This window comes from Carettochelys insculpta, chromosome 2 (genome assembly GCF_033958435.1).
Source record: "Carettochelys insculpta isolate YL-2023 chromosome 2, ASM3395843v1, whole genome shotgun sequence".
In the NCBI taxonomy this organism is placed as follows: Eukaryota; Metazoa; Chordata; order Testudines; family Carettochelyidae; genus Carettochelys; species Carettochelys insculpta.
Genome location: NC_134138.1, coordinates 71363369 through 71507547, shown reverse-complemented (window position 1 = coordinate 71507547; position 144179 = coordinate 71363369). Strand labels below are relative to the sequence as shown.

At 44.4% G+C, this 144179-nt stretch overlaps 1 protein-coding gene across 1 annotated transcript; it reads left to right on the top strand.

The window, feature by feature from the left end:
- The first annotated feature begins 56767 nt into the window (after positions 1 to 56767).
- On the top strand, positions 56768 to 143818 carry RAB2A (RAB2A, member RAS oncogene family). The gene is made up of 8 exons (XM_074987156.1): positions 56768 to 57087; positions 76178 to 76249; positions 85031 to 85098; positions 111891 to 111973; positions 121676 to 121768; positions 126403 to 126514; positions 136837 to 136905; positions 143528 to 143818. Exons 1-8 carry the CDS (start codon positions 57042 to 57044, stop codon positions 143621 to 143623), a joined length of 639 nt encoding a protein of 212 aa, XP_074843257.1. The 5' UTR covers positions 56768 to 57041; the 3' UTR covers positions 143624 to 143818.
- The last annotated feature ends 361 nt before the right edge of the window (positions 143819 to 144179 follow it).

Genomic DNA, 144179 nt, shown 5'->3' with positions numbered 1-144179 from the left:
TCCAGGATGGCAGCATGGCCATCAGCGCCTGTCAGCACCCACACCCATGGACAGCACTCAGACTTAACACCGGGGGTGGGGGGACAATGCTATGGTGACAGCCAACAGGGACATCACACCCACCAACAGGGACGGTGACCCAGCTCCCAAGAGGGGGCAGGGGAACAGGCCGTGAGCCAGGGCACTGTACTAACGGCCTTCCCCTCCCTCGCTCCCTCTCTCCAGCTGCAGCATCTGACGCCCCAGGCAGCCTCTGTCGTCCCAGACAGCCCGCTGGAGGTCAGCCACTGCCAGCACCCGGAGACACCCCCAAGGGCAGCGGGATGGTCTTGCCACAGCCGGACTCTGGGGATGGCCCCTGTGGACCCCCAGCTCCTGGCAGCTCTCCGGCAGTAGACGGAGGTAGCGGGGGAAAGACTCCGCTTCAACTGGGAGGAATCCATCCGGCAGTGGGCGGTGTGGGAGGACTTCATAGGGGTCTTCTGGGACATAGCCAGGTCAATCTGGGAGGCCGTTGCCCGGCTCCCACCCCTCTGCTGCCCCTCAGGCCGCCCTCCCCACTGCTCCACCCGAGGCCCCCCCGCCGCACCGCCTGCTGCCCCACATGCCTCGCTGCCTGCTGCCCCGCATGCTACCCCACCCACCTCGCCACCTGCTGTCCTGCTTGCCGCCCCACCCGCCTCACCGCCTGCAAGCTCCACAGAGCCTACTGGGGCTGAAGACTGGCTAGTGGAGGCATCCCGGCCATACCTGCCGGTCCTCCTAGTCCCCAGCCAGCCACGCTGGGGACCACGGACACGGAGGGTGGGGGTCACAAGCCGTACCCACCGGGGGTTGGGCCCTGTACCCCCACCCCAGACTGATGGGCCAACAGCCGAGCCATCCACTAGGCCCCCATGTATATAGTTGTCCCCCATGTATATAGGTGTCCACCTTTTTGAAAATTGGTTGCAGTTTCTGTTGTGAGCAAAACAAGTTAGCAGTTTTCAGAAAAAAAAAGATTTTATTTTCAAAAAAGCTGGAGGCATGTGCTTGTTGGGGGGGTGGTGTGTGGGTGTTGGGGCTGGTGTGCGGGCAGTGTAGGCTGTGGGTGGGGGGGTCTTCTGGGGAAGGCCAGGGAGGTGCTTAGGGGTCTTACTGATCGAAGTGGGCCCACAGGGCCTCGCAGACCCATACTCCCTCATGGTGGGCCTGGCGGCTGGGTGCAGCAGCTGGCTGGGGGAAGCCCATGCTGGCATCAACCGCCCGCCCGCGGATGAAAGCCTCCTCCTTGCTCTCAATGATGTTGTGGAGCATGCAGCATGCACCCACAATCTGGGGGATGTTTTGGAGGCTGACGTCCAGTCAGGCAAGGAGGCACCGCCAGCGGCCCTTCAGACGGCCGAATGTCCTCTCCACCACCTGGCGGGCGTGGTTCAGGAGGGTGTTGAACCGCTCCTGGCTGGCGTTGAGGTGGCCGGTGTACGGGCATATGAGCCAGGGCTGGAGGGGCTAGGCCACGTCTGCCACGAGGCAGAGGGGCACGGTGGTGTCCCATGGAGGGATCTCCCTCTGGGAGATGTAGGCCCCCACCTCCAGCCGGCGGCACACGCCCGAGTTCCTAAAAACACGGGCATTGTGTGTGCAGCTGGGCCAGCCCACGTACATGTCCTGGAAGCGGCCCCAACTGTCCACCATGGCCTGCAGAACCACAGAGTGGTAGCTCCTGCAGTTTATGTATCTTCCTCCACTGTGGTCTGGGGCGTGGATGGGGATGTGGGTCCCATCCAGGGCCCTGAAGCAGTTCAGGAACCTCATGGAGGTGAATCCGGCGACGGCTGCATCCAGGTCCCCATGTCGGACGACCCTCTGGAGCAGCATGGCCTTAAGTGCACGGGCCACCTGTGGGGAGGGAACACAGGCACCCATGAGGCTGTGCAGGGTGCCCCAGGACCCTTCCCCCAGGCCCCCCTCCCAGGCACCTCCCCGGGTACCCCCCCACCCAGCCCCCCTCCTCAGCCCCATACCTGGCCCCTCCCTCCCCAGCTCCACACCCGGCCCCTCCCTCCCCAGCCCCATACCCAGCCCACCCACCCCCCAGTGGGTGCATGCCCAGGCCTTCTTACCTCCATGACGATGGCCCCGACCGTTGCCTTTCCCACTCCAAACTGGTGTCCCATGGAGCGATAGCTGTCTGGAGTGGACAGCTTCCAGACAACTATTGCGACCCTCCTCTTGATGGGAAGGGCATGCCGCATCCAGGTGTCATGGTGCCTCAGTGCTGGGGTGAGCCACTGGCAGAGCTCAAGAAAGGTCTGCCGGCGCATGCAGAAGTTCCGGAGCCACATGTCGATGTCCCACTCCCACATAACGAGCTGCTCCCACCACTCGGAGCTGGTGGGGTAGCTCCAGAGGTGGGGGAGCAGCCAGCAGGGGCGGAAGAGGGGAGCCCGGTGGTCAGGGGCATCCCCGTCTGCGTCCAGGGAAGGCTCCTCTGGCAGGAACCACTGGGCGGCCTCCCGGGCAGCACCTAGCAGGGTGCTTGCCCCCTGGATGACTACCTGGAGGGCCTCCTCTTCCTGCTGCTGCTGCTGCTGCTGCTGGGTGTCCATATCTGCTGTGACTTGGTCTGCGAGAGAGTGACTACTGCTCTGCAGACCTCGAGCTGTGCAGGCCAGGTGTGTCTGGGAGGGGCCCTTTAAAGGAGTGGCTTGCTGTTGACCCAGAAGGGCAAGTCCAGTCTGTGACCCAGTCCACGGGCTTTCCTGGCCCCTTATTTCAACGGGGAGCACTTGTGTGTGTGGACGCTCTGCATTTCGTTACGGGGCGGCTCCTTTCGGCGTTCCCTGTTGCTACTTCGACATTGAACGTCGATGGCACCAGCCCTGGAGAATGTGTAGACGATACGCGTCAAAGTAGCCTATTTCGATGTTCTTACTTCGAAATAGGCTACTTCAATGTAGTGTGCTAGTGTAGACGTAGCCATTGTGAAGAACAAAGGTGGTGGCCATTTTGAAGAGACTACCTTATCTGAGGGTAGCTTGTGGTCTTAGGTCCATTAGCAGTCATGAAAAATGGCAATGATTTTGAAAGAAGGTAACTCTTTGAGCTCTTCTGGAGGAGAATGTAAATCTTCAGCCACTGCTGAAAGTGAAATTAAATTATGAAGAATAAAGGCAAAATGATTGTTAATCCTAAAAAAAATTACCTGCAGAAAGTACCTACTGCATCATGTCAACTCAAGATTGCTCTTTTTGCCAATTTTTTCTCTTGATAGCCTCCACTTCCTTTCTTGTATTGCAATTTTGGGGACAGGAGAAACTGACTGGCTTGTAGCAAATTTCTTTCCTCTTTTATACAATTTTCTGAACAGGAATAGGGTGGTAGAAGGGAGGTGGGAGCTCGAGACTTCCATATCTAATATAGGTAAATTGAGTACCGCTGTCCTCTGTTTTAATATCAAATATTGCAATAGGCATAATTATTATTTTTGGGGTATCAAGGACTGAGAGTCAGCATGTTACTTCCTACCTCCCTGCCACCATCAACTTGTTAGCCACTTAAACTCCCTCCTCCTATATCTATGTCAGCACTATCTTTGCCTTGCAGACTAAGAATATATGCATCCCAATCCATGAGTTCCTTTGAATCACTCTCCTGACAGTGGTTGCTCACAAAAATCCCTGATCCTCAGCCCCAAAATGAGCTGTGTACCCCAAACTGTTAGTTTTACCTTAAATTGCCACTCCTGTAATACATACAGCACTTACAATGAAACTTCAGATGACTTAATTCAGAAAGAACAGAGCCTCATCTGAAAACAACGAAGGGTCCTGTGGCACCTTATAGACTAACAGAAAAGACTTTTCTGTTAGTCTATAAGGTGCCACAGGACCCTTCGTTGCTGCTACAGATCCAGACTAACACGGCTACCCCTCTGATATCTGAAAACAAGAGAGTGGTGGAAACAAAAATAATAAAACATCAGTTAGGACTTAATGGTTACCTTTCTTGGCTAATAAAGTAGGTATTCCCCATGAAGTCGAATATATTTCAAAGCCAGCTGGCTTCACATGAACCAGGTTCCAAACTTTCATGAAATCACTCCTCTCCCCAAGTTGCTTCCTCAGTGAATGGGCAGGTGTGCCTCCCTCCAGCCTGTATTACAGTGAATCAATTTTTGTCTCTATTCAGAAACAGAGGAAACCTCTGTCTGTTGCAGTGTTCCTTTGTTACCCCCGAGTGGGTTCAATTGTTTGCAATTGTCTCTGATAGTCTTGGAGTGGACCAAAGCTAGACAATTTGAGCCTTGCATTGCATCACAAGCAAACCATGGTGAGGAGAAACCTCCCTCCTTCTCAATAGGCCATCACTGAGATGAATTATCTACTTTCTAAAAAATTAAAAATGCTATGCATAATGTTTTAAAATTCCACACCTTTTATTTAATAAATAAACCTGGAGGATCCAGCATGTAAGTGAGCAACAGCACATTGGCTTCATGGAGGTGGGAGATCACCCTGCAACCTTGAACTTGCCTCAAAAACATCCTAGGGCCCTGCCGCTCCACACCAGGCACTCCAAGATAGCAAGCAAGAAAGACAGAATCTTGAACATGTACCAAGTCTTGGCCCTGATCTTGGTAGAGGGCAAGCAGGCTCAGCCTGGCAGGATCCAAGTGTGGAGGGCTTAGTATGGGGTGAGTGGTTTCTATGGGAGGCAATCTGGGCATGGCCAATGAAGTGGGTGGTCTGGTGGGATCTGTATGCACAGCGGTGTGCTGCAGAGTTCTGGGTACAGAGTAGAATAGGACTATGGAGGTGGTCTAGGCAAATGTGCTTGAGGCTCAGCAGAGGGTTTCTGGGAGTGAAGGAGTGGGATCTGTGATGTATGTGGTTGGATGAACTGTTTGGAGCTCAATGGGTTGTGGTCCAGGAGCCAGGAGCTCATCAGGGTAGTACAGATGCAATGGTATTTGGCTTATCAGGCTGGAGGTTTGAGTACAGAGGGATCAGCTGGAATGGTTTTGGGTGTAGAGACAGAGGTGCATATGCAAGGAGTTGTGTCACTATAAAGAGATCTGGGTACATGGGAGCTCCAGATGCAAGGCTGAGGCTTTGCAGGGTGAGGGGTTGGGTATAGGGCAATGAAGCTTAGTGCGGGAGTCTAGCTGCACAGAGGGTGGGCAAATGGGGAACAGCTACCTGTAAAGTGAATCCTCCACCTTCTGCTGAGAATAACTGATGCCAAGAATTGGGGTGGAAGGAGCTTCCCACGTGTGGGGTAGTTTCTGGGCTTGGGTGTGACCCAGACCAAGACCTGGCCAATCCTTCCAGGAGAAGAGAAGGTCCCATCCTTCCTAGCTCAGCCAGGACTAGCAGCTAAACCCAGCCAGGATGCTAGCCACCCCCCACCCCACACACAGATACTCCCTCCCCAGGGTGATTTACTGTTCCTCTGAATGCTTCCTTGTCATTTTTGCAAGGAAGCAAAGAAGTCTGCAGGTGAGACACCAATTCTTCAAGCCCAAAGTGGCATACAGTTCCACCAGGAGCAGTTATCTCCTGGTGACTAACTCTGCTCTAAATCCATAAAACATACATTCACTATTAACATATATTTTCCCTCAATAATGACTATTCATACATATCATGATGATTATAAATCTTGACAAGTTACAAGTTTTCTGAAGATATCATACTAAAATATCCTGCAAGATACATGTGATGTAGTGAGTTTGTCACATCTGAGGTGACAGCTGTAATCAAAAAACAGGAGGCCCTTAGCTTATGAGTTCTGTGTCACAAGCACTGGCGTCAATAATCTATGCTGATTTAATGTAAGCAATTTTACTTTGACAGTCGTTCAGTTAGCTAATGTTTCAGCCATGACTAGTGACCTTTCTCAAGGCTTCTTCCAAATCAGTCAATGAAAACTTCCCAAATATTTGGAACGCATGCAATATCAAAGCATTGGGTTTTTTAATAACTGTCAACATGAAAGATTAAATTTGAATTTGAGATTGTATGCTGTTATTATTTTGAAATGTAAACCAAATTTCATACTCAGTGAGGGAACTATGGTTAGAATGAACCTTGATAATTTCACTTAATTTTGGGAAAAACAAACATGAGACACTTATTTTTTCATTATTAAATACCAAATACCAATTTTTCATCTTTAAGTTCTGAAGTAGCAGCAGCGGCTCTCTGTAGTGTGTGGCTCTTTGTGTTTGGGGGATCTGGGCTTGTGTCTGTCCATTTGTTTGGTGTTTGGAGTGCTGAGCTGTCTGTTTGTTTGAAAGGCCGTGTGCTCAGGGTGGCAGTTGGAAGCTGTTAGCCTTGATTAGGTTTGAATTGGAACACTGTGTGCTGATTGGCTGAGCTGAGCTGTAGTCAGAGGGAGGGGCTATCAGGAAGGCCAGAGCATATAGACCCTGCTGGCAGGCGACCAGGGAGCCTCCAACCTGGTGCTTGCGAACAGGGTGATTGCTAACAGGAGGGAGTTTTGAGAGGGGAGTTTAGAGGGGGAGCTTAGAGGGAGCTAGTTATTCTATTGCCCTTAAACGTAAATCTTTATAATAATACCCATCTGAAGCATTTACTTAAAATCCCCATATATAATTAAATTAAATTAAATCAGAGCAGGCAATAGAGGCAGAAGCCCAGCAGCACAGCAGGGGCTATCCTGTTTATTGTGTCGAGTGTAATATGTATGACGACCTACCCTGTGGGCAGGTGGCGTATGTGTGCACTCTATGAAAGGAGCTCCTGACCTTCAGAGACCGAGTGCGGGCTTTGGATGCCAGGGTGACTGAACTGGAGAAGCTAAGGGAGGCAGAGAGCTATGTTGATGAGGCTTTCCGGGACATAGTAGGGCTGTCCCACCTCCAGTCTGACAGCCCTGATGCTGTTAAGGAGGATGAAAGGCTTGGGGAAGGAGAGCAGCCAATGGGAGCAGAGGGAAACCATCCCAGAGTTGGGACCCTCCTTCCAGAGGGTGCTATGTTATCCTCTCGTGCCAAAGATACCTCTCCGAGGGAGGAAACACCAGTTGTTAGGAAGAGGCAGGTATTGTAGTGGGGGATTCGATCATTAGAAATATAGATAGTTGGGTTTGTGATGACCAGGAGAACCATATGGTGACTTGCCTGCCTGGTGCGAAGGTTGCAGATCTTTCGAGGCCTCTAGATAGACTTATATGCAGTGCTGGAGAGGAGCCGGTGGTCGTGGTACATGTAGGTACCAATGACACAGGGAAGGGTAGGAGAGATGTCCTGGAAGCCAAATTTAGGTTGCTAGGAAGGAGACTGAAATCCAGGACCTCTAAGGTGGCATTCTCAGAAATGCTTCCAGTTCCACGCGCAGGGCCAGGTAGACAGGCAGAGCTTCAGAGTTTCAATGCATGGATGTGACGATGGTGTAGGGAGGAGGGGTTTAGATTTATTAGGAACTGGGGACACTTTTGGGGTAGGGGGAGCCTATATAGGAACGATGGGCTCCACCTAAAACAAGGTGGATCCAGACTGCTGGCATTAAACATTAAAAAGGTCGTAGAGAAGTTTTTAAACTAAGAGATGGGGGAAAGCCGATTGGTGCAGGGGAGCATGTGGATTGGATGGAGACTTCTCTTAGACGAGACTCCATTGATAGAGATTCCCTAGAACTCAGTCAGAAAGAGAAGATGGGAGATGGTAAAGTATGGGCCAGATCAGATGAGAAACAGTCACATATAAAAAAAAAATCCAACGCATCAGTGAAGGGCAGACATACAGATGGTAGTTTTTTAAAGTGCTTTTACACAAATGCTAGAAGTCTGTCTAATAAGATGGGTGAACTAGAGCACTTCAAATCAAAGGAGGAGATTGACATAATAGGCATCACAGAAACCTAGTGGAATGAGGACAATCAGTGGGACACAATCATACCGGGATATAAAATATATCGGAAAGACAGAACGGGTCATGCGGGTGGTGGAGTGGTACTATATGTAAAAGATAATATAGACTCAAATGAAGTAAAAATCCTAAATGAATCAAATTGTTCCATAGAATCATTATGGGTAGCAATTCCTTCCTCTAATAGGACTGTGGCACTAGGAATACATTATTGACCACCTAACCAGGACAGTGATAGTGATGCTGAGATGTTAAGGGAGATTAAAGAGGCTATCAAAATAAAAAATTCAGTAATAATAGGGGATTTCAATTATCCGCATATTGACTGGGTACATGTCACCTCAGGATGGGATTCAGAGATAAAATTTCTCGATGCCTTAAATAACTGCTTCTTGGAGCAGCTGGTACAGGAACCCACAAGGGGAGAGTCAATTCTCGATCTAGTACTGACTGGAACGCAGGATCTGGTCCAAGAAGTAAGTATTACATGACCGCTTGGAAATAGTGACCATAATATATTAACGTTTAATATTCCTGTGTTGGGAAGAATACCACAGCAGTCCAAAACTCTGGCATTTAATTTCAAAAAGGGGAATTATACAAAAATGAGGAGGTTAGTTAAACATAAATTAAAAGGTAGAGAAACTAAAGTAAAATCCCTGCAGGCTGCATGGAAACTTTTCAAGGACACCATATTAGAGGCCCAACTTAAATGTATACCCCAAATTAAAAAACACAGTAAGAGACCTAAAAAAGAGCTACCATGGCTTAACAACCATGTAAAAGAGGCAGTGAGAGATAAAAAAAGTGGAAGTCAAATCCTAGTGAGGAAAATAGAAAGGAACATAAACACTGCCAAATTAAGTGTAAAAATGTAATAAGAAAAGCCAAAAAAGATTTTGAGGAACAGTTAGCCATAAATTCAAAAAACAATAGTAAAGTGTTTTTAAGTACATTAGAAGCAGGAAGCCCACTAAAAAAGCGGTGGGACCCCTGGACAATAGAGATATAGAAGGAGCAATCAAGGAAGATAATGCCATTGCAAAGAAACTAAATGATTTCTTTGCTTCAGTCTTCACGGCTGAGGATATTACAGAGGTTCCCAAATCTGAGCCGTCCTTTGTAGGTGACAAATCTGAGGAACTGTCCCAGATTCAAGTGTCAGTAGAAGAGGTTTTGGAACTAATTAATAAGCTAAACAGTAACAAGTCTCCAGGACCAGATGGCATTCACCCAAGGGTTCTGAAAGAACTCAAATGTGAAATTGCAGAGCTATTAATGGTGGTTTGTAACCTATCCTTTAAATCAGCTTCAGTACCCAATGACTGGGAGACAGCTAATATAACGCCAATATTTAAAAAGCGCTCTAGAGGAGACCCTGGCAATTACAGACTGGTAAATCTAACGTCAGTACCGGGCAAATTAGTAGAAACAATAGTAAAGAATAAAATTGTTAGACCTGTAGAAGAACATGATTGTTGGCCAAAAGTCAGCATGGTTTCTGTAGAGGGAAGTCGTGTCTTACTAATCTATTAGAGTTCTTTGAAGGGGTTACAAACATGCAGACAGGGGGGATCCAGTGGACATAATATACTTAGATTTCCAGAAAGCCTTTGACAAGGTCCCTCACCAAACGCTCTTATGTAAATTAGGTGGTCATGGGATAGGAGGAAAGATCCTTTCATGGATTGGAAACTGGTTAAAAGACAGGAAACAAAGGGTTGGAATAAATGGTAAATTTTCACAATGGAGGAGGGTAACTAGTGGTGTTCCCCAAGGGTCAGTCCTGGGACCAATCTTGTTCAACTTGTTCATCAATGATCTTGAGAAAGGGGTAAGCAGTGAGGTGGCAAAGTTTGCAGATGATACCAAGCTGTTCAGGATAGTCAAAACCAAAGTAGATTGTGAAGAACTTCAAAAAGATCTCAGCAAACTGAGTGATTGGACAGCAAAATGGAAAATGAAATTTAATGTGGGTAAGTGTAAGGTAATGCACATTGGGAAAAATAACCCCAATTACACATACAGGCTACGTCTACACGTGCCCCAAACTTCGAAATGGCCATTCAAATGGCCATTTCAAAGTTTACTAATGAAGCGCTGAAATGCATATTCAGCGCTTCATTAGCATGCGGGCAGCCGCAGCGCTTCAAAATTGACGCAGCTTGCCGCCGCGCGTCTCGTCCAGATGGGGCTCCTTTACGAAAGGACGCCACCTACTTCGAAGTCCCCTTATTCCCATCTGCTCATAGAAATAAGGGGACTTCGAAGTAGGCGGCGTCCTTTCGTAAAGGAGCCCCGTCTGGACGAGACGCGCGGCGGCAAGCCGCGTCAATTTCGAAGCGCCGCGGCTGCCCGCATGCTAATGAAGCACTGAATATGCATTTCAGCGCTTCATTAGTAAACTTCGAAATGGCCATTTGAATGGCCATTTCGAAGTTCGGGGCACGTGTAGACACGGCCACAATGTGATGGGGGCAAATTTAGATACAACAGATCAGGAAAGGGATCTTGGAATTATAGTGGATAGTTCTCTGAAAACATCCACGCAGTGTGCAGCGGCAGTCAGTAAAGCAAATAGGATTTTAGGAATTATTAAAAAAGGGATAGAAAATAAGACTAAGAATATCATACTTCCCCTATATAAAGCTATGGTACGCCCACATCTTGAGTACTGCGTGCAGATGTGGTCTCCTCACCTCAAAAAAAATATATTGGCATCAGAAAAAGTTCAGAAAAGGGCAACTAAAATGATTAAGGGTTTGGAAAGGGTCCCATATGAGGAGAGGCTAGAGAGACTGGGACTTTTCAGTCTAGAAAAGAGGAGATTGAGGGGCAATATGAAAGAGGTATATAAAATCATGAATGGTGTGGAGAAAGTGAATATTGAAAAGTTATTTACTTGTTCCCATAATATAAGAACTAAAGGACACCAAATGAAATTAATGGGTAGTAGGTTCAAAACTAATAAAAGAATTTTTTTCTTCACACAGCGCACAGTCGACCTGTGGAACTCCTTGCCGGAGGAGGCTGTGAAGGCCAGCACTCTAACAGAGTTTAAAATAGAGCTTGATAAATTTTTGGAGGTTAGGTCCATAAATGGCTATTAGCCAAGGGTAAAGTATTGTGCCCCTAGCCTTTAGTCAAAGGCTGGAGACAGATGGCAGGAGAGAAATTGCTTGATCATTGTCTTCAGTTCACCTCCTCTGGGGCACTTGGCACTGGCCACTGTCAGCAGACAGGATACTGGGCTGGATGGACCTTTGGTCTGACCCAGAATGGCTGTTCTTATGTTCTTATGATTGCTTCTTAACATTGTTACTATGCTAGAACTAGTTCATAGTTATACTGAATTTAGCCCTTATGTGATCACATCTGATATGTCCGGACTGGTGTGTCTGTCCTGGATCAAACATTTATGAAGTATCTAAGTTAACTTTCACAGTCATGTGAATAACTCACATTAATTAGCAACAAATTAACTAGAATTAAAAAGAGGACATCAAGCTCCAGTCCTGACAAACTGATGAAGGGCAAAGGGAAGGGGAAGTACTACTACAGATACTTTCGTCCCATCCCATGAAAAAGAAGAAGATGGATTCACAGGCCTCCTTGCACATCACAACCATTGGAGCTTGCTGATGGCACAGAGAGGAAGTATGCTATACCTCATAATAGACTGTAGCTCAACAGTTCTCAAGTTGTGGGTTGGGACCCCAAAGAGGGTCACAACCCCATTTCAATGATGTCACCAGGACTGACTTAGACTTGATGAGACTTGTGGTTACTGCCCAAGCCCCACCACCCAAAGCTAAAAACAAAGCCTAAAGACTTCAGCACTTGGAGGTAGGGCTCAGGTTATGGGTCCCCCTGCCCAGCCTGGAGCAGTGGGGCTTGGGCTTTGCTGCCCCACACCCTGGGCAGTTGGACATGGGTGAGCTCAGGCAATGCAATGAAGTTTGAGAACCCCTGGTGCAGAAGATAATTTCCTCATGTCTTCTTCTCCTCTTCCCCCTGCTACAACAGGGAACTCCTTAGTAACTGGTGTCCCTATGCAGCACCTTTTCCATGGGCAGCATGCAAACCAAATGATATAGCACTCAATAGCCGCATCTACACGAGCCAGCTACTTCGAAGTAGCTGTGCCAACTTCGAAATAGCGCCCGCTGCGTCTACACGTGGTGAGTGCTATTTCAAAGTTGAAATCGACGTAAGGTGGCGAGACGTCGAAGTTGCTATCCCCAACAGGAGATGGGAATAGCACCCTACTTCAACGTTGAACGTCGAAGTAGGGCACGTGTAGACGATCCGCGTCCCACAACGTCGAAATAGCGGGGTCGTCCATGGTGGCCATCAGCTGAGGGGTTGAGAGACGCTCTCTCCAGCCCCTGAGCTCGATGGTCGCTGCGTGCAGCAGCCTCTTAAAGCTCCCTGCCCCCTTATTTCCTGTGCAGGAAGCTGACAGCTCATGCAGGCAGCAGCACAGCCACGTGCTCAGCCTGCATGTCTCTCAGCAGCAGCAGCACACCACCCTGCACTGATGGCAGCCAGCCAGCCCCCCAAGCACCCCCAGGGCACTCCCCCAAGGGGAGCCAGGGCTCCCAGGCTGGCAGCCAGCGGGGGAAGAGGCAGCGGGGCCCCTCCTGGACGGAGGCTGAGATCCAGGACCTGCTGGGGCTCTGGGGCGAGGAGGAGGTGCTCCAGGTAATGGGGAGCAAGAGGCGGAATGCGGATGCGTTTGCTCGGGTGGCCGAGGGCCTGGCTGCCTGGGGTCACCCTGCCCGCACTCCTGACCATGTCAGGAGTAAGGTCAAGGAGCTGCGGCAGGGTTACACCTGGGCCCTGGATGCGGCCAGCCGATCTGGGGCCGCCCCCGCCACTTGCCCCTTTTACAGGGAGCGCAGGGCCATCCTGGGCCCCCGGTACACCTCCTCCCCCCCGGCCACTCTTGACACCTCAGCCAACGAGCCCCAGCAAGCCCCGGAGATGGCGTCCGCCTCGGAGGCAAGCCCTGCACCCCAGGGGCCCCACCAGGAGCCCACCCCTAGGACACTGGAGGAGGAGGAGGGGGAGTCCTCCAGCGACGGGGGACTCCGCATTGCCCTCCCGTCCCGCAGCTCCAGCAGGGCGTCCACCCAATGGGTGTCCCCCAAACGTGGAAGTGGACTGTCAGATATGTACCCCCCTGGTGCACACCCCCAGGGTTAAGGGGCGGGGACAAGAGACATGACCAGGGCCCTCCACACGCCCAGATGACCATGGCCCCAAGGACAGCAGCGGCATGTCCCTCAGAAGAGTGCATCAGCCCCTGCCCCCCAGCAGGACAGTGCCATGCCCCATCCCTGGGGATGGGGGGAGCAGAACCTAGGGTCCCCCGTGGGGGGGGGGTGGGACACCCATCAGCAGCAGCAGCATCTCCGGGGGACGGGGATGGGGAACCAGCAGCAGAGGGGTCGGGGGACAAGGGCCATGGGTCAGGGCCCACACTAATGGCTGTCTCCACTCTTGTTCCCCCCTGTTCCGCAGCTGCACCATCGGAGGGCCCGGAGAGCACCGGCGAGGTGTCCATGGTCCCGGAGAGCCCACCGGGGCCATCCCAGCAGGCCAGCCCCTCGGCGGAGCACCGACCAGCCCCAGGATGAGGCCGACAGAGGAGCCACCTGAGGACGTCCACAGACCCCCAGCTGCTCGCGACCCTCTGCCGTCAGCTGGAGGTGTCAGAGCGGCGCCTGTGGGTGGAGGAGCAGCGGCTAGAGCTCCAGGAGCAAGCGCTGGCCTGGCACCAGGAGGCTTGGGGGGCCTTCATGCGCACTTTAGACCTCATTGCGCAGCACCTGGCCCCTCCTGCCGCACCACCCGTTGCTCCACCTGCCGTCCCTCCACCGTCTGCCACCCTGGGGCCTGCCGCCGAGGGGGACCATGGGCCTGCAGACACCAGCCAGCTGTATTTGCCGATTCTCCCGGCCCCCACCCAGCCTTGACCAGGGCTCTGGCCGAGGAGAGGGTCGCGCCCCCCAACACCAGGCGCTGGACATTAGGGTGCGGGGCCGAGGACGTGGCCCCCCGCTCCTTTATACATATTCCCCCATTTGGAAATAGTTTTTGTTGGACCCCTGATTTAGTAGCTGCCCCCCATGTACATAGTTCCCCCCTTTTCTTCTGTTAATAATAAGGTTGCACTGTTTTGTTTGAAATAACATTTCCATTTATTTCAAAGAAAAGCGTGGGGGTGTGTGCTCTCAGGTGCTCTGTGGTGTGGGCGTGGGGGCAGGGAGTGTTGTGAAGGATGGGGGGGGTGCAGTGGGTGGCTCACCTGCAGCTGGCCCTGCCAGCGTTCACCCCGCAGCCTGGTCAAAATTGGCCTGCCGGGCCTCCCGGACCTGGATCCCCTCAGGGTCGACCTGGCGACTGGGGACAGCGGGTGGCTGGACGTCATCCCTACCAGCCTCCATAGCCCAGCCCTGGAAGAAGGCCTCTCCCTTGCTCTCCACCAGGTTGTGGAGTGCGCTGCACACGCCCACAACCTGGGGGATGTTGGTGAGCCCTGCATCCAGGCAGGTGAGGAGACACCTCCAGTGCCCTTTGAGGCGGGCGAAAGTGCGCTCGACCACCTGGCGTGCATGGTTCAAGTGCGTGTTGAACCGCTCCTGGCTGGCTGTGACATGACCCATGTAGGGGTGCATGAGCCAGGGCCGGAGGGGGTACGCCGCGTCTGCGACAACACAGAGGGGCATGGTGGTGTCCCCCACAGGGATCTCCCACTGGGGGATGTAGGTCCCTGCCTCCAGCCGGCGGCACAGGCCCGAATTTCTGAACACCTGGGCGTCGTGGGTGCTGCCAGGCCAGCCAACATAAATGTCCAGGAAGCGGCCCCGGCTGTCCACCAAGGCCTGGAGGACCATGGAATGGTATCCCTTCCTATTGAGGAAGTGTCCTCCGCTGTGCTCCGGAGCATGGATGGGGATATGGGTCCCATCCAGAGCCCCAAAGCAATTTGGGAAGCCCAGGCTGGCAAACCCCGTGATGGCAGCATCCAGGTCCCCAAGCCTCACGAGCCTGTGGAGGAGCAGGGCATTGACTGCGCGGACGACCTGCAGGGGAAGGACATGAGAGAGCACCGGTGAGGGGTGTGCAGGGTGTGTCTGGCCCTCCACGCCTGGGCTCCCCCCAGGGCTCCCCTGTGGGCTCCCCCCCCCCGGGTCCTCTTACCTCCATGAGAACAGCCCCAACGGTGGCCTTGCCCACGCCGAACTGCTGCCCTATGGATCGGTAGCTGTCTGGAGTGGCCAGCTTCCAGACAGCGATGACAACCCGTTTCTCGACGGTGAGGGCACGTCACGTGGAGGTGTCCTGGTGCCGTAAGGCAGGGGTGAGCCACTGCCAGAGCTCCAGGAATGTCTGCCAGCTCATCCAGAAATTCCAGAGCCAGCAGTCGTTGTCCCACTCACTGAGCACCAACCGCTCCCACCAGTCTGTGCTCATGGGGTAGCTCCACAGCCGGCGGCATGTGCGGCGGGGGGGGAGGCTGGGAGGGCAGCAAGGTCTGGGGCTGCTTCCTCATTCCCTGTGGGCAGCTCATCTTCCTCAAATAAAAGATGGTCAGCTGCCTCCTGCATGGCACAAAGCAGGGCAAGCACTGCTCCTCTAGGGGCGGGTGTGTGGACCTCTGGCTGCTGCTGCTGCTGGGGGTCCCTGGTGCTTCCACGGGGTGTGCATGCTTGTGGCTCTACAGACCGCGTGCTGTTCAGGCTGCGTGTGTCTGGGAGTGGCCCTTTAAGGGAGCGGCTTGCTGTTGCCCGGGAAGTGCTAGTCCGCCCTGTGACCTTGTCTGCAGCTGTTCCTGGCACCCTTATTTCGATTTGGGCCGCTTTGGTGTGTAGACGCTCCCCTGCAGCGCCTACTTCGATGTGGTGCTGCCCAATGTTGACGATGAACGTCGACGGCACCAGCCCTGGAGGACGTGTAGACGCTATTCATTGAAATAGCTTATTTCGATTTCGCTACATCGAAATAAGCTATTTCGATGTAGCATCCCCGTGTAGACTTAGCCAATGTGATATATATTTATGTAATGTCTGCACTGCTTATCTGTTTCACTTTGGGGAATGAGTGCTACCCAATACCTATTATCAAGAACAATAACTCCTTCCAGAATCATGAATAATAGAATTGGAAGGAATCACAAGAGGCTATCAAATCCAGCCTCCTGCACTCATGGTAGGACCAAATACCATCTAGACAAGGGGGGGCAATACATTTTGATTGGGAGGGCTCTGCCAAGATTTTGGTAAGTAGTCAAGGTCCCCATATTTCTATGGACAGAATGCAGGGTCTGGGATGGAGGATTGGTGCAGAAGGGAGCTTGGGTAGGGGACTGGGGTACAGGAGAGGGTGTGGAGTCTGCGTGGGTTTTTGAGTGAAGGAGGGGGTAGTGACCTGGGGCAGGCAATTGGGGTGCAGGGTTGATGAAGTGGGAATGGGTGCAGGAGAGGATTCTGACCTGGAGAAAGGGTGTAGAAAGGGTGCAGGGTCTGGAAGAGGGTTGTCACTGTAGGGAGGGTGCAGAGGATTTGGATGGTGACCTAGGACAGGCAGTTGGGAAGCAGGAGAAGGTAGGATGCCACAGGCAGGCTCTGGCTGAGAGGTACTTACCTAGGCAACTCCCAACCAGGAGCTTAGCAGGACCCCAAGGCAGGCTCCCTTTCTGCTGCAGCCCCAGGCTGCTCAAAATGGCCCCCTCCATGTGCCTTTCTGTGCCACGGGCCCATTGTGAGGCAGGGCAGGATACTTTTTATGCTGTTCCCACCACCAACCCCATCATCTCAGCTCCCATTGGTGGTTAGTAGCCAATGTGACCTACAATAACTGGGCTTGAGGCAGGGGCAGCATGCAAAGTGTCCACATACACACAGGATGTGGCACAGAAAGGCATAAGGAGGGAACCTTCAGACATTTTGAGCAGCCTGGGGCTGTGGCAGGCAAAGAGCGTGTCTCAGGGTCATAGAACCATAGAGTCATGGGGCTGGAAGGGACCTCAGGAGGTCATCGAGTCTAGCACCCTGCCTAAAGCAGGATCAGCCCCAGCTACATCATCCCACCAAGGAATTTGTCAAGCCGGGACTTATAAACCTCTAGGGATGGAGATTCCATCACCTCCCTAGGCAACACATTCCATTGTTTCATGACCCTCCTGGCGAAGTAGCTTTTCCTGTTATCCAATCTACTCCTCTCCTTCTGTAATTTCAGACCATTGCTCCTTGTTCTGCCATCTGTCACCACTGAGAACAGTTTTTCTCCATCGCCTTGTGACCTCCCCTTCAGGAAGTTGAAGGCTGCTCTTAATCACACCTCAGTCTTCTCTTCTGCAAACTAAACAAGCCCAAATCCCTCAGCCACTCTTCATAGGTCATGTGCTTGAGCCCCTTAATCATTTCATTGTCCTCCGCTGAACCTGCTCCAGCACAGCCACATCCTTTCTATACTGGGGTGGCGGGGGGAGGAGCAAAACTGGGCACAGTACTCCAGACGTGGCCTTACCATTGCCGAATAGAGGGGAACAACAACTCTAGATCTGCTCAAAATGCTCCTCCTAATGCACCTCAATATGCCATTAGCCTTCTTGGCTACAAGGGCACACTGTTTACTCATATCCAGCCTTTCATCCACCATAACCCCTAGGTCTCTATAAGCTGTACTGCTACTTAGCCTGTCAGTCCCCAGCCTATAACAATGCTTGGGATTCTTCTGCCCCAGGTGCAGGACTCTACACTTCTACTTGTTGAACCACATCAGATTTCTTTTGGCCCAATCCTCCAATTTATCCAGGTCACTCTGGATCCTATCACTACCCTCCAATGTATCTACCTCTCCCCATAGCTTAGTGTCATCCACAAACTTGCTGAGGGTGCAATCCAGTCCCTTATCCAGCTCATTAATAGAGATGTTGAACAACATCAGCTCAGAACCAATCCTTGGGGCACTCCACTTGGAACTAACCGCCATCGAGATATTGAGCCATTGACCACCTGACCATCAAGTCAGCTTTCTATCCATATTATAGTCCATGTATCCAATCCAAACTTCCTTAACTTATGGGCAAGAATGTTGTGGAAGACTGTATCAAAAGCTTTGCTGAAGTCAAAGTATATCACATCCACTGACTTTCCCATGTCCACAGAATCAGGTACCTCACCAAAGAAGCTAATCAGATTGGTCAGGCACAACTTGGCCTTGGTGAATTCATGTTGACTACTTTTAATCACTTTCCCCTCTTCTAAGTGCTCCAAAATGGATTCCTTGAGGATCCCTCCATTATTTTCCCAGGGACTGAGGTAAGGCTGACTGATCTATAGTTCCCTGGATTGTCCTTCTTTCCATTTCTAAAGATGGGCCCTACATTTCCTTTTTACACATATCCAGAATCTCTCCCAATCTCCAAGAGTCTTCAAAGATAATGACCAAAGGCTCAACAATGACATCCGCCAATTCTCTCAGTACCCCTGGATGCATTAAATCCAGGCCTATGGATTTGCGTACATCTAGTTTTTCTAGATAGCTCTTAACTCATTTTTTCCTCACTGATGGCTGCTCTCCACCTTCCCATACTCCACTGTCTAGCACTGTAGTGTGGGAGCTGTCCTTGTCCATGGAGACTGAGGCAAAAAAAGCATTGAGTACTTCAGCTTTTCTTACATCGTCTGTCACTAGGTTACCTCTCTCATCCAGTAACGGCCCCACACCTTCTCTGATAACCCTCTTATTGTTATCATGTCTGTAGAAACCCTTCTTGTTATCCTTCACAACCCTCACCAGCTGCAGTTCCAAATGTGCTTTTGCTTTCCTGATCACTACCCAGAATTCTCCAGCCACATTTTTATACTCCTCCTTAGTCAACTGTCCACGTTTCCACTTCTTATAAACATCCTTCTTGAGTTTAAGCTGACCAAGGATATTCCTATTAAGCAAAGCTGGTTACCTACTGTATTTGCATTTCTTACTATGCAGCAGCATAGTTTGTTCCTGTGCCTTCAGTAAGACTTCATTAAAATACTGCCAGTTCTCCTGAACTCTTTTCCCCTTCATCTTCATTTCCCAATGGATCCTGCCCATCATTTCTCTCAGGGAGTCGAAGTCTGCTCTTTCAAAATCAAGAGTCTGTATTTTACTGCTCACCTTTCCTCCTTTGTCAAGACCCTGCAATCTACCATCTCATGGTCACTGCAGCCCAGGTTGCCACCCACTTCTATTTCTCCTACTAGTTCTTCCCTGTTTGTGAGCAACAGGTCAAGTTGTGCACGGCCCCTGGTCAGTTCCATCAGCTGTTGAACCAAGAAGTTATCCCAAACATTCTCCAAAAACTTCCTGGATTATCTGTGTGCTGCTGTATTGCTCTCCCAACAAATGTCTGGATGATTAATGTCTCCCATGAGAACCAGAGCCTGGGATTTGGAAGCTTCTCTTAGCTGTCTGAAGAAATCCTCATCTATCTCACCTCCCTGATATGGCAGTCTATAGCAGACACCAACTACAACATCACCTCTGTTGCTTCCATCTCTAAGCTTAACTCTAAGACACTTAACTGGCTTTTCTCCCTTCTTATACTGGAGTTCTGAGCAATCGTACTGCTCCCTCAAATAGGGCACAAGTCCTCATCCTTTCCTCCCCTGTCTGTCCTTCTTAAACATTTTATACTCTTCCATGACCATGCTCCAGTTATGTGAATCATCCCAACCAAGTCTTTGTTATACCTGACGTGTTTCAACCTACTCCAGGTCCCGTGGGTGTGCGTGGGGTGTGATACAGTGGGGGGAGTCGGGTGGCCCGGGACCGACCACCCCACCTTTATAGCAGCCTTATATAGTGTAGCAGCAATATGTGATTCAGCGTATCTACTTTAAAACCTAGGTTTCCACAGTATTATGAGTACCAGGAACAATAACACTCTGATTGTGAACACCACAATGCACTGTGGCTGTTCTAAGTCCCAATAATTCTCTATACAGCCCCAGCTAGACCAGCTAGTGGTATTTACCGATAGTGATTGATTCATTTATTCGTAACTACAATTACTTAACACTTGTTTTATATATATATATATATAGTTATTTATTTGGCATAGGCTAAACACTATACATATAGCCCGTCAGGGCTACACGTGTTGGGCGCTATTTCGAAGTTGAAATCGACGTTAGGCGGCAAGATGTCGAAGTCGCTAACCCCATGAGGGGATGGGAATAGCGCCCTACTTCGAAGTTGAACGTCGAAGTGGGGCACGTGTAGACGATTCGCGTCCCGCAACATCGAAATAGCGGGGTCTGCCATGGCGGCCATCAGCTGAGGGGTTGAGAGACGCTCTCTCTCCAGCCCCTGCGGGGCTCTATGGTCACTGTGTGCAGCAGCCCTTAGCCCAGGGCTTCTGGCTGCTGCTGCGGCAGCTGGGGATTCATGCTGCATGCACAGGGTCTGCAACCAGTTGTCGGCTCTGTGGATCTTGTGTTGTTTAGTGCAACTGTGTCTGGGAGGGGCCCTTTAAGGGAGCAGCTTGCTGTTGAGTCCGCCCTGTGACCCGGTCTGCAGCTGTTCCTGGCACCCTTATTTTGATGTGTGCTACTTTGGCGTGTAGACGTTCCCTCGCAGCGCCTATTTCGATGTGGTGCTGCCCAACGTCAAAGTTGAACGTCGACGTTGCCAGCCCTGGAGGACGTGTAGATGTTATTCGTAGCGTGCACGTGTAGACGTAGCCTATGTTGGGCATCCAATTAACACCAGCCGCCTTGGTGAAAACTGAAGCAAAGCAATCATAAAGTATTTTAGCCATTTCCACATTTCCTGTTATTCTTTTTCTCTCTTCATCGAGTAATGGCCCAACCCTCTCCTGGGTCTTCCTCTTGCTTCTAACTTATTTGTAAAATAATTTCTTGTTACTCTAACGTCTCTAGCTAATTTGAGCTAATTTTTTGCCTTATCCCTTCTAATTTTGCTCCTTCATACTTGTGTTGCTTGTTTATATTCATCCTCTGTAATTTGATATAGTTTCCACTTTTTGTTGGACATCTAACTTTTCTATTCAATGGAATAGTTTGCTCTTGTGCCTCAATAATGTCCCTTTGAAAAACTGCCAACTATCTTCAATTGTTTCTCCTCTTATTCTTGCTTTCCATGGGACCTTACCTACCAGGCCTCAGAGGGCTTGTCTACATTTGCTTTTTTTTTAGTTTTTTAGAAAAAAAAAACCTGCTTCCAGAAAAAAACAAAAATGAAGAGCATTCACAGTGCCGTGCATGAAAAGTCGAGATAAGAGGGCTTTTCCCTCCCAAATTAATAACTCCAGTTCTGCAAATGACTTTCATCAAACCCCTCCCCAAGTCAAAAATGAAAGAGTATAAACAAAGCACAACTATTATTGGCTCCTTCAGATCTGGAAAATCACCAGAATTTTCCAGATCTGAAGTGGGTCTGTCCCACAAAAGCTCATCACCTAATAAATTATTTTGTGAATCTTTAAAGTGCTACAGGACTGCATTTTTGTTTTGTGAAGATACAGACTAACACAGTTACATCTGTGTCTATCATTTCATGATCACTTTCACCCAAGCTGCCTTCCACTTTCAAATGCTCCACCAGTTCATCCTTATTTGTTAAAATCAAATGTAGAATGGCTTCTGCCCCCCAGTAGCTTTATCCACCTTCTGAAATATTTAAAAAATGTCTCTTATACATTCCAAGATCTGTTGGATAATCTGTACTCTGCTGAGTCATTTTTCCAACAGACATCTGAATAGTTGAAGTCCCCCTAGTCCTGATTTATTAGGCTAGAATCAGACGTGATGTAAATGGGTGCAGTTCCTGCTTATATGGGTCTTAATTTAGTTTGCCATCTGTGCTGTTATTTATAATATTGGAAAATAGAAGTAAACCAAAATAGTAAATCCAAAGAACAACCTAAGATGAGTACATTTGAATGAGTCAAATTAATTTTTAAGTGCTGGGTCTGGTGGTATCCAGAGTTTCTCCTTTTTTGGAAGCTTTACAAAGCATATTAGGGCTGCTTCCATTACACACAGCTCATGGAGCTCTCCTTTAACTTTAGTTGGGTAATGCCATCATTCAGTACTCAAGGATTTCCTGTCCAAGTTTCACAAATGTTGGAGTCATATGGATCAGATTCAGAGCATTTGGTGCCCTACTCATTTCAAGCAGAGCCTCTATGTAATTCCCTTAAAATCAGTCCAACTGTGTGCAGAGTAAACCACTGATTCTTGTGAATAAGGTTATCAGAAGCTGGTTCTAATACATCAAGACAATTCCTCATCTGACCTCTATTAAATTGGGACCATACTCTTCAGCCTTTATTCATAATAGTGAGCACCGACTTTCAGAAATAATCTCACCGATGTGAGTAAGAGTTGCAGGATCCAGCCTTGGCTTGATTTCCTAAATCATGAATCTAGGGCTGGCCTTTGACAGAGGCAAATGTTACGAAAACCCAGGATGGATCTAGAGCAGCTCCCCCTGCTGCTCCACTTGAGTCTTCAGCCCCAGGGCACCTGTCTTGGAGCCACCCCTGGCCAGCTGCTTCCAGGAGTTTCATGTCTGCATGAGGAAGGGTCAACAAGGTGCACTGACAACAGGGTGTTCCCTGCCCCCCCATGAACCCCACCTTCACAGAGCAGTGGGGACAGTGTTCACCAGGACTGAGATGGGGCTGCTGGAGGCTGCTGCTGCATGGGAAGGAAATCTCAAATTTCCTCCGAGCTGCCAAGTGCCATTCTCTTAAAGGGGCAGTACACAATCGGTCATACACATTTTATCCCCGAATACATACATGCATTATTGTAGCCGTTGTTACTTGGTAGCCCTGCAGTACCGCTCTGTAATTTTATTCTTTCAAGACGCTGTTTTATTTTAACCGGTCTGTGCATTTCACAATTGTATTTCTCCCTTATGCTTACATTTAATTCTTTGAGCAGTGAATTCTAATAAGCCTAACCTAGCCTAGCTGCATTATCATGATTACTTTTTTTACCATATTATGGTTTGTCATTTGTTATTTCAAAGTGGTACAAATAAGAGCATCCTTCTCAAATATAACTTTAATGGAATGGGATGTAGATGAAAATGTACTAACCTTAGCCATGTCAGTTTTAAAAACATTATCTAAGACAGCACCGCCGAGAACCATTGTGGGCCTCAAGTAAGGTGAGAGGGGACCCGGCTCCATGTCCTGGAAGAGGCAGGGCCAATGGTGGAAGGGATGGAGCCTATGACATTCAACCCTGAGGCCCCTGCCCCACTCTCTCCCAGCTGCGCACAGCCAGAGCTGCGCTGCTGTGGTAATTCAAAAGGGCCCAGAGCTGCTACTTTGGCAGAAGTGGCTGCTGGAGCTCCAGGCCCCTATGAAACTGCCCCCTTTGCCCCTCACCCACCAGTAGGCCTGAGCTAATCCTATCATTTTAGACGCTGAACGGATGAAGGTTGCTTATTCTCAAATTGTACTTTAGTTATATCTCTAAAATAACTTCACATTTTCATGGAAATAAATGCAGTTCAAACTGTGATACAAATAGCAATGATGGAGACTGGAGTCAAATATTAGGAGTCATATACATGATTATAAGCGTAAATATAAATGTCAAAATAATTCTTCAAAATTTCCTTTCTTAAAAAAGAGAAAACATAACTATCTATTTTAAAATTATAGACTTACTAGGACTGTCAATTAATTGAAGTTAGCTCAACTGATTAACTTAAAATTAATCACACTTGAAAGAATGAATCATGATTGATTGCAATTTTAATCATACTGTTAAACAATAGAATACCTATTGAAATGTATTAAACATTTTCAATATGTATCTAAATTTTCAAATATATGAATTTCAAATACAACACAAAATACAGAGTGTAAACTTACTTTATATTAGGTTATTACAACTATTTACAGTGTAAAATTATAAGTAAAAGCAATAGCATCTTTCAAGTCACCTTATACAAGTACTGTAGTTCAACCTCTTTTTTGTGAAAGTACCACTTACAGTGTAGATTTTTTGTTACTTAATTCCACTCAAAAACAAAACAGAGTAAAATTTAAGAGTCTACAAGTCCACTCAGTCTTACTTCTTGTTCAGCCAATCACCAAACAGACCAGTTTCTTTCCATTTACAGGAGATAATGCTGCCCACTTCTTATTCATCATGTCACCTGAAAGAGAGAACAGGCTTTCCAATGGCACTTTTGTAGTCAGCATTGCAAGGTGTCTACATGATAAATATGCAGATGCCTCCTCAGGCTTCAGCCACTATTCCAGAAGACATGCTTCTATGCTGATGACACTCAGAAAAATGTGTTAATTAACTTTGACTGAACTGCCTGGGGGAGAATTGTATGTCTCCTGCTTTGTTTTACCTACAGTCTGCTAAATATGTCACAGTAACCAAGACGTAGCCATGTTAGTCTGTACTCCAACAAAACAAAACAGCAGAAATGTGGCACTTTAAAGAATAAATCATTTTGTTAGTCTTTAAAGAGCTACATTTTTGCTATATATTTGTTATAGCAGTCTTCTATGGTGACCTAGCACATATTTGTTTCAAGAACACTTCCACTCCAGATTGGACAAAATACAAAGTACCAATGTGAAATTTCTGAAGATAGATGCAGCATTTGACCCGATGTTGAGAAATCTGAAGTGCCGTCGAAAATCTGAAGCAGGACAAGGTGTGGCACAGTGCTTTCAGAAGTATTAAAAAAGCAACACTCCAATGCAGAAACTACAGAACCTGGACGACCAAAAAAGAAAATCAACCTTCTGCTGGTGGTATCTGGCTCAGATGAAGAAAATGAACATGCATCAGTCTGCACTGTTTGGATCATTATTGAGCAGAACCCATCATCAGCACAGATGCATATCCTCTGGAACTGTGGTTGAAGCATGAAGTGACATATGAATCTTTAGCACATCTGGCACACAAGTATCCAGCCACAAAAGTTCCATGTAAACACCTGTTCTCACTTGCAGGTGACATTGTAAACAAGAGGTGGCAGCATTATTGCCCACAAATGTAAACAATCTTGTTTGTCTGAGTGATGGACTAAAGTCTTACATTATTGTTTTTGAATGTAGGTTTTTTCACATAATTCTACAGCTGCAAGTTCAACTTTCACGATAAAGAGATTCCACTACTGTATTTGTAATGTGGCAATTGAAAAATATTAACTCTTTTTGTTTTTTACAATGCAAGCATTTGTAATCAAAAATAAAGTGAGCACTGTACACTGTGTATTGATTGTTGTAATTGAGATCAATATATTTGAAAATGTAGAAAGCATCCAAAATATTTAAATAACTGGTATTTTATTGTTTAGCAGTGTGATTGATCACATGATTAATTGTAATTTTGAATCACTTGACATTGCTAGCTCTTACTGAAAAACAATTGAGTAGATAAAGGCAGTAAGACAGAATATCTATTAGAGAAAGAAAGCAGACTTTATTTTTTATTTGTCTCTAATAAAGGTAGTCTAGAAATAATCAAATTTCTATTTCTGACCTGATCAAGCCTTGGGATCAGGAATATCTTTAAATTTTAAACATGGCTTTAATTGGAAGTTTTTAAATATTTTTCTTTCTTTGTTTCTTTCTTTTTAGATACAGTTCTCTTGTCAGCTAATTCTTAAGTTATTTGTAAAACCAGTAGAGTTTTCTGGTGCCTGAGTAGTCCTTGGAATCATGATTAAAATTTCCTCCAACCCCACAAAATCTGAAATGGCACCATAGTGAACCCAGAGCAGCCAAAGGACTGCAAGAGGATTTTTGGCAAGATGCAGCCCCCATGCAACAGTGGCTATGTCTACACTACAGCGATCTGTAGAAGCTTGTCAAAAGATGCATCATGGTCAGACTGCCAAGTGGATCAAAAGAGCAATCCGCTCTGTTGACTGAGCAGCTAGACTGCCTGGCCACTCTCTCAACAGAACAGCCAACCAGAAGCACAGCAGACAGGGCTGCCTGGTGTCCCAGAAGCCCTGTGTGCCCACAGAGGGCCTCCTGGAACGTCCAGACCAGCTTTCTGTTTTTGTCTCATAGGGAAGTGGCAGAATGCTGTCGACAGAAGAGCCACCATGATCTCACTGTCTGACCAAAAGCACCATTTTCAAGAATAGGGGAGCAGTAACAAGGGAAAAGGAGAACTCCAAATGGCTTCACCCCAGGAGGTGCTTTGGAGGAGTGAGAAGGAACACTATAATGGAGGCACAATTTCCAGCACGAACCTCTGAGGCAGGGTCTATACTTGCCATGGAAGATTGAACATTTAAGTTTGATCTTCCAGGGTGCCGTTTTGTGCACATTCCAGGGTCAATGCTGACCCTGAAACTTCTTGTGAGCTGGAATGCTGATGGGAGGAGTGCTTCCCTCAGCATTCTGCAGTGATGAGGAGGACAAATATGAACAGCTGCAAAATAGATTTTTGGTACACAAGTGACATAAATTGTGTTGATATTCAAGATAAGTGTAGACCCAGCCTGAGTCTCCTTCCCTGCCAGAGGTACAGCTGAACATCCCAGATCAAGTGGCTTCTCTTCCCATGGACGCTGCTGCAGCCAGTTGGGTGGAAAACAGCTTCTCTTCCCACTTGCTATTTGTGATGGGATGAAAAGGCACTAGTTTTAAGCCTTTACTGTTGATGGAATGCCTTGGGAATGTGGACACTCTCTGGGTTTTGCCGACAAAAAGCCAGCTTTGATGACAAAGCTCTCTAGTGTAGACACAGCCAGTATAAAGTCCGCCACCACATGCCAAGCACCAGGCACTACAATCTGCAAGAGCAATGTAGACATAAGGGTGGCACTGCACAACATACCATGCTACCCAGACTTCTGCACTGCTGCTAGCAGTGGTACCCAGCTGCCAGTATCAGGCTGCGAGTGCTTAATTTATGCTGGAGCAGAACTCTGGCATTTCTTCCATACAAATTAAACACTAGGGCCGTGTCTACACTAGCCCCAAACTTCAAAATGGCCATGCAAATGGCCATTTCGAAGTTTACTAATGAAGCGCTGAAATGCATATTCAGCGCTTCATTAGCATGTGGGCGGCCATGGCGCTTCGAAATTGATGCGCCTCACCGCCGCGCAGCTCGTCCCGACAGGGCTCCTTTTCGAAAGGACCCCGCCTACTTCGAAGTCCCCTTATTCCCATCAGCTGATGGGAATAAGGGGACTTCGAAGTAGGCGGGGTCCTTTCGAAAAGGAGTCCCATCAGGACGAGCCGCACGGCGGCGAGGCGCATCAATTTTGAAGCGCCATGGCCACCCGCATGCTAATCAAGCTCTGAATATGCATTTCAGCGCTTCATTAGTAAACTTCGAAATGGCCATTTGCGTGGCCATTTCGAAGTTTGGGGCAAGTGTAGACATAGCCTAGGTGAGGCAGCAGGGCCCAGATGTGATGGTGGGGGAAGCCCAGGGAGTCCATGGTGGTCATGAGTGTTGGAGCAGGATGCCAAACTACAAGTTCTCCCAGGGCACTATTTTCCCTAAGTCCAGCCCTGTGTGAATCACAACAGATCATCTATTTTAATAGGACCACTTTATTCTTGGCAGGATACACTTGTGCATCTGGCATATTCTTATATATATCATTAACTTGGATATTTCATGTATAAATATGCAGACATGCTTGCAAATGAAAAGATGAACAGCTAAAACAGATTGCCATTGCACGCAAAGGAGTGATTAGTGCTTCCTCACATTGGGAAAATTGTTTGTGGACTTCCAGGTCAGATCCTCTTGAATCCTCGTTAGTATCCACTGATCCTGGTCTTGTGCTCTTTGATGACTTATTCTATTACATTTCCCAACGTTGTTGTAATAATTTTTACTGGCGGGGGTAGGGATCAGCTAAACTTTAATTAAGCAAAAATTATTGCACCAGATTGAGTTAATGATTCAGAACAGCAGGCTGCAAATTGCCAGAAAGTGAGAGAAATCAGGCTCTGAGTTGCTTCTCCTTTTTGTCCTTTGTGCAATTCAGGGAGCTGGAGGTATGCTAAACTCACTTACCTATAGCAGGCAGACGTGCTTCTTGTTAAATATAAACCTAATGGCATTTTAACCAATAGCTTCAGTGTTGTCTAATGTACAGGAAATAGCACATGGGACAAAATTCACTTCAGGGTTCCCTAGTTTAAAGCATTGTAAGGCAGGAGGGGAGGGGTACTAGTTGAGCCAGCTCGCTGAGTGCCTTGGCCCTGCCTATGCCTTGGCCATATAGCTATAAGCCTGGTTTAACTAGCCCTCCCCACCTGGTGAAAGATAGAGCTGGATACTAGGGTTTTCATGAAACTCCACACTGGAGATATTAAGAGCTGAAATCATAGAGTGGCAGCTGAGGCCACGCAGAGCTGAAATCACAGAGTGGCAGCTGAGGCCATGCAGAGCTGAAATCACAAGGTTCTGCCTCAGGGTGATCCCCCGCAGATGCTGGTGGGCGGCCAGTAGGAGGAGTGGTGGATGACAGCGACTGGTGGACAGCCGGTAAGGGAGCAGCGGTGGACGACAGCGACTGATGGGTGGCCAGTAGGAGGAGTGGCAGATGATGGTGACCGGAGGGCAGCTGATAGGTGGAACAGTGGACAGTGGAACCGGCGAGCGACCGGTAAGGGAGCAGCAGCAGACGGCGCGGAAGGTAATGGAGCAGCGGCAGATGGCGCAACCAGCGGATGGCCAGTAAGGGAGCAGCAGACGGATGGACAGCATGACCGGCAGGCAACCGGTAGGAGGAGTAGCCAGCAGCCAGCAGGTGGCAGTCAGTGGGATGCTGCAGACAAGTGGACAGCTAGTACTGGGCTGGTGTTGTATCTGTGGGCTCTGGGTCCGGGACTGCACCGCGAGAGGTACACCCTGTAACTGTGTGTGAGGGGTAAAGGCCAAGAGCCCCAGCAAGAGACTTGGTTCTATAGTGTATGGAGATGGTATCTTGCTAAAGGGGTTTGTCTCTCTTTTGCTTAGATACATTGCATCTGTCACCGTAAACTTGGGGTAGGTTATTGTCATTAAATAAGCTGTTTCTATCTTAGACTCTGTGCTTCCGGTGGGGGAGAACTGCCTTACAGGCACTCAGCAAGTGAGGTGAGATTGTCCCAGGCCACTGCGTGGGGGCTCGAGCTGGTTGGTTGTATCCTTGACAGGAAACCCCTAGGAGCTGAACCTGGCCCTTCTGGCAGGCACCTGGCATTTATAGAAGGGTTACACTTATTTTCCAGAAACCTCCTGTTTGAAAGGACCACCATGTCCCTGCTGAACATTCCAGATCAAGTGGCTTCTTGCCCTACGGATGCTGCTATAGTTGATTGGGTAGAAAACAGCTTCTCTTCCCACTTTCTATTTCTGATGGGATTAAAAGACTCTAAAACTCCCTTTGTCTCTGCTAGTCTTCTTGATGTGGAAAAAGGCAAAAGCTGTTCTTGGACTTCTCCTCCCACTCCTCCCCATCCTTCCACATCTTCCAGGGAAGGAAACTCTGAGGCTCCTGCTGGAAATTGTGCCTTCATTGCAGTGCTCCGTTTCTCACTCCTCGAAAGCACCTCCTGGGGCGAAGCCCTGTGAATTTGGGGTTCTTCTCTTCCCTTGCTATTGCTCCACTATTTCTGACAATGGTTCCTTTGGTCAGAAGAACTCTGCAAAGAAAGTTTGTTGTGCAACGGGGAGTTTAAATTTATTTCAACTTGAACCTGAAAGTGTGATCTTAGGGCTGCATGTAGAAGAATCGTCCTATGGGAAGTGTTAACTATTCTTGCAGTTTCAGTTCTTCATCAGTATTCTGACTGTATTCAAGGCAGGCTGCCTCCATTTCAGGGCCAGTTCAACCACTGATTCTAAAAGCATGTATTCCTGATCCAGATAACTCTTGGAAACATTTTCCACATCCTTTCTGGAATTCACAAGTTGTTTTTGTCCAGTGCATTCTCCACCATGTCAATTGGGTCTCCATTTTATCACTTTATCTTATTTCTGTCCGTCTCCTCTCCCTCTTGGAGCCAGGGCTGGGAGCAGTGGAGAGGGGATACAGACAAGGGCAAGAAAGCCAAGTGTGGAACTGCAGTTGGGGGCAGACCTAGGGCCATGAATGGAGCCATGGCCAGGGACCAAGGCATGGGATGGGGCCAGAAGCAGGTATGGAGACTCAGCCAGGCCATGAGTGGGGGCCAAGGCTGGGGGTAAAGCTGGGAGCTAGAGGCATACCTGGGGCTGCAGCTGGGAGTGGAACAAGGCTGGCTTGTGCTCTCTCCCCATCCCCATTGGGGGCTGACCCAAGCCCTATCACACTCAAACCACAAAATGCTCTTCTCTGCCCCTCCCCCCACTAGACGGACACATTCTAGGGACCTTTGATAGAATGTTGTGACTGCACCTAGAGTCATGTATGAGTAATTTTAGAATAACATTGAAAATAGTTGTTTTCAAATATTGCAGCAAATCAGGAGCTGAATGTGTGAGCATGTCAGCTGTGATTTCACTGACTCTTCATAAAAAGAAGGGATGAGGAGCTGAAGAACTGATGTATTTCCTGACACAAGCAAAAATATTTTCTCATAAGCTAGTACAGAAGAAATAGCACTTGGCAAACTTAAATATGTTAAATGCTCTCTGCTGAAGAGCTGTACTGCATATATTGTCAGCAGAGCATGGTGCTTGTTATGTGCCATTTGAAATGGATTGGGGAGTAGATAAAGAGAACTTCTTTGACATTCAGTTTTGATTATGCCACACAAGCCCTGGGGAGCAGTAATCTCATCTGTTCCAAAAGCAAAACACTGGCTTTTGAGAAGAATTTTGTGAGTCACAGAGATAAATCACCCCAACCTTTCCCTCAGTTTTGTGGGAAAGCTTTACTAAAGGAGATTTCCAGTATCCTTTAGCACATCAAAATATGTTTTGCGCTTCCCAGCTTACAAAATCCTGTATGAAGAGTTAGAACTTTGTTTTCCTATCGTCACACATATGCTAACCACTGTTTTGCTCTCTTAATATGGTGTTTTTCCCCAGCAGTCCGCTGAACTCAAAGGAGTTAAATTAGTGTGCAGGGGCAATCATTCAACATACAGGAAATAATTAGCCAGAACTTTGCTAGTCATCAGATTAACTGGACTTGCACAGAAAGAGGTATTCTATTCTGCCCCAGCAATCCGTAGTTGGTTCCTGATTAGAAGTTTGGTCAGATCCCAGGTAGATCAAAGATATTCATCCACATAATTGAGACATTTTTTTATTCTTTTTAATGTAATGGCCAGAGACCAATTTGTTTACAAATATGTGAGGAATTTACTCATCCTAGGACAGAAGGTCAATCATCTGTTTGCTGCAAAATATGGCACTAAACATATTTGATCCTTATCTAAGGGAACGGCTAAACTGTTGCATGGAATCAAAACTAAAAGGCAGTCAAGTAGCACTTTAAAGACTAACAAAATAATTTATTATGTGAGCTTTCGTGGGACAGACCCACTTCTTCTGAAAAAGTGGGTCTGTCCCACGAAAGCTCACCTAATAAATTATTTGGTTAGTCTTTAAAGTGCTACTTGACTGCTTTTTTGTTTGATAGTATATAGACTAGCATGGCTCTCTCTGTTACTGTTTCATGGAATGCTTATGTTCTCCCTTTAAAAGCCATTGATCGGTTTAGTTCACATAAAGTTGAGGAATTGGTAAGGTGCTCTGAAGAGCATGGCAGTCAATCTGCAAAGTGACTTCTGCAGGACTGTATAAATTCTGAAATTATCATGAAAGCCTTTTATATAATATAATATAACGCATTTAAAATAAATGCTACTAATCAGCAAAACAAGCAAACATACTAAACTGAAACTTAGAAGAATGTGCAATTAAAAACAAGGAAGAGGGGAATTAAGGCATTCATTAAGCCCATTAACTCAACGCTCCAAAAGATCTCACATTTTCCCCGCCATTAAGGGGCTGGAAAAAGGCATGCTTAATTGTGACTAATTAAGGATGAATTCACTTGGATCTGTTAACAAGCCTGTATAATTCTATATAGACTACCTGTTTTGGGGTCATTCTACTTATACAATTAGCCTGTCACAATGAATATATTTTGCTTGTGCTTTCTGCTTTTTTATCCATTTTATGTTCTGAGCCATGCAGTTCTGCAAAATGGTTATTTTTATGGTATGCCTCACACTGTATTCCTTGTACTGGACATTGCGTTGCATTCTAATACTCTATTTGCCATATGCTTACTCTTGTACTCATCTTGATCTTTATGCATTTTATCAGATGCTCTTCTTTCACTGCTTTCATTTGGAGGAATAAAGTCTTGCTTTGACTCAGAATGCTACAAATAACTTGTTCTCTGATTAGTCCAATTTAATTATTCAAATTAACCTGGCTTAGCTATTTTATTATGGTTGAGACCTACATGGTTGTTAACCTCATATGATAGCTGCTTTCCTATCTAAATATAGTGCCTTTCCCAAATAACAATCTTAGGTAAAAAAAAATATTTTTGAAACTGCTGAATAACTTATCTTGTAGTTTGTATAATGTATTCCAGTGGGAGCTCAGAGAGAAGTACTGTTAGGCTACATATACATTTGGCCAAAACTTCAAAATGGGCATGATAGTGGCCAAATCGGAGAATACTATAATGAGGTTCTGACATGAATATTCAGTGCCTCATTAGCATGCTGCCAGCCGCAGCACTTCAAAAGTGCCACGTTTTGCTCACATGCAGCTTGTCTGCATGGGGGTCCTTTTTGAAAGGACCCTGCAAATGTCAAAATCCCCTTATTCCTATAAGCTTTCGAAAAGGACCCCACGTAGATGAGTCGCGTGTGACTGAAACACAGCAGTTTCGAAGTGCTTTGGCCGGCAGTATGCTAATGAGGCACTGAATATTCATTTCAACGCCTCATTAGTTTTCTCCGATTTGGCCACTAGCATGGCCATTTCAAACTTTTGCCCAAGTGTAGACACAGCCTAAATGATTCAGGATACACCGCCATGTACTAATGTGGGAAATTTCAATATCACTGCCTCCAAGGAAAACCTGAGAAGGTGCTTGCAGTTCTTCAGTTGTCTGTCTTGTCATTCAGGTCAAATGTCCTTCCAGACCAGTGGCACTGACAGATGGGTTCCTGTCTCCCCATCCTTCTGGGGCAGGGCCAAGGACAGAAGGGGTATTCCTTCGGGCAGTTAGCCCTGAAGTCCCCCTCACACTCCCTCAGAGCTGCATGTGGAGAGGCTGCTCAGCATTTCAAAGAAGGGTTCATTAGAAAATGTTTTTTTTTTCCAAGGGAACACTGTCTACATGCTGCTTTTGCTTTTAGAAAAGCCTCTTCTGGAAATGAGATTGTGTGAGATTATGCAAATGAAGCACGGGATAGTTGTGAGCAAGACCCGATAAGTCATTCTTCCACTCTACTCTGCGCTGGTTAGGCCTTAGTTGGAGTATTGTGTCCAGTTCTGGGCACCACATTTCAAAAAAGATGTGGAGAAATTGGAGAGGGTCCAAAAAAGAGCAATAAGAATGATCAAAGGTCTAGAGAACATGACCTACAAAAAAAAGCTGAAAGAATTGGGTTTGTTTAGTTTTGGGAAAAAGAAGATTGAGGGGGAGACATGATAGTGGTTTTTAGGTATCTAAAAGGGTGTCATGGGGAGGAGAGAGAAAACTTATTCTTCTTGGCCTCTGAGGATAGAACAAGAAGCAATGGGCTTAAATTGCAGCAAGGGAGGTTTAGGTTGGACATTAGGAAAAAGTTCTTAACTGTCAGGGTGGTCAAACACTGGAATAAATTGCCTAGGGAGGTTGTGGAATCTCCATCTCTGGAGATATTTAAGAACAAGTTAGATAAATGTCTATCAGGGATGATCTAGATGGTATTTGTTCCTGCCATGAGGGCAGGGGGCTGGACTCAATGACCTCTCAAGGTCCCTTCCAGTCCTAGGATTCTATGATTTGTAAATCAGTGCTTCATTTGCATTTTCAATCTTACTCATTTGCATTGCTCCTCCAAAAGGGGAATGTAGTATAGATGCAGTCTCTTTGTGGTGCTCCATCTGCATCCAAAGATAGTTAAGAAGGAACTGGTCAGGGGAGCGGGGGGTGGAAGTGTGAGCACTGACAGCACATGAAGTGGCTAAGGTGCATGTGAATCCCCACCAGGCACTTCAGCCAAAAGTCTCTGATCAAAAGAGCCAGGGTACACTGACATCTAAGCACAGTCTACATTAGGGAAGAAAATCAGTAAGATCTGCAAGTCCAGCTATGTGAATTGTATAGCCAGAGTCAACGTACCTTCCATCAATTTTCTGCACTGTCCCCAGAGCAGGAGGTCAACAGGAGAAACTCTTCTGTCAACCTCCCTTGTTTTTCAAAACTGTGAGGTGTCCCACAGTCAATGGAGGCACCCTCAACATTTCACTTAGTGGGCCCTTAGTAGACCTGCTAAATAGAACCCTGGAAGATTGACCTCCTGAATGTCAACTTCCTGGTCTGTATAGACAAGCCCCTAAGGTGGAGCACCCACCAGGATATCAACTGATTTTTTTTTCATACAAAAACATGGTTCAGCTTTGACCAAAATGAAGATTTTCTTTGGAAATACTTTATTTTGCCTGAACAGTTATCTCTCACTTTTACAAAGTTTTGCAATTCTAAAAATAAGGTTCAACTTCAGAGAAGAAAAAATAATCCAAAGCCAGTTTATGCAGCAGAAGGGAAAGCCCTAAGAAGCTGATGTGCTGAAGAGACTTAATAATCAGGTGTTTCTCTATGTGGAATAATTGGTTCTGAGAATACAAGTTTAATTAGACACGGATTAAAAATGGAGTCTGGATGAGGGTGCGGGGCAGAGCAAACGTGGCCTGCAAACACAAAGGTATCCTCCACCAGAGGATACGGGTAGTGGTGAAATCACATATTGAATCTTACATTTAGGTCAGGCACTACATTGCTGGAAAGATACTGACAAATGTGGAAGTAATTCAGACAACAGCAGCAAATAACTGGTAATATAAATAGTAGAAGACAAGGAGAGCTGATTTATGAGGAAATATTAAGCCTTAGTGGTCACTCTCAATATGTAAATAGGAATCGTGCAGGCACAGGATGCAGCATCACACTCATTCTGTGCTCTTGACACTTACAAGCATTGTTTTCTTTCACACTCTAAAGAAATAGTATGTGACAATGCACTTTGAAAGGTTGCAAGCTATACTACATTATAAATGCAATTGTGCTTGGGGGCCATGAAGTTTGAGGCAGAATGCTTCCATCCACCGATCATGTTAAAAGAATGGAAATAAGTGAAAGGAAAATATGTGTATTCCTTTCCATCTTTGTACTGCCATTAGTAACTCAGTCCAGCATGCCCTATGGCTTTCACTTCCATTTCCCACAGTAACATCAGGCCCCACGACAGAGGGTAAAGGGACAAGGGGATAGGGGAGCAAAGGAAGCAACAGCCCCAGGACCCAGCAACTGAAAGGCAATTTATAACATCTTAGCTGAATACGGGAAAAAAATGATAAAAAGATTCAAATCAAGTTTCACAAAATATTAAAAGCCATTTTACCAAAAAATAAATACCCTTTGACCAACTCTCAATTCTTTTGCAGCAACTCCAAACCCCTTTGCTATCCTCAGTTATTTTTAATCACTCAGTTTCTTCTCAGTTATTGCTATTCTCTTCTAATGTAAACAAACTCCCCCCAGACCCACAACCAGTTTTCTCCTTCTTATTTAAATCTACTGTTACCATGTCCTAGAGGTTTCTTGCTCTTTCCATGGCTGAATCACCACATTTCAGTCACTTGACTATGTGCAAATTATGTATGTAGTTTTTGGTTCTTTTGCTTGCTCTCCCTCAGCACACTTCTTTGCATAGACTTTCCAGGACAACATTAAAAATTAAGTTAGAGGTCTTGAGGTTTTGTAATAAAGTATTGAATGTCTGCTCTCACTAATGTATAGATAGATTCTTTTATTGATCTCTGGTTTCTCTGGCATAATACTAATCCTACATAGTCTTGTCATTTTTTTTAAAGATGCAAATACATATAATCTTCTTACACTATTGTAAGTAAAACACCTTAAGTTTCCAAGCCTCACGCTATTCTTTCCTACAGGCACTTTTGTCATCTCAAGAATATTCCAGGAACTCTCATGTTTTCCCACTTTTTTGAGAGGATAAAATATTCAAGTATGTGTGTCCTTTATTGTTTTATCAAACTGTTTGTTTTTAGACCTGAAGGCAGTAAATCACATGGTTACTTGAAAGGATAAAGGGAATTTACTAATTACATTCAAAGATCCATTAGTAAATAAGTAGGGATAATATTGCTCTTGAGAATTGCTCTACAGCTTCAAATGACTGAGGAACATAAAAATGTGAGGAAACATTATTTATTTACACTGCAGTCTCTCAGTTTATTGGCTTAAGACCACGGTCTTAAAATTATACTTTAGAAGCAACATATTTTAATAAAGTTACTTGCTTTCTAAACTATAATATATTAACAGTCATGGATTTTTTGAAACAAAAAAGTCAGTAATTACAATGGTGCTAGAATCTTTAAAGGGTATTTCAGAATGTATTATTCTTATTTTAGCAAGTTAATACAAAGACAAATTATTCTGCATGGAAACTTTAAACACCAACACTTAATTCAGGAGTATTTTTATCTCCAAACTAAAAGCAACAATATTATAAAGTAGCTTGAACATGTTCAAGCAAGCTGAAGCCATGTATCAATTCAGGATGCCAACAATGCTTTCTTATAAAACACCTGGTCTCTCTATTCTATGCTTAACACTAGGAATTGTCACATCAACTACCAAATAGATATTTCCAAATTCATTTTGGCAAACAAGTTTTAGAAGAATAAACTGTAAAACAATGATAGACAGAAAACTCGTGCTTAATTACAACTCAAAATATGCTACTAAAAGACTGGAAGATGTACTATAACTTAGAGCTTCAGCTGAGTAAAAAGGCCCTGGAGAAGACTTGACTGAGAGGTCTATTGTCTGAGCAATTTTTTGAAGTAGCAGACTGCTGAAAATATCTACGTTATCTGTAAATTCAAGGGAACTAAAGAGAATTTTTTCTCATGACTTTAGATATATACGAATAAATATATATGAACATTTAAATAATTATCTGCATGTTTAAATCTATAGCATGAATATATATGAACATTTAAATAATTATCTGCGTGTTTAAATCTATAGTATGGTTTTACAAGTTCCTTCCTAATTTTTGAAAGTGTTAATATAAACTAAAAGCTGTTATTACAAATTACATTGGGTGAAGTTGAATGTGATTTACAGGCACGCTTCCATATAATATAGGAAAAGAGGATATGTGATGGAAGATTGCTCTGACAGAAATAAAACTGGTATTTGCAATATTCCAAATTAACACTCTACAAAGCCAGTTGATAAATGGGGAGACATGCAGTACTTGTGAAGAGACATCTGTTATACTGTTGTAACTTTAAAATCAGTTTTGTGTTCTTAGCATAGGCTACTGGCTGTCCTATGAAGATGATCTCTTTTAAAAAAGGAAAACATCTCCCAGTGCCCCAAACTGAAGTAAATCCAACCTCTTGGTGAGAAAGGTGATAGGACTGTGTGCCATCAGGTAGTCAAAAGGAACACTGAAAGGAGCAGGTGAATTGAGCCAATGGCCATATTTCTGAAGGCAGCCTCTGGCCTCAGTCTCACTGACACTGGAACTGGGCAGCCATTTTCAAAGAGGTCAATTCTTCATAGAATTCTTCCATTATTTTTCCTCTGCCTCTGCTACAGAAATGTTCTGTTATCAAGGGCTTGTCTACACTACTGCATAAGTCAATGTAAATTATGTCATTCAGGGACGTGAAAAAAAAAATACCCCAAGTGGCACAAGTTACATGGACTTAAAGCACTGTCCACACTGTACTATGTTGATGGGAGACACTCTCCCACCAGCATAGCCTCTGCCTTTTGTTGGAGTAGAGAAGTTACGCCAAGAGCAGAGCACTCTTCCAATGTAATACTGTATCTTCACCAAAAGCGCAATAGCTGCACACCTGTATCAGTGCAGCTGCACTGATATAGCTGTATTGGTGCAGCCCCAAAAATAGAGGCGTAATATGACCATGAATTCTAAACAAAACCAAAACTGTAAATGTATTTTATGAATTATGACTGTGGGACATCTGAAGAGTCTGTGTTATTCCTTTAAAATACTATGGGACAAAACTTCTTAAAAATTAATTCAAAATAGATCTTTAACACCAACTAATTAATGGGTTTACTTCTTGATTGGAAGAGTTTTGATAACTGCTGTAAGTATTGCAAGGGCATGTTATTTCTGCTACATAACAAAGTGGTTGAATTCCAGCTGTTAATACAGAAGCCAATTCACCCTTTACTATAGAGCCACAACTGGCACCTCCATAATATGAAATTGTGTGTCTTCATTGCTATGACTGCTGTCTCTACCTTCCTCCCTTTCCCTGGTTTCCTAATTCTGTTCCATCTTGTTTCCATTTAGAGTCTAAGAAATTTGAAGGATGGACCATCCATAGCAAGGTCAGATGTCCTGTTCTCAAAGGAATAGTCATGTTTTAAGCCCTATTGCAGGTGCCCCTACTTTTTCTTAAAAATAGGCAAATTATCTTTTATTTTCTCCTCTCTCTCCTGCCATCAGTACTGGTGGATCCTGGCCATATCCTTTCTCGCCAGCTGCCCATCCACCAGTGGGTGAGTGGCTGTGCAGTGCTGGTGGTCAGGCAAAGTTGCAGTGTGTGGAGCCAGATGCTCCCTGCTGTATGACTCCTCTTGGCCAGTAAGCCCTATTCACCTTCTATCCCATTTTTGGCCAGCAATAGTTGCTTCATATGGTGGTTGGTGGGTGTAGACAGGCCAAGGCTGGTTACATATCATCTCTGCTTCCCACCCATCAGCCTTTCACATACTCCTGCTTCACTGTCCTCTGTCAGGTGTTCCCCTTCATGTCCCTCTGCCCTGCTGCTCTTTCATATCACTTTCCCCTTGCCCCCCTACTCCCTGCCCCAAGGTTTGTTTTACTCCCTCATTCTGCAGAGAATCAGCCCCCGGTCAGATCATTCAGCTCACCAACAGCCTAACTGGCAGGCTCCTGACTCCCTGAACTGCTTCTTACTGGGCTGCCAGTTGTGGAAAGCCCAAGATTCTCCAGCCTGGGATGCTGGCCAGGAGGAGCTGAGCCCTGAATGTGCCAAAGACTGGCACAGTCCTGGCACAGAGAAGTTTCTCTGCCCCTCAGCTGAGCCCTGGAATGGTAGGAAGGCAGCTGTTTCCAACCTGTTTGTGTCCCAAAACTGAAGACTGCACAGCACTTCCACTAGCAGAGGCTTAGCACCCTCTTCACACACTGCCCCAGCCCGAGGTACTGTCCTCAGGCAGTGCAGGGCTGCTCTGTCCCCTAGGCCAGCGACTTGCAACCTGTGGCTCTGGAGCCCCATGCAGTTCTTTAAGGACATCTTTGTGGTTCCCGATGCTATAACTGTGTACCCAGAGGCACTGAGACCTCATCTGGGGTGAGTGAAGTCTCAGTGCCTCTGGGTACTACAATTACAGAGTAAAAAAAAATTTAAAAAAAGTTAAAAATCCTGATTATTTTTGATATTTTGGTGAATATATAAAAGCCCAACAACATACCTAAATAGCAAATGATACGTGATCTCGAAAAGTTGAATAACTCCCCCTTTTAATAGGTGCAATGCATTGTGGGATAAGTGTATGTGCTGTTCTTAAAACAGGGATTACAAAAAGTATGGTTTGACATTATTTATTAAGGACTGTCTCATATTCATGAGCATTGCAGCTCCTGAATTAATGAATTTTCACCAAATTTGAAAAAAAAAAGGTGCTTCTTGTGTTTCTGGTTGCCAACCCCTGCCCAAGGCACTCTCCCCTGCTGAGTCACCTCTCTGGCCTGGTTTGCTGAAGCCCCTGCAGTCAGGTTTGCAGTGTTGATTCTGCAACATTATCCAATAAAATATTTAGTTTCTTTTTTATTTTACTTAAGAAGAAAATGAGTCAAGAAATAATCCTAGCATAGCTTTCTGCTATACTATTACTATAGAATGCTATACCATGGCTTGCAAGCCTCATGTAGTTTTTTTACAGCTAGAGCATGGCTCACAGAGCCCAACCATCCCCCTGCTATCCCCTGCCTCCTATTTTCCACCTACCAGACTGGGAGAAGAGGGGAGCAAAGACTTGTGGCTTCTGCCCTTTGGCAGAGTGGTGAAGCTAGAGGAACTTGCCAGATACAGCTGATAAGCCTGTTGAGAGCAGGGGATGATAGCTCAGTAGTCTGTGCATTTGGCCTACTAAACCCAGGGTTGTGGGCTCAATCCATGAGGGGCCACTTAGGGATCTGGGGCAAACAAACTTAAAATAAAAAAAATCTGTCAAAGCAATAGGTCCTGCTATGAGGGCAGGGGACTAGACTCTACGACCTCTCAAGGTGCCTTCCAGCTCTATGAGATAGGCATATGCCCATAAAGTCTTGCTGCCCCAACAACTTGAATCACGAACCCTCAGTGGTGCCTCCCGGCAGCTCCCAGGTATTAGCTCCTTGTACAGAGGTGTAATATTAAGTGGGGTTCTGGGCCAAACCAAGGCTGTGTCTGCACTACAAGAATAACTTCAAAGTTGCTTACTTTGAAATACAGCTTCACAATAAGCAACTTCAGAGTAGAGCATCTACACACACCCTACTTCGAAGCAGGGCACTACTCCATTCCCAGGAATGAAGTAAGGACTTTGAAGCAAGGGGAAAAAAAATGTGTGTAGACTCTCTGCTGGCTACTTTGATGTACTGCTTAACTTCAACGTTAGTTCCTAGTGTAGACGCACCCCAAAAGAACCAATCCTGGACAAATTGCTTAAAACCGGGACATTCACAGCCCAGCCTGGATGTCCCTTCTCAACAAGATAAACCAAGTGAGCCACAAAAGTATCTCTGTCAGACCCACTGGCCAACCAGAAGCTACACAAGCAAATCCACAGATTCTCCAGATGCTCCTAATGCCCAAACCAGTAACCCTCCTTGCTCAAGTGAGAGGTTATGAAAACCTATTTCACCAAATCCACACAGATTTTTCCAGGCCCCAAAGGGTCTAGCCACATTCCCAGGTCAATATGTACTTTAGTCATACCCAAAACAGCACATTGTGCCAATACTTTCAAATCTAAAATCTAAGGGTTTTTTACTAAGGAAAGAAAGAAAAGAATGAGAGAGAAAAATTGTTAAAATGGTAAATTACATACATCAGTGAAAGCTACTGATGCAGGGTACAGCTGATGGTATAAAACACATCCTGAAAAAACATATTCTGAATGATGGGCCACCAATCCACACAGGCTTAGCTCATGAGGACTGAAGAACAAAATGGTCACTGCCAGGGGCACCTTTATAGACTTGCCATGTGGAGAGAAACCCCCCTTTCTTCTTCACCCAGGCAATGGAGGACCACCTGATCAGGTTGCTTGTTGCGGCATTCTGCCATTGACCGCATCCCAGATGACAAGTCTCAATAAATTTTCATAAGATGCGGATTCCATGTCTGATCTCTGCTTCTTTGTTCAGCCCATGTCACCTAACTGGGCAGGTGATCACACCTTCCATTGTGAATCCTTAGCTCTAAAACATTTCTAATACAGGTATAGAGCCTACATCTACAACTTTGCATACAAAGGTGGTATAGATGTACACATAGCATAAACAGACTCAGTGAATTACCAGCTTTCATTAGACACTGCACTTGGCCCAGCTGGCACAAGGTTTGATGCAAACCTACTACAGTGATTCCAGAAATGGTTTTCATATTTAATTTAGAAATCCAGTAATGTCACCAGAGGTAGTGGCGAAGGGAGGGGCCATTGATTTAGTTCCCTGGGGAGAATCAGCAGCAAACGCAGTGGCTTTCCCTGCAACTTCCAGCTGTTTGTCACTGGCTGTCCTCAGGGAGCTCCTGCAGCTCCCATGCAGGGAGATGGCGTGATGGCACCAGGTGCCTTGGTGGGACCACCAAACTGTGGCAAAAATCTGGAGAACACGTTTCTACATGGCCCCCCATGTCACCCTGGCTTCTGCCCAACAAGGAGAGTGGTCTTGGAGCTACAGCCCTCTGGGGCGCGCCTTCTGTAGCTTGGGGCTTCATCACTCTAGCAGAAACTTGAAACATAGGTAAAAATTAAGCCAATTCACTGTATACTTTCGGGAAACACTTGATCCCCTTTAAGTAGGTGTAAAGTATATATAAGATAGAGGAGAATCAATTTTTCATAATTTCATTGTAAACAGTGTTTCAATAACTAATGAACATCTGAGAATACAAATGGAAATACAATTGAAAATCATAGGGTGCGTCTACACTAGCCGGCTACTTCGAAGTAGCTGGCACAATGTCAAAATAGTACATGTCGCGTCTATATGTGCTGTGAGCTATTTTGATGTTGAAATCGATGTTAGGCAGCTAGACGTCAAAATCGCTATTCCTATCCAAAGATGGGAATAGCACCCTACTTCAACGTTCAACGTTGAAATAGGGTGTGTGTAGATGATCCGTGTCCTGCTACATTGAAATAGTGGGATCCTCCCTGGCGACCATCAGCTGAGGGGTTGAGAGATGCTCTGTCCAGCCCATGCGGGGCTCTATGGTCGCTGCATGCAGCAGCCCTTAGCCCAGGGCTTCTGGCTGCTGCTGCTGCTGCAGCTGGGGGTCCATGCTGCGTGCATGGGGTCTGCAACCAGTTGCCGGCTCTGTGGATCTCATGCTGTGCAGGGCGAGTGTGTCTGGGAGGGGCCCTTTAAGGGAGCAGCTTGGGGATTTGCTGGCCCCTTATTTTGACGGGGAGCGCTTGTGTGTGTGGACGCTCTGCATTTCCTTCCAGGGTGGCTCCTTTCGACGTTCTCTGTTGCTACTTCGGTGTTGAACGTTGATGGCACCAGCCCTGGAGGATGTGTAGATGATAAGGGTCGAAGTAGCCTATTTCGATGTTCTTACATTGAAATAGGCTACTTCGACGTAGTATGCTACTGTAGACGTAGCCATAATGTGTCAAATATCTAACGAATTACAGAAGCCTGTGATGGATGACAGCAGTTTATTGGCTAAAACCATTTAGGGAATTCAAGTGCAGAATTTTTAAATGTTAAAATAACATCTTTAAACAATATTCTAGGGCAATGGTTCTGAGTACCTTGGGGTACGCAGAGGTCTTCAAAGGGGGTATGTCAACTCATGTAGCTATTTGCCTAGGTTTACAAAAGCATTATCAAAGTCGGGACTAACAAATTTCATACCATGATTTGTTTGTACATCACTGTGTTTTACACACCCAAGTTTAAATACAATATTTATCTCCTAATTCATTTATTTTATAATTTTATGGTCAACATGAGAAGGTAAGCAATTTGCCAGTAATAGTGTGTTGCAACACTTTTGTCTTTTAAGGTCTGATTTTGGAAGCAATTAGTTTTTAAAAGTGAGGTGAAACTTTGGTCTTGCAGGCTCCAATCAGACTCCTGAAAGGCTAAACTTATCTGGAAAGATCGAGAACCACTGCTCTGTATATTCAGGCAATTATTCAGAAAATATTTTCAGAAGTTTTAGAACATTCAACACACTAGTAAACACACTGCAGTACAACTTGCTCTGATACGGTAGAACAAACGTGTTGCAAGAGTAGAAAGAAATGTTTCATGTCTGAAAATTGTACATACTGGGGGTACTTATATTTTTTCAAAGGGGTACTTTATTTAAAAAAAAGCAGAGAAACACTTTTCTGGGGAGCTAGCAGGAAAAAAAAAACTGTATACTAGAATTCTTATAACCTTTCCTTTGAACACCATTCATCTCTACTATGGTAGCAGATCCAAGGCAGCCAATAGACTTTGCCATCCTCTGGGCAAGGTGTGTGCAGGGAGCATGTGTGTGGCTCCAAGCTCCCAGAAGTGACCAAGCTTTAGGTGGAAGAAATGGAGATGGAGTACACGCTGCCTGGAGCTCCAGCAGCAATTTAAGGAACTGAGGGCTGCAGCTTCTGCTGCAACAGCAGCTGGAGGCCCCTATAGGCCCTTTTAAATCACCAGGCCCCCTGGCAGCTGTCCTCTTTGCTCCCATAACCGCTCCTGTCAGCAGGCCTGAGCAGACCTTTGAATCTTCAGTAAGGGGAATGCCCTTATGCTACAGAAATGTGTTGTTTTCTTTTTGTTTTGGGGGGGGAGGTTCTCCTATGACACAGTTCATTTTTTGCTGATACAAAAAAGTTATAAATTGCCATTGCACATGTCTGACATGCATTCTCCAGGAAACTTCGGCAGCATACCAAAGTAACTTCATACATGAACATTCTAAGATTGGGTGCACAACGTTGCTGCTGTAGCAGATGAAGGTGATACATTAGTGGGGATGATGGAGAGTTACTACCATTCTATAGCTCCCCACCCAGACTTAGCTTATAGCCTCATTGGCCCATGGCTTCCCATAGGGGCACAACTCCTCTTTATTCCCGCAGCTGATGGCCAGTCCCCCTGAGACAGTTTTATCCTGTTACTGTCTAACACCTTCTGTCTTATACCTCATATGGGCTATGTCTACACTAGCCCCAAGCTTCGAAATGGCCATGCAAATGGCCATTTCAAAGTTTACTAATGAAGTGCTGAAATACATATTCAGCGCCTCATTAGCATGCGGGCGGCTGTGGCACTTCGAAATTGACGTTGCTCGCCGCCGCGCGGCTCGTCCCAACACGGCTCCTTTTCAAAAGGACCCTGCCTACTTTGAAGTCCCCTTATTCCTATGAGCAGATGGGAATAAGGGGACTTCGAAGTAGGTGGGGTCCTTTCGAAAAGGAGCCCTGTTGGGATGAGCCACGCGGCGGCGAGCCGCGTCAATTTCGAAGTGCTGCGGCCACCCGCATGCTAATGAGGCGCTGAATTTGTATTTCAGCGCTTCACTAGTAAACTTCAAAATGGCCATTTGCATGGCCATTTCGAAGTTTGGGGCTAGTGTAGACATGGCCATGGTGGCAGTCTCTTCTGTAATGATGAAGGTTCAGGCTTCAAACCCAAGTGGTGATGGATGATGGGGCACTGTTATGAATATGACCCTCAAATGCAGAACAGAATTTTAAAAGAATGGAATTTAGATTGCAAAGTCAGTGTATTTAAATGTTAGCAAATGCTGTATTTCTAGCTGTGCATGCAATCTTAATTTTGCCCCCTTGTATGTATTTAGTGTGTCTTCAATTACATATTCACTTTTACTGTTCCATGGAGAGATTTGCCCTTCAGGCTCCTCCCCGCACCTTCGTCAGCCTTTCTGTGGAAACCCTGTCCAAATGACAGGCCTGTCATGCCCCACTCCTACACTTTATGAGATTCTGGCTAATGAATATGCGTGATTTGTAGGTGATTTATGCAAAAATTATACTGTAACATACCAATTTTAAAGTAAGATTCTGCTGAGTCTATATATCCTATTTTTGTGCATGTATCACTCTTGTATGTAAAGTTAGACATGTGAAGTGTGAATCTGGTTTTAATTTTAATGCACTAGTGAGGGACATTAGTGATACTTTAGAAACTTAGGCTACGTCTACACGTGAACGTTACATCGAAATAGCCTATTTCGATGAATAACTTCTACACGTCCTCCAGGGCTGGTGCCGTCGATGTTCAATGTCGACGTTGGGCAGCACCACATCGAAGTAGGCACTGCGAGGGAACGTCTACATGCCAAAGTAGCACACATCGAAATAAGGGTGCCAGGAACAGCTGCAGACAGGGTCACAGGGCGGACTAGCGCTTCCGGGGCAACAGCTAGCCGCTCCCTTAAAGGGCCCCTGCCAAACACACTCAGCCTGCACAGCACACGGTCTGCAGAGCCATAGGCATGCACACCTCAAGCGACGCAGTCATGGACCCCCAGCAGCAGCAGCAGCCAGAGGTCCACCCAGCCGCCCCTGTAGGAGCAGTGCTCACCCGGCTCAATGCCATGCAGGAGGCAGCTGATCACATCCTAGCCACAGAGGAGGAGCTGCCCGCAGGGGAGGAGGAAGCAACCCCCAACCCTGCAGCACCCCGCCTCCCCCGCCTCACACGCTGCCGGCTGTGGAGCTACCCCACGAGCACCAACTGGTGGGAGTGGCTGGTGCTCGGAGAGTGGGATGACAACCGCTGGCTCCAGAACTTTCGCATGAGCCGGCAGGCATTTCTGGAGCTATGCCAATGGCTCACCCCCACACTGAGGCACCAGGACACCTTCATGCGGCGTGCCCTCAGTGTGGAGAAACAGGTCGGCATCGCTGTCTGGAAGCTGGCCGCTCCAGACAGCTACCAATCCGGGGCCAGCAGTTTGGCATCAGCAAGGCCACCATCGGGGCTGTCCTCGTGGAAGTAAGAGGATCCACGGGTGGAGGGGGAGGCAGCCCTGGCAGGTGAGGGGGGCCCTGGCAGGGGAGGGGAGGGGAAGGGAGCCCTGGCAGGGGAGGGCCACACACACCCTGCACACCCCTCACTGGTGCTTTCCCATGTGCTTCCCCTGCAGGTCATCCACGCCATCAACGCCCTGCTCCTCCACAGGCTCGTGAGGCTTGGGGACCCGGATGCCGTCATCGCAGGCTTTGCCACCCTGGGCTTCCCCAGTTGCTTCGGGGCTCTGGATGGGACTCACATCCCCATCCGCGCCCCGGAGCACAGTGGAGGACACTACCTAAACAGGAAGGGCTACCACTCAGTAGTCCTCCAGGCCTTGGTGGACAGCCGGGGCTGCTTCCTGGGCATATACGTGGGCTGGCCTGGCAGCACCTATGACGCCCAGGTATTCCGGAACTCGGGCCTGTGCCGCCGGCTGGAGGCGGGGACCTACATCCCCCCACGGGAGATCCCTGTGGGGGACACCACCATGCCCCTCTGCATCATCGCAGATGCAGCATACCCCCTCCGGCCCTGGCTCATGCACCCTTACACGGGCCACCTGTCAGCCAGCCAGGAGCGCTTCAACATGCGCCTGAACCACACGCGCCAGGTGGTGGAGCGCACATTTGGCCGCCTCAAAGGGCGCTGGAGTTGTCTCCTCACCCGCCTTGATGAGGGCCCCACCAACATCCCCCAGATTGTGGGCGCATGCAGCGCCCTCCACAACCTCATCGAGAGCAAGGGGGAGGCCTTCTTTCAGGGCTGAGCTGTGGAGGCCAGCAGGGCCGACGTGCAGCCACCCGCTGCCCCCAGTCGCCAGGTGGACCCCGAAGGGACCCGGCTCCGGGAGGCCCTGCGGGCCCAGTTCGACGAGGCTATGGGGTGAATGCTGGCAGGCCCCCCACTGCACCCCCCCATCATCCACAACACTCCGTGCCCCTACGCCCACACCACAGAGCACCCAAGAGCACACACACCCCTTTTCTTGTAAATAAAAACAGATGTTTTTCGTGAAACCAGAATATATATGTTGAACTCTTATTATTATATCATAACTATGTACAGCCAACATAAATATTATATATATACGTATTATAAGATGAAAGGAAAAAAAAGGGGAAGACAAGGAAGGGGAGAACTATTTACATGGGGGGGCAGGTATCATCATAACAGAACAGAACAGGGGTCTAATACAAACTATTTACAAAAGATAGGTGAAGGGGATATATACAAAGGGGGGGGGCCACGTCCTGGGCCCCACACCCCCTAATGTCCAGCGCTGGAGGTGGGCGGCCACGACCCGCGCCTCGGCTGCAGCCCACGCCGGGGCTGGCTGGGGGCCGGGCAGACCGGGCGATAAGGCCGGCGGGTGTCAGCTGGCCCCAGGTTCCCCTCGGCTGAAGGGCCCTCGGTGGCGGACAGCAGTGCGACAGCGGGTGGAGCGGCGGGTGGAGCAGGCAGGGCAGGCAGAGCAGCGGCCGGCGCGGCATGGGGGGCCAGGTAGTTTGCGATGCACTCAAATGTGTGCATGAAGGCCCCCCCATGCCTCCTGGTGCCAGGCCAGCGCCCGCTCCTGGACTTCAAGGCGCCGCTCCTCCACCTGCAGGCGCTGCTTGGAGACCTCCAGCTGCTGACGAAGGATGGCCAGCAGCTGGGGGTCCGTTGCTGTCCTTGGATGGTGTTGGCTCCACTGTCGTCCCCACCCTGGGGCCGGTCGGTGCTCCGCCGAGGGGCTGGCCTGGAATGATGGCGCCGGTGGGCTCTCCGGGACCACTGACACCACACCGGTGCTCTCCGGTCCTTCCAATGGTGCAGCTGTGGAACACAGGGGGGGAAGAAGAGTGGAGACAGCTGTTAGTGTGGGCCCCGAGCCGTGGCCCTTGTCCCTCCACCCCTCTGCTGCTGGTTCCCCATCCCCGCTCCCGGGAGATGCTGCTGCTGCTGCTGATGGGTGTCCCACCCCCTCCCCCTGGGGGACCCTAGGTTCCGCTCCCCCCATCCCCAGGGATGGGGTATGGCACTGTTGTGCTGGGGGGGCAGGGGCTGATGCACTCTTCTGAGGGACATGCCACTGCTGTCCTTGGGGCCATGGTCATCTGGGCACGTGGAGGGCCCTGGTCATATCTGTTACCCCCGCCCCTCAACCCCGGGGGTGTGTGCCGGCGGGGTACATACCTGATGGTCCACTCCCACGGTCGGGGGACACCCAGTGGGCAGACGCCCTGCTGGAGCTCCAGGACGGGATGTGGATCCAGAGCCCCGCATCGCTGGAGGAGGACTCCCCCTCCTCCTCCGGTGCCCCAGGGGTGGGCTCCTAGGGGGGCCCCGGGGTGCGGGGCTTACCTCCGGGGCGGACTCCGCCTCCGGGGCCTGCTGGGGCTCGTCGGCCAAGGTATCAAGAGTGGCCGGAGGAGAGGAGGTGTGCTGGGGGCCCAGGATGGCCCTGAGCTCCCTGTAAAAGGGGCAAGTGACGGGGGCGGCCCCAGATCAGCCGGCCACATTCCGGGCCCAGGCGTAACCCTGCCGCAGCTCCTTCACCTAACTCCTGATGTGGTCAGGAGTGCGGGCAGGGTGACCCCGGGTGGCCAGGCCCTCAGCCAGCCAAGCGAATGCATCCGCGTTCCGCCTCTTGCTCCCCATTACCTGGAGCACCTCCTCTTCGCTCCAGAGCCCCAGCAAGTCCTGAAGCTCGGCCTCCATCCAGGAGGGGCCCCGCTGCCGCTTCCCAGCCTGGCTGCCGGTCTGGGAGCCCTGGGTCCCCTTTGGGGGGGTGCCCTGGGGGCGCTTAAGGGGCTGGGGGGCAGCCATCGCAGCGGTGGGGGGTTGATGTGGCTACTCAGAGATGTGCAGGCTGGCCGCGTGGCTGGGCTGCCGCCTGCACGCTCTCTCAGCTTCCTGCACAGGAAGGCAGGGGACAGAGACCTTTAAGGGGCTGCTGCACACGGTGACCATCGAGCTCAGGGGCTGGAGAGAGCATCTCTCAACCCCTCAGCTGATGGCTGCCATGGCGGACCCCGCTATTTCGATGTTGTGGGACGCACAACGGCTACACGTTCCCTACTTCGGGGTGCTATTCCCATCTCCTGATGGGAATAGCGACTTCGACGTCTCGCCGCCTTACGTCGATGTCAACTTCGAAATAGCGCCCACCATGTGTAGCCGTGATGGGCGCTATTTCGAAGTTGGTGCAGCTACTTCGAAGTAGCCGGCATGTGTAGACGCAGCTTTAATGACTCAGTACTCAAACCAGTGGCCTATGAATGAAGGTTCAGAAAAGGGAAACAAAAATGATTAGGGGTTTTGAACAGGTACCATTTGAAGAAGGATTAAAAAGATTGGGACTTTTCAGTATAAAAAAAGGAGACTAAGGAGGGATATGATTAAGGTCTATAAAATCATGACTGTTGTGGAAAACGTGAATAAAGAGAAAAATATTTATTTGTTCCCATAACAAGAGAGCTGGTGGAGCACTTTGCTCTGACAGCTTTGCCCTGGGGTGCTGCCAGTTGGAGGGATCCCCTTGGTAAGAGGGATCACCCTGTTAAAGGCTGCTGACTGGCAGAGTAAAGCTCTGCAATCACAGCCCCAGCAGCCGCTGCTGCCGCACAGAGGGAGGCAATTCCCCTGTCAAGGGGGAGAAGAGCTGGTGGAGCACTTTGCTCTGCCAACTTTGCCCTGGGATGCAGCAGCCCTTTAACAGCCCTTAACAAGGGGATCCCCTGCCCCCTCCAGTGACGGCATCCCAGGGCACAGCTGGCAGACCTAAGTGCTCCACCAGTGCTCTTCTCCCTTGATAGGGGGATTGCCTCCCCCCATGCCATGGTGGTGGCTCCCTGGGGCTGGGGCTGGGGTCCCCTTCCAATCACACAAATATGAGATACGCACATGTCGAATGCACGTATCTTGGGGTTTACTGTATCTGTGTTTCCCTGCTGGGGGACAGTAACCCCAGCTCTGTGCCTTAACTGGGAGAGATGAAAGCTTCTGGCCCAGCAGTGCAAGGTAGTGGGGAGCCCTAGAGGACAGGAAGGCAGGCATCAGTGGTTTGATTAGCACACTGGGGATAAGCCCAATGGAATTTCTGTCACCCAACCCATCATGAGACCCACACCTGGAATTCTCCTGAGGCAGAGTTCTGAAGTTTTAGAGTTGGTCCTCAGATCACAGAACCCCAGCCAAGTATTTACCAAGTCAGAACTGACAAGATTGGAAATTTTCCAAATTTTTCCATTGGCAAATATTGATTTGACAGAACTGAAATTTTTCATGGGGATGTGTTCTTTTTGCTGAAGTGTTTGGCAGAAATCAGACAGGAAGGCCAGCCTGCCTCTTTGACTAGCTGGTTTAGTGGGCAGCCTGATCTCCCTATGGCTAGATCCCCTGATGCCTGCCTGAGAAGTGGCATGCTTGGCTAGCTGCCTCCCGAAGTTATCCACCCTGCTAACTGGCCAGTTCCCCACTTGGCTTCCTGTCTGGCTTATCAGACAGCCAGCAAGCTGGCTAACAACCTTGCCCCCTGGGATCTGATTAGGTAAGTGTCCTGGCTCCCCAGCCATCTTACTGGCAAGTTATATGGTACATGAGCTGCCCGGCATGGCTACTTTTCTGGGCAACCAGTCAGCAAGCAAGATGGTTAGCTTCCAAGCTGGTGGACAGGAATGAGCCAAACTGGATCATTCTGAGGGAAATTCTGCTTTATTGATATTCTGTTCCAGTGTAAAACAGATTGCCAACCCACAATTTCCAGTGAATTGGAAATTCCCTTTTCCAACCAGCTCCACTTTACAACTTTGCCTCCATTTTGCCAAAATTTTGTCCTAACGGGCTTTCATTATTCATTGTTTGGGACCCCGTTGAGCCACAGTCTCTCCATTGTGAATGTACTCTTGTTGGGATGGCTGATACCAAGTCTGACATGCCTTTTCTGTGAGGAAACCATGTCCAAAATGGACGAGCACACTTTTAGCCTGACCCAGAGAGGAGTATACTGCCAATTGATGCTTCATATCAGGCCTTCTTTAACCACACAAAGCCCTTAAGTAATCTGCCTCAAACTTCACCTCTTAGACATCATTATGGATATTTTGCTGAATACTCAGAAGTTTAAACATCCAGATACCTATTGTGGTCTACTGAGTCTAGTGCTGATAATGGCCAGGTTTGCTCCTCTAAAACAGGGGTGGACAATAATTTTTGTTTGGGGGGGGGGGGCACTCCACACATTTTGGAAAGCTGATGGGGTCATACATTTCTTAATTAGTGAAAAACTCACTACCTCTTATGGGGGCTGGCAAGATACAGCCTGTGGGTAGTGGTAGGGGCTGGAAGTCATGTCCCCTTCAAGTTGCTGCTATTTAAAGGGCATCTGGTCCCACTGCTACTGTACCACCTGGCCATCTGGAGTTCCTGAAGTTATTGAAAGGGCTTGCAGCTCCCAGCCCTGCTATTACCAGGGTAGCAGTGGGAGATGGAAGCTGCAGGCTTTTTAAATAGCCGTAGGAACCTCCGGTAGCAGCAGTGGGGGACTGGGTGCCAAGGCCAGAGTCCTTTAAATTGTTGCTATTTAAAGGGCTCCTGCCCCCCACCCCCATTCCTCTATCACACTGCCGAGCTGTCACCTGAGGTTCCCATAGCTATTTAAAAAGCCTGCCACTCCCAGCCCCTACCAGCACCCCAGCAACAGTGGGGCTGGGAGCCACAAGTCTCTTAAGAAGCTGCAGGAATCCCAGATGGCAACCAGGTAGCGTGGTATTGGCAGGGCTGGGAGCCTGTTAAATAGTAGCAATTTAAAGGGCTCTGGGCTTGTGGCTCTCAGCCCACTACTGTACTGCCTGATCTCTGCCTGGGTTTCCTATGGCTATTTCAAAAGCCCATGGCTCCCAGCCCCTGACACTCTCCCATCAGCAGAATATAAATAGTAGGCATACCAGATGCAGCCCACAGGCCAGATCCAAATGTTAGATGCACTGGATGTGGCTCACAGGCCATATCTTGCCTACCCCTGCTCTAAAGGGAATCGATGTGTAAAATGCTCCCCAACCTCAAACAAGAAAGCAATCTTTGCAATGGATGGTTGGTATAAGTATCTCTTAACAAACATTGACTGCAAGTTTTTACTCTCCTAAATCTGTCAATGGGAATCAGATTGAGTTAGCCTCACCTCATCCAATGTATTGCTAACTTTCCTGTCCTACTGGCCAAAGTAGGCTCACCAGCCTGATATGCAGAGGCAGTTCCCCAGGAAAGACAACTAGGAGATCACTTCCAAGTTCACTTCATCTTGAAGTCAAGCTCCCTTGAGAGCTTTGTAAATACTTTGAGAATTAAGATGTAAATTTAATAGGCTGCAGGGTTAAAACAAACATAAGGAAATCATTCTTCACACAATGCACAGTCAGCTTGTGTAATTCATTGCCAGTGGATACTGTGATAGCCAAAGTACAAGTGGTTTAAATAAAGAATTAGATATGTTCATGGAAGACAGATCCATTTATGGAAGGTAGTCCACCGATAGCTGCTAGCCAAGATAATCAGAGACACAATCCCAGGCTCCGGATGTCCCTAAACCTCTGACTACCTAGAGCTAGGACTGGACAACAGTTGATAAATGTCCTAGTCTGTTCATTCCCTGAAGCTTCTGGCACTGACCACAGTTGAATGGCAAGATACTGAGCTAGAGGAACCACTGGTTTGACCTCATATGGCCATTCTTACATTTTTATGATGTAGCAGAAGAGGCCATAATACATGGGTCAGTACCATTGCCTTTCTTGCCAAAGGCTATTACACAGTCTGCAATCTGTCCTGAAATACTTTTTAAAAGTCCAGGATTTTCAGAAGAGGAACATTCTGGAATAGGAATTGTCAGTAATGACTGAAAAATCCTACTGACTATTCAACATTTTGCAGTTGGAGCAATTGGAAACTGGTCTTTCCTATCACTGAGGACACTTTTGGAAACAGCAAAGTACTTTTAGTTGACTCTGGAACTCATTACTCCCATCTTCAATGAGGCAGCCTATTTCTCCCAGCTCTCACAGAAGTTTGCATATTTTGTTATATCACTTGTTGTCTGGTAACTCCTGAGAGGCAAAGACAAGCTAGTCATCTTAGCTCACCTAATTCAACAAGTTGAAGTGCCTGAATCTCCTGGGAAGGAAGCTGTACTTCGAACCTTTCAGATTCAGAAGCCAATTACAAAGCTGTTCTGAGCAAGTATGATTCTTGACTTGAAAAAAGCTGTCTTCTTTATATTATCAGCTGCTTAAGGAAGCCAGAATTCTTATGACTGTAGGTCAACAAATCAAGAAATACATACTCTGAGGTACTTACAATATGGCAGAAATAGCCCCTCCCTGCCATGCAGCTGGGAACTTGCTGAAAGCCATGGCCCCTGTGAATTAACAAAAGACCGACTAATGCTACCAATCACCATCTAAAGAGTAAAGCTCCACATCTTAATGTATTTATTAATGAAGCTGTTGTAAGTAAGACTATTACTGACTTTAAACAGTATGGAAAAGTATGTAGAGGTCAAAAGTTACATTTTGGCACAATGCCTTGGAAAAGGTTGCTGACCCCAATCTATAGGAACAACTATGAGCATGTGAAAACCTACTTGGCCAAAGGCTTCCAGCTTGCTGATGGAGGAACAGAAAGTGACTGAAATCTACCATTTGTATGCTTTTAAAAAGTTTAACATGTTTTTTTTAAATTAGGTTGCAAATGTTAAATACATATTAGTAAACAAAAATAGGAACTAAACAGGTGGCCAGAACCAAGAGAGTAATAAAAGCAACAGCTGAAATTTCAAAAGAAAAATAACTATTAATCACATGTAATACATAATTATATAAATTGATGTGGCCAATATAATCTTATAGCAAATAAAGTTTAATCAAGAAAGGAGTGTGCATTTCTATGGACTTTGCAGTTTATACAGTAAAAGAGGTAAAAGAGAAGTAAAGATATGCTAATTAATTAAAATCCTATAGTTTCTAAAGAGAAGCCATGACAGTCTGTGTTTGCTTTTTCTGATAGCAGTGTACTTTGAGAGCAGAAACCAACCCAGCACAAAGAAAATATGACTGAAACCCCACAACCCCCCAAATCCCATTCAAAAGTGCCTTTTAAATTCCATTTTCAGTTAATGGGTTTTTAATTATGAATGGTGACACTGCTTTGAATGACACAGTGGCTATTCAAAAGTGTGACAAAACCTCCAACCATTTAAAAGTTCTGTTTAACTGTGGTGTAAAACAAGTGTTAGTGAGGGAGTAACATGGATGTAGTTCTACTTAATATAGTATTAATATTGGTTCAAATTATTATAATTACTATGGTCTTGGAAATATGTTGCTAGGTAATGATCTTAAAAAAGAAAGCACAAAGACAGGAATATGATGCAAATGAAACAAATGTTAATATAAAAAAGAAAAACAAAAACAGTGGAATGAAGGCCCAGGCTTATGTAATTGTACATGTGTGAAGCCGCATTTGCTGGAAGACAGGATTAAGAGCTAAAGAGTCAGTATGCTCAAAACATGTCTGAACTGGCTAACATAAGGAGGAACATCTACAACATATACATAACAATGCATAATATACATTGGGAATGTAAAGATGAGGTGAACAATCATGATCTACAGTTCATGAACAGAACATGATGTACAAGAATTCATTTCTACAAAGTGGCCAAGTGCATCCACAAAGCTGTGATACAATGTATACTTAATACAATGTAATGTGTAAATTTAGATAAAAGAAGAGGTTTGCTATGTAACTGGAAGGGGGAAACTCTGGAGCTATCCTCTATACCTCAGTCTGATCAACTCAAATGTAATTTAATTGTACACTAGGTAAAGAATTTGAGTATGGAGAGTGAAGTTTGAGCAGCTTTCTTAGAGAATCAAGTCAAAGAGGTCTGGAAGGAACTCCAACACCATTCAAGGACTCAGATATGTTCACTGGGAAAAAAACAAATGAATATATGCAAAAGCTGGAGAACTCAAAAGTCTATATTCTTAAAATCATTAGAACAAAGATACCAGGCTATAAACAAAGCAAGCCACCTTTCTGACACAGAAATACAAATTCTTCCACAAACTAATATAATCCAGTCAGCATCTTCTGCAGTTGATACAAGGCACCAGATTTATCAAACAGCTTGAGTGTCTCAAACCAAACTTACACTTCCCTTTCCTCAGCCATTAGCAACCACCTTCCATGCCCCCCCCCTGTAATTGCTGGTGATATGGAATGAAATGATTATAGATCCATGAACCTTGAAGGAATGGATGTTGCTACCCACACCACAGTGTTTTTTGCTGATGCTTTAGAACAAGGGTCAGTAACCTTTCTGAGGCAGTGCTGAAATTTGACCTCTATGTGTTGTCCAAGTGCCAGTGATACTTTTAAAGTCACTAATGGCCCCACTAACAACAGCTTCTCCACGAAATGGACACTTGCACATAAACTTGTCCCATCATCTTGGCTGCCATTTTGGTCTGCTCTGACAGACCCTTGAAAACATAGTTACAGAGAGGTAGCCATGTTAGTCTGTACTCCAACAAAACAAAGCAGCAGAAATGTAGCACTTTAAAGACTAACAAAATGATTTATTCAGTGATCAGCTTTCATGGGAGAGACCCACTTTGAATAGACAAACCATCATAACTCTTGCCATTTTTAGGATTTAAATCAGTCGTGGGCACTAGCAGTCTGCAGGCCAAACACAGCCCATCAGGGTAATCTGATGGTGGGTGGCAAAACATTTTGCTGATGTTGACTGTCTGCAAGCATTGCCCCGCTGCCCCCCTGCACCTGCCAGCTCCCAGAGGTGGTGGTTCTCTGTTCCCAGCCAATGAGAACTGTGGGAAGCGATCCCTGGAAATAACCATAGTGTGTAATCACCCCGGGGAAAGAACCATCTTTTTGACCCACACTTGGCCAGCCCCTAGCATGGGGGGCTCCTGGCCCACCCCCGTGGCCCTGGGCAGCACAGCAATAGACTACAACCCATAAGGGAGCTCACAATCACAGGGCTGGAAGAGACCTAAGGAGTCCAGCCCCGGGGCACAGCAGGACCATCCCCAACGAACTCAGCCTGCATATATCAGCTGCCAGAACAGTAACAGGCCCCTGGCGTCGGCCTACAGGACACCTCAACAACCCCCAGTCACCGGGCGGGAGTGGGGCAGTGACAGCCAGCGAGGCCAACTGCCTCAGCTCCCGGGCGGAAGGGCGGGGAGCCGCACCCGGAACTTTTGTCCCCTCGCCGGGGCCGGGTGGGGTAAGGGTCAAAGCCGCCCATCATACGGGACCTCCCGGCGCCTAGCACCGGCCACCGCAGCACTTCCGGGTCGGGTCGGCGAGGAGGGGCGGGGCGGGGCGGGGCGGGGAAGAGAAGGAGGTTGCCTGGCGTGACGTTGCTGAAGGGTTCAGGCTGCCGTTGCCTGTTATTGTTCCTGCTCTCGCAGGCTGCCGCCCCCGCACGCCGCCCCAGAGGAGCGGAAGCGCCTGGAGCCCGAGGGAAGGAGGGGTCACTTCGGCGGCCGTTAACGGTTTCGAACTGTCCGCAGCACGAGCCCTGACAGCAGGGCGGGGGGGAGAGCGCGCGTCACTGAAGAGCGAGCGAGCGGCGGCGGCGGCGGCGGAGGCGAGGGCGGGGATTGGGCGGCCATGGCCTACGCGTATCTCTTCAAATATATCATCATCGGGGACACAGGTAAGCGGGCTGGGGCTGGAGACCCTCCCTGCGGAAATGGGAGAGGCGGGAGTGGGGCAGCGGCCGCGCTGAGCCCGACCCCGGCTGCTCCATTTCCGCAGTGGTGGCGTCGTCTACGTGGTGACTCGAGGTGGGAGGAGGCTTCCCCCGCCCCCGCGCTCGGCAGCCGGCCCTGCCCGTGGCTCTGGCCTGTACTGAGCAAGAGGCCGCGGGGCCAGGTGCTGGGGCCTGGCCCTGCTCCCGGCCCGGCCCTTCGTGGTGGGGGAGCGCTAGGGGCCGCACGCGGACGGCGGGGAGCTGCCAGCCCGTGGCTCAGGTGTTGGCCGATGGTGTTCGGCTCCCGGGACCTGGGCGAGGCCTGTGTCAAACCCGTCGCTCCATGACGCTCGGGGGCCGAAACTGCACTAGCCCCTCGCATGCAACGGGGCCTCCTCACTAGGCCGCTATGGAAACCAGCCCCTTCGCCGGGTGTGGCAATTGCCCGGCATCAGTTCGTGCTGCTTCGGGGAGGGGTTCGGGGTGGCTCTAAAAGCACCTCTGCTCCTAACACCAAACGTCTTTCTCTACAGACTGCCCAGGTGGCCCTCTGCCAGGGCTTGCTCGGGCCCTTTCGTTGCTATAGCCAGCGTGGCTGGGGCTTGCGTGGGCTCATCTGTAGCTTTGAGCAGCTGCTGTGTGTGCTAGTGCTGAATAGCTAGCCAGAGACTGAGCTTCCCCAAGGGAGGCTTTCCTGCCCAGTGTGGGCAGAGCCTCGAGGTCCTTGAAATTCCAGCAAATTGTTTAGCTTGGTAAAGAATGGTAGCAGAATAGAACTGGAAGGGAGCTTGAGAATTCATCAAGTCCAGTCCCCTGGCCTCATGGGAGGACTTTGCAGCTTCTTGTGCCTTCTAGATCGGGTTGGCAGCCTTTCTGAGGCAGAGTGGTGATATTTGATCTCTTGACCTCTATACGTGGTTGGCATGCCAGTGATACTTTTTAGGGTCACGAATAGTCCTACTTACAAAATAAAGTAAGATGCCACGCTTTACTGTGTAGATCAGAGGTCAGCAACCTTTCTGAGGCAGAGTGTTAAGGCTCTCGCTTGGCTTGCATACACATAATGGAAGATTCAGAACTATGCTGTTTGAATATTAAAACTCATATCAAACCATGATTATAATGGGGGTTGTTCTTAGGCTGCTTGAGGGTTATTTTGTTCCTTCATCTCCTAGGACCTGGACACGAGGGGGAGTGGCTTTCCCCAGGGCACAGTGAGACTTGGCCATGTGGGGGACTGGTGTTCCTCCAGGGGCCAGTGGTGGTACTTGGGCTGGCAGGGCATTTTGAAGGTGGGTTGGGCACTGACCTGTGGGAAGAGGGAGGCAGTGAGGGGTGTGTGGTGGGGAAGATTGGGCTGGGGAGCAGTGCAGGGATGATGGGAAGCTGAATATATGGGGAGAGGATTCTTCCCCACCTCCTACTCCGTTAGCTTTTTTATACCTGTGCCCAGTGAGTGCAGGTGCTGGGACACACTTCCCAGTCTGAGCATTCCACCTGCACTGGGGTGGAGGATGGGGCAGGGTCTGGGGCAGGATCAGAGACAAAGGGTTTTCTCTGGGAGGTCCAGTGGCAGAAGTGTAACCAGAGCAATGCAGCAAGGGAGAAGGGTCTGGTGGGCAGCAGAGGTCTGGTTTCCACGTATATATTCAACCCTGAGCTGACAGAAGGCAGCAGCCCCTGGAATGTGCAGCACACCCAAGTGGGGGTGTGCCAGGGCCAAGGAAGGCAGGGAAACAGGCTGGACACAGCAAACTCAACCTTCTAAGGATGCAGCTGATTCTTCTGGGGCAAATCCCCCAAAGCCCAGTTCTGCAGAGGGTACTTCCGGGGAGGTAGTAATTGTGCAGCAGGCCAAAGGGCAGGGGGCAGCTTTGTACTGTGACTGGAGTTTGACTTGCTTAGCTCCCCCATTGGGAGGGGATTAGAAAGATGAAAAGCAGGGTGAGGGTCCTGCTGTAGGCTGCCTTTGCTGCCCTGGAAAGCAAGGGAGCCATAGCCCAGCACAGTGCATGCACCAGCACCACAGAGGGCAGCTTTCTGCTCTAGTAAGGTCCACAGCAAGTGGTGTGACCCCAGGGCAGCCCTGACAGGAGAGACCCAGCCCTCACCTCCTCATCTCCTAATTGAGCCTCTCTGTCTCCAAGTTTGACACTTGCAAGATAACTGGGATGGGGAAGTCTGTCCTTTCCTTCTCTTGTGCCTCCTAGAAAACTGATGCAGGAGAAAAGAGGCAGGTAGTTAGCATGGCTCTCAGCATGCCGGGTGGGCAGGAGGCAGTCATGGTCTGGAATGGAAAGCTGAAGCTGCCTGGTGCACACTGCAGAGCGATGGCACAAGGAGAGACTGTGCCCCCCCCCCACACACCCCCCAGTCCCTCTGACACTGTGTGCCAGCAGCACTGCATCAGGACAGCTGGATTGGCCTGAGACTCCTGGGCCCTGTGTCTCATGTCTGGGTTTGCACTGGTGCAAAGGAGGGGAGGGGGCAGCACCATGCTTTGCAGTGGGCATGTCACAGCCAGCAGGCAATGGAGAGTGGGACCCCACATACAGTGCACCAGGCATACTCAGGCTGTGGCTGCAAAGCCACCTCAGAGTTGCTCTGGGGTCTCTGCCTGCCCACAGTCCCACACTGTCTCCTGGGGAGTGCACCAAGCCAGGGCAGCTCTGTGCCACCCTGCCCCTCTGCTGGCCTGCTTGCAGGCAGGACTCGCACATCCCTGCCTTCCCACTGGCTCTGCTCACAGCTAGTGTGACATTCATGGCTTGAGTGCCAGGGGTTGCCAGCCCTGTTCTAGATTATCCCTGGTAGATGTTTATCTAACCTCTTCTTAGATATCTCTAGTGATGGAGGTTCTGCAACCACCCTAGGCAAAGTATGCCTGTGCTTAACTTCCCTGACAGAAAATTTTTTCTGATGTCCAACTTAAGCCTGCCTTGCTGCACTTAAACCCATTGCTTCTTGTTCTATTATCAGAGACGAAGGAGAATAATTTTTCTCCCTTCTTCTTGTAATATCCTTATAGGTACTTGAAAGCTGCAATTATGTCCCCTCTCAGCCTTCTCTTTTTCAAACTAAACAAACCTAATTATTTTAGTCTTCCCTTTTAGTTCATGTTTTCTTGCTCTTTAATCATTTTTGTTGCTCTTCTCTGGACTCTGTCAAGTTTGTCCACATCTTTCTTGCAATGTGGTACCCAGAACTGGCCACAAAACTTCAGTTAAGGCTTAATCAGCACAAATTAGAATGAAAAAATTAGTTCTTATGACTTGCTTACAATACTCCTGATAAAGTATCCAATAATTTTTTTTTGGCAAATGTCATGCTTTTGACTCCTATTTAGCTTGTGGTACACTCTGACCCCTAGGTCTTTCTTCAATACTTCATTCTAAACAGTCATTTCCCATTTTGTATATGTGAAACTGATTGCTCCTTCCTCGGTGGAGTGCTTTGCATTTGTCTCTATTAAACTGAATTCTGTTTATGTCAGACAAGTTCTGTGGCTTATCCAGATAGTTTTGGATTATGGCCCTATCCTCCAAAGTACTTACCAATCTGGGAGGGGTTGCATCATCTACAAACTTGATAAGCATTCCCTCTGTCACTGTTTAAATCATTGATAAAAGATCTTGAATAGAACCAGTCCCAAAACTGACTCTTGTGGAACACCATTTGTTATGCCCTTCCGACATGACTGACCCATTAATAGCCTTTGTCTGAGAACAGTTATCCAGGCAGGATGGTGAGGGTGAGACTGGGAGCCCTTTAAATAGCTGCAGTTTCCCCGGTTTATTGATTATAAAGGTCATTCAAGGCTACATCAAATGCTTTAGTAAAGTCTAGGTATACTATATGTACATCCTCCCTCACCCCATCTGCAACATTTGTTATCAAAGAATGCAATTAGATGGGTTTGACATGATTAATTCTTTACAAATCCCTGTTGGCTATTACCTTTCATCTTATTTTCTTCTAGATGTTTGCAAATGAACTCCTTAATTTTTTGGTCCATTATTTTTCCTGGCACAGAAGTTAAGCTGACTGATCTGGAGTTTCCTGGGTTGCTTTTATTTCCCTTTTTTATACACTGGCACTATATTTGCCCTTTTCCAATCTTCTGATCTGTCTTCTGAGTTCCATGACTTTTCAAAGATGATAGCTAATGACTCAAATACCTCCTCTGTCGGCTCCTGGAATATGCTAAAGTTGCATTTCATCAGGCCCTGGTGACTTGAAGAGATTTAACTTTTCTAACTAATTTTTAACTGGTTTTTTTTCCTGTTTTAACTTCTAGGCCTACCCTAATTATGTTTTGATTGTGCTACAATTAATTTCATGATAGTCATGGCTAACTTTTAAAAATAGATATAGAAAGTGGCAGGATTTTTAAGATATTTTAACAAACAAAAGTTCTGTAATGCTTACTAAATGTAAAAAGGGCTTGTAGACATGTCACAGATGCATTCTTCTGCTTTAATTTTCGTGGCTGAATGTGGCACAAGTTCAGTTAATGTTTGTATAAATGAACCTGATCTATTGCTGGAGTTGCTATTAATGGTGTAAATATAGTTGGATCAGTTACTTTACGACTGCAGTTGTTGAAGAAGATTGCAATATATAAAATAATCATATGTAGATATGTAGTAAATCTAAAGGCTAACATGAGCACATTGTTCCAAAGCTGAAAACTAGTCTCCAATACACAATAATTCATACCACTCTCTTCATGCCAGGTGCTGTCATCTTGTGTAACCCTGCTTAAGGCATACAAAGGAGAACCTACTACATACAATGTGAAACTCAAAAGTGAAAGGAAAGATATTTTAATTTGCCTATAATGATGCCACATCTATAGGAATAGCTCAGTGATTTGACCACCGGCCTGCTAAACCCAACCTATGTCTTGTCATTTCAATTTCAGAATTCAGAATTTTTAATAGAAGCATATAAAGAAGACAAAATCAGGTCTAAAATAAATTTGTTTTTAAAATAGAGTTCCCCTTCTAAAGGAATGAGAGCTGTATTTCTGTAAATGGTTAAAATAGGATTATAATGGAAAAATCTTACGTGAAATTGTGGCGTTTATTTTTCTGGTGAACATTTGAAGAATACTAGTATGGCATCAAGAAAGTAGCTTACCTGTATTTGACTTACTTGGTTTAAACCCTAATACCCCTCCAAATGGAGCATAGATCATCTGTAAGTCTCCTCCACATCATTCTGTCTCGGGACAAAATTTTTAGCTGACTCCAGGAGTACCCCAGTTGTTGTTGTCCTTCAGTCTCAGTAGATCATCTTCACATTGTCCAGGGTCTTCCTCTTTTGCATTTTCCTTGCAGGTTCCACTTAAGAGCTTGACTTACCATGCTGAATGATGGTTTTCTAAGAGTGTGGCCTAGCCATCCTCACTTTTCTCTTGATTTGAACAGCAAGTGGTTCTTATTCTGCTCTGTTTCAAAGTGCCTCGTTTGTGATCGGGTCTTGCCATTTGATGCATCTGTTCATGAATGTCTGTAGCTTGTGATTTGAAGACTTTTTAGTGTTCGGATATAGACCAGAAATTGACTGAGTGATTTTTCTTATCTTCAGGGTTGGATCAGTTAGGTGGTGATTCGGCCGTTATTTTTAAATGTCCTAAAAGAAAAATTAAAGGAAACCTTATTGGAACATATTAAAATTAACTTGACCTCCATTTCTGTTATGGATAAGCAAGAAGGTTATGCAAGTAACAACAAAAATAGTATGTGGTTATAACTCTCTGCTCTCAATCATGATCCTGAGTTCTTTTATTCACATAATTTTTTTTTTTAAATTGCAGCTACAGAAATTTGACCATCAGCCTCACACTGCCACCTGTTTGTGTTCTGCTTACTCTAGTGTCTTCTTCTGTTAGCTTCAGATGATGACAGATTTGGTAGAGTGAAATGGATTTTGTTCTAGATCATACCTAGACATAATTGTTAATTGAGGTACAGTTGCAGTTTTTTATTGTGGTTCAGGGATGAGCCAAATGAATGACTTGACTTGCAGATTTAGGTTGTTTTTGAAGGACTAGGAGCTAGAAATAAACAATGTATTTAAGTTAAAAGCTGTTCAGTTTTATAATGGAGGCAACAAACTTGGAACCCTCTAATGTAATTTTTAGTCATTTTTTCAAAATATATGCTTCTAGTATCATTGTTTCTGAGCAGCAATCACTGGAGGAAATAGGCCTCCTCTCTTATACCATTCTGGAACAGTGTTTCTTCAGGTATGTTCTTCAGATCGCTAGTGTTCCGAGAACAACTTGTGGGTAGTAGTAGTGTGCCATGAGCATCTGACACTTTTGATATCATGCACTGATGGTGTATATTTTCTGTTAAAACTAGATACAAAGTTACTACTTCATTGCCATGATACCTGATTAAATGACTTCATTTTGGTTTTTTGTTTCTTGTCAGACAACAGTTTTTTAAAGAAATTTTTGATAGGTGTTCCACATTAAAAAATATTATTCGGTATTCCATGGTCTCAAAAAGTTTAAGAAACACTGTTCTAGAATAGTTGGATACAGTTTTCAAAGTAAAAGCTTAAGGCAAAATAAGAACATTTGAGCTTTTTTTTATATTGGATAACTAAGTGTTCTGTATAAGATCATTTCAATCAGACTTTTAAGCAGACAGTTGATTATTAAATAGTGTTGTGGTTCAGTTGTTTTACATTTGTATCTGTGACTCAGGATACATGAAACATAGACTAACCTTTTTCAGCTCCATGTCAATGCACAAGGGGCCTGATGCATTTAAAAACTATTGAACAGCTCTGTTTATAGAGCAAATATTAAATCGGGCCTAATTGAGATGAAGAAACTCATTTTAAGTTCACATGTAATAAAAGCATCTGGTTTTTCCATGTTGGAAGGTTATTTTCCTAGTGGCAATGCTGTCATCTTACAGTGCATAAACATAGTGTTGTAGTGATTGATCATATTATACTAACCACTTCATGGTTCTGTGGATACATTGTGACGTCTTTTCAAAAGTGGTGGAGTACTGTACCACCTTATTGTCATTTATGCTAAAGAAGTATTTCTTGCCCCCCATGCCCTGCCCCCAACTATAAACTTTGTGTCCATTTAGCTTTTTAACTTCAAATACAAAAATAGGATTTCCTGTTTCCAAGAGAACTATCTGTAAACAACTGCTAGTTGTAGCTTTCTCTTGAAGCCTGACAGTCTTGTAGTTTGAAGAACATGTCAAGTCTCATTCCATTTGGGGTTATGAAAGGTGATGCTACCTCTCTGGGTTTCAGACAGGTGTCTTAGTTGGAAAGCCTTCAGGTATCCTGATTTCTGTGCAAGGAAGCAAGAGTAAACTATTCTTTTCGTTCTTGTGGGACACCTGGCATTGGGCACTGTCAGAAGACAGGATACTGGGCTAGATGAACCTTTTCATCTGATCCAGTATGGCCGTTGGAATGTTCTTAACTGGCTAGGACTTGTCTTCACTGTTGAAAAAGACATGTTTTTACATCAGGTAGCTATCTTAATGCAAACTCCTAATGTAGATGAGGTACGGGTATCAAGGAGCACTGCTAATCAGAAAGACTTTGAAAAACAGCTTTATGAATGACCAGAGAGTAACATAACAGGCCATGTCTGTTGCTCTTAAGGAGGTGCCCCCTGAATGATGTGTGCTTGACTGACTAAACTACCCCCTGCCCCTGTGCAAAACAAGTGATAAAGACAATAGGTTTGAGAACTTAATCGTTTTTATTTGGGTGGGTAAGCAAGGGCATTTTGCTATCAGAGGTCGGGGAATGTCAGCCTTCTGCTGTCAGAAGAGTCCCTGGGAGTGGAATGCCAAGGCTGCCCTTGACTCCCCCGCTCTCTCTCCCTCCCCCCGCCCCCTCCGCATTCTGGTGTGCTGAGTGAGGAGGTTGGGGGAACATGGTGAAGAGGGCACCTGGTTCATCATGGGCTGCAGTGAGGCGCTGTACTCCTGTACTAAGCATTATAAGAGCTCCTCATCAGCTGCACCATCTTATCCTGGGTCTCCAATTCAAGCTGTCTGAGGGCTCTCCTTTCATCCCAAGCTACTCACTCTTCCAGAGTTATTCTCTTCCATGCATTTAACTGTGTCTGTCCTGTCCTTACAAGCAGCTTCCATGTGTTCTAGGAACATGCCTTCCTGTGTTCATTTCACCTGGAGAGAAAGATAAAATATAAGTGAAAAATCAGACATTAAGGAGGTTTACTTACTGTAGATAAATTTAACACACAAAATAATCTCATGAGTTGAACCTCTGTGGAAAAACAATAGGCGTGTATTCTCTGCAAGGACAAATTTGGGCTTTTAAGTGTCCTCTGTGTAGTGGGTACTACGTAGGGTCTTAAGGGACCGACTTGACACAGTTCACTTCCAGCCACATAAGGCACAGATTGGGGGCATACTTCCAAGCCTGGGACTGCAGAAGCAGTTTCTGCAGCTGTACGTGCTGCAGTTAGGGTTCGAGGGTAAGAGCTACATTAGTGCTTGACACCATGTTCTTCTTCTTCTTCTTCCCCTTTCCTGGGGCATTGAGCCTTCCCCCAGGGGCCTGTAGGAAGAAACAAATGCTAGTTCAATGTGGGCATGGGCTTGGACATTAAGCTGCACTGCTCTGTGGTTCTGTGTCTCCAGATTACTTACAGGTGGCATGGTAGAGAGAGGTCAGAATTAGTCAGGACTCCCCAAAACCCTTGGGAGAAGAATTAAAAAATGCTTGTCTGAGATTATTATGGGGATGCACAAGGAGGATCTGTGCTCTGTCCCCAGACATGTTAATAAGCTGTTCTGAGGTGCCCTGGTCTATGTAGATCCAGCACATGCCAAAGATCACACCCAATTGACGTAAACTATTTGTAGTATTATTAAAAATGAGAACTCGCCAGAGGTGCCCTCCCCGCTGTCGGGTTCTGGCTGTGAAATGTCCTGGGAGGAGGGAATGAGATCTGACATTATAAAAAGCTCCTGGCTGTCAGCAGGGTCAGTTGCTCCATTCACCTGTTGACAATTCTCCTCCTCTTCCTCATCTACCATTTCCTCCTTGCTGTTGCCAGAGGCTTCCTGACTAATCTCCTCCATGGGTATCCATAGACTCTTTGGGGACAATGGTTGAGTCACTCCCAAGAATCCCATGCAGCTGCACGTAGAAGCAGCGTGTTTGTGGTGATGACCCAGAATGTCCGTTTGCTGCCTTTGTTTTATGATGTGCCTGCCTCAGCTCCTTTATTTTCATGTGACGCTGCTGGTGCACCCTTTTTCCTCTGTTCCCTTTGAGATCTTGGAGTATTTGTCAGCATATCTTTTGCTGCTGCTTATTTTTCCCAGGACTAACTCATTCCAACCCCATACAGCAATGAGGTTTTGCTGGATCTCCTCTGTGCTCCAAGCTGGAGCTCATCTGTGACGCTGAGAATGCATGGCCAGATGTGCTGCTGAGGTGCACTACTGGCTCAGCTTGCCTCGCTGGACAAAGAGGAAATGACATGCAGATTTTCCAGAACTGTTTCCTGCACACCTGGGCCGTGTCTACACTAGCCCGAAACTTCGAAATGGCCACGCAAATGGCCATTTCGAAGTTTACTAATGAAGCGCTGAAATGCATATTCAGCACTTCATTAGCATGCGGGCGGCCATGGCCCTTCGAGATTGACGCGGCTCATCTCGATGGGGCTCCTTTTCGAAAGGAGCCTGCCTACTTTGAAGTCCCCTTATTCCCATCTGCTCATGGGAATAAGGGGACTTCGAAGTAGGTGGGGTCCTTTCGAAAAGGAGCCCTGTTGGGATGAGCCGCGCGGCAGCGAGCCGCATCAATTTCGAAGCACCGCGGCCGCCCGCATGCTAATGAAGCACTGAATATGCATTTCAGCGCTTCATTAGTAAACTTCGAAATGGACATTTGAATGGCCATTTCGAAGTTTGGGGCTAGTGTAGACGTAGCCCTGGAGAGCAGCAGAGCTGAAAGTAATGGCCAGAGTGGTCACATTGCGGCACTGTGGGACACATCCAGAAGTCCAAGAATGTTAAATTTCACAGCACTTTGTCTGTACTACCCTAAGGCTGATTATGCAAGGTCAAATTTGGCATTACTCGTGAACTGTAGGAGTACAAAAGTCAACCTGAGGTGCCTTTAAAATTGACGGAATGGCCCCTGTAGTGTGGACTAATTCCTTACAAACTCAACCTCAGTCACCTAAATTTGAATTAATCTCCTAGTATAGCTGAAGCCTCAGTAAGATGCCTCCACAGGAGCCAAGAGTAGAAACTGAGCAATTGAGGGAAAGAGGTTGTATTTTTTAACACCTACTTGATTCAGTGACTAATACAGTATAGAAGGAAGGTTTGGCTGGAGAGTAAGAACATTTGCCATTTTAGTTGAGGTGGCAGAACAAACGGTATCTCCAAGTTTTCCATCAAAACAAGTAAAGGCTCCTCTTCCCAGCAACCTTTCTTGTTGTCTTATACTTGAAAAAACACATGGAGCTGGGGATGGGGTGGGGAGGGTGCACGGGAAGAGAGGGGTACATCACCACTAAAAGTTCATGTTGAAAATTCTGTTAAACTCATTTGCTCTTCACTGTTTATTGTGATAGTGGTTTGTCTTTCAATGAGTTTCACAGTAAAAAATCCACTAGACAGTTTCACATTCTTGTCTTCGTGGTATAGATTAATGCTACAATGTTTAGGTTGCATTCAAGGCAAGACACTCTGATATATCTGTCTTAGTTTCTCTCTTTCCTAACGGTTCCTAATCGGTTAGGTTTTTTTGACTGCTGCTGGACACTGAGCGGGCATTCTTACACTCATCCAGGATATTTCCGAGATCTTGGTAACATCCAATTTAGAACACATCATTTTGTATGTATAGTTAGGATTGTTTCTTGGTGTGTACTATTTTGCACTTATCAACACTGAATTACATCTGCCATTTTGTTGCCTAATTGCCCAGTTTTTTGAGATCTGTTTATAATTCATAGAATCATAGGGCGGGAAGGGACCTCAGGAAGTCATCTAGTCCAGCCTCCTGCTTCAAGCAGGATCAATCCCCACAAAGTCATCCCAGCAGGACTTCGTCAAGCTGGGACTTAAAAACATAGAGGGAAGGAGAATCCACCACCTCTCTAGGCAACGCATTCCAATGCTTCACCACCCTCCTGGGGAAGTAGTTTTCCTAATATCTAACCTACACCTCTCTGTCTTTAACTTCAGACCATTACTCCTTGTTCTGCCATCTGACACCACTGAGAACAGTTTCTCACCCTCCTCTTTAGTGCTCCCCTTCAGGAAGCTGAAGGCTGCTATTAAATCTCCCGTAAGTTTTCTCTTCTGTCAACAAAACAAGCCCAAATCCCTCAGCCTCTCCTCATAGGTCTTGTGTTCCAGTCCCTTAATCATTTTTGGTGCCCTCCACTGAACCTGCTCCAGCCCATCCACATCCTTTTTATACTGGGGGGGCCCAAAACTGGAAACAATATTCCAGATGTGGTCTCACCAGTGTTGAATAGAGGGAATAACTACTTCTCTAGATCTGCTCGAAATGCTCCTCCTAATGCACTCTAGTATGCCGTTAGCCTTCTTGGCTACAAGGGCATGCTGTTTACTCATATCCAGCCTTTCATCCACCATAACCCCTAGGTCCTTTTCCGTTGTACTCCTGCTGATCCAGTCTGTCCCCAGCCTAGAACAATGCTTGGGATTCTTCCGCCCCAGGTGCAGGACTCTACACTTCTCTTTGTTGAACTGCATCAGATTTCTTTTGGCCCAGTCCTCCAATTTATCCAGGTCACTCTGGATTCTCTCTCTACCCTCCAACATATCTACCTCTGCCCCTACTTTTGTGTCATCTGCAAACTTGCTGAGGGTGCAATCCATTCCTTTGTCCAGGTCATTAATAAAGACATTGAACAACAATGGCCGCAGAACTGAGCCTTGTAGCACTCCACTTGAAACTGATCACCATACAGACCATTACACCAGTACCTGTTGGGCCCAACTGTCAAGCCAGCTTTCTATCCATTTTATAGTCCAAGGATCCAATCCCTATTTCCTTAACTTATGGACAACAATGTTGTGGGAGACTGTATCAAAAGCTTTGCTCAAGTCAAGGTTTATCACATCCACTGACTTCCCCATGTCCACAGAGCTTGTTAACTTGTCATAGAAGCTAATCAGATTGGTCAGGCAGGACTTGCCCATGGTGAATCCATGTTGGCTACTTTTGATCAATTTCCCCCTACCAAGTGCCCCAAAATGGATTCCTTCAGGATTCCCTCCATTATTTTCCCAGGGATTGAGGTAAGGCTGACTGGTCCATAGTTTCCTGGATTGTCCTTTCCTTTTTTAAAGATGGGCACTACGTTTGCCTTTTTCCAGTCATCCGATATCTCCCCCGATCTCCAAGAGTCTTCAGAGATAATGGCCAAAGGTTCAGCAATGACATCTGCCAGTTCCCTTAGTACCCTTAGGTGCATTAAATCCAGACCCATGGTTTTGTGTACATCTAGTTTTTCTAGATAGCTCAGAACTGGTTCGTTCCCCACAGATGGCTGCCCTCCACCTTTCCATACTGCATTGTCTAGGACCATTGTGTGGGAGTTGACTTTGTCCATGAAGACTGAGGCAAAAAAAGCATTGAGTACCTCAGCTTTTCCAACATCATCTGTCACTAGGTTACATCTCACATCCAGTAATGGCCCCACACCTTCTCTGATAACCCATTTATTGTTAACGTGCCTGTAGAAACCCTTCTTGTTACTCTTGACATCCCTTGCCAGCTGCAGTTCCAATTGTGCTTTGATGTTTCTGATTATTCCCCAGCATTCTCCAGCCATATGTTTATATTCCTCCTTAGTCAACTGTCCACATTTCCTTTTCTTGTATGCATCCTTTTCGAGTTTAAGCTAAGGATTTCCCTGTTAAGCCAAGCTGGTTGACTACCAAGTTTGCATGTCTTGCTATGCGACTGGATGGTTTGTTCCTGTGCCTTCAGTAAGAGTTCTTTAAAATACTGTCAGTTCTCTTGAACTTTTTTCCTCTTCATCTTCGTTTTCCAGGGGATCCTGCTCATCAGTTCTCTAGGAGTTAAAGTCTGCCCTTTTGAAATCAAGGGTCTCATGGTCGCTGCAGTCCAGGTTTCCACCCACTTCTATTTCTCCCACTAGTTCGTCCCTGTTTGTGAGCAGCAGGTCAAGTTGCGCACAGCCCCTGGTCAGTTCCTTCAGAACTTGTACCAAGAAGTTATCTACAACATTCTCCAAAAACTTCCTGGATTGGTCTCCCAACAAATGTCTGAATGATTAAAGTCTCCCATGAGAACCAGAGCCTGTGATTTGGAAGCGTCATTTAGCTGTCTGAAGAAAGCCTCATCTCACTGGTCTGGCAGTCAATTGCAGACACCAACTACAACATCACCTCTGTTACTTCCGCCTCTAAGCTTAACCCAAAGACGCTCAACTGGATTTTCTCCCTTCTTATAGTGGAGCTCTGAGCAATCAGACTGCTCTCTCACATAGAGCGCAACTCCTCCTCCTTTTCTCCCCTGTCTGTCCTTCCTAAACAGTTTACACCCTCCCATGACTGTGCTCCAGCTATGCAGATTGTCCCACAAAGTCTCCCTTATTCCAACCATCTCCATACTACTTTGACTATGCCAGGGCCTCTAATTCTTTGTTCCCCAGGCTTCTGGCATTAGTGTACAAGCATTTTAGAGACGTGGCTGATTGATTGGCCCACTTTCTCCTCTTCACCCAGGAAGCCTGCTTGATTGATTGTTTCCTCCTGCTTCCCCACTTACCTCAGGGCTTGTGTCACATTCCCCTGATAAACCTAGTTTAAAGCCCTCCTCGCTAGGTTTGCAAGCCTACCTGCAAAGATGCTCTTTCCTCTCTTTGTTATGGGGATCCCATCTCTTCCCAGCAGTCCCTGTTCATGAAAGAGAATCCCATGGTCAAAGAAACCAAATCCTTCTCTGCAACACCACCTACACAACCACGCATTTACCTCTGTGATTTGCTGATTCCTGTGCTGACCCCTTCCTTCCACAGGGATGATAAACGAGAACACCACTTATGCTCCGTATTCCTTGCTCTTCCTTCCTAGGGTTATGTAATCCGCTGTGATCTCTTCAAAGGTGCTCTTAGCTGTATCATTGATTCCTACATGGAGAAGTAGGAAGGGGTAATAGTCTACAGGTTTAATGATTTTTGGCAGGAACTCCATAATATCCTGGATTCTAGCTCCAGGCAAGCAGCAAACTTGCTGAGATTCTAGGTCTGGGCGGCAGATGGATGACTCTGTCCATCTGAGGAGGGAGTCCCCGAACACCACCACCCATCTTTTTCTCTGAGGTGTGGACCCCCATCCCCAGGACTGCGCATCCCATGCCTTAGAAACCGTGGGGACTCCTTCAGATCCGATCCCTTTGAGGTATCAGCCCCAGTTATCTCCACTGTATCACCTGTGAAGAGAAGCTGAAAGCAGTTACTTAATTCCACTGGAATTGAAGAGACCTGAACTGGTTTTCTCCTCCTAGAGGTCACATGCTTCCAGTGCTGCTCCTTGTTTTGAGCAACCTGCTGTTCCTGCAGTATTATATGTTGCCAGAAAGTCTTCACCCTCTCTGATGGGCCTGAGGGTTGATATTTGCACCTCAAGTCCTTTAGCCTTCTCTTCTAAAATGGCTACCAGCTTGCACTTCCTTCCTGTCATCCGGGAGGAAGACAAACATGGCACATGCTATGCAGGTCACAACAGCAGACCTCTCACCAGTCACGTCACTGTCCATTTTTAACCTTTTTAGAGATCCCTTATTTGTTTCTAGTGCCATCTTGAAGGGCACAAGAGAAACACTGTATAAGAAAGGGAAAACAGGTATGGGGCTCCTCCCTAAGATGAACTCCCAGGCAAACTCCCTGTTAGCTGCCCCTGTTCACTGCTCACAGGGTTTGCTGTGGCTGCCTTCTTATAGAGCTGCAAGCTGGTTAGGCCCAGCTCAAAGCCTTTACTTCCAATCTAATCAGCCCTTGAAGGCCCACCTGGAAGGAAGCAGGCTCTTCCGATTCACACCTTGCAAACTTGCCAAACTGCCAAACGCGTTCCAACTGCCCCTCTCTGCAAAACGGATGCTCAGGCACACAGGCAGCTATTCAAACTTCCCCTCTCTGCAAAATCAAACAAATGCTCAGACACACACAGACAGAAATTCAACCCACTAGCTCACAACACAGCCCCCCAAATGCCACACTCACCTGAGCTCCGCTAGAATGCTTTCCCACACAAACTTCCTGTTCGCTGCTCACAGGGTTCTTTTCAGTCAGCTCTGGTCAGTCTTATGTTGGATAAGTTAGTCTCATGTGTAATCTACCACATCACTTTTTACCCCTTTTTCCATGTCATTTATGAAAATATTGAGCACTAAAGATCTTATTTACCACTTTTTAGTTTGAAAAGTGAGCATTTGTTCCTGCCCTTTGTTTTCTATCTTTTAATCAGTTACAGATTCATGACAGTATCTTCCGTCTTGTCCTATGATTGCTTACTTTGCTTAAGAGCTTTTGGCTTGGAACTTTATTGAAAAGATTTCAGAAAAGTCCAGGTACACCATCTCAAGTGAATCATTATTGTCCATATGTCAGTTGACACCCTCTGAATTCTAATAGATTGGTGAGTCACAATTTCCCTTTACAAGAGCCAAGTTGACTTTTTTCTGATTTGTGTTCATCTATATGTCTAATAATTCTGTTTTGTACCAGCCTGTAATTTCCAGAATTGCCTCTGGAGATTTTTTTTTTAAAAACTGAGTTACAGTAGTTATTTGCTGGTCACCTGATAACAGGGGCCGATGTAAACATTGGTTACATGCAGCAGACGAGTAGTTCTGTGCATTTGTATTGTGGAGAACACTTGGGTGAATTCCATCTTTTCCTGTTGATTCATTACAGTTTGATTTATTTTCATTCCAAAAATGTCCTGTATTGGTATCTCTATTTGGGATAGTTACTTCATGATTGTCACTGAAAAAGAATAGTTCAGGTACTGTTACTATTTTGTGTCTTTTGATGGTTGCTTTTCAGATTGTTGTTTTGGCCTGCTTAATTACACTTTTATGCTTGACTTGAAAGAGTTTGTTCCCTTCTATTTTCCACAGTAGTGTTTGACTTCCAAATTTTAAATGAAGCCTTTTTGCTTTTTAACTGCCTCTCTTACTCTTTTTGTGGTGGTTTTTTTTTTTTTTTTTTTTTTTTTTTTTTGCTAATTTTAATTATCTTTATTTGGGGTTTACTTTTAGTTTGAGTCTCTGTTATGGTGTTTTTAAATTGTTTCCATGCATCTTGGAAGCATTTCACCGTTGTGACTGTTCATGATTGTGATATTTGACAGGTTCACTGCTGTCCATAGGATTTTCAATAGCAAGACAGGAAGTAACCAGAATTTTGTTTTGTTTCATTCTCCTGCTTGATTAGTAAGTCTGAGTAATAGCCAAGTGACCAGAGCTGACTGCAGGTTTAGGAAGACAAAAATACACTGTTGTATATTGGATGCAGTTTGTAAGAATGTCTAAACCAAGTATCAACAATTCCCACCACAGGTGCCAAGAGTGGCAGGCGAGCCAATTTTCATCAGCACGGGACCTCAGAGCTCAACCCCCCCCTCCCCCCCCCCCCCCCCCAACCAGGCAGCCAGGAGCTTGCTTAAAGCCATGCTGCCTGTGGATTAACAAAAGACCGGCTAGTGCTACCAGCTATCACCTACATGGTAAAGCTCAGCATCTTTATTTATTAATAAAGCTGTTGTAAGTAGGACTATTAGTGACTTCAGAATGTGTCACTGACACTCACTGTACATAAATGACAAATTTCAGCACTCCGCCTTAGAAAGGTTGCTGATCTATGGTCTAAACCATAAAGTGTAGTAATTTAATTAATTTGAAATGAAATCCCAGATTCATCAGAATTGATGATTTTGAGCTTCCTGTCTTCTCCAGGAAGAACAGCACAGTTACTATTAATGAATTTTTTCACATTGTGGCTTAAACTTCTAAATAATGTTACTTTGTTAATTCTTAATTAATTTTGAATTTGAATACATTGCTAACAAGGACAAGACTTGGGTGAAAGCTTGGTGGGCAATGGAGTCAGACTCGGCTCTTAGGCTAGCATTAACATCACAAAGGGTTATATTTCAACAAGGATACTATACCAAAAGCCATCCTGTGGCTCTAATTAGACCAGATACTTTTCTGTTTCCTGATGTGTGTGGTTATTTTATCAATGTGGTGAAATGTCCTGTGTCAGAGGTTTTCAGTAGTGGGGAAACAGGAAGTGATTCCTCCATGCAGAATACTTGGAGAATTTCAGATGACTAAATAAATCTAGTAATAAAAATATTTATCCCTAACCAACAGGAAAGTTGAACAAATAGTTCACTTAAAAGCTTTAATTAAATGTTCACTAGGGAATCTTGTCTCGTAGCTGACTCCTATCCCTTACGGAGAGACATCATTCCTCTTATGTTTTAAATTTGCTAAATTTTACACAAACATATTCACGTCGTCTTGATATTTTTAACTATAATTAGTTGAATTATGTAACTAAAGCAAAATGGTATGTTACAAATGCAATACAACGTAAACAAAAGGAAGCTAAAAGGTCCATCTTCTACACTGACAGGCAGCTGCAGTGTCTGCTGATGAAATTATTTCTTCAGTCCTTTTTTTTTTTTCTCTGTGCCTTCTACTTTATGGTGTCATTCTTATAGCCTTGTTCTACCATAACGTCACACAGTCGTGTGTGTGTGTGTGTGTGCTTGTGATTTTGCTGTCACATTCATGTAAAATATGCAGTTAATTTCTGTGTTCCCCTTCACTACCAAGGGCTTTGTCTACACTGCTAAGTTTTTAAAGCACTGCCATGGCAGTGTGGTCATGGCACCAGCGGTGGGAGCTTTCCCAGTACTGTAGATAAATCGCCTCCACAAAGGGAGTAGCTAATAGTTTTGGGAGCCTGTTTATACTGATGCTTTACAGCACTGTAACTTGCCTCACTGGTTTGGGGAGAGGGTATTTTTTCACACTTTGAACAAGAAAGTTACAGCATAGTAAAGCAGCAGTATAGACAAGCCAAAGACTATGTATCAGACATGCAAAAAAAATGACTGTAGGATTGATGTTCTTGTTGCGCTCTGCTTTTTCTTTGTTTGGTAGATTGATCATCAGATTATTCTAGCCACATTTTAAAGGTAGCATGCATGTGGGTTTGAAGGGAGGGATATGAAACTGACAAAGGTAGTAGAAGTTAGGGATCTTAATGGTTAACTGGTAGTCCTCACCCTTCCGAGCCACTGCAGATGGGGAGTGCTCCAGCCCGACTGGTGGGTGCAGCTGGGGATACCAGGGGCTGCTCTGCCCAGGGTAGAGCACCCCTGCCAGAGGTGGGCTGTTGGACCAGAGCTGCTCTGGCCCAGCTGGAACACCTGGGGGCAGCTGCAGATAGGGGCTGCTCTAGTTGGGCGGGGGCAGCTCTTCAGCTGATCTCTTTACCCCATTTGATCAGTTAACCATTTAAAAGTTAGGTTTAATTAGTTAACTAATTAAATGGGATTGTACATCCCTAGTAAAAGTACAAGTGAAGTTATTTGTGGGGTACTGAGAGGGAAAAATACCATACTAAAGAAAAGAGTAGCAAAAGAGCTGTTTTAGAGTCACGTTGGCTTTTGTGAAATCTGAAATGAGTGTAGTATTAAAGTGCTTTCTCTCTCTTTTTCTTTTTCTTTCAAAAGTGTAGCATTTGAACTGTTAATTTTAGAATTGTGGTTCACTTTCCAGACACTTAATTCTGAATTTTTTTTAAAATTTGTTAGACAAGCATATGATATTGATTGTAATATAATACAACAAGGTTAAACAAATATCAGGGTCTGTATATCAATGATAAATTGTCTGAGCGTATATTACACAGGTTTAAATGAGTTATAAATTAGCTTTCAATTGCTGCTGTTTAAGTAAAGCTTGAAGAAAATATTTTCTCTTTCAGGTGTTGGGAAATCATGTTTATTGTTACAGTTTACAGACAAGAGGTTTCAACCAGTCCATGACCTTACTATTGGTAAGTTCTTATTAAATACGCTATTCAAAAACGTATTTAAAATAATACTGTATTTTTAAGAGTGATAGATGCCTAGGAGACTCAACATGTTGGTTGTGGGTTGTATATTCTTTCACTTAATTGCCATTTGTGGAACAAATTGTGCATCTTTGCAGTCTGCTGGCTATATCCTAACTGGTGTGAAACAAGATGCTCATCCTGTTCCTAGTGAGTAAATATTCATGTCCCAAAAGTTCTCCACAGTCATAATTTGCAACCTCCTTAGCTGCCTCTGCAAGAAGGCCGTAGACTGAGTGGACATAGAAGCTGGTCACTCTTAAAGCACGTTAACAGAATCTTGTGGAACAGTTGTATTTGCCTAGTGGCTAAGATTTTAGTATCCAGGGCTTTCTGCCAGTTGTCATGATTTTAAAATTAATATTAAAAGCAAAGCAGACTTCAAAAATAAAAATCCTTGGCTGCATCTACACAACCTCTCCTTTTGGAAAGGGATATGTAAATGCAGTAGTTCAAATATGTTAATGAGGTGCTGATATGAATATTCAGCAATCATTTGCATAATGGCAGCCATCCAGCACATCAGACTGCTGCTTTCAAATTGCAAACTAACTGTGTATATGGGGTTCCTTTGAAAGGAAACCCTGATTTTTGAAAGCACTCTTCTTCCCAACAAACTTGGAAAGAAGGGTGCTTTTGAAAACGGGACTTCCTTTGAAGGAACCCCATCTACTTGGCTACTTTGGAATTCAAAAGCAGCACTTCTGATGTGGTGTGTGATGGTGTTATGCAAATGAGGCACAGAATATTCATATCAGCGCCTCATCAACATTTTTGAACTGCTATATTTACATACACCTTCCCAAAGGTAGGGGTTGTGTAGATGCTGCCCTTGTGTATACTAGATGGGAAGTTGAATAGAGTTTTCTGACGTGGAAGGGTTGAATTGTGGATGTGATTATTGCCTGGAAAGGCTAGCTTTGAGGCCTGGCTGTGCAGCTGGAAGGCATGATGGGCAGATCGTGTATGTGTGTGAAGAGTGTCTGATTATGGGAAAACTTAACTGGTATGAGTGCACTGGGAGGGAGTGTATTATGTGTGACCTGACATTTTTTCATTTGAAAAAAATTTCCACTGTGAAGCAGGTGGTTACTTCTGATGCATGATATGGGGAGTCATTTTTCTTTTGTGGACAAGATTGGTCTTCAGATGAGTTTTACTTAAGTTATGTTTGAAGAGACACCAGTCAGTCTTTTAGCTGCAGCTGAGGTTATTTGAAGGTCAATGTTAAGACAGACTTCCACTCATGCTCATCCTTGCCCAGGATGGATGACATGAGTATGTATCCACTTTTGCTTCTCACTAACATAGTTCCTCAAGGATTAATGAAGTTCCTTTCCTGTGGGAATACTAAAAATGGACAAGTGCAAAACAATCATTCCTTTTTTAGCAGAACAGTGCAAAATGATCTGTCTCTTGACAGACCTCCCAGAACTTAGTGTATAGGTATCCCTGAAGTAGTTCTTATTGTCAACCTTAGCCTCAACTTTGTTCTCCTTAGTTTCAACCCAGGTCTTGTCTGTGGAGGCGGCCTTCTTGTCATCTTTCTTTCAAGACCAGGGTTGTCAAATATGTCAAATCTAGAATAAGGTTCATGCATTTGCTGGTCCTATCATGTATTTCTGCAGCTAGCTAGATTCTGCTGCATCTGGGTGAGTGAGGGTGAAGAGCTGCATCTCTTTACGATGACTACAGTGCCTGCTCTGACTGTTTTGGTAGCATTGGAAGACAGAAGGCAGAAGCTGGCATGCAGGATGCGTGCAGGATGGGTTGAGATCTGGAGTTATTGAAAGGCCTAGACCTATAAAAGGACAAAATGCGGGGCGGGGCAGAGAACTTAAAGATTGTTGGGAAAGAGAAGACTGAGAAAAGTTTGCCCAGTTATCTCATTCACTCACTATAGCCATCTCAGGCATTGCCACTGAAGTGCACTCTCTCCCAGTTACTAGTTTGGGCCAAGTGGAAAAGGTATGTACTGTTAAAATGAAGGACCTGGGGTCAAAGCCTTCTGAACTCACATGCAAGAAAAAACAGTATTTGAATGTAAAACTGAAGATTTTGTAATCATAAGTCATTACTCACTTCATCAATGGGGATGAAATAAAGCTACCTGGATATTCTGGTATTTGGTAACTCTTGAATTTGCTTTTGCACAGTTCATAGTCTATTGTTTTGCAAAACTTCATTTATTATGTACAAAAACATTACATCAGCTTTTGGAGGAAGTTATCAACATGGAATCACACAAAACCCAGCAGCTGTGTAAGGTTTCTCTTTGTAGGAGCATGTATGTTCCCTGTTCTCACTAAACCATTTAGGCTTAATGGGGACCTTGAAGACAAAAAAATCTTTTAGCCTTCCAAAGCAGCAATAACAAAAGGCACAGACTCAGTTTTGTGTTGATTTGGGGGTTAGGAATGAATTTGGTATGTGCCTTTAGTTTTTGCTGATTTGAATGGCCTAAAAGGTTTTTCCAAAAACTCTTGATTGTATGTGTGATTTTTTTTTTTTTTTTTTTTTTTTTTTGCTGGGGTGCAGCATGGACTGTGCCCTTATTTCCATCAACTTGAATATCACTCTCACTGTGATGCTGTTATTAAGCCAGAAGCCTCTGGCAGGTACTACACTTACAGACGCATCCTCTGGCGGGGACACAGCCAACTGAGTTATCTGAATGCTTTATAGAGAGGCTCTAGACAGTTCTGCCCTCAGTTCCCTAGCCTTGCATCCGAAAACTTTACTCTGTTACCCTGGTCAGAACCCCAAAGCCTGACCAGTGTAAATTAATTATCAGGTCTGCCCTTCCCTTGATGTGCAGAAGGCTCACACTAAGTCTTTGTAAACAGAGCTGTGATTTCCCAAGATCTTAAACTAAAACACGGTGTTTTAGGTAAAATATAAAACAGATTTATTACCTATAGATAGATTTCAAGTGATTATGTGGTACGTAGCAAGTCTAGAGGTCAAAGTTAGTCAGACTTGATTTATTTTATTTTTTTGAGTTCCACAAACTAAACAGCATTTGAATCAACCTGTCTCTCACTCTGACAGATGAAACAAACAGGTCACAGATCCTCAGGACTCAGGCTGGGATTCTTTTTCCAGCCTTCAGCCAACCTCCCCTTCAAAATCTTTGCACTCCAAACATTTCTTCTAGATCTGGAGTTGAGGGTAGGGGTAAGGGAACAGAGGCCAAGTGATGCTGTCACTTCTCTTTTGTAGTTTCTTCCAGCTTGCTGGAAAGATCTGTGCTTGTGATGTTAGTCTGCCCTTGTTGGTCAAGCAATCTCCATTGTCTACCTGCTGTCACTGAAAAGTTTCCTGGGATAGTTTGGGAGAGCGGATTCCCATTCGTGATCTATCAGTGTGTGTGTGACTATTCCACTGTTGTACCTGAAAGTCTGATTGTGGATGTTCCCAACCCCACAGCATATTTCAGTAACTCATACAAAGCAAAACTCAATGACACAACTTTACATATAAAGGTAGCAAATACAATCCAACAGAATATTAATATTCAGTAGATCAAGAATTTTAAAATGGTATCCATCAAGGCATATTTTGTATAAAACATATATGACGTTGGTGAACATAGAGGTTCCATGGTCCTGATTTCAGGTATTGTGTGTCTCAGTGGGTTCCTCCTGTGTTATTCAAATACAGTCATACCCCGAGATATGCCTATTTGGGTTACGAGAATTCGAATTTACGAGGAGTTTCATTTAATACCCTAGTTCGTCTTACGAGGCATTTCCTCGAATTTACGAAGATATACGGCTGTGGCTGATCTGTGTCTCTGCCTCAGCGCTGCAGCAGCGGTGCGCCCCAGCCCGGGCAGTGGCTGCGGGCTCCCAGGCGCTCCTGCGAGATGTGGATGCTGGGCACGCAGCCCTTCCCGGCCCCAGCCCTGCCGCTCACCCCCCGGTGGCTAGGGGGTGCTGCTGCCTGCCGTGCGCAGCTGTGCCTCAGGTGCCGCTCACCGCCTGTGGCTTTCCGTCGCATTTAGCGCCTCAGCTGCCGCCAGCGGGGCCTCTCTGCCACGTAGCCCCGCACAAGCGAGGCATCGCCCCTTGCTAGCCGGGGGCCCCCGTGCCTGCTGGAGGCCCCATGCGGCCAGCCCCTGGCACCACCCCCTCCCTGCTTAACCTAAGCTGTGCTCAGGCCGGGCTGCCTCCCCGTGCCCTGCCCTGTCCACCCCCTTGTACCAGCCCCATTTCTGTAGCCACGGGCAGCTACCCGATTTTGCGCTCCCCCCCCTCCCAGGAGCTCTTCGATTTCTGTTCCCCTCGCAGCCCTGTCTCTGCACCTGGGACATCCCCTCCGACCTCGGGCTCTGCTCCCCAGGCTGTACCACTGGGAGGACTTTTCTGAGCTCTGTGCCTCTCCTGAACTCCTGTTTCCTACTGCAGCCCAGCCACCGCATCCTGGTGATGATGCAAAACAAGGCAGCATTGGCTTCCTGGCAGATTTCCCTCCCCATTTTTTGTATTGTAATTAATGAAGGGAAAATGCCTTGTTAGGTTGTGTTATGATAACTAATGTTGACTATTAACGTAATTGTGTTCATTTTAATGGGATATGGTGTTTGTATTAGCATAAATGGGTGTAAATTTTGGGGCTCATCAGGAACACACACAATTTTTTCCCATTGAAATTAACGGTAATTACGTTTTCAACTTACGAGAATTTGCCCTAAAAGGGGTTTTTCAGGAGCGAATTATCCTCATAAGGCGGGGGAAGACTGTGTTACTGTTTAGGTATATTACCATAGCACCTAAAAATTGTAATATTATGCATTTTAAATCTAGATTTCTCTGGAAGTCTGATTAACGTGATGTGAACTATTCATCCTTTAATTGAAGGGGTATAAGTGGTGTAGTTTCTTTTTTGTTTTTGTTTTTTTTTCACCTGTAACGTTACAGTTTTTCAAAAAGTTGATCAACCTTTGAAGAGACGTATTTGTCAAAGAGGCTTGGAAAGCATTGATGAAATGTTATTTTCCTTTGGCTTGACTGTTTTGTGCTGTCAAAATTTCAGTAGTTCTCCAGTCATGAAAATGTGCAGATTACACACATAAGGCCTGAATCTCTAATATAAATGGTTAAATTTTGAAACTTAAAAGATTCTTTATGCTGCATAAACCTTAAAAAGCACAAGAATAATTTCCCCTCTCTGTCCGCTCCCTTTTTGTAGCTCACTTTTAAGAGAAAAGTAGGTGTCATGTCATTGAGACTAAAGTTGATCCTTTCCTGTCGGGTAACAAGTCTTTAAAAGTTACCAGTCTTCCTCTGAGAGTTGGTTCACAGGTACTTCAGCTGGTAGCTTCTACCTTTCTGCTGCTGTTTATTTGCCCATGCCTGGTTTGAGTGATGGGGGCATTCCAGTTGCTGTTTCTTCACTGAAATGTCCCTAGTAAAGTTTCTGACCAGTCTGAACATTTTTCCCTCCGATTGCCCACCTTTATTCTGAAATCTCACTAAGTGGCAAACATTGACTCCCACTAAGGAGCCTTAGGCACATCCTAGAAAATAAGATTGTTCATGAGTTGACTATATTTGAGCATCCCTTTTACGGCCATAACATTCAGTCTGTCTTTATGTGTGAGTTGTATGATTTCCAAAATTACTGTTTTAGAACTTGCATGAAACTGTTGGTTTGATGATTGTTCGTTAATTTTAATCCCTTAAGAAGCTAAGTACAGGTTGTACCTCTCTTGTCCAGCACCCTCAGGGGATTTGCTGGATGAAGGCAGGTCAGGCCCCCAGGCTACCTGGAGGGGAGACTCCCTTGGGCTGTAGGGCTCCCCCACCCTGGCCAGGTTCCCCATTGTTGTGGGGCTGCTAGTGGGGCTCTGTGCCACAGCCGGGCTTCCTCCTGGCTCCCACCACAGGGCTCCTGCAGGGACTCCCGGTTGGGGCTGGGCTCTCCACATTGGAGCTCACCCAATCCCAGTTGGGGTACCGCTAGTGGGGCACCCTTACCTGGCTTCCTGCCCTGGGGCTCCCCAGAGCCAGCTGCTAGTGAAAATCTATGCCACGAGCAGGGCTTTTCTGTGCCTCGCATAGCTGGAGCACTCTGGTTCAGGTGCTTTCTGGTCCAGCAATTTCCACTGTTCCGCCAGATGAGGGATGTTGTGGGATGAGAGTGTGCTGGATGAGAGAGTTGCAACAAGTATTTGGTGTCAGATTGCCATACATCCTCCCTTCCACCCACCAAAATTTTCTATAATTCAGTATAAAACAGATCATGTGGATGTCCCAAACAGCTTGTGAGTGTACTTGACAGGCACAGAAAGTATTAAAAGGCAGAGAGGGAGAGTCTTGAAGAATGGTTCTAGATTAATTTTAGTTAATGGGCTGGGTCTGAAAGCAATTTCTCACTAAGGATAAAGTCTCACTGGCTGTGCCTACACTAGCCCAAAACTTTGAAATTGCCATGCAAACAGCCATTTCGAAGTTTACTAATGAAGCTCTGAAATACATATTTAGCACCTCATTAGAATGCCAGCAGCCGCAGCACTTCGAAATTGACGCGGCTCGTCCAGACGGGGCTCCTTTTCGGAAGGACCCCACCAACTTCGAAATCCCCTTATTCCTATCTGCTGTTAGAAATAAGGGGATTTCGAAGTTGGTGGGGTCCTTCCGAAAAGGAGCCCCGTCTGGACGAGCCGCGTCAATTTCGAAGTGCTGCGGCTGCTGGCATTCTAATGAGGTGCTGAATATGTATTTCAGCACTTCATTAGTAAGCTTCGAAATGGCCATTTTGAAGTTTTGGGTTAGTGTAGACGTAGCCGCTGTTTCTTGGGGTCAGAAGCTTTATTCCTTTAAGATTTTCCATGATCATACACTTTCACAAGACACTCCAGAGCAGTGATAAATGGGCTAAGGTTTGCAAGCGACAAGTGGCTTTTTAATGCATCTCATGTGGCTCTTTTCAGTACATATTAAAACACCGATTTAATTATTAACCAATCAGCATGATTTTACTTCATTGTTAATCAATTATAGTTAATAAAATAATACTAGGTCAGTCATTTTGCTGTGAGAATAATATATTATTTTAAAAAATTTCCCTGTCATGCAGTTTAAATACAAATACATGGTGCTATAGTAAATGAAACAATGAATTCACATTACTTGACTCTCTTTTGGGTAAAGATGTTTGCTAATTTTGCTTCTGAACTACTGAGAACTGAATATCACTGCTACAGAAATACACTTAGCCTGGAATTTTCGAAGGTACCTATGGGTATTAAAGTCCTAATTTTCAGTAGGATTTGAGAGTCTGACTCCTTTGAAAATTTCAGCTTTGCATGTCTGCAGATACTAGCTAAAATTTTCCAAAAATAAAATTAAGCTGCTAAACTTTTAGTTTCCAGTGGTAGTGAAAGTCTTCAGCATGTTTAAAATAAGGTTTCTTCTATTTAGGTGCCTAACCCTGAGTTGAGCATAATGTGACAGCCAGGTTACAAAACTTTTCCCACAGTATTTATCAGAACAGTTGAAGCATCATTCTTAGGAAGTAGTCCTATGCTTTTGTACTGAAGATCTGCCCTAGGTAGCCAAATCTCCAACAAGATGCAATGTCCACTCAACAAGTCTGTTTCACAGGTAAATAGTGATTCTGCCCATTGGAGAACCAATCTTTTGCATCCATCTTTGTTATGATAGCTTTATACTGTTGATATAGTTTACAATGTTTATGAAACTGTCCTATTAGTGAAACAAGTATCCTTGACTATGGCTCTTTCATCAATGAGCATTTACTGGCTTAATCCAGCCTTGCCTATAGAGTCCTTTTCTTTTTCAAAATAATTTCATTTTACCATATCATCCAGGCTGGTTTTGCTTTTATTCTGGGTGCTTATCACTAACAGTTGGGAAGGCTAATGGGGGCCCTGAGATACTTTAATTGGTGCTCAAAAATTCTACAATTTCATTTTGATTCATCAAGCTGTTCAATTATAAAAGCAAAAATGCCTCTAGTTAGAAGTGGTCCCTGTCCATCAAAGAAAAATGCTATGAACAGGTAAGCAACTACGATATTCTTTACAGATATTGATTTATATAGCAGTAACGATATTTACTTCATGGTTTTGTTGGTCAGAATTTTTAACCTTCAGTCTTTTTGTTCCTACTGTTTGAATTTCTGTGGTTTAGACTTGCTTATGTAAAATATATCTGTACCTATATTTTGAAAAAATAATGAAAATCAACATTATAACATTCTAATAATCTTGGGTAGAGAACAAAAATGAATAGGTTTATATGTTCATCTTTAATTTGATGTATAAGCTTAAACAGGCACATATTGGTTCTCTCCCCCCCAATCCCAAACTAAGGAAGCAAACTCCTTTTTTAAGTCTTAAAAGATTTAGCAAACAGCTGTAAAAAAACAGTACAGGAAAGCAATCAGAGCAATGGTTCTCAACCCATTTACCATGATGGGCTGCATATGCAGCTTTCTCTGTGGGTCACAGCCATACAATAACTAGCTGAATGGACCTGAAAAAGTCACTTGAGCTGCAGCTGTGTGCTGATTGGGCCGTGTGTTGAGAACGACTGAACTAGATTATAATATAAAGTAAAAGTACACTGCATTTTTCCTGTGGTTACAAAGTTCATTTAAGCCTACCCCATCTGTTTTGTTTTCACATTGGATAATTTTTCCCCCCCCCCCCCCCCGACTTGTGTGGTAACACTGTAACTCTTAAAATCTCCTCAGGTGTAGAATTTGGTGCTCGAATGATAACAATTGATGGAAAACAGATAAAACTTCAGATATGGGATACGGTAAGTATGATAAAAATTTTCTTTGCATATACTTTTAAATGCATTTATTTTCTGCAAAGATTAAATGTTCACTACAGTTCCTCTACATTTTTATGTGCAAAGTACTTTTTAAAAGCTGTGCAGTTTCTGTTAAATTAATTTAGCATCTTAATTTTTTCTTACAAGCATATTTTTGAAGACCTTTACAGAAGAGACACACATTCTGACATTCTATACAGTTTTTATTTTATGGAAAAAATCATTAATTTTAGTGATACTTCAAATTTTGCTTTTATTTTCTGTTCACATTGAGTAGGTCGTTTGCTTTTTGTGTTTAACCTTTGAAGAGATTACAAGAGCTCTTTCCAGTGGGTTTGGGGAGGTAGTAGGAGTTGCTTTACAGGTTCCACTCTCATTGGGTTAAGAATTCTGCAAAGATAACGTGCTCATCCCATGTATGGGAATAGGAGAGTCTTGCCTTGTCTCTCTCTTTTCACAGTGATGTATTGAAGAACTCCATCCCATTCTCTGTCATCAAAAAAAAAAATTACAAATGGTACACAGAGCCTCAAGAAATGTAGAACTAAAACAGTTCCATAAATGTACCATTTTGAAGTGATATTGATAATTTAAGGGCATGTTTTCATGAGAGAAATCAACTGGTATATCTTTCAGTTGTCTGGAACTCATTCAATCACTGACAAAGTACATCCATGCTTGTTTATACTATAGCACCTGAACGCTGTCCATGATTTGGCTTGTGGCCCCCAGCACTGTTCCCTAGGGTAGTGCCTTCAGGAAAATATCAAGAGGGCATTGTGGGAAGCTTCTGAACTCAGCAAGTACAATCAAATGTAAATGCTTCAGCAACAGGGCACTTGCTTTGCTGTAGCAAAATTTTTTCCCCTGTTATCCATGGATAGACATGTCCATTAAGAAGCTCTAGTTTTTAATTTGGTTTAAATTTTGTTGCATGTAAATGTTTCTATTTGAAGTTTTGTCAAAATATATAATTTCTTGTCCTGAATTTGTATTGAGCAGGGTGTTATTTATGGTCTGTGAATTAAAAACTGCACCCAGTTTAAAGTCCCATATTTGTCTAAGAAATAGTTGATTTGACAATCTTTGCATAAATTTAGGTAATAAGAAAAAACCCGTATTGTCTATTTTAATAAATCCCTTCCTCTTCTTGGAGCTTGTGTACTCAATCCAGTGTTGCCAAATGACGCTTTCCAACCAAATAGTGTTATGTTTTTATTACCTTTTTAAAAAACAATTCTGCAAGAGAGAGCGTAATCATCTCAAATGTCTTCATGGAATCCATAGTAGGATTTTTTTCCCCTTAATATTCTTTCAGCATATTCTGGCTGTGGATGGAAATGCTAGTGCAAGCATTGGCACATCAGTTACTGAAGTGCTAGTCTTAAAATTGGTTAGCAAACGTGTGTATTTTAGTAACGTGAGCTAAAGTTCACCTGCAAAGAGACTGAGTTACCATACATAGGAGAGTCTTCATTCTGTGAACCAGTTTGTGATTCTCCTATAAATATCTTCTTACATTTCTTCATTTGTTTTCTGGTGTTTTCTTCATATTACCAGCAAAAGAGGCACTACCAGAAAGTGTTCCACAGACCACACTCTTGCTCTGTTGCCTTAGACTTACTTCTGACCTTGGGTAACTGCAGATTTAGGTCTAAATATTTTGGCCCAAGTTATGGCTGTGGAAGGCTATGAATTTAGGTGGTACAATTCTGCTTTCCAATTTTGTAAAAGCATAAACAAACTATGCTGAGAGTCTGGAGTTGGGCAGGCTTAGTTGTGAACCCACTGGCAATATCCTTAGTTTTAAGTTCATTTTGTCTTTAACCGGGGCTCACAAATGAAGTAGGCTGTACCTTCAAATAATTTTCCTTAACACGGCCTGTGTGCAAGTACCAGCATGTGAACCACACAAGGAAGGCTTACATTTAAATTGTAATCCGCATTTCACCTGTAAGTACCTACATCCCAGCTATTGTTTGAGAGATCCTCTAACTTTACATTCACTTGTTTGGTTATATAGTGGATGCCAATTATTAGTAATCCTGATAAAGGCAACTTTAGTTTATTAGCAACATTTTTCCAAAAACAAATTGTGTCTAAATAACTTAAATGTTAATAGAATTTGGATGTTGCAACAATTGTGCTGCTTTTTGACATTTTCTTTGGAAGAAAGGTTCCACTACTAACAAATTTGTTGGCTCTGAGTCTGCAGCCTGGAACTTGCAAGAGATACTATGCAGCCTATGGACTCCCTCCCCTCCCAGTGTTGCTGATCCTCATGGAAAGCCCCAGCTGCAGGAAGGTGTACAGTGCTGCAGCCAGCAAACAAAGCACTGGCACATGCCAAACTAGTTCCCACAGTGCCAGGGCAAGGTACATTCCAGGTGGGGCAGGGAAAAAGGTAATGAAAAGCCTTGAGAGCCCTTGCTGGCAGCCTCACCTTCCAGCCCTGAGTGCTTCGATCTCCATCAAAGACTGTCCTGGCATTTCACTCCAGCCACTTGTCTGCTGTTGCCATGTGCCCAGGCTTTTGCTTAATGGCAACTTCTTGCTGGTACCTGAGAGTCTGCCAGTAACTGTAATCAAATGTACTTGTTATATAGGTTCAATGTCGAAGGCTTGGTTTACATTAGACCTTGTCGTCAACTGCAGATACACAATTGTGGCTATGGGAGTTAAGTAGCTAGAATCAATGTATCTGCAGTCAACTGTAAGTTCTGTCCTCACTGAGGGAGGTTTGTGGGAGCATTTCTCCTGTTGACTTCCCTTACTCCTTGCATGAGGAGGAGTACAGGGGGTCAGCTGTAGACCCCAGAGAGATCGATTTCATGCATCTTTACCAGATGTGTGAAATCAAGTTCCAGAGGATCAATCCTGAACAGGTTGATCTCCTGGTAAGTATAAACCAGCCCTAAGAGTGCATGTGTTCCTGTTTCAAAAACTGGCTGAACATCTCCACAATGAAATATTTTTTTCAGTTACTTAAGTGATGGTGTTGCATCTTTGTACAACTAGAGGAGAAAGTCAACCTAAGATATGCAACTTCAGCTATGAGAATATCATAGCTAGAGTCAACTTACCTTAGGTCAGCTTTCCCCACGTCAGCTTTCCCCACTGTCCTCACAGCAGGAGGTCGACAGGAAAAATTCTTCCATCAACTTCCCTTACTCCTTGTGACTGTGAGGAGTACTAAGGTTGATGTGGGTGTTTTGTGTGTTCAAGTCATAACTCAACATGCTCTTTTGAAACCTGGAAGATTGATCTCCAGAGTGTCAGTCTTCCTGCATGTATAGATATGTCTTTCTTGTGTTCATCAGGAATTTCCACCAAATTTACTTTGTGTGTGTCAGTAACAGAAGTAAAGGATTCACTTTGTCTGCATCTACACTACCTCCCTACTTCGAAGGGAGCATGGTAAGTAGGGTGTCAGGGGATTATTAATGAAGTGGTGCCCTGTGTATGCAGCACTTCATTAAGCTAATTCTCCCCCACAGCAGCACTTCGTTAATAATCCCCCGACACCCTACTTACCATGTGCCCTTCGAAGTAGGGGGCTAGTGTAGACAAGCCCTTTAAGTCTTATCAAAAAGCTTATCTCTGCTGAATGATAGAGATTTTACTTTCACAATTGCAACCTAATAAGCAGAGATATATGTGTTTTAGGACAGTATGCGTGTGCACTGGATTTTGCAGTTGGATATCTTGATCCCTCTTGAAATCTGACCTGTGTTGTGGATTTTGTTTTGGTTTTGTGTGTGTGTGTGTTTGGTTTTTAATTATTTTATTTTTTTAGGATAATTCTGAAATAAAATACAACTTTTCAGGAACTAAAAAATGTCCTAAAATAGTTATCTTTGTACAATTCAGCAACTGTTTGTTTTACAAATATTTAAGGAAAGCATTCACTCCTCCTAAGTGTGTCTTGCATAATTTTGCTGATAAGTTGCATTGTTTTTACATATATTTTTCTGAGAATGCCCTGCATTATGTTGGAGTGAACCAGATTTTTCTGGAATAAATTATTTCAAAGTGAATCTGTTGTTTATTTCTGGTAGAGTTCTGTGCCAAAACAAATTCGGTGCACAGTATTTGAGAATTCTACAAAATTCTGTATAATTCATCAAAAAAGCATAATATAATCTTACCAGCTTCAACTATGTTAGTAATTTATTTCAGAATACCTTTGAGCACATTTGTCCAATAATATAAATATTCAGGAAATATTTTTTTGAAAATAGATTTCTTACTAAGTAAACTTAATTATGATCTTTGAGTAATACTTTCTGTACTGTAGTTTAACATTTAACTTCCCATACCCCTCAAAAGCAGTGCAGTGGCTTTGGAGCGTCATTAGTAACAGAGGACCTGATGAAGAGGGCTGAGCCCGGAGGTTTGTTGGGTGTGGATGGGAAGTACAGTTACTCCTCACTTAATGTTTTAGTTATGTTCCCCAAAAATGCTACTTTAAGTGAACCAATGTTAAATGAATCCAATTTCCCTGTAAGAATTAATATAAATGAGAGGGTGGGAGGTTAGAGTCGAGGGAAATTCTTTTTCAGCAGACAAAATTGTACATATAAAAGTTTTTGACAGTTTAAAATACATAATTTAATACTGTACACGATGATTGTGAAGCTTAGTTGAGGTAATGTAGTCAGAGGTAAAATACAGTATTTTGCAGGGAATGTCTTGTTACTAAATGATGAACTAGCACACTCAACTGACTCCTTTAGAGTGAACATATTTTGTTAATGCAGTCTCAAGCTCTGCAAGGCAGCATGGACTGAGGCAGGTGGCAGGAAGCACAATAGATACATGGCAGTGCCTGCAAATGTTTTCCTGAAGAAACTGAACATGATGAACCCACACTGTCCTGCTGGAGTGCACTACGCTCTCCTCCAGATGGTGCATACATGGCTGTATTAGCGCCAAGAGTTGTGTGCTCAAAAGAGGGGCAGAGCTCTGAATTGCCCCTTTTAAGTATTGCTGGTATCACTTCAAATACACTAGCCTTGTAGATGGACCAGGAAGTCAAGAGACAAGATTCTGTAGCTGTGATATCCCGCTTCATGCAGATGGAGTGTGGAGTCAGGGGCTTGGTGGAGGGTGGGCATCCTGACAAAAGCACCCCTTTCCTTCCTCCTCCCCAAGCAAGAAGCAGACAGGTCCTGAGAGCAGCTCCAAGGCAGAGGGCAGGAGCAGTGGCATGGAGGGACACAACTTGCAGCTGCATACATTTCAGGGAACTCGGACCACCTGATGGGAGACTCTCAGCACACCTTAGTTCCAGATCTCCACAAGCATAACTGCTTTCCAGAAAATCCTGCATGCTGTGGACAAAACAGGCCACCAAATGAGGTTATAAGAGAGCATTGCACAACTTGAAATGATCTTGTTGTCTGATAAGCAACATAACAATGAGACAATAATCAGGACTGTGTTAATTGAGGAGTTACTGGATGGAACAGTTTTGTGTTTGTTTTGGTATTTTTTGCAGCGGTGGGAGAAATGTAAAGGGAGCTGGGGAGCATCACACATGCTGATCCTGACTGGCACCTAGTCTCGTCCATTCAGAGAAGTACATCTACATATGTCCCTCTGTGGCCTGCAGTCCCCTTCCTATTCAGCCCCTGGCTCAATCCAATTGCCCACAAGATCCTAAGCCCACACTGCAGTCCATCTATCGCCTGCAGCCCTTCTGAACTTGAGTCCATGACCACCCTGCAACCCCTCCCTGTTGTATCCAGTTATGTTGCCCCTATAGCCAGTGCTCCTAACCTGATTCCCTGGGCAGGGTGTTGTGATGACCACTGCGGACAGCTGGCTGTTCTGGCACCACAGCAGCCTCTTGTGGGAGAGAGGTGGAATTTCAGCTCTTCTCAGGCAGAGTGCATTTTCTGCACTTTTAAAAAATATATATCTTGCACTGGACATAAATTCTGTGCATATGAATGTAATGTTGCAGAATTCCCCCAGGACTAGTCATTGCATAGAAATGTGTGTGTTTAGATTCTCTATTTTATTTACACCTCTTGGATTTGCAAGTATTTCAGAACTACAGTTTAAGGACACACATCTGTGTCCCCTTTCACTCCATCATAAATATTTTATTCCACAGACTAGGCATTAACAACTGTGCTGAATTAGCAGCTCACCTAGATATTCTTTTTCCCAAATTGCATGAGCTGATGCTTATCTTAAATTTACACACACAAGCAAATTGAGAACATATAAAATGTGTACATTAATTATAAAATCTCAGTTAAAAATAGATAGTGAAATTTGCACCTAAAGGTCACAATCTTGTGAAGTTTTATATAGTGTGTAACATAAAGGAGTCTTAATATTGAATGGGTCACTGTACTATTGTAGTTCAAACAGGTAAGTCATATGGCTAATTAAAAGCTTCTTTTTCTAGGCGTTATATGCGACAAATTGGAAGATAAAGCTTTCTATGCACAAAAATATAGTAGTAGCACAATTTAAATTTACAAGGAAATGAATATTTTTAGTTTCTACATCATCTTGTATTTATACTGACTAAAAGCTTGATTATTGAAGAAAGGGGACTGTGATTCTTAGTTGGAGGGAAAAGCTCAGTATTTTCTCATGAGAATTTATTTTGCTGATCCTTTCCAGTTATGACATAAGAAAGGTAAATGGGATACTCTGCGTAATTATACACCTGTCAGTCTGACATTCATCCCAGATAATATAAATTAAATAGTTAATGCCAATCAACATGAGTTTATAGACAGATGGGTTTATAGATCCTGTACACTAACTGGATATTATCCTTTTTGTTTATGAGGTTTGGTTGATAAAGGCAATAGTGTTGATGTAATATACACTCATCCATCGTTAAACAAGTACTTTATTTACGAGCACTCACTTAAACGAGGGACACACGCACCTCCCCTACTTCACTCAATGAGTGAACTGCCCACTAATATGAGACCTACTCCCTCCCCACGTCTCCAACCGCTGCAGCCTGACACTCGCCCCCCCCACCAGCCCCACAGACACCAAATCGCTGACATTTAACCCCCTGCTGGCTCCTGCACACCCAAACCTCTGAAATTTAACCTCCCCCGCTGGCCCCCGCACACCTGAACTGCTGAAATTTAACACCCCCCCCCCCGGCCCCCACGCACTGGAACTGCCAAAATTTAAACCCCCCCTCCACCAGCCCTGTGCACCCGAACCGCTGAAACCTAAACCCCCCTGCCGGCCCTGTGCACCTGAACCACTGCAGCCTTAACTCTCCCCTCCACCGCCTGCCGTCCCACAGACCCAACCTGCAGCAGCCTGAACCCCCTCCAACCTTCCGCTTACCCAACCCACCACCATGTTTTAATCCTCCCTCCCAATCATCCCCAAACTGCCCACAACCCCAGGCTCACTTACCTTTCAAAAGCAGCGCTGTATGCTGCCACTCCAAGCACTTGGAATCAATCAGAGACTTTTCCAAGTATTTTAGTAGGAATTTAGTGTCCCTCTTACGAGTTTTCGCCTATGAGCAAAAAGTTAGGAACCAATTGTGCTCATATAGTGAGGGACGGGTGTAGTTCTGTGAGGCATTTGATGTGATAGTGTAGAACATTTTGATTAGAAAGCTAGCACATGTACAATGGATTAATGTTGCCTAACAGACAAAATACAGCTACAAATGAGAAACCCTCATTAAATGGTATGTTTCTGGAAGGATCCTGTGGGGATTGGTTCTTAATCCTTTGTTGATTAACATTCTTATTAATTATCTGGAAGAAGATAAAATCATCACTAACCTTTGCAGATGACACAAAAATAGTATGAATGGTACAACATGAAGAGGATAGATCACTGAATCTGCGTGATCTGAATTGCTTGAAAAACCAGTTACATTCAAACAGTGTGCATTTTTAACAGGGTCAAATGTAAATACATATATCTAGGGACAAAAAATGTTGGCCATGCTTACAGAATGGAGCACTCTGTCCTCAGAAGCAGTGATTCTGAGATGGAGTTGAGGTGGATAATCAGCTGAATGTGAGCTAATTTTGTCCTTGGATGAATAAAAAGGGGAATAAAAAGGGAACTTCTTCTGAGTAGAGAAGTTATCTGACTCTTAGGCACTAGTGCAAATACAGGTAGAATATTAATTCTGATGTGGTGTGCACAGTTCACAGAATATGTTAATAAACTGGAGAGGGCACAAAGAAGAGCCATGACAATGGTTACAGAATGTTAAAATGAGGTCCTTGAGTCTGTCGATTATAAGGCACAATCAATTAAGTTAACAAAGAAGAAATTAGAGGGTAATGACTGTAGTCTGTAGACACCTAGATGGGAACAAATGTTTAATGAGTTCTTCAGTCTATCAGGTAAAGGTATAATATGAATCAGTGTTTGGGAGTTAGACAAATTTAAGTCTAGATATAAGACCTAGTGGTGGTGTTTTTTAAAACAGTGAGGGTAATTTAACCATTGAAACAGTTCATTGAGGTTCTTGTTGGATTTTTTCAACAATTTTAAAATCAAGATTGGACACTTTTCTTAGGTGCTCCTGGAATCATATTGGGGAAATTCAGTAACTGCTGCAGAGGATGTGAAACTAAATCAGGGGTCAGGAACCCTTCTGAGGCGGAATGCTGAAATTAGACTTTTTGAAGTCACTAGTAGTCCTATTTACAACAGCTTCATTAATAAATAAAGATGGAGAGCTTTACCATTTAGGTTGTGGTTGGTAGCATTAGATGGCCTTTTGTTAATCAACAGGCGGCATTGGGGAGTAGAGGCGGGGCTGAGCTCCTGCCTTGCATGCCAGTGAAAATTGGCTGGTGTGCCACTCTTGGCATCCATACCAGTGGTTGCTGACTCCTGGACTGTGATCACAGTGATCCTCTTTGAGCTTGGAATCTATAAATAAGTGTTGTTCTGGCCTTCTGTACACTGGTGAGTTTAACCCTAAAAGTCTGGCTGTGCTTTTGACACACCATAAATTTGTCAAATTATTTTTGTTTAGTTTGAGTTAAATTTTAAAGTTTGATAGGTTTTGAAACCTTTAGCAGTAAGTAACTTACATTTCTCAGGCATTTGGATGACCTTGGGTTGGTGGTAGTGCATGGGGCATTTTGCCCCAATCGTTCTGAAATTAAGATCTTATTTTGATCAGAAGCTGCCATCTGAGGAGATACTCTTGGGTGTGTCACGCAAACTGGTTGTCTGTCTAGTTCATGATGAACAGATGTCCTCTGTAGAGTGTTGCCAACTGCAACATTTTTGAGTCTTGTAAAGAGTGGTAATTTTCTTTAAGCCCCAACTCGTGGAGTATTGGAATACATAAATCTAGTCTTTCCTTTAAAAAAGATGTAGTCCTCATGATAGCTGAATAAAACTTGAGAACTTTTGTACTAAAAGCTTAGAAGCCAGAATTCAAATAAAGGGAACCCATTATTTTTATCATGATTTTTGTTTTGTTTTTTTTAAACTAGTCACATTTTATTTGAGATCTATATCATGGTGGTTTTGGGATTTATTTGTGTGCGCGCGCCCACACGTGCACGCACTTTGGTTTGGTGATGCTGCCTTCATCGCTACTGGTACATCTCTTGCTCTGAGAGACGCTAATGACTGAGCACTGAAACTGGATGTATACATGTGTTCTTAGAGGCTAGTTCAGGGAAATTGTGAGTTTTAGGACCTGTAAATAGAGGACATACACTTCCGTTGTGATCATTGTCCTCTTTCACTAGAAGCACAGATCCTTTTCTCGTTTTAATACTTGTTCTGTTTCTTTACATGGAAATTCACAGACTTCCTTGTTTCACAGAATATAAATGGATCTTCCCTGTGGTGGTATTTTGCAGCTTGCCTGGATATTTTATGTCCAAATTTCATGGTTTAGTAACTGACACTAATAAATTAAGCTTAAAAATAGATGTTGTTGTTTTTTGTACTTGTTAAGTATACTAATTTGAATTTGTCTTTGCTGGAAAAGTTGCACCATTTTACTTCGGATACACTTTACGTAACCTGCACTTAAATTGTTTATCTGGCATTTTAAGGACATCTGCTAGGATTTGGGTGGATTTTGATTAAATTGATGTAAATCATGGTAGTTTTTCTGGTATAGGCAAGGCTTTAATGTGTCACTCATTTAGCCAGTCTTTTTTCCCTCAGGCTGTGTCTACATGACAGCCTAACTTCAGAATAAGCTTGCCTCAGGGGTTGATCAGTTGGCTGCACAAAATCACCAGCCATATACCCAGGCAATTAGAGGGCTACAACATATGATTATTTGAATCAGAGAGCCTTTTAAGGAGCATTCTTACAATGATTCCCAGTAATTTACCTATGCATTTATCTAGGCAATATCTATTTGCCTCCCTTAATAATTTTTGTAGTGCTTGTTTTCTGAGCAGGAAGTGTACTGAGCAAAAATTCCTCGTGCGTATAGTTGCTGTTTGAGTGTTAGCATTTACAGACATGAAATTCAAATTTTCCCAGAGCTTTTTTCCTGTGTAACTGGAGAACAGCAGAGTTGAAAGTGATGGCCCGAGCAACCACATTGGGACACCTCCTGGCATCCAAGAACTTTTACATTCACAGCACTGCATCTGCACTACCACATAGTCAACCATGCAAGGTTGAATTTAGTGTTACTCTTCTTGTCAAGAAGTACAGAAATTAATTTCAACTGCCCTTAAAGTCAGCAGAATAGGCTTGGTGATGTAAACTCATAGTTTATAAAATCAGTTTAACCCAGCTAACTTCTACCTAAACTCATAATGTAGACCAGGCCTTACTTATGTGCTGCTCTGGTCCTTGCAGAAATAATTGCCTAGTGGCATGGTAAAGTTTCCTATGGTAGGGTTAAAAATTCAGGCATTATTGCCAAGGAACCTTCAGCAGAGAACTGCAATAAATCTACAAGAAGTCTTCTTCAAAATTTCTTGGGACATTGTGGCGTATGTTAACAAACTTTTCTGTCAGGGCCCACAGACTGTGGTGGTGTTAATTTTTGACCCTTGTTTCTTTTTTTCTATATAGCAAAGTAAATGAGAATTCAGTCTGCATACACCATCTGGTATTAAATCAAAATGAGCACTTACTAGTACTCCCTTTTTCTGTATCACATGCTGCAGAGCTGAAGTGCTGGTACTGGCGAGACTTCTCAGGTCAAAAAGAGGTCCTGACTTGCTGTGCCACTGGACCAACCTGTTGACAGCTGTCATCAAAACTATGTGGTGTGGAGAGGCTTCAGTCAGTGTGTCCGTGCCAGCACAGGTGTATAGGGCTCCCTGTGCTGCCACAGGAGACTTTCAGCAGTAGGATAGTTTTCTCCCATGGCGAGGGGCTCCTGCTCTTCCCAGTCATAGTCAAGAATCCCTTCTCTATTATCCAAAACTCTGTCTTATTCAAATCCTGTCCTTGTCCTCCATCATGAGATACATGCTGTGGAGTTTTAGATAAATGGGAATATACCTTTTTGGCTTTTACGGTGAGCTCAGTGAATCCTGTTTCTGTCTATTCCATCTGAAAGTATAATAGAGCATCAGATCAGTGTTTAATTTTACATTCAGCTTTATATTCAGAATGACATAAATATTGTTGTTTGAATCATAAGTAGATAAACGCATTGGTCCCAGGAGACCAGACTTGCAAAGTAATAACATGAAGTATTTTTATGAATGTGTGGAAACAATGTATTTAGTTTAAGGTTATGAAGGGGGGATATGCCCCACTGCCTTGTGGGTTATCCTGGGAAGGAGCAAGGCTAAGGGAGTAAACCCTGATAGAAAATCCAGAGTGGAGTCCTAAGGCGGTTCTGTGCCAACTTCTGGAATTGACCTGGCAACTCCTGCAGCTGAGCTGGTACCAGACGTAGAGGTTATCCTCTCCTTTGGACTATATCAGTAAAGCCGTGAGGGGGACACTGGTGTCTGGGCAGCCCGGGGTCCCAAACAGTTGCCCAGGCTCATGCCTGGAGAGTTACTCCAGCATCACTTAACAGCGTTGAACCAACACGGGAGGTAACAGATACCAGTTATAAGCTCTTGCTCGACTGGTGTAGAGAACGAGCGCCAGGGGTAGCTTTTGATGGTGGGAGAGATCATCGCATCTCACTGGACAGTCACTGCCCGCCTCAAGCTGGGCAGCCCCCAGCCAGAAGGGTACTGTCCCGCCACAGTTCATCTGCCTAACTGGGTGCGTGAGGCTTAAGGTTCCCAAACCTGCCAAGTGACTGAAATTTGAGCACCAGGCAAACCAATAAGAAAATCAACAAGAAAAGGAAACCATCAAAGTTTTTAAGCTTGCTTGCTGGAATGTGCGGACCATGCTGACCAGTTTGACTGAAGATATTCAGGACATCAGTGACACCTGAAAGACCGCTGTCATCAGTGAGGAACTGAAGAGGCTCCAAGTTGACATTGCCGCTCTGCAAGAGATGCGACTCGCAGATTCGGGATCTCTAAAGGAAAAGGACAACACCTTTTTCTGGCAGGGTAAAGCCCAAGATGAACCTAGGGAGCATGGTGTTGGCTTTGCCATCAGAAACACCCTTCTACAAATGGTGGAATTAGTCATTGGCTGATCAGAAAGACTCCTTCAGGTCATACTTCAAACTTGCACCGGTCCCATCCACCTGATCAGCGCTTACCCTCCAACCCTGTACGCCACACCAGAAGTAAAAGACAAGTTCTATGACGTACTCAGTTCTGCCATAGTGCAAATACCTGCTCATGAACAGCTGTACATTTTGGATGACTTCAGTGCAAGAGTTGGAGCTGATCGTGACTCATGGTCTTCCTGCTTAGGTCACTTCGGTGTGGGAAAAATGAATGAAAACGGACAGCATCTTCTCCAAACTTTGCACGTACCACAATCTTTGCATCACAAACACATTTTTCCAAACCAAGCCACAACACAGAGTGTCGTGGAGACACCCACACTCGAAACACTGGCATCAACTAGACGTGGTCATCACTAGACGTGATAACCTCAGAAACGTCCTCCTGACCCACAGCTATCATAGTGCCGACTGCGATACAGATCACTCGCTAGTTTGCTCCAAACTCAAGGTGAGACCCAAGAAGCTGTACCACTCTAAACCAACTGGAAGGCCCCGCGTTGATTCCAGAAAGATGGCAAACTCAGAGAGAGCCAAAAAGTTCAGACTGACCCTCAAGGAGAATCCGTGCAGCCGCCCTGGGGGTGCCGATGTGACATCCAGATGGCAGCATCTGAGGGATACAATTTACAACACAGCCTTGTTGGTGTTCGGAAGAAGAGCTAGAAACACAAATGACTGGTTCAAAGCTAACTCTGATGAGATGATTCCAGCCATCGAAAAGAAGCACGCTGCACTCCTGGAGTGCAAACGCTCACCGAGCCAGAGTACCCTGCAAGCACTCAGAGCAGCCAGAAGAACAGTACAGCAGACGGCCAGGTGCTGTGCCAACAACTACTGGCTTGAGCTATGCAGCAGCATCCAGACCAGTGCTGACTTTGGTAATCTCAGGGGAATGTGCGAGGGCATCAAGAAGACATTAGGACCCACCCAGAACAAGATGGCACCTCTGAAATCCAAATCTGATGAAGTCATCACTGACAAAGCCAAACAGATGGAGCGCTGGGTCGAGCACTACTTCGAGCTGTACTCACGCGAGAACATAATGGTTGATACAGTCCTCGATGCCGTCGAGCTCCTACCAGTAATGGACGAACTGGATCAGGAACCACCTGTGGACGAACTGAAGACAGCCATTGACAGCATTGCAGTAGGAAAAGCCCCAGGCCAGGATGGTATGCCACTGGAGGTAATAAAGTGTGCCGCGGACACCCTTCTGGAACCCCTACATGAGCTACTGTGCCTGTGCTGGAGAGAGGGAGAGATTCCACAGGATATGTGCGATGCTAACATCATAACCTTGTATAAAAACAAAGGAGACAGAAGCGACTGCAACAATTTCCGTGGAATCTCCCTCCTAAGCATCACTGGTAAACTGCTTGCTCACGTCATCCTCAGCAGACTCCAGAAGATTGCTGAGAGGGTGTATCCTGAATCACAGTGCGGATTCCGTGCTGAGAGATCTACCGTTGACATGGTCTTCTCTCTGAGGCAGCTGCAGGAGAAATGCAGGGAGCAGAGGAAGCCACTGTATATTGTCTTCATCGACCTGACAAAGGCCTTCGCCTTTGTCAGCAGGGATGGACTGTTCAAACTGCTCCATGAGGTAGGCTGTCTGCCATGGTTACTCAAGATGATCCAGTCTTTCCACAAAGACATGAGAGGAACCATCCAATATGACGGCACATTATCGGATGCTTTCAGAATCAGGAGCGGCATCAAACAAGGATGCGTCCTTGCTCCGACATTGTTCAGGATCTTCTTCACACTCATCCTGAAGCATGCCTTTGGATCTTCAACAGAGGGCATCATTTTGCACACAAGATCTGATGGGAAACTGTTTAATCTTTCAAGGCTGAAAGCTAAATCCAAGGTGCGGGAAGTCCTCATCAGAGATATGCTGTTCACAGATGACGCTGCTGTGGTGTCACACACAGAAGACCAGCTTCAGAAGCTGCTGGATCAGTTCTTCAAAGTATGCAAGGACTTCGGGCTTTCCATCAGCCTAAAGAAGACAAATGTACTTAGTCAGGATGTTGCTGAACCTCCATCAATCAGCACTGGCAACTATACATTAGAGGTTGTCCACAAGTTCGTTTACCTTGGGTCCACCATCACTGACACCCTGTTATTGGAGACTGAGCTAAATAGGAGGATCGGAAAAGCAGCCACAGCTCTGTCCAGACTCCGCAAGAGAGTGTGGAATAACATCAAGTTGTACACGCACCAAAATGCAAGTCTACAGAGCCTGCATCCTCAGCACCCTCCTTTATGGCAGAGAGTCTTGGACCCTGTATGCCCTCCAGGAAAAGAGGCTGAACATCTTCCACTTGTGCTGCATCAGGCGCATCCTTGGAATATTGTGGAAGGACAGAATGTCCAACACCGCTGTCCTTGAGCAAGCTGGAATCCCAACCATGCACACCCTCCTCAGGCAGCAGCGTCTCTGCTGGCTTGGCCACGTTCACATACTGAATGATGGAAGGATTCCAAAAGACATCCTGTATGGTGAGCTAGCCTCTGGCAAAAGACCTCCCGGACACCCCCAATTGCGCTACAGAGATGTTTGCAAGAGGGACTTCAGGGAGGTAGACATCGAGCCGGACAGCTGGGAGGAGCTGGCAGACAATTGCAGCAGATGGAGGCAGGAACTACACAAGGGCCTTCAGAAGGGTGAGATGAGGATCAAACAGCTAGCAGAGGAGAAGCGAGCTCGCACAAAGCACAGTAAGGACCTGCCAGACACCCATTACACATGCAACAGATGCAGCAAGGACTGTCGCTCTCGTGTGGGCCTTCTCAGTCACAGTCGACGCTGCAAATGTTGATTCCAAATGGAACTGCAAAGGGCGCGATCCATCGTCTGCATAGACTGAAGGATGCCTACTACTACTACTAAGGGCGGGGGGGGGGGGGCGCTATGTAAAGCTTGTTCTATGGCTGCTTACTGACTGCCTCCCTCTTCTGCCTCCCTCCCCCACTCTCCCCAGCCTGGTGGGTAGGAGCCTTAACACGTAGGTGTTTGAGAATAGCCTATCTTAAAATTACATGCATTTAAAAATAAACCGTAGACCATTTTATTTGGTATTTCTGTATCTACCTGCTATTTTGGCCTCCTGTTTGAAATGTGTTTCTGCACTTTGATATTTGATGCACATGTTTGATTCGAATAAAAGATATAACTCATTAAAGAGCAAGATAATCAATTGTAGAAAGGGCCAAAATTATGATCTTCTCTATAGAAACTTATTTATCCACTCTCATTCTGTTTAAAGTGGGGGAAAAAGCATTTGAGTAGAGTGGTGACAACATATACATATGTATATCTGTAGGCATGCATGATGTTATGCTGATGGGTGTGCTCCTGAACAAGTGTTAAGTATTCAGCTGTAAATTCACTTGGCAACTCTGTCAGGTGGTGTTGATGATAACGAAGATTGATTATTTCTGGCAAAAATGGCAAAAGTGACTGTTTTAGCAATAACATTTTCATTTTACTTATGTGGCTTTTTTCTCAGGGGCAGTCATGGCGCGCACACTCTTTTCTTGAAAGGAAATTATGAGATGGCTTCAGATATTTGACAATAAAAAGGGTTTGCAAAAACTTTGAAACCCATTCTCTATGTAGCTGTTGATAGTTTGTGTACTTTTAGTGATTAGTATTAAGTGTCAGGCTCTTGGGAGGATTTCTTCCCTTCCTCGAGGCCTCAAGTTTGGGTGCACACAAACATGTGCACAGGAGCCAGAAAATCTTTTTTTTTTTTTTTTAAGCATGTAGCCTTGGGGCTGGTGCAGCGCCTCCTGAAGCAGTTCCTTCATGGTGCCCAATATAAGCACCGCCGACCCATCCCCCTTCCCACTTCCTTTTTGCCACCTGTGTCAGTTAGCTAGACCGTCCTGTGCTTGTTGGAGCAAAGTACTTTGGTACGATTAGGTGGTAGTCTTAGTGTAAATAGGTCTTGGTAGTGTTAATAGTTTGTGTACTTTTAGTGATTAGTATTAAGTGTCAGGCTCTTGGGAAGATTTCTTCCCTTCCTCAAGGCCCTGGCACTGGGACATGCCTAAGTTGCCAAGTTTAAAAGTCTGTGCTGACTGTAGAAAGCGCATCCCCAAGAGTGATCCCTACATTTTATGCTTGAAGTGTTTCGGAGAAAGCCATCAACGCAATTGTTGTGCCATTTGTATAACACTTCAGGACAGAGCTCAGCTCTTAAAAGGTTCTACTGATGGAGGCAATGCTGCAGCCAGAACGACTTTCCTCAGACCCTGCACAGAGCAGCTCATCCTCAGTGTGTAGTGCCCCAGCACTGATCTCCATGCAGGTGGCGTCAAAAGAGAAGAAGCCTCAGCGCAATGGCTAGCTGTCAGTGGCACAGATGTCAGTCCCCCGTGTTCCATAAGAAAGAGAGGCAAGAGCGGGGTAGATACCCTGCTGCCAAGTGCAGGGAGGGAGTGCAGGTGGGACCAGAGCGTTGCCACCCTGCCCTTCAGCAGCCTCTGCCTCAGTGTGCATCGACTCCTGCTAGGAGGTCGAGCCCACACCCTTGGTCATCTCCAGCAGGTGAAAGAGATCTCCATTTCCATCAATGCCAGAGCCATTCTGAGTGGCTCATGCACTTCTGCAGGCAACAACGTTGTTTTTACCCGCGAGAAAAGAACCCTCCCTGAAGCACCTTGCCGCCCATCCTCTGTCCGGGGCAAACCAGCCATGTTACCATGACCATTATCGCGTCCCAAAGGCACTGGAGCTTTGGCATCTTTTAGGACACTGGCAAAAGGTCCAGTATTTTTACACAGGTGTTGTCTGGTACAGCTTCTCCTTAGTATCAGAGGCTCTGGGATGGGATTGGAGTCTGACTCCTATGGGTCTTGCAGGAACAGGAATAGGAGTGTGAGCTCCTTCTCAAGAAGACACCACTGTTAAGTTTCTGGTCAGGGGTCAGCCTGGTGGCAGCTAGCACTCCCAGTAGCTATTTTAGACCCTCTTAGCTTATCGTGAAAGCCAGGGTCAATTCACACACCCTCATTTGAGGGCTTCTTCATTTGCCTTGGGACCATCATCTCCCTGGAAGCTTCTCCTCCTGAACCTCTCTTGGAACCGACCCCATCATCTTCAGCATGTGCTGGACTCCCTAGTGCAACTGGTACTGATCCCCCACATAGTCTGCACTTTCCTTGCATGGTGTGTCCCTGTCTGCCGCCTCCTATCAAACCAACATCAGTCTTTATAATATTAGTACCAACTGTGCATGGCAGTCTGACAGCACCAGTGCCAGGCCTTCATTCGCAAGTCATTGGGGGCATGGGTTACCCTCCCCAGGTGGAATTGCTTCTCTCTTCATGACCGGATGAGTCTGTATTATACACATCTGCCTCTCTTGCTGCTGGTCCTCCAACACAACTCTTCTGCTGGGTAGCCCCAAGGCCTGGGAATTCAGGTGGAGGTGGTGGTAAGGGAAATGAACCTTGTGGGAGACATTCTGTCCTCTGCAGACGCAGCCTGAGTGTCTGTGACCCTCATAAAGACTATCTGACACAGCTAAGACTGAGTGGCAGACCCTGGGAGGGGTTGCAACTTCTTTGGAGGATAGGGTCATAATTCAAAAGGATCTGGATAAACTGGAGAAATGGGCTGAGGTAAACAGGATGAAGTTTAATAAGGACAAATGCAAAGTGCTCCACTTAGGAAGAAACAATCAGTGTCACACATACAGAATGGGAAAGGACTGCCTAGGAATGAGTACAGCAGAAAGGGATCTGGGGGTTATAGTGGACCACAAGCTAAATATGAGTCAACAGTGTGATGCTGTTGCGAAAAAGGCAAACATGATTCTAGGATGCATTAACAGGTGTGTCATGAACGAGACATGAGAAGTCATTCTCCCGCTCTACTCTGCGCTGGTTAGGCCTCAGCTGGAGTATTGTGTCCAGTTCTGGGCACCGCAGTTCAGGAAGGATGTGGAGAAATTGGAGAGGGTCCAGAGGAGAGCAACGAGAATGATCAAAGGTCTAGAGAACATGACCTATGAAGAAAGGCTGAAAGAATTGGGCTTGTTTAGTTTGGAAAAGAGAAGATTGAGGGGGGGACATGATAGCAGTTTTCAGGTATTTAAAAGGAAAGGGTGTCATAAGGCAGAGGGAGGGAACTTGTTCTTCCTTGCCTCTGAGGATAGAACAAGAGGCAATGGACTGAAATTGCAGCAGGGAAGGTTCAGGTTGGACATTAGGAAAAAGTTCCTGTCAGGGTGATCAAACACTGGAACGAATTGCCAAGGGAGGTGGTAGAATCTCCATCACTGGAGCTATTTAAGAAGAGGTTAGATAGATGGCTTTCAGGGATGGTCTAGAAAATGCTTGGTCCTGCCATGAGGGCAGGGGGCTGGACTCGATGGCCTGTCGAGGTCCCTTCCAGTCCTACTCTTCTATGATTCTATGGGCAAACATAATGAAAGGAGGTATTTTGTCCCTTCGACAGACCACAAATACCGCTACAGTACGCACTCATCCTCCACCTGACTTATTAGTGGTTGATGCTATGCATCGTAGGGAAAGAGAGAGTTGGCAGGGATGCTCCCACAAGAGCAGGGAGGCCAACAGGCTTGATTTTGTATGGCAGGAAAGCTTATTCTATGAAGGGGAGTGGGGGGTTGCAAAGAAGGAACTTGAACCAGTAGGTCTTGGTTATTAGGTATTCATACAATACATTTTAATCACTGGCTAAGTTCTCTGAACTCATTTCCCAAAATTTCAAGGCAGAGTTTACAACCCTAGTGGAAGAGGGCAAACTGATCTCCAGAGCAGCATTACTGGTGGGCCTGGATGCTGATGATACAGCCCCTAGTGTCATGGCCTCTGAATCGCCATGAGAACAGATGCTTGGGTTCAGGTTTCTGGTGTCATATGAGGTCCAGCAGACCATACAGGACCTGCCCTTTGAGGGACCCACCCTCTTGGAGAAGATGGACAAGAGGCTCCATAACTTCAAAGGCTCTGGAGTGACCTTAAGATCACTTGGCCTCCACATGCTCTCTATGCAGTGTAAGCACTTCATCCCTCAGAACTCGCTGCAGTCTTTTAATCAGCAGCCTAAAGAGCAGCAGGGGGGCAGGGGCAGAAATAACAGAAGGCACTTCCAGCAGCCCAGCTAGGTCCAGCAGAAGCCATCCTCAGGGCCTAAACAAAACTATTTGATGGTGAGGGTGTGGTCAAGGATGCCACACCTGTTCCTTTCCAGGATCCTTCCCACCCTACTTTTTTTTTTCTGCCTATTCCCTTTCTACCATGCCTAGTCATGAAGAACTTCAGACCACTGGGCCCTATGCATAGTAGAAAGGGGATATGCTATCCAGTTTAGCATGTATCCATCTTCCCCATCCCTCTTCAGAGACTCTTCTCACAAGAATCTTTTTATGCAGGAGGCTCAGTCTCTCCTGGCTCTGTGGAAGATAGAGGAGGTTCTTCAGGGATCAGGGCTTCTAATCCCTATATTTCCTAATTTCGAAATCAAAGGCCGGGGGAGGGCCCTGGGGCCTATTAAGGATCTGTGAGGCTTGAACAAATTTTTAAAAAAGATCAAGTTTTGAATAGTCTCCCTAGCTCTTATTATCCTTTCCTTGGATTCAGGGGACGAGTTTGCAACCCTCGATTTATACCTATTTCAACACAGCCATTTACCTATTCCACAGAAAGTTCTTTAGGTCCGTGGTAAATGGAGGCACTATCAGTTCACAGTCCTCCCATTTGGACTTGGAGAGCATTCACCAAGGCCACAGCTACACTGTAGCCATAACTCAAAATAACTTGTGCAATCTGCGTAATTTATTTTGAGTTAACTTATTTTGGACTTGGTGCCATCCATTCAGCAACAAAGTTCAAAATAAGCAGTTATTTCCAAGTTCCTGCTATACCTCGTATGATAGTGCTTTTATTTCAAGCATAGTGTTTATCCCAAAATAGCAGCTATACTGTAGCTATACCCTGACTGTATGGCAGTGGTGGCTGCATTCCTCCCATAACTGGACAAGTGGTTAGTCAAAGGGAGTTCTCAGGCCCAGGTCCAACAATACATTGCTTCACATACCAGCAGCCAGAAACTGTATAACGTCTCTCTTATAAACAAAGTCCACAATAGTCCCAGTGCAGGGAATAGGCTTAGTAGGAGCTCTTCTTAACTTGAATCACTCAAGGGCATCACTTCCAGATGTCAGGTTTCAGGCTATGGCCAACATCATAAACAGCCTCATCAGATATCCCACCACAATGGTCAGGTGTCTCATAAAGCTCCTGGGGCACATGGCAGTTTGTACGTTTGTGGTTCAGTAGACCAGACTCGGGCTAAGGCCTCTCCGGTTGTGGCTTGCCACAGTATATCACCCTGTCAGGGGCAACACAGACAAGTTAGTGAAGTGAGGGTGTGCTTCAAGGTTTACGATGGTTGTTGGATGCTCGAGCGGTGTGTGCAGGAATGGCTTTTAGACCTTCACAACCAAGTCTCTCATTGGTGACAAATGCGTTGGACTTGGGCAGGGGAGCTCACTTGGGGAACCTTTGGACCCAAGCCACTTCGAGTGAATGAGACCTCAGGCTCTATATCAATATGAGAGACATCAGGGACATCAGGTTTGTGTGCACCTGGATGCACCTCTCAGGGCACTATGTGTTGATGAGTGCAGACAATATGACAGCAATGTGTTATATCAACAGATGGGGGTGCACACTCATCTCCCCGTACCAGAAGACCCTGAAACTGTAAGAACACTGTGTTCACCACAATATTCACCATTGGGCATCTTTCTTACCTGGCATTTACAACATGATAGGAAACCATCTGAGCAGGTCTTTCGTAGATCATGAGTGATTCATTTCCCTAGAGGGAGTAAGATCAGCTATCTGAGTCTGCGGCTATCACCAGATAAACTTCTTTGCCACGCACCTCAACACCAGCGTGCCAGGTTCTGTTCTACCCGAACCACAGTATGGGGTCTTTGGTGAATGTGTTCAACGCATCCTGGAGGGGTCCCCTTCTCTATGCATTCCCTCCGATTCCCCTCATACACAAGGTCCTCTACGATATCAGACCAGGTCTCAATAATTCTCATAGCTCTGGCATAGGCCAGACAACACTGGTACACTCACCTACTTGTTATGTCAGTGTGGCATATGATCATGTTCCTCCTGTGCCTGGACTGAGTTACATAAGCGAAAGATCATCTGCAGCACTCCAGTCTCAAGTCCTTTCACCTCACAGCCTGGAAGCTTCGTGGCTGAATGCCATGGAGTGTTCATTTTCAGACCCAGTGAAGAAGGTTTTAATGAACAGTAGGAAGCCTTCCACCAGCGCCACTTACTTAACCAAGTGGAAGTAATTCTTAATCTGGGCAACCCAGAGAAGGATATCTCCTATGCAGACCATGATACCATCAATATTAGATTATTTGTGGCACCTAAGTCAGCTTGGGTTGTCATTAGCTTCAGTCAGAATATACTTGGCAGCTATTTCTGCCTTTCATACTGGACATATGTCTTCATTGATGTTCTCAGGCCATATGGTCAGAATGTTCATGCATGGTGTTGGAAAGATTAAGGCCACCAATTAGGCAGACCTTTCGCACGTGGGGCTCCAGGCAAGAGGGTCTCAGCTGTGTCAACACCAGGTTGCATTTCCTCAGCTGTCTGGTATTTATTGGAAACATCTCCAAGTCAACAGTTGTTTCCACTCAGAAATAGAGTCCATGGGGCCCTGTTATAGTCATAAGATTGAGGGCATTTCTATTGACCAACTGCCTCAGTCTGCAGTCTCAGCCATCAGCAACAATCTGCGTATATCTGAGCCTGGTGTGCTTGATGTGTGCTTGGATGCAGGTGGTCCAGTGTGCAAGGTTGCACTTTTTCCCTTCTTTAGATGTGAATCAGGATTGTTTACTGCCCACCCCAGCATCCTTTGGACAGCTTGGTTCACCTTGCTCCTCTAGTCCTGGATCCCTTGTGGGAGTCCCCACACAATGTGTGCTAAGAAGTCCCCTTCACTTAGCTCTCTCCAGCCAAGTCAGTGGTTAGCAACTCTTGCCGTCTGGGTTCAGGGGAGGGGTCAAGTTCAGATTCATTGAGGATGCAGGGCCTGTGTTCAGAACAGGAAGCCTCATTTCCTATCAACATGTTAGATCCTTGGGACATCCACAGTGCATGTTTTGTCTCTTGGGACTACATCATACATACAGGTCTCTTATGGGATATAAAAGTGATCCAGTTTCACTGGGCTAGTTGTGTTTAGTCTGTATCCACAAAAACAACAAAAAATATCCTGTGGCACCTTTGTAGAATAGCAGATTTTTTGGAGCATAAGGTTCTGTAGGCAAAGACCCACATGCATCTGATGAAGTGGGTCTTTGCCCATGAAAGCTTATGCTCCAAAAAATCTGTTAATCAAAAATGTTCCAGGTGGCTTTAATGGGTCCTCCATTTGATCCCCTTGTAGCCTGCCCAGCCTGTCTCTACTTCCTCTGAAAATCATGTTCCTGATAGCCATCTTTTGGAAAGACGGATGTATGAGTTGTAAGTCTCTAGTGGCTGAGCTTCCTTACACTCAGTCATCCAAGGGTGAGGTAATGTGACCACACGCACAATTTTTATCTGAGAGTCTTTCAGTTGCACCTGAATCAAATATGTTTACCTGTGTTATTCTCTGAGATGTACTGTTCCTTGGAAGAATGGCACCTTCATTTTCTGGATGTCAGGTGGTATCTGGCCTTTTGCCTAAGCAAGTCCAAACTGTTTGTTTCTCTTGCTTTTTTGTGGCAGTTGTGGGCCATATGAAGGGCCAAGGGACTCTGCACAGACCATGTCTAGGTAGATACCATCCTGTATCAAGGCTGCATCAGAGAGAGCTTTGACTATGCCACCTCAATGGATACAGGCTCACTCCACAAGAGCAAAAGCAACATTGATAATGTTCCTCAGTGACTTATTCATATGGGATATACTTGCAGAGTGACCATGTGGTCCTCCATGAACATGCTTGTGGACCATTATTGCTATTAATGCTGTTTTCTTCCCAGAAGGGTGTAGGGCTGTCCTTCCAATTGCAGTAAAGGCAAAGCCCCATTGGATTGGGGTGCTGCTTGCAAGTCACCCAAGTGAAATACGTGCCTGCAACTACTTGAAGAAAAAGAAATGGTTGCGTACTGTAACTGTAATTCTTCAGTATGTGTTGTGTATTTTATGACCCACCCTTTGTCCTTTCAGTGTGCAGCCTCCTTTTGAGGCTTTCAGTTTATAGGAACTGAAGGGGGTAGGGTGGTCAGAGCAGTGCCAGCTCATAAAGCTGCAGAAGGGGCCACAGCCATCAGGTGCAAACACCACCCCTCAAAAAGAACTACTAGGCAAAGTCAGAGAGTTGGCACACTGGTGCAAACTAGAGATATATTAAAGTATCCAGCTACATGACTGACCAATAAGCATCTGCTTATCACTTAGTGCTACTGGTTACTTGTAGATATCCCCTCCCCCCGCCCCAATGAAATAGGAAGTGACTAGCTCAGCCTTGATCCCTGCTTTCACTGGGATCAGACAGTTTCCCCTGCTGCTGCTCTGCATTTAAAAGGCTGAACAGCATACAGGCTGGCTCAGCTTCTGTCCCTGCCCTGGGGATCAGCCTCTTTTCCCCCTGTCCTTGCTGCAAAGTGTAGTCATAGGAAAGGGGTGAAGAGTCTGATTCCCACAGTGGGGACAAAAGCTGAGCCAGCCTGTGTGCCAACTCAGACTTTTAAATACAGAACTGTAGCGTGGTGGGGGCAATTATCCAACAGAAAATTTGGCAGTTACTGGTTACCAGATTACTCTTTTTTTTTTAACATAACTAGTGCAAACACTTGCACGGACTACATATTTGCATCACATCTTCAAGCATCAGTTACAGTATGTACACATTTCTAACTACCATTTTACTTTGTTTCAGAACTATTCACTCACCAGGGAAAACAAAATTATATTTTGTAGAGTTCATGGAGCTTCTGAGTTTAGAACTCTAAGGACTGGTTTATAAAACCTAGTTTGTATCTTGTCTGTGGAAGAGAGAAACTTTAGCAGCAGACCAAGAGTTGCAGTTTTAAATTGTGTAAAGATGTATATATAGACACAACACCTGAAGAGTGACCTAGAGCTGTTCTGAAGCAGTAGCAGCTATAGTGGCTACTGCTATAATGAATTAGCCATGGTATTCTGAAAATTTATTCATTGTTCAAGCCAACTAGCCACACCCTACCGGCCAAATAGCCACATACGAATAGTGGCTAGCGTGTTAGACTCCATGGGACTAGAGTCTTGCTTGTTACAGTTGTTACAAGAAAATATTTAAAAAAATAAATCTGTTAAACTTATTCATATTGTATGTCAGGAGGAGGTTAGCTTGTATGGTTTTTACCCCCAGTATGGTTATGGCATAAAGCTTTTAATAAGCCATTTCTTAAGTTACTGGTTGCCTGGAAAGTCAGAATGTTTGTTTGAGAAACAACACCTACACCATAGCAAAACTGTTCTAATGAAGTATTCTTAACGTGTGTAGTTTTTGATTTTGTTTTTTTGTTTTGTTTTGTTTGTTTTGTTTTTTTGTTTTGATTTTGTTTCCTTTAAAGATTTAGTTTTATGGACTCTTGTAGAGTAGATATTGCCTGTCACTCTTGCTAGAGAGCTCCTTTCCTTGATTTGAAGATGGCCTTTATTGGAAGATAAGCTTATTGAATGGGAATAAGTGCCCTATGAACCCAGTGTTTTTCTGGCAAAAGCTTCTCTTTTGATAAAATATCACGTATGCTTGATTATCTTGAAATCTTAATTTCAGTTGAGTGACAGTATTTTGCTATCTGTAGGGCCTTCTCCACATAAATGTGTGTTCTAATCCTGCTTGGTGCTTTTTTTGACATCACTAGAAGACGCGTATTTTGTGGCTTAGAATTGTGGATGAACAGTTCGCATCTCAGTACTTTTAACATGGTTGTCGGATGCTGGTGAGCTTTTCACTGGGAGAATGGGGGAAGGGAGGTCAGGGTCTGCTGGTGTGCATTTCTGCATTTTCCAGGAACTGAACCCTGATTAGGACTATTCTTCTGTCTACTGAGCCTGTTTAACTTTGTGTAAATCGTTTTCTCACTGTACAGTTGACTAAATATATATGTCATTAGTTCCCTTGCCCTGAAAAATTTAATATGGTCACCTATGCAGGAATGGATCTTTCCAATTAGAAATAGTATAGGTGAATCTTCTTAGAAAGCTGTAAGGCGGCCCTTCCAAAGGGTAAGGAACGTTTTGGACTGCAGAGAGAAAGGGGAGGGGTGAACATAAATATAAATCATTTGTCCACATCTCTTGTGCTGAGAGACCTTTGTAACAGAAATTCTTATCTACAGTAAAAGAGAAACTGCCTAATTTATGCAGAATCTCTGATGTTTGATTCACTAGTCGGTAGGAAGATGACTTTTACATCCTGTTGCCTTTTGACAAGCATTATATATCAACTACAAAGGAAACTGATTAAGTATAGAGCAGAATTATATGAAATTAAATTCCAAACCATTTTCTGTTTTTCATAATAAAATGATTACTGAAAGAATTCCATCTGAAGACTGTTGAAAACTGGCTGCAGTTTATGATGTAACGGATAAAATCTGCATCCTTGGCCTTCCAACAACCTTTACACCAGCAGATGGTGGGCGTAAAGATGTCATTCATCATTTATTTACAATGGGCTTTATTTATTCTAGTGTCAACAGCTGCCCCAGGGAGCGGGTTATTGAATTCAAATGTGAAGCTCTGGGTTATTTGCTTCCTTTCAAATTTGTCTTCAGAGCTTAGTTGCTAGGAGTCCATTCTGTGCTCTAATAATGATTCATGTATTGTGAAGCCATTCAGTAAATTGGGTTGTCAGGGATTGCCAAAAAAGGTTTAGAGGTCTTGTTCCTGATCTTTCTTTCCACATCCCCCCCACCTCCATTTTTTAAAAAATTCTGCTGTCGTTATCTTCTTATATGTGACTTTTCTTTATGGAACTAGTGAGGTTTTGTCCTCCTCTCCAAAAAAAAAAAACAACCACCTATGTAAGTAAGAAATTGGTAGCTTTCGTGACAGGCAGTAATTTAATAAATAACTGAACTTTGTTTTCCTACAGGCAGGGCAGGAGTCCTTCCGTTCCATCACAAGGTCATACTACAGAGGGGCAGCAGGGGCTTTACTAGTATATGACATTACAAGGTGAGAAACTTAATGAAGGACATCAAAAATATTTTAGAATTTACAATTAGATTTTTTTGTCTGTAGAAATCTTATAAATACACTTAGATGTCTGAATAAAAAATGCCATACAAAAACTATGGTAAACAGTGTACTAATGTAACTTGGTTGAACTGTTTGAAAGGCACGAAAACCAAGTGAGAGTTGAACTTTGCCTCTGTACCATATGGTCTTCAATTTCATGATTTATTTTTTCTCTCAAATATGATCCATATGCACCTGGGATCCTAGGTGGGCTTGTATATTTGGGATGGCTAACATTTTGTTGCCATCTGTGTTGCCACAAACATTACTCCTATTTTTAGTGAGTTAGCACAATCAAAACTAGCTCAAGTATATCTGCATGTCTCGTGTGCAGAATAGAGATGTACTTAGAAGCCTTACAGGATATATTATCAAATAATTCCTATTTATGGACTTTACATATGCTGTTTTGCTCATTTATTGCAAACTTATGGGCTGTGGCCACACTTGGCCAAAACTTCGAAATGGCCATGCAAATGGCCATTTCAAAGATTACTGATGAGGCGATAAATTGAATATTCAGCACCTCATTAGCATTAGGATGCTTCCGGCCATAGCGCTTCGAAAGCACTGCTTTCAAACACTTGCAGCTCAGTGTGGCTACATGGGGGTCTTTTTTGAAAGGACCCCGCACCTTTCGGAATCCGAGGGGAATAGGGGGATTTAGAAAGGTGCGGGGTCCTTTCAAAAAGGACCCCCATGTAGCTGCACCGAGCCGCGAATGTTCAAAAGCGGAGCTTTCGAAGCACTATGGCCGGAAACGTCCTAATGCTAATGAGGCACTGAATATTCACTTCATCGCCTCATTAGTAGTCTTCGAAATGGCCATTTGCATGGTCATTTTGAAGTTGTGGCCACAGCCATGGAGTTTTCAAGTTAGGAAGAGTAAAGTTCTTGTAGCTTCCCCCGCCCAACATGTTTCCAAATCCTTCTCTACCCCCAGAAAAAGGCTGTCAGTCATGGTTAATGCAGGCAATTAATTAAAAAATTAACAAGTTAAAAGTCTTGATTAATTACACTGTTAATAAAGAGTATAAATTTAAATTTACCATCTATATTTTGGAAGTTTTTCTGCATTTTCGAATATGTTGATTTTGATTTCAATGCAGGATACAATGAACAGTTCTCACTGTATATTATTTATATTCACACTGCTGAAAAAGATAAAATGGTATTTTTAATTCTTCTAATGAGAGCTCTAATGCATAGGTGTGGGGGAGGGGCAGCGTTTGCATGGAACCACCCTTTCCTCCTCTCTGCACTTACCATGAGTGCCATGCCACTTCCAGTGAGAATGGGAGCAGTCCCATGCCTCCTCCGCAGCAGTACAACCCAAACGTACTATTTGTACGCTCCTCTACTCCAGGGGAAGTCAGGGGGAACTACCCTTGCACTCATTCTCCTCCCTGGAACAGAGCGGTGCTTCTGTGGGGAGAGGGAAGAGTAAGGGTGGGGAATGGGTTGGAGGGTAGGGCAGAGCACAGGTACTTGGCCAGTTCACCACTGGTTGCCTCTGCTGCAATGCAGCTTCTTTATCATGAAAGTACAGCTTGAAAATGCAGATTTTTTTTTTTTACACACTTGCACTCAAAAACACTGTAATTTAGAACCAAGGCTCAGACCTACTACTTATTAGGACTGTAGATAAAACAAACAAACAAATATGTTTACATTTATGGAATATAATGCTCACTTTATGCTCTGTATTTTCAAGGTAACCTGAAAGTGGGGGTAGGCATTCACACAGTGCTGTTGTAGCTGGCATTGCTAGGTATTTGTGTGCTAGATAGGCTAAATGTTCTCATGCCCTTTTATACTACTTTTTTCAAGGCTCTAAATTCTACATTGTTTTCCTTCTGAGTGCAGTTGGGTAAAAATAATTCTACTTATGTAAGTTGCATTTTCACTATAAAAATGCATAAGAATATTTGTATGAGGTGAATTGAAAAATATTATTTTGTTTCTTTTTACATTGCAAAGAGAGTGAGCCGTGTACACATCCAAAATATTGTAATAAATTGGTATTCTATTATAGTGCAATTAAAACATTAATTGCAATTTTTGCTTAATTTGACAGCCCTATGGGAAATTCCATACAAGATCTTTTAGAAGAAGTTCTTAGAGTTGTACGGTTGGCCACCAAGGAAACATCATAGTTCATGCTGAAAGCAGAACTCTGCTCTCTGAGCATATCCATTATGAAGTCAGCCTGTATACCTCCCTGCTGTAGTGTAGGATATACCTTAAGATAAACACATCAGAGGCTTCTGAAGTGCTTATGATATTAGCCTCCTGTTCCTGGCTTGAGAACTGTATAGGTAGACATGAGTTCAGGATTACAGAATAAGTGTTTACAAGGCATGCATAAATATTGCAAAGTCTACAACATACTTCTCTTTGCATCTTACAACCTTCACAGAATCCTTGTTCTTCGAGTGATTTGCTCCTGTGCATTCTGATGTGTGTGCACATGCGATATGCATGGTTGTCCCATCTTTTTCCTATCCCACCCCAGCAGTACTTGTCTGGTCAGCTGTAGTGCCCTCTGTGGTGGCGTCACATATATGCTGACCTGACCTCCGCTCAGTTCCTTCTCTCTGATTACTGACAGTGACTGGAGCTTCTACGCTGTTGCTATTTTGCAGTTGGTGGCATTCTGTAGCTCAGGAGTTCTTTGTTAATCAGTTGTTAATTACTGTTTAATAGCTGTTCCTCTTTAAGGGGTTTTCCCCTCATTTAGTGGTGGTGCCTCTCCTCCCAGAATGCAGCAGCCCCGGGCTTTAAGTGGTGTGAGAGATGTCAAAAGCCTATGGTAAAGAGCAACCAATCTTCACTCAACTTGCCTGAAGTGCGTAGGGGAGAGTCCACTGCAGGATAAGTGTTCTATTTGCAGGTCATTTAAACCTAGGATGAAGGAGGAGAGGGATCAGAGACTGAAGCCGATCTTTATGGATTCAGCTTTTCAGCATCAAGAGCCGACTCTATCAGTGCAGAGCTCGCTGGCCTTGGCACCTAGGCCAGACAAAGACTGTTGGCATCACACCCCAGCATGGAAGAATGCCCTCTCCCTGACACCAGTCACACTGTCTGGTGCAGAAGACAGGCTTAATGCTGTACCCGTTCCCCAGTGCAAAAAAAAAAAAAAAAAAAGCATCTGGAGAGAGCGCTTTTCCTCCAGGAGGCCAAATAAGGCCCTGGAGGTGCCACATGCTGTCAAGTGTGGCAGCTATGTGCCTGGCACTATGGACTGTGGGTCCATAAATGGGTCTTTTGAGTTCAGCACTGATGATTGTGGAGGACTTAGACCTTCCCTCCGTGCTGGATACCTTCGAGGCTGCCAGAGACTGGGTTGAATTAATGGCACTGGCCAGTGCAGGCTTGGAGCCTCCGATGGCCTGTTCTCCAGGTGCTCCCTGCCCCTGTACCGGCGACCCTCCATTACCGCCTCGTGGCTGAGTCTTCAGCTGATTCCCGCATTGATTCATTCTCCTGCACTGGTGCACTGGCTTTCTTCACTCTGGGGCTAGCTTCCACACCGATACCAGTATAGTTGGTCCCTGGGTAGCCTGTCTTCATGCTGCAGGCTACATTCGTGGTACTGCAGAGAGCACTACTAATGGTGGGGAAACCTGCAGTACTGGGGGATCCCTTATTCAGCACGGGGGTCCAGCATGGCTTACCCATCATTGGTCCCACTGGCAGTTAGGGGCCCCTGACCACAGTACTGCTCACTGGTACTGCTCTGCCCTGGTCCACATTGGAGTATACTTCAGACTTGGAGGTGGACTCCATAGGGTCTTGCAACTCCTGGTACCAGTCCAGGTCACAGCACCAGTCCAGGAGCACCATCATCAGGAGCCTCCTCTGGCCCTGGTGCACAGCTGGCCTTCACAATGGCAAACACTGTTACAGTGGCCCTTCTGGACTCCTTGGGCCTACCACCAGGAGCAGGGCTTGAGTACACCTTCTCATGTTCTGTCAGCATCCTCAGGGTGGGGGTTCCCCTTCAGCTGCTATGGGGGCTCAAGGTCCAGAGCTTGGCAAACAGCTGGCTGTTCCTGCTGTCCTCTCATAAGGGGTGGCCCAACTGCCGACTCAGCCCCAACTGCCACAACCTGAGGGCTGTGTTGAGGAATGAGAGCTCGAAGAGCAGGATGGTTCCCCTCCCCTGCTGGTGTCATCCTCATCAGATGATGTGGTGTTTGGGTACATTCCTCTTATCACTGTCTCTATGGACACCAAGGCCCACCAGGACCTCCTTCAAAGCATGGTACAGGGTCCTCCTTGCCATTGAAGTCCCAGAAGGGTGTCAGAGTTGAGAGCCCTGGTGTCTGAACCCCCTTATATGGTATTCAATGGCTATTTATACACTACAATATAATTTCATTTTATTTAAATTTTATAACGCTGGGTTTTATAAATTTGATTTTGATTATCCTTACCTCCCAACAAAGTGGAGCTAGTGCTGCCACACTGAATCACCAAACATCAACTGTTGCAGCAGTGCATTGTGGGAACCTGTCCCACAGTTTCCTCAGCCCCAAAGCATTCTGGGTTCTTTCACTGGTGCAATATGGGTGGAAAAAATACCCCACAAGTGGTTGTGGTTATGTGATGTCATCTTGCAACATCACATTGCTCTCATTCCCCTCCCTTGGAAAGCAAATGGCCATGTTTTCAGAAAGAAAGAAGGAAAAGTAGGGAATTCCAGGAGAAGAAAACTAAATAGACTGGCTCAGAAAGTGACTGAACCATGTAAACTGCTTGCTTAGTTGCTTTTCACCCATAGAAATATCACCTTTACGTGTGACTTTTGCCTGATCAGCAAACTAGAGCACCAGGCAGAGGACTGTCATGCTCATGTGCAAGCATGACTGTGCCCTAGGATCACCCAGGTGATTGTGCCATCTCAACTGGACCCCCAGCCACCCTTCTCCCCGCCGCTCCCACCTCCTTGAAACCAGAAACATGCTTCCTGAAAATACAATGGGAACAAATTACTACCTGTGTTAGCTTTGTCCTTCCCCCTGCCCCCATGGCCCCCATTGAAAACAAACAGCCAAAAGAATTTTCGCACCATTTTTCCAAGCCTGCCCTGACTCAGGCTGCTTGCTGGAGTGCAACCCAGTGATGATAGATGCTGTCAGTGCACGCTATTTCTGGGCCAATCTGCCTGAAGTACAGTAGGATAATAAATAGCAAAGTTGAGGTAAGAGCAGGATAGAAAAGTTGAGGAAAGTGCAAGCCATCACTACTAAAGCTAGCTCCCCCAGGCAAGGGAAAAGCCTGCAGCTCCCTGTACTCCTGTGCAGGGAAGATGCCACCACCCTGTTTTAGGGCTATTTTTTCATGAGTAGATGCGATCATCATGCTGATAATAAAGGAGTGAATTCAAAATGGGCCCCAGTGCCCACTTCAATTGCCCAGGTTTCTTGGTGCTGAATTCAAATGTGTGGGCTTCCTGTGTACCTGGAGAGCAGTGGAGATGGAAGCAGCCAGAGTGGACAACTGTAGGTCATTATGGGATACATAACAGAACACCTCTGGAGGCCAATAAAATTGATTTAAAGAAATGGCATTTCCATACTAGCCTTAATTTGATCTTTTAAAGTCGAACTTGACACTATACTGAGTTGCTTTGTGGGTGTAATAATATCGACCTTGGCACTCCCTAAAATTGACCTAATGGCATTCACAGTGAAGACAGCGATATTGTAAAATCGAGCTAACTGCCTTAAAATCGACTTTATGATGTAGTATAGACATAGCCTATAAGGATAAGGTGCACTTACCTCTTCATCCTGCATTTTTACTTAAAGATGTAATGCTCTTTCATGTTAACCAAGATATCTGTCTACCAGTTTTTTGCCCTAAACCTTATGTCTCGCACTAGAACAGTGCAGCGCTCCCAGAATGTGTGAAGGACCCTGGTCTTCTATATTGACAGGACTAAGCCATTCCCCAAGCCCTCTCCCTTCCCACAACTTTTTGTGGTCTTTGTGGACTGCATGAAAGGTCCCCCTGTTACTTCCCAGCGCCTGTTCTCCTGGATCACATCATGCCTCAAGATCTGGTATGATCTGGCCAAGGTCCTGCCCCACACAGTGCACTTGGCCTGGACCCAGGCCACCTTGATGGCATTGCTGGTACATGTGCCCATCATGGGCATCTGCAGGGCAGCAGCATGGTCATTGGTACATACCTTCACTTCACACTATGCTCTCATGCACAAGCCCAGGCGGATGCTGGTTTTGGTGGGGTGGTTCTCCCATCAACTACCAGGAAGAGGTAAGATCAGGTCCCATCTCTGGGGCATATTGTCAGTAAGTCACATATCGGAATGCACAGAAGCAATTACTCAAAGTAAAAATGGTTACTTATCTTGTAACTGTTGTTCTTGGAGACGTTGCTCCTGTCCATTCCAGAACCCCGCACCCACGCCACCTGTTTGCTGGCAAGAAGGAACTGAGTGGGAGATGGGTCAGCAGGAGTATTTATAGGCGGTGTCGACAATGTCGCCACAGGGGTGCTACAGCCAACCCAACAGAATGCTGGGGAAAAATCTTCTCAGAGCTGTGCACATGGCACAGGCACACACATTGGAATGACAAAAGCAACACGTCTCGAAGAGCAACAGTTACAAGGTGAGTAATCATTTTTTGTACTTTGTATATGCTCTCATTATATTTTTTCACTACTTTTCTAACTTATTTTTACAAGCTAACAAAGGTGAAAAGTACAGCGTGTAATTTTTTTCAAGAGTCATGATGATTGAGTTAATACCTACGTCATCAAAGTAGGTCACACCATTTTCAGTTAGGTCTACAGTAGAAACTCTTACTCAGCCAGTTGGAGATATGAAGATTTCTGGTTAATCAAATATGCTGGTTAACTCAGAGTTATATTTTACCATTGAAATATATATTTTTTCAAAGAATTAAAATACAGCAAAATGAACAAAGTATAAAATAGTAGATATATACTCACCAGTCCAGAGTGGTTGGTTTCTTGAAGCACATAGGTGTATAAAGGTAATCTTATGACATTACATATTATTATGGGCAGTGCATGGTGTACACCCAGACCACTAAAAATACACTTACGACAGAAGCTATGCTGAACATAAGTTAATCTTTCTTTGATTCAAAGGCACTGCACTGTAGATGCAGAAGGTGTAGGAGGTTGGGCTGAATCTGTAATGATCCTATGATACACTCTAAAAGCTGCTTTTTTGAGTAAATCCCTGGTTTCAGCTTGCTTACTTGTCTCTTTCCTGGAAAGTAGAGTGCAGAATATGCAGCTGCTTAAGGTGCTGGGCAGTATAATAGTCCAGTGTCTAGACTGAATATTTGCAAAGGTGAAAGTAAGCCAGTGAGCCACTATGCAGCACATTGGTAAGAGACTGGCAAGCTGGGGGCACAGCTGTGGATGCTGCGGGGACTCTGGGGTCCACAGCCACAGCATACCCTGGCTCCAGCCCCAGTGTTCAGGCAGGATGCATTGCAGTCCCCACCACCCCTCTCTGCCCCGGAGATTTGGCAGCCAGACAGCACAGTGGCTGCACCCCAGCCTCAAGCTCCCGCCCACAACCCCCCAGTTCCCTACCCTAAGCTACTCCACAACTTCCTGCCCTGACTCCCATACCCCCTCACAAACCTCCAGCCCCCTGATCTGAGCTCCTTCACACACACCCCAGACTCCTTGGTCTGAGCACCCTGCATGCCAGACACATAAGTTCCTTACATGTATTCTCCTATCATAATCCCCTGCCCTGATGCTACTCTCCCCCAAGCGTGTGTGCAATTTGACAGTGACGTGACTTTAAACCCTGGTACTCTGGGTGGAACATACTTTTAAAAAAATTACTTTCAACCCTGAATATTTATATTGGGACATATGAGAACTGGTAACAGTTTTTACTGTATATCCATTCAAATTTTCATCTTTTGCAACCCCAGTTGTACATCCATGGACAAAAAGTTATAAGGCTTTGATTTAATTTTGTATTGTTTTTATAATGGAATATGTATCTTTGTGCAAAAATTGCTTTAGTGAGCTTTTTTAGCACAAGCATGAAGACTCTAGTAAAATTTTCACTTTTCTTAAAGAAACCCTTTTTTACTTATCGGAGGGGTAGCCATGTTAGTCTGGATCTGTAACAGCAACGAAGGGTCCTGTGGCACCTTATAGACTAACAGGAAAGTTCTGAGCATGAGCTTTTGTGAGCACAGACTCACTCACCTTTTTTACTTAAGCTTCCTAAAATATATTTTCTCTTAGGTACAGCCTGAACCTGGAAAATTGAACACCTGAAAGTGTGGGGGGAAGGGGGAAGGGGCAGAATGGACATTTTTCTATCTTGACTGTATTGCTATAGTACCTGCTGCATTAATGTTTTGTTTCGTTTGAGTTTTTAAACTTGAAATTTCATTCATTTTGAAGACTTCTTTACAACGTGTGACATCTCTTATTGATTACTCCTAAAGAAAGTTACAGCCATGGAATCTACAGTTATATTTCCGAAAGAATCCTGTTTGAACTTACTTAGTAGCAAACTTCATGATTTTTAGGTGAAGACAACCACCATTTTGTCTGTCTAGCTTCGCTGTTTACTACTATTGTTCCTTTCCCCTAGGAGGAATTCTAGCTGTTGCAAGCAGACAAGTTCCAGAGCCAAATGAATTCACTGCTTGAGGTGGAGCTTCTCAGAGTGCTGGTTTTGTAACTACTCTTGTAACTGGCACTATGAACACTGAACTTGGTGTGCTGATGCTCTCTGCCAATAAAAACAATGAAAATTCTTGAATGCTGAATTTTTGAGGCATCTTTGAACTTGATGAGCTTTCTTTCCTGTTACCTACCTCCTTCAGCCATCCCTTTACCCTTTTCTCCCTAAGCTGATAACATCCTAGCTAGCAGTCAGACAGGAAGATGTGGTTAAAACCTTCCAAACTGCTAGTGGCCAAGAAAAGGAAGAGGGAAGCCTGGCAAATAGCAGATCTTGCACCAAAGGGAGCAGCAGCCTATGTCATAATTCACATTGGAAATCTTCTTTAAAAATACATAAATAACAAAATCTATACATTTACATTAGTTCAACGAACCTTCATAATCTGCATCCTTTTCAATGCATTTCATGCTGTTACAAAATTTTTATTTTCTGAATGCAGGGGTACTTCCCGCAGAGTATGGGTGAAATCCTGGTTGCTTTGAAGTTAGTGGAAGTCTTGCTATTGACTTCATTGGGGCTAGGATTTCACTCTTTACATCTTGTGTGTCAGAGTATATTGAGCTTTTATTATACTTACCGTATGAACAACAAGAAGTCTTGTGATACCTTTATAGACCAACATTTTGGAGCATAAGCTTTCATGGGCAAAGACCCTTTGCCCACAAAAGCTTATGCTCCAAAATATCTGTTAGTCTATAAGGTGCCACAAGACTACTTGTTGTTCTCAAAGCTACAGACTAACACGGCTACCTCTCTGGTACTTACTGTATGTTGGCTTATGTTTGAACTAAAATGTAAGAAATCTTATCACTGAAATAAATAACTAAAGAAAAATGTGTGGGTATTAGTATATGGGCAAAGACTTTTCTTGAAGCACTGCTCTTAATTTCATTCTTGTTCAAACTCAGGAGAGACACTTTCAATCACTTGACAACCTGGTTAGAAGATGCTCGCCAGCATTCCAATTCCAACATGGTCATTATGCTTATTGGAAATAAAAGGTAAAAATAAACCTTTATGAATTAGAAGCTAATGAGTTTGCAGGTAGTAAAGCTTTGACCTGCTTTTTTAGGTAGTAGTTCTCCTTTGGGATTTTTGATATTTTTGTAATAAATATGCTAATTTTAAATTATTTTTAATCTTTAACATATTTTTTAGTGCACCAGAAAAAATACCCTTTTCTAAATAGCCTGGGTGTAATAAACCTCATACATAGATGAGCTGTGTACACTCCTGCTTTGGCTTGATCATTCAAAAGTTATTTTAATGCCTTTTTTCTGAAAATTTGGGTGGGAGAAAAACATTCTTTGTATAAAACTCAAAACTCAGACAATGATGCACTTCATAACAATAGTTATTCTGTAAAAATCAAAAAGGCATGCCCGAAAAGAATGTGTTCAGTAAGTGAAACTTGAAATGAGATCTCCTTTAAAAACTTTCATGTCAATAAGCTAGTTAGAAAAATGTTTGCAACAAACTGATTATCTAGACCTATGTCTTTTTTTTGTGTCAGCCTTAGATACCAATGTACTTTTTGCCTGCTTACTTGCATTTTCAACACCTAGCCTGTTGTTGTTCAGCCAAAGCAAGCCAAATATGTAAAAATGCTCTCTTGATTTTAAAATGGTTGACCAGGAGTGTGTCTCAAAATGGCAGTTTATTAAATCAACTCATCTTGCGTTTTCTACCATTTTGGTTCAGCGAACTGTGGCAAGATATTAGGAAACCAGATTTTTTTTTCAATTCCAGATATTAAAGGAGAAGGAAGTAGTGCAGGATTTAAATGATCTGTCATGTGTGTTTCAGGTGCCTTTTCCTGGTCTGAGCTCAATCTATTTCTATACCTGAGCAATTTGACAAACGAGTCACTTGTAATAGTGGATTTTTTAATGTGGTTACTTGTCCACTCTCAAAATGACTACTAGCTGTTTTCACGATCTGGCTCACATCCATGTAATATTTTTCCATAAAATCTTATTTCTTTGTGAAGTTAACTTTTAACATGCTCTGAAGTTAAGTAGTTGTGAAATCTGCCTAAAAGTTTCATACTGTATATCACCTGGGAAAAGGCCTATATGGCTAATGACAATTTTCCATTAGCCAGTGAAATGGAATTAGTAGTCAGACTGGTAGGCATTAACAATTCTGAATGAAAAGTACAAACTATACCTGTTCTGCTTAAATGAGTGATGTCACATTCTTCTAGTCATACGAGGTAAAGTGTGGTATTGAGGGAAACGCTTTATCTTGTAACAAATTAGATATGAATTGTGTGTACTTGAGATGTAAATGCCACACCAGTTTGCATAATATCACTTCTTTTTGTCCAGTATGTTTGATGAAAGACAACTGAATGAAGCTGCAGCCTACCACATTCATCATAAGTATCTGGCAGTAAATTGTGCCAGATCAACATCATTTTCTTAAAAATTTCCACGTAATCCCCAAACTTGTTCCAGCCCTCCCGTTGCTGGGACCCTACTTCTGTCACATCATATAAGATGAAATGGAGGCTATAAAAGATCAGCTCCCTGTCATTCCAATCATAGGAGCTCCAAAATCCCTTCTTAAGTCTCTTAAGGAATGGATTCCTTCAACTCCTTTTCCAGTCCATTTTATCCAATTAATCATATCCCTTCCATACCAAGGACCTGCACTAGATACCGGCCATGAGTTTTCTATACTGTTGCAATATTATAACACAAACCCCCTTCTATACCTCACTGGGTCCCAGACCTCCTGGTGAGGAAGGCAAAGAAAACCATCCTATCCCAGCCATTTTGGCAGTGAGGAAAAAATTCCTTCTGAGTCCCTGAAGAAAAGGGTGGTTGTCAAAATCCTCACAGCAGGTCATGAGGAAAACACCTGGTATTTTTGCATAGTTGGGGTATCTCAGGAGCTGCCTGGGGTATAAATAACCCTGATATACGTTCTTCTTGTCAGCAGGAAAAACAGTGATGCTTCTCTGGCCCAGTCCCAGTTGCTTCCTGTCCCTTCATGTAAACGTTCTGCCTCCTTCCCACCCATTATAGGGGGAACCCTCAGAGGGGCAGCATCCCATTTCTGTTGATTAGTAAAATAAATACCTCCTGTGTGAGGGCTACTGTGACTGTGTTTTCCCAAGCTGCTGGGGACTCATCATTTCTGTTTTTCTCCTGTTAAGGCATACTAAATTTTGAATGAATGTTTGTTACGCTGATCTGTTCACTATGACGCATTACTGGGTGTGTAATGATCCATTAGTTTGCATGCCACAGTCGTTAATATCCTATTTAGAACTCCTATTTCATAAACATAATGTTAATGTACAGAAATCTCATAACTTTGTTGGTTTACAATGTGATGAGATTTTTTAAATGCGTTTATGAAGCTGCCATCCTAAAATAACAAAGTACTGTGATCTTCAAGAGACAGTCTTTCTAATTTTTCTTTAGATTTCACTATGCTTTAGAGGGAAAAAATACACCCAGTTGTAACATATGTACTACAGCTGTGGCTTTCTCTCTTGTATTCTGGTAATGGGGAAGATTACTTAAGATATGCTTAAATATTACTTAAGAGATTGCTTAAATTGATATTTCATTGTAAGTATTTGACAAAGTATATGCAAAGAATATAGCCAGAATAAGATGGTACAGTACACACTGCATTGTTACAACTACACAGGATTAAAGTTACATAACAAGATAGGTCCCATCACTTAGCGCTGTCAGAAGAAGAAATAACAAACCATTTTAGCTGTATTATTCTGATGATACCAAATACTTTAAATCACTTGAGTAGGTTGGTATGAAGAGAAGTGCAAGCATGGGTATGAGATGATACAGAAAACTTAGAAAAAACGAAGTTGAGAAATAGTGGGTTTGGGCTGGATTCAGCCCTTGGTTTACCTCATTTTAAACTGGTACAACTGCATTGAAATCAGTGGTGTTTTACTAGTTAAAAACTGACATGACACTCTCCTGGGTCTCTCTTTTTTAAGAAGGCTAACACGTAATATCCAGCATTTCTTCTCTGTACACCTTTCTCCTCCCCAGTCTTTGGTTTTAGGAAGTGTTCCTTTACTGTAGTTTTCAATAAAGGGAATACTGTAAGAAGAATGTTTGAGAGTAACCTTGATATCGCCTTAGAAGGATTAAGCTGAAAACAAAGAAATCAACTTATTAAAAGGGAGAACATAGAGTTTCAGTTTTTATGATTTTTAAGATATATACACACACAGATACACACATACTCTGATACATGGTGAGGGGTATATAATATCAAGGGAACAACCTGTTCTGTAAGATATTTGCATGAATATTTGAAATGGTTACTTTAAATTTAGAACTCTGTTCCTTATTTGTGGTTTAGCACATTAGTTGTAAGGACATTTTAAAATGTTCTGCACTTTCTAAACTGATAGGTTTCAGACACTGCATGTACAAAGTAGCCTAAACCTCAAAGTCGTTAGCAGAGCAGGTACTCCAGGTCTTCCAGAATAAACACCCAGCTGACTTCCCCCAAACCTCGAGAGTTAAAAGGTTTTTATGATGAAATTAACTTTATTTTCTTAGGTCATATTCATTATACAATATCTCTAGTATTTTATACATGCAGCTATAGTTAGTAAATGTACTTAGCCAAATTACATAATCAAAATTGTTATATTCACACAAGGGCCGCATTTACACTTACAAAAAAATTGGAAATGTCCATGCTAATGGCCAAATCAAAGAATACTAATGAGGTGCTAAAATGAATATTCATTAGCATGCCGCTGGCCGCAGTTCGCTCACCCATGGCTCATGTACACGGGGTCCTTTTTGAAAGGATCCCGCCAACATCGAAATTCCTTTATATCTATCCTGGGTAACCTCATGTAACTCAAACTTCACGGAAGTTGTGGGAAGCTGGGAACCAGGCAGCAGCCTGTTTCCCAGCTCCCCTGGTCTTGCGGGAGCTGGGAAACTGACTGGTGTACTAGTGCTGCTCAGTTTCCTGGCTCCCAGAGTGGCAGGGAGCTGGGGAGAAGCCATGGAGGTGCAGCTGTCTGCCTACCTGGCTTCCCCCAGCTGGGGGAGCCAGAGGCTAGAGCAGGGAGCTGGAAGAAGAGCTGCGCTCCTGTCAGCCCTCTGCCCCCGGGAATCCCACAATTTTAACTTGAATTAACACAAGTTAAGTGCAAGTTGAAATTGCATATGTTGAGGGTTTACTGTATTTTACTTGGAACACTTTGCAAATACGTATTTTGCATGCACAGCTTTTTAAAAATGTAACCATCCTGTCCAAAATGAAAGAGAGGAGAATGGGCTGGAAATAAATCACTATGCACACATAACAAAATGAGTTCTTTAAGTTAGTTTCTATGCGTGCATGTTAACCCATATTTTCCTTCTGGAAGCTGATTCATTAAGGTTTGTAGTATGCTGTGGTTAATGTCTGGGTCAGAATCCGCTTATTACTGCAAACAGGTGTGGTAGGACTATTCTTTATGGTACCTGTACTACATATGAGTTGAGGCAAAGATAAAAATAGTTCCTTTGATGAGAAGCACAAGAAAGTCACGTGAGGTATGTCACTAAAGAAAACTGCTTTTAGACTTTTATTTACTTGTCCAGCTAAGAAACTCTTCTCTCTTATTTGGTCACCTTAGTGACTTAGAATCTAGAAGAGAAGTGAAAAAAGAAGAAGGTGAAGCATTTGCACGAGAACATGGACTTATTTTTATGGAGACGTCTGCCAAAACTGCTTCTAATGTTGAGGAGGTAATTGTACTTGTAGTTCTTGATTAAACCTTTTAATTAAATGGTTGGTTTTAAACTTTTATTCCTGTAATATACTTTCCAACTCCTTTACAGAGAGAATTTTTATTCACCCTTTTAGAAATGACTTGAACCCTACTCCTTCATTTTTCTTTTTTTTCTAATTCTGAAAGGATGTACAGTAAAATGTAGCAAACGCATCAGACTGGATAAATTGGTAAGATTGCAATGATTAACTTCCTGCCATACTAGCTTTCTAGAAGAATTTGCAGCTATTTGTGAGTTTCAAAAAGCTAAGCTAAAACATTTCAAATATAGTGTCAAAATACTGAGTCTGGGAGTAGAAGATAGGGAGGGATTACTCTTTGTCTTCTGATCAGTATTTCTCCCTCTGAAACTCTGGTACACGCCACTTTTGGAGACAGGATACTTGGCAAAATGAAACAAGCTCAGACTCTAATAGGTATTTCTGACTGTTTAGTCTTATTTCGGCATTTTTAATGTAGTGTTCGCTTTCGTTGGTGGATTTGTTGCCTGATTAATATCGAAAGTAAAAACAGGGTAAAACTATATCTCTTAGATTGAAGCTGGAAATAGAACCCACAGCTGAGTTACTCCCAGTTGAGGCATGAAGCTTTCATGTGCTGTAATCAGAAGTAGTACAATCCTCTCTGTGGAAATTGCATATGAGCTTCTTGGCCTGCATAGGATCCGAATTCTCTCTGCCTCCAAGAGGTATCCATACCATTTATGAGTCGAGCTCACATCTAGAGTCACTGAACAGAGTCCTAATTATATTTTCGCAGACTGCTTAATGTTTCCTGTGCACACGTATTCAGCAAGATAAACTTTAAATTAACTGAAACTTTGATTGGAGCAAATTTGATGTGTTTTGGAAATTTCACATGAATTTAGTTTCATAGTGACAAAGTTTGGGGTAGAAGTAGGAAGATGGGTGTTAAATTAGATTCATAACTAAAGACTTGTGTCAGTCTTAACTGTTGTTAGCCATAATCATAGTATAGAGGACATGCATGCAAAGATAAGGAAATGTTGTAGTCTCTATAGAGAAGTGATTGTCTCTCTCTAAGGGTGCATCTACACTAGGAACTAACTTTGAAGTTAGGCACTACATCTCACTAGCCAGTGGAGATTTTCCCTTACTTTTCCATTACTACACACATTTTCCCTTACTTCGAAGTTAACTTCAAAGTAGGAAGCCCAACTTTGAAGTCCTTACTCCATTCCCGGGAATGGAGTAGTGCCCTACTTCGAAGTTTAACTTCAAAGTAGGGTGTGTGTAGATGCTCTACTTCAAAGTTGCTTGCTTTGAAGTTATTTTTTTATTATAGACACAGCCTTAATGTTTTGCACTGTTGCAACTCACTGTAGAACTTTGTCTTCTACATAAAATAGATTGGCAACAGCCAAATCTGTAGAGGATTTTGTTGCCTTTCTTGCATTTGTCCTAAATTCTGAAATTTCTGTGCAGGGCCAGGATGACTCCCTTTGGGGTCAGGAGGATGAACAAGGGTAAGATGGGGAGAACTTTATGAAATAGGAAAGGTTTGCAGCATTTCCTAAAAGAGGTGAAGATTACCCTTTAAATTACTTTTTCAAACTGTACTACTTCAAGGTGTTATGAACAGGAAATAATCAAAAGATCTAGAGAAGGTAAAACTATAAGCACGAAATAACAATGAGCTTTGGCTTATTAAACACAAGTTGATGGATATGGGGAAAAAAGAGAAATTCTTAAAGCATGATGTTAAAATAAAGCTAAGTGAATGTGGGCACAAGCAAAATTTGATTTTTATATTGAAGGATGAGCAGCATGAGCTGAATAGGCAAAAGTGTTCACATTGTGAAGAAATGAGGTGAATAATGGCTTTCTGTAAAACATTGTCGAGATTCCGCTTATCTGCATTCAATTCTGGGTATCCAGGTAGTAACAAAAAGATGTCAAGAAATTGGAGCTTGTCCAAAAAAAGGCTATTTCTAGACTAGAGGGATTAATTTATGAGGAAGGCATTATAAAGAACTAGAGGGATAAGCCCTCTTTACTCAAATCTCCCATTGATTTCAGTTAACGTCACAACTAATTGTGATCATCTACAATTATTTGAAGATGATCCAATTAGAATGAGATTAAACAATGCAAACATAATGTGGGCTAGATCTCAGGAATGCTTATTTTAATAACTTCTAGATTAATTTTCCAAAGGCAGCAGTGGAAACATCATTGCTTGAACAACAACAAAAATTTTGGACTACAAAATGCCTTAGGATACATCAGGAGTCCACAACCCCCGGCATGCGTGCCAAGAGTGGCATGCAAACGGATTTTCATTGGCACATGAGGCAGCAGCTCAGCCCTATCCCTCCAACCCCATGCGGCAGGGAGCTTGCTCAAAGCCATGCCACCTGTGGCTTAACAAAAGACTAGCTAGTGCTACCAACCACAACCTACCTGGTAAAGCTCTGCATCTTTATTTATTAATGAAGCTGTTGTAAGCAGGACTGTTAGTGACTTTAAAAACTCACTGGTTCTTGGACCATACATAGAGGTCAAAAGGTCAAATTTCTGCACACCCCAGTGGAAAGATTGCAGACCCCTGGGTATACATGTTGTTTATAACAATTCTTCATTGACCGAGAGAGTGACATGATGACCTAACAGATTTACCATATTTAACTTGTTTGAGTGTCTGGATTGTTACAGTAACTTTTAGTATTTCCAAATGGCCATGTCTACACTATCCCCAAACTTCGAAATGGCCACGCAAATGGCCATTTCGAAGTTTACTAATGAAGCGCTGAAATGCGTATTCAGCGCTTCATTGGCATGCGGGCGGCCGCGGCACTTCGAAATTGGCGCGGCTCGTCCCGACGGGGCTCCTTTTCGAAAGGACCCCGCCTACTTTGAAGTCCCCTTATTCAGCTGATGGGAATAAGGGGACTTCAAAGTAGGTGGGGTCCTTTCGAAAAGGAGCCCCGTCGGGACGAGCCGCGCGGCGGCGAGGCGCGTCAATTTCGAAGTGCCGCGGCCGCCCGCATGCCAATGAAGCGCTGAATACGCATTTCAGCGCTTCATTAGTAAACTTCGAAATGGCCATTTGCGTGGCCATTTGGAAGTTTGGGGCTAGTGTAGACGTAGCCAATAAGTGTCAAAACAGATTTACACTATCCTTTCTACTTTTTTGTCTACCAGAAATATTGTCCAATTGAGTATTGAACCAAGATACGTTTTTACCTAATTAACCATAACTATGCCAAGAGCTATTATAGACTCTGCAGAACTGGTTCTCATTGTTTGCCACATAGGTGGTCTCCTGCCTTTTATCCCATCCCATTTAGCAATATGAAAAGAAAAAGGTGACTGAAACCTGCATGTTCCTCAGTCTTAGTGCTGTGAGCATTCAAAATAAAACCCGCAAGACCTACATTTATGTAGATTATATTGAGTGAATTATGTATTTGAGAAATATTTAAAGCAGTATGAGCACCTGCCAACCCACTTGGCCCTTTTTGTATCCCGGTTTGTGGAAGCTTTTTGCATTTTATACTTGTTATATTTTTTACAGATCTTAGCTCAATATAAAATGCAAAGTAAAAATTGAGGGTGGAAGGCACAAAAAATATCCTAGGAAATCAGCAAGAGGGACTGGGGGATGCCTGGCTCTTCTGTAACAACAGGCCCTTACATAAGTATGGGAACATATACTTTATCTACTGAATACAGTTTGTCCGCTGTACTAATCAACTAGTTGGTGTTTGTCTAGTTATAAAGCCAGGGAGCTTTTTTGTTTTCCCCCCTTTTTTTAGGGGGGGAGGGGAAAAAAAGAGAGAAATTTACACTAATGCTACAACTATAAGAACATGCAGCTGGGTGTTAAAAAGGGGTAAACTTTATAATTTCAACCTGTATTTTTGGAGTGTGCACTATATAGCCGTTATCTTGAATTAGCATGGCATTCTAAATTTAAATAATAGGTGACAAAATAATAGTTTGTATAAATGGATCACCCAGGTGAGTGGTCAGTGTTGGTTGTAGGTGGAAGCAGCATGGTCTATTGGACTGAGAATAAGGGGAATCGCGTTATGTTTTCTGGTCTGCCATTGACCTGCTCCATGATCTTGGGCAAATTGCTTCATTGCTCTGTGCTTCATTTTACCCACGTGTAAAAAGGAGATAATGCTTTACCTTGCTTTGAGACTCGTTTGAGAATTATAGCTGAAAAGTGTTCTATAAGGCAAAATATCCTCTCTCTTTTTAAAAGATAAAGAAACATATTCCTCCTAGCATCTCTAATTATGGAGGTATCATGTTCTATTTTCTATTATTCTATGGGATAATGAAGGTACTAGTCATACTAGTTCAGATTGGACCACCCTGGTCTAGCACCTTTGGGACCTGACTGGTCCCAAACAAGGGAATTTGCTGGATAGAGGGAGGTCTCCTGTGTTTGGTGCCCCATCTAGCCACCCTTCCCTGTCACTGGCTCTGCTTCTGCCCCAGTCACTCCCTTGCCTCTAGTCTCCTTACCTCCAGCCCCAGCCATGGTCCCTGCCTCAACTGTGGCCATGCTACTGAACACCAGTGCTGGCCCTGGGTTGCCAGGCCCACTGGACTCCTGGAACAGTAGGGCAACCAGCTCCCCTTCCACTAGGCCCTTGGCCCTGGGGCTCCCTGATCCAGGAACATCCAGAGTTTTGCTGGACCAGAGAGTCCCAGTTTTGGGATGTGCACCATGTTTCCGTCCTTCGTTTGTGGAATAGTTGTCTAGGATCGAGTCTTACAATCTGTCTACACTGTAGTCTTAACCTGTGCTCCCCTATGTATTTGACCAAACCTTCCATCTACACACACAACTTTCAGGTATGTGCTCATTTTATGCTTTCATGAGTTAAAGCTTAAGCTGCTCTTTAGCTATGGCTAGAACATGCCCACTTTGCAATGAGAGTGCAGGCGAATTACAGTCCTGAAGTGCCCTTCACACAGTTTCCTGTCCCCGCACAAGGGCTCAGGCAAGTTCTGTAACTGACAGTTACTGGAAAGAATCCTGAACTATTTCAAAACAGAATGATTGCATATGCCTCCCAGGAACACACAACAAACAGTAAAGACAGAGAAATAATGGAGAGGGGTTTGCTGTGGGAATGTTCATACTCAAGTTAGACTAACCCAGGTACTCAGACCTTGGCACCAGTCTCCTGGGTAGTTATCATATTGGTTGTGGAGAACTAACTGGTCACGTGATGCTGGTTCTCTTTGGTTCCAGTTCTTAAATTGAACTGAAAGAATCTTTGCTTTTTAAAAAAATATTTTTTCTAGCATTAATTACCATGTAAGTAATTAGCTTCCACTGGGATAATATCTAATAACAGATGGGATGGAAGGTGGCCCTAGAAACTCTCCACTAAGAAGTGATGCATATTATTTAAAAAGGGGGGAAATAACAACCCCTGAAAAAGTTTTCTCACAGTTGAGCCTTTTTCTAAAAGAAGTTTTAGTTTTCAAAAACACTGTATTTCATGTCTGACAGTTTAGCTTTCTTGGTTGGTGATAGTTTTTAAATCTTTAATGAAAGTAGTAAAAAGCTATTACATATCTGGATTTGGCTAGCAGAGCCAATTAATAAAACTTGTAGAATCCCCCTGCTAACATTGGGGATCTTAAATCTCATAGTTGGACGTATTAAAGTCACTTTTTAACGACTCGGGGACGCTTCAGGTTTGCTGTGGCAATGCGTAGGCATATTCACAGATAGATAACTCTGTTTCTAATATGAAGATATGTTTACTTTCACTTCTGCTTCCAAGCACACTTTTGGTTTGTCATACATTAATTCAAGAAACGTGTGCTCTATGGTATTTTTACTTAATGTTGGAAGATAACAGTGAAAATTAATTCCAAGATTTGGTTGAACAGGGATGAAAACCATATCTGACATTTATTTCTTATGTCTGACTAAAATTCTAACTTACTTTTAAATTTTCTTGATTTTCAAATTATTATGGTGCATTACGTGTAAATTTTGATGGTAGTTGAGATTGTTGACACAGTTTAAGATAGCAATTAATTGATAGCTTCACTGTGGCCACCAGATGGCAGCATGTTACATGACAGAAAACAGGTTGAGGTATTTCAGTTTTAAGCAGAGGAAGAATTAGGTTCCCTTTATTGTTGTATTTCTATATAATCTTTCCACTGTGTGTGTGTTCATGAAGCTTCAAAAATCATCAGATCCATTTATTTATGAGCTTTTCTGTAGCTCTCATCTTAGCATCTGAGATCCTCATAAACCCTAAGCAAGATTTATTCTTGCCACCAACTTCTAGATTAGAGAGGTGATATTTCTCCACTTTACAAATTAAAAAATCAAGCCAGTGTTTTAAATGACTTGTTCAATGTCCCTGTCAGCCTACAGCAAAGTCTGGAATAGACTCTAAATATCCTGAGTCCCAATCCAGTGCTGTAATCTCAAGATCTCTCACTGAATGTATCCTTTATATGTGGGCTGGTGAAGTATTAAGACAGCTGTAGGCAAGCTATTCACTTGCTCCTGATCTGGACTCCCAGTAATAATCGGGAGAGTGAGTTCATTCTTTGTCCTTGTTTGTGGTGGGGTCCAGTGAGGAAAGACTACCTGTCTTGCTTATGTGGTAAACATAGTGGAGATACTTACTACACTTGATATCCTAGATGATTGTTAAAGTGGGTTGGGCTGTTGGGAATATTGATCTCGCATTGCTTATCCAGTAAACATTTGTGTGTTTGCTTTAAGGGAATCAGAAGGTCAGTGTGCTCCATAAATTTCTAAAATATCAAGTTTGAGTTTTTTTGTCTTCCCTCTGAGCTAGTTTTCCGATATAGACCAATCTAATGTCTTTCAAATAGTTTCACTGATGACTTTATGCTTAATTTATGAAAATAAAAACCTGAGGCTTAAACTTGCACACGGGGAGTCCCTGTTATTAATGACTGTGGGACCTAATAATCAAATGGAGCTCACATAAATACATGAACTTTCAAAATATACATCGAATGTTCTACATAGTATAATCAGCATATGAATGACTTTGGGTAGAAAGTCAGTTAAGCAAAGTTCATTCACTTTCCCTTGCTAATTGGGACACTATGGAATACTGGTACAGAGCTTGTAATATGAGGCAACTGTAAGTTTTAACTAATTTTCTTAAGATTCATACTTTGTCTACCTATGGGTAGAACCATTGGTTCACTTAATTTCCAGGACATTCATACATTAACTGAAAATTGAAGATTTCTTTTATTTACATTGTAGTGATAGATGCGAAGAGTTTCACTAGTCCTTTGAGTCAGAACAAATGAACATTTTTAAAAAGTAAATTTACTGAATATTGTTATAGTACATGGGAGACCCTTAACTTTTTAAAAATTCAGTTTAAAGTTCCATATTAACTTCATAGAAGAGCATATTTCCCTGTGCAGCACAGTGATGCACAATGCATTATAACAGTTGGTGCTACAGAGCCACCAGTGCCAAGAGATTAAACTATTACTTAAGTTTGTCCTAAGATAACCAGCTAATGAGATGTGTGGTTTTACTTTTTCTGCCATTGTTAATTATAGACTGTTGTTCAGCAAAGTGATTGTGTGTACCTAATGTCAAGCACATGAGTAGTCCTACTGAAGTCAAAAGAGCTACTCGTACTCTTAGGCTACGTCTACACTAGCACACTACGTCGAAGTAGCCTATTTTGACATAAGAACATCAAAGTAGGCTACTTTGGTGTGTATCATCTACGCATCTTCCAGGGCTGGTGCCATCGACGTTCAATGTCGAAGTAGCGACGGAGAACATCGACAGGAGTCGCCCTGGGAGGAAATGCGGAGCATCCACACACACAAGCGTTCCCCGTTGAAATAAGGGGCCAGAAAAGCCCCAAGCCGCTCCCTTAAAGGGCCCCTCCCAGACACACTTGCCCAGCACAGCACGAGATCCACAGAGCCGACAACCAGTTGCAGACCCCTTGCACGCAGCATGGACCCCCAGCCGCAGCAGCGGCAACCAGAAGCCCTGGGCTAAGGGCTGCTGCACATGGCGATCATAGAGCTCCGCAGGGGCTGGACGGAGCGTCTCTCAACCCCTCAGCTGATGGCTGCCATGGAGGACCCCGCTATTTCGACATAGCAGGACGCAGATCGTCTACACACACCCATTTCGACATTGAATGTTGAAGTAGGGTGCTATTCCCATCTTAGGATAGGAATAGCGATATCGACGTCTTGCCACCTAATGTCGATTTCAACATTGAAATAGCTCATGGCACATGTAGACGTGACGTGTACTATTTCGATGTTGTGCCAGCTACGTTGAAGTAGCTGACTAGTGTAGACGCACCCATAATGTTAGGCACATAATGTGTAAGTACTTTGTGGAATATGGGTTCCATTTGCAATCAGAGTTGTAGGGTCACTGAATAACCATTATTGACATTTGATTGTTTTATATGAATGACAGAAATACTCCTGAAACAGCTATCTGCTGAATGTTAAGTCTGAGATACCTATATTTTCTTTGGAGAGACATACCATTGTAACTTTTGTGCTCATAAAGTGCAGTTTAGTTTTTTGTCTAAAATAAACAAAACCCTTGAAACTTAACTTTGATAGATGATCTTTTATTTTAATAAAATTAACTGTAAGAGGTAGGAATGCTTAGATAATGACTTTTAGAACTAGTCTTGTATGTGCCAGTTGTTAAGTGCTTGTTTACGTGAAGCTGTAACACATTTTCAGGACTTCATGGTTCTGTTTAATGTTCTAGTTTAAGGGGAGCGAGTGAATATCCACATAAGAGCATCCAGCTGTGTGAATTTCTCAAGCTTTGGCCATAGTTTTCAATTAGTCCAGTGTATAAGGCCATTGCAATAATTGGTCTGTTATCAGAAATAAAGATAAGTTTCTTCTTTATATTGAAAACTTCAATTTGTGAGGAATGTGAATCAATTCATATTTGGCTAAAAGCCCGTTTCTTCTCCTCCTCAATTCTAACACACGTTTGAAAAACGTACTTGCTTCCTAAGAGCCTTGTGAATCTGCAGTGATTAATTCTCCTCATTATTTTGCTGCAAATTCTCATGACCCTCTGTGATGATTCGATCACCCACTTAGAGTTTATGCATATTCATATCTTTCTGCTCCTGCTGCAGTTGTTCAGGTCTCCTTCACTGGCTGTGGTGTGTGCTTGGTGCAGTAATTGAGCTGCAGTAGATTGATTACTCTGGGGAGCTGTAAGGCCTTTAAAGGTGAAAACATATCAGTCCTGTTAATTAGGAAACAAAGCTCTGGTGGCAAGTTCAGCAGTCAAATGCTTCCAGTGTAGAAATGAGGAAAGGTATGATTTGTTCCTCTCCATGAACCATGTTTACTTTTCTATATTTGAATTAGATCCACATCCACTATGGCAGTAGAATCCCTTTGTATGATTGTAGAGATGGTGTTTCAATCTGAAGAGAATTTGATTTGCAGTATTGATTGTTGATATTATCTATTGTCAATCAAACCTTAAATTATACATAGTCTTTCAGGAGTTACTTGCCCTATAAAGCTAAATAGGGCAAGATTACAATTTGGTATTTCAATATTGATGTTAATCTTCCTCCAGTGACTTCCTCTACATTTGACTAATATGTTATTTCTGACTTTAACTGTAGTAGAAGAAAGTCATTACTTTTAATTCAAAGCTATGTTTTCTGAAGACCATTATAAAAAAGCCCAGACCTTTGGCATTTTATTATTCAGATGACTGTCTCTAGCCTCCCAAGTACAAGATGAATTTAAGAGAAAAAATTAAAGTTAGGTAAATGTTAAATGGTAGTATGAGGTTTTGTGCAACCAACAGAGCATCCCTGTGTCATAATCATAAGCACCGTGTAGTTTTGCAGAGCTAAGCATTCCCATCTAGAGTGGAGTATTACAAAGATATTAAGGGTGGGAGAACTGTCTGCGACATTCTCTGTACATAAAGGTCAGAAAAAAATTATTTAGGAGTAATCTGTATACATTTTAAAAACCACTTTTCTCAGTTTTTGGACAACAGATTTTGGACTACATATGTTACTGTAAAAACACTGTTCTTGTAGGCTATGTGTGACATGCTGCATCAGGTGGGTTCATGGACATGATCTTCATAGCTGTTCTTTTTGAGGTCTCTGGTGAAGCTATTGCTGACTTTAATGGGAGCAGAATTTGAGCTTTCATGTGTATATGACTTTGTCATAGTCTCATTTGATTTGTCTCATTAATTTAATCTAATTTTATATTGTTTCTGTTTCAGGCATTTATTAATACAGCAAAAGAAATCTATGAGAAAATCCAAGAAGGAGTCTTTGATATTAATAATGAGGTAACACTGGTATTCTGATTTTATGGTCTAGTGAATTACTTTATTTAAAAAAAAATCCACAACATTGTAAGACCATGGATCACTCTTTTTGTAACAGGTATATTACAATAATCTGTAGTGAAGCATTTGTACATCCTATTTTTACATAGCTTCACTTACAGTAAACCTCCAATTTTCCAGACCCTGGTTTAGCAGACTTTGGGAACAACGGATGCGCCCCTCCACACACACACGCTCTCTGGTTGTTCCCGAAGTCCACTGGGGTCTGTAAAAATCATTCTCTCCCCCCCCGCCCCCCCGAAAAAAACCACCATTGCTGTGGCCTGGAGGAGCCACCACCTCCTCCAGCAGATCTGTCACATGCTCCTCGTACCAGGGTTGGGGCACGTACACAGGCAGACTGGCACTCGTGAACATGCCCCACCCTGGTAGGAGGAGCGCACGGTGGCTCTGGCAGTGGTTTCTCCAGCCACGTGGAGCAAGGCAGCTCCAGCACCATGCTGAGGTCCAGCGACTCCTCCAGTGGTGGCAGCTCTGGTAAGTGACGGCATTTTGGGGGGGGCGGGCAGCAGTGACATGGGGATGTCTGGGGCTGGAGGGGGTGGGTAGGCAGTAAACCCTCACATTTAGCACACTTTCAGGAATAGCGCACACCCCTCCCTCGCAGTAGCCCATTAAATTGAAGGTATACGGTACTATTGTGATGAATGCAGATTAGAATTAAGTGAACCTACCCATTCATGGAGCATCACAAAATCATAAATCCCTAAAAGTGAGAAGAAAATCTACTTTCCCATATGATGTCATCTTTCAAATATACTTTTCCACTGTGTAAATGGGAAGACCACATTAGTGTGTCAGATGTACTATGTAATCTGGATAGTGTGGAGAAAGTGGTAAGAAAGCATACTGTAGTAAAAGCTCATTGTGTGGGCAGGTTAATGATTTGAAAATAAGGGTGAGGTGTCATTTGATTTGTAAAACTCTTACAGAATCATAATGTCAGCGATTTGCTCTCTGTAGCATGTCATGGATGAGTCATTGGTCACCCACCTCCAGGTTCTCCAGTTGGCATAAGTATTAGATATTGTCCACTGTCGGAAGACAGGATACTAAGCTAGACAGAGCTTTGTTCTGATGCACTATGGTCATTCTTAAGGCTACTGACAATATTTTAACAACCCAATTTCCTTTTTAAAATTCCTCCCATCTGTCAGAATCTTTTTTTTCCCTGCACCTCTTATTTCATCAAGGTACCAAAGATAACATCATAGAATAGTTTGTTAAATCCAAAGCGAAAAAGTATTACACAATGTCCTGAAGTACTTCAAGGTTCAAATTCTAATGATCAGTCTTGAGATATTGAATAGAGCAGCAAAGAGTCAATCATCTTCATGTATTGCTGCACCATCCTGAAAGTTGGCTTTGTCATCTATTCAACGTCATCGAATTGCTTCATCTGTTCTGTGATGATATTGCAGCTCTCGGTCATGCTCAACAGATAATTGAGCAGAATGTACATTTAATGTGTAGAACTGGTCTTTCAAGTCTTGTACCCTTTGGGATGTGACTTCAGAGATACTAACATGCTTTTCAAAGCAGACCTGTATGTATCCTTTTTGAAGTGCAACAAGCATTCAGGTATGTGCTTCTGTAGTCCATCACATCTTTTTCCCTGCCAGAATTTGGTTTATGATATTATAATGTGTTCAGAATCCCCCTGAGAGCTCAGGAATACCAGTTCTGTCAACAAAGAATCCAACTGTATGTATCTCCCTGAAGAATAAGTAGAATCTTCCAGGACATAGATTTTTTTTTTACCAGCCACGAAGATCACCAGTGTCAGGGAGCTGAGGACAGTCCACCTCACCTATATGGCCTTTCTTCCTCAGCTCCTGGGCAGATCAGTCTTCATCCTGTCCAACAACACATCTGCAGTCTCCTATATCAATGGGCAAGGCGGGGCCTGCTCGCATTACCTATGTCGAGAAGCTATTCACCTGTGGGATCTGTGCGTTGGGGTGGGGAACCATCTGATTGCCTCCTATCTCCTGGGTGCTCAGAACATTTTGGCTGACCATTTAAGCAGGTCTTCTTGGGGCATGAGTGGACTCTCAGGGAGGATGTGGCCCTGCAGGTCTTCCACAGGTGGGGGTTTCCCCTTCTGCACCTGTTTGCCATGCACCAGAACAGGAAATGCATGAGGTGGTTCTCCCTCATGGACCTTCGTGGGGATGTGTTGCTAACCCCTGGGCTGGAGAGCCTGTTCCACCATCTGGACCTGCAGTCCCTGTACCTAACGACATGGAAACTCCAATGTTCAGCTGGGTCAGGAGGTACAATAGGGAAGCAGGAAGCCTTCTGCGAGGGTTACCTGTCTGACCAAATGGATGCAGTTTTACAGCTGGTCTAGCCAGAAGGGGGTGTCCTGCAAGGTTGCTTTGGACCCCCTGGTTCTGGATTACCTTCTTAACCTTAGAATTCAGGGGTTATCCTCTTCCTCAGTCAAGGTCTACCTGGCAGCTATCTCCACTTTCCACCCATGGAGTAATATCTTTGCGGATCCAGTGGTAAACAGGTTCCTGAGTGGCTTGGATGGGATTTACCCACATGTGCCACAGCCCATTCCATGGTAGAATCTTATTTTGGTCCTGTCTAAACTCATGGGACCTCCATTTGAAGCCATGGCAACATGTTCATTGCTACACCTGTCTGATAAGGTATCCCTATTGATGGCTGTTATATCGGTCAGGCAGGTGTCTATGGGCTCTCACTATAGATCCTCCTTGCACAGTTTTCTTTAAGGGCAAGGTCAGGTTACACCCTCACCCTGCCTTTTTGACCAAGGTGTTGTCAAACTTTCATATGTCTCAGGACATTGTCCTGCTGGTTTCTTACCCAAAAGCCCATGAGTCAGGCAAGGAACAGTTTCTACACACTTTGGATGTTAGAAAGGCCTTATCCTTTTTTTAGAAAGAGGGTAACCCTTCCATAAGTCATCACAGCTCTTTGTAGCTACTGCAGAGTGGTTGAATGCACATCTGGTTTCTGCCCAAAGACTCTCTTCCTGCGTCATGGCTTGCATTAAAGAGTGTTATGGGCTGGCAGGAGTTCCAGCCCCTTCCCTCACAGCCCACTCTACAAGAGTGCAGGTCTCCTCTGTGGCTTTTGTGGCTCAGGTCCCAATTCTGAACATTTTTACCGCTGCCCCTTGGTCCTCTGTCCACATTTTTGCTAACCACTATGCATTGACACATCAGGCCAGGGAGGACACTGCTCTGGGTAAGGCTATTACCCACTCAGTTGAAGGTTAGAACTCCGATGTCTGTCTGCTTTGGAGTCACCTACGTGGAATGGACATGAGCAAGCACTCAAAGAAGAAAGAACGGTCACCATTGCAAGTTATTACTTACCATCATAGCTGTTCTTCCAGCTATGTTGCTCGTGTCCATTTCAAATCCCACCCACCTTCCCTTCATCAGAGTGTTTCGGTAAGAAGAAACTGAGAGGGTGAGGAGCCAGCAGGAGTATATTTGGTTTGATATGCTGGTGCCACTCCAAGAGGCACCCCTGCAGGCTTGATGGTTACTGCAAAGGGAAAAATATTTGGTAATGCATGCATGCTGCGTGCACACTCCTACACAGAATGGACATGAGCAACACATCTCAAAGAGCAACAGTTACATTGGTAAGTAACCATGCTATGTGAACCACACAAAATAAAAAACTATCCCTTGACATGGTCTGGAGGAGGACACAGCTCTTCATTTAGTTATTTTTGAGGTAAAATACTTCGTTTTGGAATGAATTAATAAACCCATGGCTATTTACAATGGTCAATTAAACTTATGTCTCACAGTTGTCATGCATTTATTGGAGACCAGCCTTTCACTCAAACACATGCACATGAAGCTTTGTATTAAAATGGCATGCTTTGTGTCATGCTTTCTTGTTGTCATACTTACTGGTTCCAAAATTGTTGCAGCTTCTGAAGCACCTCTTAAAAGAAGTAAAACAGGTCACACAGGTGTTTGGGTTTTTTTTGTTAAAAAAAAGAAGTCATCTGCTGTGGATCCCTGAAACTCCCATATCTTCCAGGACAGCATACTTTTCCATATAAATGTACCAGATGCAAACGGTTTTCATATTGCTATTGACATCAATGCTTACTTCAGTTTTTTGATGTCCTTAAAAGCTGCAAAAGTGATGCTGTGTGCTATGAGTCATTTTTGTGATAAGTTTAGAAGAGCTATGTCCATGTCCCACAGTTCATCTTCAGTAAGTTTAAGAACCTTTCTCCTAAGCGCTTTTTCCTCTTCAGTGCCATTCAAAGTATACTCTGTATTTAACTCTGTTTTGTGACCATTAATCAGGAGAGCAGCAGGTACACTGTATTGCTCCACTAAGGTGATAGCATTGAAACTGGTTCTGTAGATTTTTTTCAAAGCAAATAATACCTTGTAAGTTGTTCAGTAATTACTTGTATTCCCAGACTGACAGGGCAAAAGAATTAACTTTGAGAATTACAAGAAATATGATTAAATAATCTGGATTTCGGTAGCTGGATACTAGGAACAAACTACCTACTCACTGTTAATCTTTATTTTGCCTACACAAACACTTATCTTGGCTTGTTCCATAACGAAGAATTCAGTCACGTAAAAGAAAACAAAAAAAAAAAGAAACTTGTGTTTTGGAACACTTGATAATTTCTGCTCTGGATCAATGTGTACAGTTTTAGAGTAGATCTCTGTGATGCATGTCCGTAATTTCTCAAGTATGTCATATGCCTTTACGTTGAAAATGGCTGAGAGGGCTTAGGTTGGTCAAGGTCTTTCACATCTAATCACTAGTTCAAATTCATTACAAGTCACTACTCAGTTATCTCATACTGTTCTTCATTGTCCTTTTGAACTAAGTTGGTGGGATCAGACGCATTCTCAGTGGAATGATATCCACCTCAAAAAGCAACAGCTCAATCAGCATTAATTGGCACACTTGTTTGTGGTCTGAGCTGTCCTTTTAGTCCTTGGCCCCATAGCCTTTTCTTTCACCCATAGAAGTGTCCCTCAATATTAGCAGTAAGGCTCGTTGTTTGGAACCACAGGGGGAATCATGCACTGCCACCAATCAGTCTGTACCTTTTCTGTGGATAGGGCACTTGTTTTCTAGTAATGTCAATCTGGCTGCTTTAATAAGCATGAAAGTCATTAGGTTCTTGGGGAAGATGGGGCAAAGGAGTTAACATAACTGCATTAAGGTGTCTTATCTCCTCTTTCTTGAAAGCTTGGGTAATAGGCATTACTAGTAAAGCTGTAGAGAGATGTTTCACTACCGCTCCAGCTGCTTGAACTATGTGACCTATGGCTAAATAGGACTTCATTTAAGCATAGGTTCTTTAAACAAAGAATCCACCTTCTCAAAAAAAATTGTGAACTTTCATTAATATTTCATGAGGTTGATATACTTTTTTCCCATCCAGCTTATTCAAAATTTCTTCAGGATTAATGTAACAGAGAATATTGACTTGGTTTAAAAGAGGTGCCATTGTTAGAGACTGATGCTTTATAAATTGGACAGTAATCAGGGCCTCAGAAGAGGCATGTTCATTGTATCTGTCGAGTTTCATATAGTAGCTGACTGCTTTACTGTGCCTTATGGAGCTTTGATTGCAATATGCTGTCAAGAGCCAACAGTCCGTGCTATTTATTTGGGTTAGTGCCAAGTCTGGCTCCTTGATTCTTCAAGAAGTTGCTACCAGCCCAGAGGGGGCAAAACCAATGAGCCATAGGGCATGCTTTTTATTAAAGAGGAGTCAAAGAGTGAAAAGAAACCACATCAGCTGCTGTCAATACTGAGCTAGTGCCAGAAACCCCAAGGCTACTACTGTTGCAGAACAACTGCCAAGCACTATAAATCTGAGATTTACTGTGACGCAAAGTTTCCTTAAGAGCTTAATTTCTGAAGCTACTGTATTACTTTTCTCAAAGTGCTGTATTTTTAGGTAAAATCCACTTGAGGGAGTGAGGGTTAAGATATAAGTGTGAGTTTGATGAATGAAAGAGCTACGCTGTGTGTGGGTTCTTGGCAAGTTGCCATGTCTTTGGGGATCATAGAAATTATTGATGACACAGAACACTCGTATCCCCTTAGCCTGTACAGCTGATTCAACATGGAAATAAATGCTGTCTAGAGAGGAAAAGTTTTACATTATATTAAATCAGTGGAGGTTTTGAATCTCTTGTTATGTATTTAAAATGAATCTATAGAGTTTTAAAAGTTTGCTTCTTTATGTGGAATGGCATTTAAATACTATTCTTCCTATGGTTTATGTTAACAGTTTGATAACAGACAGGGTTCTGTTTTATAGCAATGAAATGGAGGAAAAACTGAAACAAGAAGGAAGACATCTTTCACTTAATTTTACTTCCTTATTTGCAACCAGGCACAGTTTTTTAAATATGCTCCCCCCTCCCTCCCCCTGTGGCTTGTTGCATACGAAGTGTAAAAAGAACTTCTTTCAGATGTTCATAAAACAAAAATTGGTGGACTAATTTTAGTCTTTCCCAACATATTAAAATGTTGTAAAATAATTGTTGCATATTCAACTTTTTTATTTCAGGCAAATGGTATTAAAATTGGCCCTCAACATGCCGCTACTAATGCAACACTTGCAGGCAATCAGGGAGGACAACAAGCTGGTGGAGGCTGCTGTTGAACCTATTTTTACTTTCTAGCTGCCCGAATGGGGCCCACTCACTTGTCCTTTCACCCTTCTTCCCCCCTCCCTCCCCCGCCCCACTGCAGCTCAACTGAGACATGAAACTATTGTAAGTTGGTTTCATGTGGCAGAAGACAACTTTATCCTTCAGATTCTTGTATAACTTTGAATAAATGGTTAATGTTCACTAAAGACAGATTTTGGAGATTGTATTCATATCTATTTACATTTGATTTCTAGTTCAATTGGTGTGATTATTTTTGTTTAAATGTTGTCTTGTGCCCTTGACTACAAACTGAATTGTATTAAACACTACAAAGTCATCTTGAGTATTTTAATCAGTTTGTGTAGTTAGGTTTCCCAGCTACTGTGGTTGCCTAATGTTTAATATTGTAGAGCTGTCCAAGTTTGTCAATTTTCAAGGCTATAAAGAAAAACAGAACGACTCTTTTAATTCTGTATTTATCATTTACTTTCTGTATATATAGTTTAATAACCTGCTTGGGTGTATTTGCCAAGCTAGAATTCTTTAATGCATTTGCATAAATTCTAT

Coding starts and splice junctions, on each gene's coding strand:
- RAB2A (XM_074987156.1), top strand. CDS start 57,042: ATGGCCTACGCGTATCTCTTCAAATATATCATCATCGGGGACACAG. Junction 126,515..136,836: donor CTGCTTCTAATGTTGAGGAG/GTAATTGTACTT, acceptor TTTCTGTTTCAG/GCATTTATTAATACAGCAAA. Junction 136,906..143,527: donor TCTTTGATATTAATAATGAG/GTAACACTGGTA, acceptor TTTTTATTTCAG/GCAAATGGTATTAAAATTGG.